Source organism: Pelodiscus sinensis, chromosome 17 (assembly GCF_052426305.1).
Source record: "Pelodiscus sinensis isolate ZL-2025 chromosome 17, ASM5242630v1, whole genome shotgun sequence".
Taxonomy (NCBI): domain Eukaryota; kingdom Metazoa; phylum Chordata; order Testudines; family Trionychidae; genus Pelodiscus; species Pelodiscus sinensis.
Window position 1 is genome coordinate 11,470,766 of NC_143068.1, and position 104,644 is coordinate 11,575,409.

The window sequence follows — 104,644 nt, forward strand, 5'->3', positions numbered from 1 at the left end:
GGGAGGCGCCAGCTTAAAACCAGTTCCTCCCAGCACCATCTCCATGGGGGGAGGGGAGGGAGAAACGACGACAACACAGGGAAGGCAGAGGTACAGCAGGGCACCGGATGTGAGCCAGGAATCAGCTGTCCCAGCTCATGGCCAGTCCCCTGCTGCACCTCTGCCTTTTAAATGTATTAAGAGCTAGGAGGCTGTTACTACATTTAAACGGCAGAGCCATAACAGGGTTAGCTCGTGGGGCTGGGCGCTAACCCCGCTGTGGCTCTGCAATTTCCTTAACTTCTTGATTAGCCAATTAAATGAAATTTAATAACCCTAGAAGAGATTAGTTCTGAGCGAAGAAATGACTTAATGAAAGGCAAACAAACAGGAACATTGTCCACAAAAGAAAACAGGTGGAAAGAGAACATTTCCTGATTGTGAGAACATAGCCCTCAATCACTTTATTACAACAACCAGGCAGATACAGCTTCCAGTACAATTTATGCAAAGCATGATCACCTTAAAAGACTTGGTATCACTCTTGGGTCAAAAACTTATTTGAGTATAACCTCCTGTAAACCAGACTTTGTCTGTAGGTTTCTTTAAGTGATAGGACAGTTTGTTAATGCACATTGAACTACAAGTATCTCCTATTTTTGTGGCCTTTACATTTTGTTGGAAAAATCTTACGAGGCTTGTAGTGGCAATTAGTTTGGAGCAGTAATCCAGAACAAATCAACAATGTGTTGTGTCCTATTCCCCATGATTCTCCCACACATGCATCCTACGATAAATTGTGTTGTTTTCCTCCTCCATTCAGCGTAGGGCTCACAGGATCTCTAGTTCCTACCATTTGACAGAGTTTTGTTTATGTGATTGTTCAGCATTTACATAACAATCGTACAATTCTTTCAGGTGCAACAATAATTCCTCCAGATTGTCTCCTGTCAATGCAGACAGTGGAATGACTCTCTGCTCCACTTGCTCCTTAAGGAGCAGCAAGTTAGCCTTCGACTGAGGAAGATCAATCTTATTCCCAATGACAACATGAGGTCTCTTCGACAAGCCTTCTTCATACTGGTCCAATTCATATTTTAAGTCTTGGAGCTGAATCCATGGCTCAGACACAGACAAATCCACCACAAATAAGAGAAAGCGGCAGTGTTCTATATGCCTCAGAAAGGTCAATCCAAGGCCCCTGTTTAGATGAGCTCCTCTTATTATACCAGGCACATCAGCAACTATAAATGAGAGAGAAATGAAAGTGAACACGTTTAACCTAGAGAGGTTTTATTTGTCTCTTTGTTGATCTAGATATTTGTATACCTCCCTTTCAATGCAGACTCTAAAAAGGTATTGTATGAGTTTGTCTGTCTCCTGCACAATCAAGTAATTTAACCAGAGACTCTGAATTCAGCTCACAAGTCTGAAGTTAAGAGTACATGCATGAAATACAAGGTTTAAAATTTATATCACATTTACGTCAGGATTGTAGGTCCCTACAATTAGTCAAGCTCCTAAAGAGTCATTTTTACAGTTTTACTGTTTGAAGTAGGGACAGAAAGGGAGACAATACAATTTCTCACAACTAAAAACAGAAATTATATTAAACTCTCGTAACACATACCTGATACTTGCTCATAGTCTTGGTAGTTAACAATGCCTACGTGTGGATTTAAAGTGGTGAAAGGGTAGGGAGCCACTGCAGGCTTTGCATTGGAGATTGCTCGCAAAAGTGATGACTTCCCAGCATTGGGGAATCCTACCTGGAACACAAATATTCAACAAGGCCATAATTCCAGATTAACCAAAATAAAAAGAATAACTGCTTACAAATATATATCAATGGTTCTTTAGTAGCTGCCATAACCCAGAGGGCTATATAGCCTTTTGCACACAAATGCGTCAGTTTTGCATGCTCATGTCCAAAGGGATCTGGGTGCACATTTGTTTTTAATTACAGGCAGTCCCCGACTTACGCGGATCCGACTTACGTCGGATCCGCACTTACGAACGGAGCTTTCTCGCCCCGGAAGTCGGGGCGAGAAAGCCCCGTTCGTAAGCTGCTCCGGTGCCCCTGGTCTGCTGGAGACCGTCTCCAGCAGACCAGGGGCACCGGGCGGGTTCCCGCGCTTCTGAGGCTTTGCTCTGGCAAAGCCTCAGAGGCGCGGGACCCCCCGCGGCTGCGGCTTCAGTCCGGGTGCCTGTGGTCTGCTGGGGGCCGTCCCCAGCAGACCACAGGCACCCAGACTGAAGCCGCAGCCGTGGCGGGGTCCCTCGCCTCTGAGGCTTTGCCAGAGCAAAGCCTCAGAGGCGCGGCACCCCGCTGCCGCTGCGGCTCTGCTCCCCGTGTCCCTGGTCTGCTGGGGGGGGGGGGGGGCGCAGCTAGTGTGCTCCCCCCCCCCCCCCAGCAGACCAGGCTTTTGTTTTGGACTCTGGGGCAGAGCAGCTGGGGTGCTGCCGATTGGTCCTGCAGCGCCCGTGGGCACTACTGGACCAACCCAGCAGCACCCCAGCTGCTCTGCCCCAGGTCCTGATTCAGCCGCTGCTGGTCAGTTTCAGCAGCGGCTGAATCAGGACGTCTGGGGCAGAGCAGATGGGGTGCTGCTGGGTTGGTCCAGTAGCACCCCAGCTGCTCTGCCCCAGGCGTCCCCAGGTCAGCTTCTGCTGAAACTGACCAGCGCTGACTACAGGAAGCCCGAGGCAGAGTTGCTCTGCCCCGGGCTTCCTGGAATCAGCTGCTGATCAGTTTCAGCAGCAGCTGACTTGGGGACGCCTGGGGTTCTTAAGTTGATTCTGTATGTAAGTCAGAACTGGTGGTCAGTTTCAGCAGTGTCTGAATCTGGACGCCAGTTCCGACTTACATACAGATTCAACTGAACAAACCTACAGTCCCTATCTTGTACGTAACCCGGGGACTGCCTGTATTCATTAACATAGATGAACATTCCATACAAGAATGAACTCTTACTCATAACCTTGCTTGTTAAAGACCCATCTCTGATTTGTCAACAACTTGTCAGCTATTTATTCAACTTCCAACAGAAGTGACCTTATATTATGAAATCTACTGGACTCTGACATGGAGGATGGCATATCTATCTGACTAGGGAGGTTAGATATCGATTAATTCAATAATCATGTAACCACACAAAATCTTAGCGATGACATGATTATTGGATAGTCCATAGGGGCGGGGCGAGTAGCCAGTGCGCTCTCAGCCCCACTCCTGAGGAGCTCCCTGCCATCCCGTGCTGGTATCTCTGTATCAGAGGCAGCAGTGTGGGGTGGCAGCAGTCTCTGACCGTGGAGGGCCCCGGAGCTTCCCATGGACAAGGATTGCTCCAGCATTCCATGGAGTAGCCTCTGTCTGTAGGAAGCCTGGGCTTGCCGCAGAAGCTGCTCTGGCATTCCACAGTGAAGCCTCTGTCCACAGCAATCCCGGGCCTGACACAGATAGAGGCTGTTCCCCGGTAGCAGCCTCTGCCCATGAGGGGAGGACGGGGGGAGGGAGGCTCCCTGTGGACAAGGCTGCGCTGGCATCCCACCTCCCCCCATGCAGCTGCCTCTGAGACAGAGGTAGCAGCATGGTGTGAGGAGGAGGCTCTGGGAATCCAGTGCTCGAGAGCATCAGCTCCTGCCCTCCTGCCTGTGGGAAGCAGCAACGTGAGGCAGGCGGCTCTGCAGAGCCAGCATGCACAAGAGATGGCTTAAAAGCTGGCTCCCCATGGATACTGGCTCCCACCTGTCCTCCTCACTGTCCACGCTGCTGCCTATTAAAGGCAGCAGCACAGGAGTGAGGGGGTAGGCAGCTCCCCAGGATCCAGTGCTCATGGATGACGCCTCACGGACACCAGCTCCTGCCTCTCTTCTCCTCTTCCATTGCCTCTGATTCAGAAGCAGCAAGGGAGAGGGCAGGGAGGGAGTGTTTTATAAGCCTGGTCTTGTCAGTTAATTGTTTACTCGACTGTACACCAACATCCCTATACCTGACATTAATCATCTCATTTGGACTGTAAGAAAGCTTACCCGCAGATCATATTATGGTTCTGTTAACAGTTTTCTCTTTATTCTACTATTTCAGTCTCTCTGTGAGACTAGTTCTCCCTCACCACTAACACCTACATCTTGAAACACTTTCCTAGGCAGCCTATGTTTGTTGGGAGGAATAACTGTAGAATGGCGATAGGATACAGACAAGTGTGAGCAGGGTAAACAGCCTGCTGAGGATAATCACTCTCAACAAGTACTATGGTAAGTATGGTAGAGAGCTAGAAACTCATGGATTCCCCTTGGCAATTTTAAGTCCTGATAATGTTCCTGTTAGTCAGTGACCAAACTCACATTGGCTTCAATGGGCGCAAGCTAGGACTCAAAATGCTGGATTTAGCGCTGACAGTTTAAGAACCAGAGTATATTGCTCAACAAAGATACAGTCAAGTTTACTGACCCAGCCATGCTGGTTCCTTTTTTTTTTCCCCTTTACAAAGGTTTTATGGGCCGGACAAAAGTTGTAAGATATGTGCACTTTAAGTACTGTTGTAAAATAAGGATTTGTTCAACAGCTCCACCAGAGAGATGAAAAAAATTGCATGGATTTAAAAACAAAATCAGATTAAACAAATTGACTTAGCATTTAACTTTTAATGGTTTGGTAATGCTATGACAAAGTGTACATATCTGAAACCTAACCAAATTAAATATTTAATTCCCACAATAATGCAAAGTAGAGATACACTGAAAGAGGATTATGGCTTTGTTAAAAAAATAACATTATTTAAGAGTGTTCCTTGATGGTTGGTAGGTGAAAGATCCTGTCTTAGTGCATGTCATCATGTTTTCCAGAAACAGCTTGTCCAATTACTTTAAAAGCAGTATACAAAAGTTCTCATTTTAAATGTCAAAGACTGGGGGGTATGATCTTTGATGATAACTTTGTAGCATTCATGGATTCAAGCCCTGTGTTATGTCAAGATATTTTCTAAAGAGACATTTTTAGGAAACTATTTTATTACTACAATTATTGAAGCCTGTACCTTGTTTCCTGTTAATTTGACATGAAGCCTTTTATCAAAGAGATAAGGCATCAACCTTATATGTAATTAGTAGCAAGAAAACGACAAAGGCAAATCACTCAGGATACTCCTCTACTAAATAATCATTGACATTCATCTCCCAAACAAACTTGCTGAGAGATCAAAATATATCAAAGCAACATTTCTTCTTCAGCTAATCAAGTGACATCTTGGAAGCGTGTATCAAAGGCTAAAAAAACAAAAAAGGCAATACCTACCAGTCCTGCATGAGCCATAATTTTGAGCTCCAAATCGAGGACTCTTTTCTGACCTGGTTCTCCTGCAGTATCTGTCACTGGTGCTCGATTCTCATTGGACAGAAAGAACCGGTTACCCTTCCCTCCAGTTCCTCCATAAGCTGCAACATATTCTTCACCATGCTGTGCAAGATTAGCCACAGTTTTCCCATTCTCCTTAACTAGCGTGCCTACAGGAACCTTGAAAAGAGAAAAAAATTCTAAACAAAAACAAACTATTACAGTTCATATATTTAAGAGTACTGTTCAACTGTTCCCTGTGGCTAGAAATGTCTTCAGAATCTAGCTAATACCACAACCCTCCATCTCTCAGCTGGCAAAATGTTAAAGGAGTTGTTAGGATCCAGATCAAGCAGAAGTCAAAGAAGCACACTCTCTCTAGACCCAGAAAGCATGGTTGGACACTTATAACTTTAGTTGTTTTGGGGGTTTTTGTGTGTTTCCTGTCCCAAATATCACAGAACAATTGGAGAGGGGTGACAGTGGTGGTGAATCCATTCAGGATACCAATCAGGGCATAAGCAGTTTAGGGATCACACGGGGTAGCTAAAAAGAAAGGTAAGAATGATTTACATTTTAAAACAAATTTAAAAAATAAGAAAGCAGCAATAGATAGGCAGGGAATATGTCTTAGTTTTTAATTTTAAAAACACTGAACCAAGACGATGCATTGCTATTGACACCTTGCTGAGGTATGTGTATGGTTTGTCTGGATATTGTCTTCTTTGCTACCTGAAAAATGCTATCCTGATTTTGGGTATTATCATAAAAAATTATCATCAAATCTATCTACCAACCAAACATAAATATACACACATATATATACACACATATTTTAGAGTGCGTCTATCTGTGTGTCTGTCTGCAAGTCCATTTGCTCAAGAACTCCTCCTAAACGATAAGAGGAGCCCCAAATCGAGCATGTAGCTTCCTCTTCTCCTAACTTAAAGCAAGGTCAGGGTCTGGTTGTACCAGGACAACTGAGAAGCCTGAGAAAAGGACTGTTTTTCCTAACATGCAAAATGAGGGGCAGCTGTTCGGAAGGACGTGATATGAGAGCGGCCACTGAGTGCAGCGAGCCCACAGGGGAGAACTACCTTGCAAAGTGTACACTGGGGGAAATTGTACCACAAAGGGAATGGCCAGTCAGGCTTGGGGCTCTGCCATTTTGCCTGCCAGCATATCAAATAAGTAGCCCCCTCTCCACCCCAAACCATTTTCTACCCCAGTCTGCCAGAGCAGCCCCTACCTGCAGGATGCCTGGGCTGCTCTGGACATCATGGCAGCCCATCTGCTGCAGGTGGGAAGCTGCTACAGACACCACTGGTTAACCAAAACAGTAAGCATCACTCATGATCCTTACCGGTTAATCTTTCACATCCCTAGAAATCTGTTCTCACATGGGAATACAAACAACAACATTGCTAGAAAATGTAGTCATGAGTTTGGAAAGCATATTAAGGGTTGGCATCAAAATGGACACGTCACAGGTAGCAGAACCAGCCTGGGAAAAATACTGCTCTAATTTAACAAGTTGTGTGTTTCACTGCTTTGACTAGTCCCACTAGGACTACTCACATGAATAAAGTGACTTACACTAGGGATGTTAAAACAATTAACTGTTTTAACTCAGGGCTTGCCACCTAGGGATGTTAAATATCGAGTAACTGACTAATCAAATAGTTGATGCATTTTGCACCAACTATTTGATTAGTCTATAGGGCACCTCTGCCTTTGAAGTGTGGCAACAGCCCAACACCCTGGGCTGTTGCTACACTTCTAAGGCAAAAGTGCTGCATGGAGCCCTGGCCTCAGGCTCCTCACGGCATTTCAAAGCGGCAGTGCTGCATGGAGCACGGGGTCAGCAGGGGAGTCCCAGCTGATCTTGGGCTCCATACAGTGCTGCCACTTTGAAACACCACGTGCAGCCTGAGAACACCCCAGCTGGCCCTGGGCTGCATGTGGTGTTTCAAAGCAGCAGCGCCGCGTGGAGCCCGGGGTCTGGCCCCAAGCTCCATGAAATGCTGCTGCTTTGAAGTACCCTTCTTCCCCCCACCCCCTTGCTGCCTCTTTCTGACAGAGGCAGCAAGGGGTGGGGGGAGCAACTAGTCGACTGGCCTGCTGACTATCCGATAAGCATTTGCTTATCAGATAGTTGACTCATCGTTCACATTCCTATTGCCACCCATCCCACTCCTGGTTCCGCCATGGCCATGGGTCCTGTTGCGACCATGAGGTCCTGCTGACTGGCCTATTGACCCTCCATGGCTGGGGTTGCTCCAGCCCAGCGTGGCTAGTAAGCATGAGGCTTGCCAACATGCTTACCGGTTAATATCCCAACTCACACAGCTAAACTTTTGCAGGACTAAGGCCTGAACTCTCACATAAAACTTTTGACATAGTCAACTTCAGCAGCTTACTTTGACATACGTGTATCCACCGTTGGCTCCATAACAGTTTTTGCTTCCCCCCTTTTCTCCATCAAAACCCCGATACAATGGGAGAACTAAATTCAGTGATTTGATTTGCTGGTCAACTATAAAGTAAAACATACACCTTAAAAAGCATTCTTATGTTAAAAGAAATACAGTAGAATAATTTTGACTGCTTTATCCTTTTCAGTGTGGCATAGATAGCAGCATTCCATAAGCTAGTGTGAGAGACCAAGGGAGATATAATATAAATTCTATTAAAGTAAAACTTCACCATTATTTTAAATTTATAAATTATAGAAACAATGGCAGTTGTCCATCTAAAGCTCTGTACACCCATTACAAAACAAATTTCTTAATCAATAAAGAACATTTCAGTTATCAATCCATTGCTAGTCACTGAGTTAGCATTGAGGACAAAGAAAACCAGTTTAAAAACTCATTTTAAATTTCTCCCTTCTGCAAGTTACTGTATTTTTTAAAATGTTTCACATTAAAAGAATGTGAGCTTTTTTTAAAATCATGACACAAGCTATGATCTTATCAGGCTGTTTCTTATTTTGTCTGTCTAGTACCCAGCATAATGGAGTACTATACAAACAGCACAATGAGTCTCCATATGCTAATATAATACAATTAATAATCATCTCACAAGCTATGCTAAATCAGATTTGATCTGTAGATGACAAGGAACTTCCAAGAAATATCCAAGTCATCCCCTAAAGTAGTGTTAGCACTATATAGATGCTAACTATTATTATCCAGTTGAGGGGACTCACTTCTTTATCAGCAGTGACAAGTCAGTAACTCTGTATACTACTGTGGAACGTGTAGAGCTCTGCATGGATACAAAATTAGTATTTGCACTCATATCCGCAAAAATGAGCCACAGATATCTGCATCCATATCCACGGATGTGGATACCTGTGGGTATAAAGAAGATATTGGCAAATTTGCAAGGCTCTAAGAATGTTGTTGGAATTGTAGCCTTTTGGAGGGTATTAAAATCAGATACTGATCACTTGTGGTCATTAGAAAGTACAAATTGAATGTTGGATAAATTCCAATTTGCAAAATTACAGCCTCTCTCTCTCTCTCTCTCTCATTAGTTTTCCTACAGCCCAGCCTCAATAGGATTTGGCATGCCTCACTGCCTGTTTTACGTTGTTGTGTAGTATTGATGAACTTTTAAGTTGTATTTCACAACAAAAATGGAGGCAAAACAAAAACAGATTCTTTGGAATGCAAGATGCCATATAACTGTAATGATAAAAAGTAGTATTATAACATGACTAAACACTTTAAATTAAATACAAAATTTTGACATTCCCTTCTCGTACTCGTAAAGAATCATTTTTGAAAAAAAGTTGATATTTAAACTTCAAGTACTTGTTAGCAATATTAACACAAAGCTGTTTTATTCTACAGCCTTCCGGTGCCAACATTGATGCATAGGGTGGAAACGATTTTCTTCCATTCCCCTCTGTCATTTATTGCTGCTTCCATCTGCTTTATGGTACTGACATCAGCAGTTATGTTCTCTCTGCTAAAATGTCTTTTTAAGTTTTCTCTTGGGCACCTTCATTTCCTCCAATCAGTTGGCATCTACATGACAGCTTCATTGGGAAGTCTGTGTTGGCATTCAGAGTATATGCCCCAAATATATCCAAATGCTTCTTCTGGGTTCAGGTGGAAATGAGCAGCTGATTGGTGATTTCTCAGATCTCTTAGCTGGGGATGGAGTCTTTCCAACCAATGCTCAGAATCTTTCTGAAACTCTTATTTTAAAGGTGTCTATTTTTCTATTTAATATTTGATAGAAAATGTAAGATCTTCCACACTTGTAGCCATACGTTAGCATTGAGATTACATTTTGTTCTGGTGCTCTAAATCTTTGATCTCCATATCTAGCTGAGTTTATGATGCTACTTGATAGGTGAACTATTCTATTCTAAACCATTATTTCTTAATGGTTTTTGCCTTCAAATGGGATGTTACTGTTTGACTTCTGAGTTTCAAGGAAGTTTTAACATGATTCATTTTGAACCCTGGTTGCTTTCAATTTTTGCCAAATGTCATGCTTCTCACTCACTAGCAAAATATCATCAGCAAAGTTTAAGTCTTTTTGACATTTGCCATCTATCCATGCTATAACAGTATTTCTGTTGCTAACACATTCCTTCATTATCCAGTCTATAGATATGCCAATCAAGCGAGGTTATAAAATGAAGCCCTGGTTTTGTGCCAACATCCATGATGAACAACTCTTATCTGGCTGTTCAACCTTATAGAACATTTTACATAGCTATATTTTGCCTTGATGATGTTGACAACTTTAGCTGAGATTCCACAGGACTGTGAAATATTTTACAAGGCATGTTCTCCATGCTATCAAATGCCTTTTGAAAAAAATAAAAACTGATAAGAGCAGAGCTTGCCATTCTATTCATTCTTCTAAGATGACTTTAGCGTGACTATTATATCTATACAGGATCTCTTGGGCCTTTATCCAACCAGATCTTCTTCATCCTGTCTAGTATCACAAATGCCTTCCCCTACAATAGAGAGTAGTATAACTCCTTTCTAGTTGTTAAAGTCAGTAAAATAACCCTTTTGGAGGCACTGTGAAAATAATTCCACATTTCTCCTAGTCACAAGAGATCTCTTTTCCGCAAACGTCATTAAACTACTCTGAACGTAATAAACTGCAGTTAAAAAGTGGGTCCTATCAACTCAAAATAAAGTTAACTAAAGCCAACACAAATTTAATACAGAATTGCTGAACCAAAAACAAAGTTAGAAATCTCTTCTCACCTTTGAAAGATGCAAGAAACTCCAAATAACATGGTAATGGACACACGGAACTAAAAAACCAGGTATATCAGATGAGAAGATTTGGCACTTTTGAAAATAACTTATAATTTCAGAGAAAAACAAAAGTCCTAGCATTCCCAAAACACCGAACATTAACCACTGTAAAAACCCTCCACTCTGATTTTCTATAACCAAAAGGGAGAATAAAGTTGGGGTTTTAATCTAATTAGTTTTAAGAACATTTAAGTTAAAAATATAATTTTAAAATGAAATTTAATGTTTGACAACTAATATTGAGACCTAATCTTATATTCAATTCAATTTAAATTATTTTAATAAAGCAATGTTTTGGCTGCCAAAGTTTTAAAGAAAGGTCAAATCATTGAACTTGTGAGTGTCACTGGCTAAGTACTTAAAACCAGAGTTTGTTGAAGTGCTAAATCACGTTTCAGCCAAGCAGCAGCCTCTTCCACAGGTGTAAAGAGAATATGCTTCTCATTATTTATTCAGCTTGTTAATTCAATGACTAATTCATTCAAAGTTAAGATACTGATTGGAAGTTAAGTAGAAAAGCTTGTTGCTCTCTTCCAATAAATTAATAAAAATGAGGTGTAAAAGGATGAGATCTACTACTACTAAAATCTTGAAGGACATTTTAACCAAAACCAACTAGTTCAATTCACTAACTCCAGATGCTTTTTTAAAAATATATCAGAAATTTTAAAAATGTAAACCTGTTTTGAGTAACTTACTTTTTTCTGGACGTATGCAGCATCTTTCAGGTAGTTTTATTTAACTCCGTGGTGTCCATGTGCTAGCCACTAACCACATGTGGCTATTTGGCCAGTTGAGTCTGGCTAGTTCTTCAGAACTGGTTAGACACCACGGATTTAACCAATCAAAACCAAATTTTTAAATACCATTTTTGTGCATTTTTAAATGAATTCTAATTTTCATCCAAATGCAACTTGACACAAATCATAAATTAAAAAAGAGCTAGTAAGATGTTATTCTCCATTTTCTATCATAAAATGTGTAAAAAATCTTAATAAATGTATGTGAAGCTATATAATTGCTTATGTAAATGTGTATAGACAATGTATATCCTGCTGGCTAGCAAAAAGAAGTACCTTAGATAGAGGTTATCTTCACTAGATGGTGGATTGACACTGTACTGACTGATCCACTGGAGGCAGATACAATAAATCAACTCCCGAGCATTATTCCGTGGAATCTGGTACTCCAGGACAAGAAGAGTGGCCAGAATCGACGGGAGAGCAGACCCTGACAACCTTACTGCATGGAAGACACTGTGGTAAGTACATCAACTTCGGTTACGCTACTTGTCTAGCTGAAGTTGCATAGATTAGATCAATGGGATGCAGGGGGAGAAATGTAATTTAAACTAGGCTTATGTGTCAAGACTATATTTAGTTATAAATCAATATGTTTAATGTTACTAGCCAATGAGAATCATCCTTTTTTTAGGAAAATAATTACAAAGTACAAATGAAAAACATGTTTAAAAGTCACTGATTTAAATCAATCTGGGGAAATACTCTGCTTTGGAATTCATAGATATTAAGCCAATTATTAGGTTTCAAGTCTGTTTTAAGACCATACGTACACTATATCAATTTTCAAATGTGTATTTTATTCTTTTTAGGTTCTTACATCTCTCTCATTCACATTGTAATGCCTGAGTGTCTTCCAGAAGTGCATTAAGAGACATGACTAGAATGTCGTATGTGTTCTGTTCCTCCTCCTCGCCCCTCCCAAGAGGTTATGTTAGATTCTTTTTAGTATTCACCTAACTTACATTTTTTAGTGTTTTATGTCTGCCATGCCATGTATTTTTATTACTAAATCAAGGTCAAAAAAGTGCACCTTGAATGTGTGTATATAGTTCTCTAAAGTATAAATCTTGGTTTTATGCCCTGTTTCAAGAGCAATCTGTGTCAATGTAGGGAGATGAAAGACTGCGTTAGCAATTTCCAAGGCATATTATGAGATTTTAAAAAGGTATTCGATTTTCAAGTCAGTTTGACATGAAATACTTTCTAGCTAGACCATGTAAGAATATCAGTGTCATTCACATCCCGTTTGCAGTGACTGTCCTTTGCAGTATTACAAAGAACAAAAGGAGTAAAGAAAAAAAACCAAAATGGTTTCCTGTCATATATATTTATCAGTTCTATCACTCAAACTCAATTTGCAGAAAGATATATAAAAAATATATACCTTTAAGCAAAGGGACAATATTTAACAAGACATCCCTGCATTTGTAGCATATGATACAAAAAAAGGATATGCAACTTTTACCTTTCAAAATAACATGGCCCCCATCTCCTCCATTTCCGCCATCAGGACCCCCAAACTCTTTTCTAGGTTCACTATAAAAAGAGTTAATACCCTGTCCTCCGTGACCTCCAGTCACACTCACTCTTCGATGATCTATGAAATATCGAGTCTGTAAAAGATTTTGCTACAGTTTAGTGAAACATTATCAAGCCTCTGTTTAACAAGCTGAAAGTTCCTGCAAAACCTAGCTACAGAAAGTTGTGTTATCTTTAAACATCAGGAATTCCAATTTCTGTTTGAAAACCAGAATATATAGCATAGCTACACTTTAGACATGAATCAAAGAAAGACCTCTAGCTAGCAATCATCTTGAAGAATGTAAACAGAATCACACCTTAAAAGACCCTTTGAATATAACATACACTTCTGAGTTTCCACAAGCAAAAAATTCAACAAAGCAGATGCTGATAGATCATCCTCCCTAATTATGTATATTAGGCCACATCTCCTCTTGCCACACTGGAGACTGATCTTCTGGTGTTCAATTTAGCAGGTCTAGTAAGAACCCACTAAATTGAATGCTGAAGGCAACCCTGGTTGGCGCTGGTAATTCTCAATTTGTGAGGAGTAAGGAAAAACAATGGGAGTGTTTGCTTCCATTGATTTGACAAGATCTGAAGCTTACAGAGAACCTTCTGCAGAAAAGTTATGAAACTCAATGACCTAGGTAGTTGACTGTACATAGGGAAAAAAATGTAAAGGCCAGTCTAAGCATATTTAAAAGTCACTATTCTCTCAATTTAGTCAGCATGGAGTTACCAACATCTGATCTGAGATCCAGGAATTTGTAAGAACTTTTCCAACTGAGTGGGGAAATCTGAAAGCATTTTGTGCATGGAGCCCAAAAATATACAATATTTACAATAAAAGGGAAAGTTTAAAAAAAGATTTGACGAGGCAAAATTATTTTGGTGCTTATTTCATTTAAATTAAGATGGTTAAAAGTAATATTTTTCTTCTGCACAGTAAAGTTTTAAAGCCCTATTAACTCAACATTCAGTTGTAAAGTTTTGAAAGAACCAAACCATTTTATTCAGAACAATTTCCCCTATCAAGGTGTTTGCAATGCTGAGGTTCTATTGAAGCAAGAAAAAGTGATAATTCCTAAAAAGTCTCCTTTTCCCAAAGTAGTTAGCACCACCAAATGATTAAATTGCAAATGACTGTTTTCAGTTAACTAGATATATTAATTCATTTTTATAATAAACAATAATTTCCCTTCAGATGAAATACAGACCCAAAAGATAACATCTAAACAAAAATGAAGGCCCTAAAATTAACCAGCCACCATAACTGTTCAATTTGGGACCTGCACAAGTTTTTTTAAAAACAAAACAAAAACACATACACACACACACAAGCAAAGCACTAATATAACTTTAAAATGGCGACTCTAAAAAAAAATGTATTGTTCAATGATCGATAAAACCTCTACAGCAGTGGCTCTATCCTTTCCTGCCTACTGTACCCCTTTAATGCGTACAATTTTGTTTAGTATACCCCAAGTTTCAACTCACTTAAAAACTACTTGATTATATTATAGGCATAAAAATACAAAAAAGTGTCATCACACTATTATTGAAAAATTGCTTACACTCTCATTTTACCCTATAAATTAGAAATCAATAAGAATCTAAACATTATATAGGTTGAACCTCTCTAGCTAGTCCAGCCCTCTATGGTCTGGCAACATCTGTTGTCCAGCATGATTCTAATTAGCCAGATGTCCACTTATCACGGATGTGGCCAAATTTCCCATAGTCCCATAAAGTTTGTTTATAGACACCAGCCCTGGCTCTCGGTATTCTGTGCTGTTATTTAGCTCTAATTTATCCCTAAATGTCTTCTAATAGCCAAATAACCAGTGGAGCTGTTGATAGTGCTACTAGACAATACTGACTTCCCGTGGTTTGGCAAATTCTCTGGTTCAGCACTGGTTAGGTCCCAAGGGTGCCGAAGTAGAGATTCAATCTGTACTTACATTTCAGTGTACAGCACATAGAGCAATATAAACAAGTCATCATCCATATGAAATGTAATGTTTACTGTCTTTGTTAGTGCTTTTGTTGAGAACCATTGCTCTACAGTAAAGCAACTCCTTTACTTATACTACCACTGAAGTTGTCATGAATAAAGTTCAAAGTGAAATGACAGTTTTGTTATATGAAACAACTTTTTATTTACTTACAACTAATTTTTCCAGTATTCAAAAAGTTAATTATATTTCATAACAATATTTCCTTAGAATGTCAAAGGCTTGCATTTCATTTCATTATGGGAAAAGGGAAGCAGAGAATATACACAAAAGACATATCTGGGAGTGGTCTGTTCATTTAGCATAAAGCAAGTTCTTTGAACATATGGTAATTTAGCTATCTAAATTTTAGTTTAGACTTTACCAGTTTCTTTTCTGATATTACTCTTTTTTGTCTCAGCCGTTGATTTTTCGCACAGTTTGCACAGCTTGTGGAAAGAATCCTCTGCCAGCTCTTAATTTGCTGCTGCATTAAGCAAATCTGTATATGTGGTGAAAATGCAGTTCTCCACAGCCATAAGCCGCCCAATAAAGACCATGTTCTTGGTAACAAGACTTTAGAGTGCAGCATATCCACCTACAAAGAGAAAATTATAGACACCAGAACACCACTAACTAAACTTCCACTTTGTGCCTCTAGAAACAACTGTTTCATAGGCAAGTCGAGAGAGCAAAAAATAAATGTACGTAATGAAACACACAATATTTTAGAAACCCAAAATCCAGGGATTGACAAATATCTCGCAAACATTTTATCTAATTGTTGTACTATCCTTCTGGGAGTCAGGACACCCAGCACAGATCTACCCCCCCTCAATTAATTTCCCCACATGAATACCCATGCACACGCTTTCGCTGCTGCAGGGCTGCTCAGTATCTACCCAACAGCAGAAAGCCAGTCCCAGCACCCCCACCTTCGCCCCAGAACCAGGCCCTAACGGCCCCACCAGTACCCCTGAGCCCCCACCAGTACCCCTGAGCCCACCCCTCCGCCTGCCCCCGCCCCCAGAACTCCCCTCCCCCACCTCTACCTTAAGTTCTTCTCTTTCCCCCAGTACTCACCAATCGTGAGAAGCCCCTCCCGGCTCCGCCCACTCGCGTCACGTGGTCCGAGACGCGGCGCTCACGACCTCTCACGCAAGTTACGTCCTCGCCGTTCAGATTGGCGCACGCGCAGCTCGCTCCCCCCTCTGTCTGAGGGGAGGAATGGAAAGCGCGGGAAAACGAACTTGGCTCACGGCTCCGTCAGGTGCCGCTGTCCCCTCCTTTCTTCGCTCCCATCCGGCTGGACGTCTACCCCCCCCCTCCGTCGGCGGCGCTGTAAGCACGCGGGAGCGTGGCGTCACCCCATCTCTGGCTTGCCGGGACGGGGGCCCTGCCGCCCCTGTGGAGAGCAGCGCGCTGGCGTGTTCGCTGCCGGGAGATGCCCCCTTCGCGTGTGTAAAAGCGGCGGCCCAAAGCCCCGCTGCTTTAGAAATGACCTGCGCTGTGGCTCCTGCGCCCCCTTCGTTACCTCCCGGCTCTCGAAATAGAGCCTGGCCGGGGACAGGCCTTAGGGAAACGGTGCCTCAGGCAAACTTGTCTTTTGGGGCCTCTGACCCCTGCGGGCGTAGCACCACCCATTGCTCCCGGCACCCACTGGCTCCCCACTACATGCACCCCTGCCCTGTGCCCCTTTTACCACTAACCCTGCATTGTGCCCCCTTCATCCCCACCGCTGCACTTTCCTCCCACCTGTGCCCCCTGCCCAGCACTTCCAGCATGCTACACTACCCTCTGCTCAGCGACACCCAGACCCCTGCTATGAGCCCACTTTGCCCGCCCTGAGCCTGGCCAAGACTTCACTCCTCCTGGGGCAGGTGACATAGCAGCTGGGAAGGCTCAGGGGTAGCTATGTTCGTCTGTAGCTGCAAAAAGCAAGGAGGCGTCCTGTGGCACCTTAAGAGACGGACTGGTAAATGGATGGTTTAGTCTCTAAGGTGCTACAGGACTTATGTCAGCTAGGAGTTAGGCTGGTACCCTTGAAATAGTTGGGGCCACAGCAGAGCAAGCTAGCCGCCTGAGTCCAATCTTGCCTTCCCCCATACATATTTGGACACTAGCTTGAGCTGCTGCCTGGCCTTGTTGCTTTGCTGGTAGTGTGCTAGCTGGAGAAGAGCTAGCAGATCTACCCAGCTTGGGAACGTTTTAGGTGCTCTGCTCAGTGAATCATTTAAGTCACTAAATATATGTGCAGTGAATAAAGTTAAGCATGTGCATAATCTTTTCATTATCAGAATTTTCAGGGCCTGAGCCTGCTCCCATTAATATCAGTAGGGGTTTTGTCTTTGACATCTGTGGAAACAGGATATATCTGCAACATTAAGTTACAGTTTACTCTCCAGAGACAGTATTGGTCCAGCATAAAAGTATAATGCTTCAGGTTTGCAGACTAAATTAGAGTTAGAACATCTGAAAACCATGGTAAGTGTTTTTACATGCAATGATTTTTACCTGAAGTATGACAGACTATCAGGGAAAGGAGTATGATGAGGCATTCTTTCCAAAGTCTGCAATAAAAACGGAAATCTCCCATTGTTATTATACTGGTCCTTTTTAAAAAGTCTTTGCGTCATAGGAAAAGTACCATCAATAGGCTTCACAATTAGTTCATTTTAACCTAAGCCAGTTTAAAACGTGTATTACAAAACAGAAAATGGTACAATTAATGAAAAAAGTCAAAATGCTGGCATCACTTTCTGCTTCCACATTAATACATAAAAATGGACAACACATTAAATAAACATTTCATTATTAACAATTAGAAATATTAACACCAAAATCATGTATAAATTAGGAAATAAATGTACAAACTATTTCCAAAGTGCTCTTTCAAATACAGTATATACACAACATTCAAGAAATTCTTAATGTAAGACATTTCAGATAGATGTAATGTTGCTGTTTAATTTTTTAATGTTGTTCATATCTCAAAAGTATTGTTTTAGCACTTTCAAAAACCACATAAAAGGCATATTTCCAATCTGGCAAGGAACAATATTGCATTCTTCTGTCTACCTGTAACATTAACATAGATTTAAAAAAAAAAAAACATTTCAAACTTCTTTTCTGTGCCTTATTTGATATTTAAGAGTACTCAGGTGTATGAAAACACCAGCATGAAGAAAAAGCGAAATGAAGAATGAATAAAAAAATGCTAGCTCCATTTCACTGGTCAACAATTAGAAGTGTTAATGCTGTAAAGGGAAGAGCTTGAACAACATTTAATAATATACTGTTTAGCTAGCAAGTATTAAGATTTTCTTCAGGAAAAATAAATCCAAACCTGAAGTGTGACATCTACATTCTCTGAGTGGTGTTAGTTTTCAGAATATAAAAATTTCACAACTCAAAATATCCATTAAAACACCTCATTTTAGACAAAGAAAAGGGAAAAAATATAGAGAGTATATTTAACTCTATATTTTGAAAGATCCAGTTAACTTTAAGGTAATAATTTTTAAATAATGTATATTAAATATATTTAAGTGATTTTAACCCATTAGTCACAGAAATTTTGATTTCTTATAAATTTAAAACTGAACATATACTTGCATTGTTCATATTGGCTTTTAAGTACCACTTTCACAGTATTTCTCATTCTCTATAAGTTTTGTTTTAATAGTCAAATCCCATTAACAGTCACCTTTCTATATGCATAATGAAGCTGATTTACTGATTTTTCCTTTGAATCAAAGATGGGATTTTTACACTAATTCTGTGTTATTTCTATCAAAATGCTAGAGAAAAGTAAAAGTGATGAATAACCGCAGATAAAGTCAATTTTATAACCTGATGTTATGGCTATAATGCTTTCTGGAAAATCTGAACTAGTAGAGAACACCAAAAATTAAAAATTGCCTCAACTGGGGAAATTTGGCATGAATATTTATATGTTGTGATAAAATTTGGAGTAGCATATTTTAGACTGGAATGTGGTCACGTTTGTCAGCTAAACATGATACAAAGCACTATTGATTTTAGTAGACTTACAGATTCATTCCCAGAGTTCTCTTTTATTTTTTAAACCCATGATTTCTAGCATACTTTCATGGATCTATAAAAGGTGCTTCTGGATATTCATATTTCCTTGAATATAGGTTTTGATCACTTGTACCTTTTACTACAAAAATGTGAAGCTGTGCAGATATTAAATCAGAAGACATGGGTAATCAGCTATATAAATTTGCTGAGCATAATGTCTTCAGCAAATGAACTATCACTTCAGTTGCTTTTATTTTTGTCTTATAGTGTGGAAATTGGATCAATGTAAACAATGCACCTGTCTCCATACCTTAATGTAGTACAATTGAGAGCCCCAGATTTCAGAGGCTGGCATATGCAACAGATAAATTGTAATAGATCTAGTTAAACATAGTTTCATAACCTACATTAGACTAACTGTATGGGAAGATGTGACTGAGTGGTCTTTGTATTTAGCTGGATTGCAGAATATCCAAGCTGTTTCCTAGATCTGGGCACATAAAAACTCTGATCAAATGACCCCTAAGCTATTTAGAAACATCAAGAATGGAAAACAAAATCTCTGCATTTTATCAAGATACATACTATACACAGCACCAAATATATCAAACCATTAAAGCATTGTCTTGTTACCAGTAGTGCACTGCTTCATATCCAGCATGAAATGAACACTGTTCACATACAGACGCTGCTTTGTGCTAAGGGGTAACCAACATATTACAATTAATCAAAACTGCCAGTATATCCAGTTAAAAAGATGGATATACTTTGAAATGAATCAGATACAGAAGCTTCTCCTTTTATTGCTGATAGTTTCCATATTGACCCTGTTAAAAATTACAAAATACAACATGTTAGAAGACAATATCATTTCTGTGTCATGCACACGGGGACTGGATGAAATTATTATCTTTTGGTTTACAACATTGGATCGACCCAATAATGCATTGGCCATTACATTCACACTGGGTTTCCTTGTATAACAGTGGATCTGGGTCTTCCACCTCAGATTTTCCTGAGTGCCAGAAAGGCTGAGTTCCTCCAAGTCAGGACTTCCTGAAAAAAGGAAGACTCTTTGTAGCAGAAATTAAGATAATTTACCTGCTCATAGCCATAAGGCCTCTGTTGTTGGGCAGATGGTCCTGTCTGAGACGCTCTGTAACTTCCATACTGCTGCCCCTGTCCCTGTTGATAGCTGGAATACTGTGAAGAGGCTCCTTGTGCAGGACCTGCAAAAGAAAGATAGAACAATAAGAGGCTAGTATGGCTCTGTCGAAGGTCTTCAAGGACCTGAAAATCAAAAAGGAATCTTACTACAAGTGGAAATATAGATGAATTACAGAAGAGTACAAAAGAGACCAAATCAGAAAGGCTGAGGCACAAAATGTGTCACACCTGAAAAGAGACATAAAAGGTAATAAGAACCGGTTATTTAAATATATTAGGAGCAAGAGAAAGGAAACAAAGTTCAGGTCCTCTGTTTACCAGGGAAGGAGAGCTAACAGCTAATGCTAAGATTTAATCATTGTCATTTTTGGTAAAAGTCAAGGACAGGTCACAGGCAATATAAAAAAATTCATGGCCTCATGACCTGTCCATGACTTGTACTATATACTCTTGACTATATCTTTGGTGTTTGGAGGGGGTCTGCTGGTACAGTTGCTGCTGTATAGGGTCATGGATCTGGGGTACCTGCTGGTGCTGGGAGAGCAGTGGCCCAGGACCACAGCAGCCACATCTAACGGGTACCCCACTGGCCCAAGACGACTGCCATTGCTAGTTGGTGGCAGCTGGGGACCACTGCACTGCTGCTGGAAGGGGTCAGTCCTGCTGGCTCAGAACTGCTGCCACTACTGTAAGCAGCAGGGAGGGACACCCAAGCACAGCCATTGTTGCAAAGGGGAGGGGGTCATTTGCACCAGCTGGCTGCAGAAGTCACAGATTCTGTGATTATGACTCACAGCTTTACTAATAACTGATGCCATCAAAAAGGCTCAAATGTTTAATACCTGTTTTGCTTGCTCCACTTAAAAGATTGATTAAATGGTGATCAGATACTTAACACAATTATTATTAACAACAAAAAGGAAGGAATGTAAGCCAAAATAGAGAAAAAAACACGTTAACAAATATTTAGATAAGCTAAATACATTCAAGTAAGCAGGACCTAAAAAAATTAATCTCAGCGTATTTAAGGAACCAAGTAGCTGAGGAAATCTCAGACCTGTCAACAATTATCTTTAAGATCATATGAAGGATGGATGATGACCCAGAGGACTGGTGAAGAGCACACATTCTACTTTAAAAAAAATGGGAGCAAAGACAACCCAGATGATTATAGATCAGTCAACCTAACTTTGATACCTGGAAAGATACTGGAACAAATTATTAAAGAGTTTTTAAGCAACTAGAGAATAAGGAATAGCCAGCATGGATTTATCAAGAACAGATCATGCCACGCCAACCTAATTTCCTTTTTTGACAATGTTAATGGATGGTAGGAGAAAAGATAGATGCAATATCCTGATTTTAAAGAAGGCTATTTTTACCCAGTCCCACAAGACATTCTCAAACTAGGGAAATGTGTACTCCCTTTAGAATAATTTCATTTAGACAACAACTGTTGAAAGACTACAGAGAAAATATTTATCAATAGTTTGCTATCAAACTGAGAGGATGTATCTAGTGGAACCTCAATGCATCTGTTGTGGGTCTATTTCTGTTTAATATCTTCATTTATGACTTGCATAATTGAGTGAAGAGTATGCTGATGAAATCTGTAGGTGACATGAACATGGGAGGTATAGCAAGCACTTTGGAGGACAGGATTAGAATTCAAAAGGATTTTGACAAACTAGAGAATTGATCTGTAATACCCAAGATTATATTCAATAAAGGTAAATCAAAGTACTACACCAAGGAAGGAAAAAACAATTAAACAACTACACACTGTGTAGACACGTCAAATTTCGAAATACACAATTTGTGCTATGCAAATTGCATATCTTATTTCAACTGAATTTCAAAATAGTGTATCTTATTTCGAGTTTAGGGTGCTGTGTAGACACACCCTTAAACTGTGTTCCCCATATGTAAATTAGTGATATTTTCTCTGAGAGGAGTAGTAGGAAGATTAAATACTGATTTAAATGCTGAATATTATTGTTTTCGATGAAGCAAAAGTCAGCATAGTTCTACCTTTTTTAAAAATGTATACCTGTATCAGTTTGGAAATAAAATTAGTTAGCTGTAACTTGCTTATTCGCGCATTGTTAGGCTCTGCAACAGAAAAGCCCCAACATACTGTAATCTTTATTTTAATTTAGTGATCAGAAATCTAGGTATTACATAAGAACAGCCATACTGGGTCAGACCAAAGGTCCATCTAGCCCAGTATCCTGTCTGCCGACAATGGCCAATACCAGAAGCCCCAGAGAGAGGGATAACAACAGGTAATTCTCACATGATCCTTCCCCTGTCACCTACTTCCAGAGAAACAGAGGCTAGGGACACCATTCCTACTGATCCCGGCTAATAGCCATTGATGGACCTAACCTTCATGAATCTATCCTGCTCTTTTTTGAACCCTGTTAAAGTTCTAGCCTTCACCATATCCTCTGGCAAGGAGTTCCACAGGTTACTGTGCGTTGAGTGAAGAAAAACTTCCTTTTGTTTGTTTTAAACTTGCTGCCTATTAATTTAAGTTGGTGATCCCTAGTTCTTACATTGTGGGAATAAGTAAATAACTTTTCCTTATCCACTTTTTCCACACAAGTCATGATTTTATAGACATCTATCATATCCCCCTTTAGTCTTTTCTAAGCTGAAAAATTCAAGTCTTTTTAATCTCTCTTCATATGGGACCCGTGCCAAACCCCTAATCTTTTTTGTTGCCCTTTTCTGATCCTTTTCCAATGCCAATATATATTTTTTGAGATGAGGTGACCACATCTATATGCAGTATTCAAGATGTGGGCATAGCATGGTTTTATATAGAGGTAATAAGATATTCTCTGTCTTATTCTCTATCCCTTTTTTATTGACTCCTAACATTCTGTTTGCTTTTTTGACTGCCACTGCACACTGAGTGGATGTTTTCAGAGAACTATCCACAATGACTCCAAGATCTCTACAAGTAGTTGTAGCCAAATTAGTCCCCATCATATTGTATATATAGTTGGGATTATTTTTTCCAATGTGCATTAATTTACATTTACTAACATTAAATTTCATTTGCCATTTTGTTGCCCAATCACTTAGTTTGGTTAGATCTTTTTGAAGTGCTTCACAATCTGCTTTGGTCTTAACTATCTTGAGCAGTTTGGTGTCATCTGCAAATTTTGCCACCTCACTGTTTACCCCTCTCTCATTGTGGCAGTAAAGCGTACATTATTGCAAGAAATCTGTGAGTTAGTAATGATTTTGTAGGATTCCCTCCCCCATAAAATTATATACAAATTTCACATTTTTGAGGCCTGAGCACTAGTAAAATAACCTGCCACCCACACCTGTAAAGTTAATAATGCGGGGAATAAGCATGCTGTGTAGACAGATTTCTAGTCCACTGTGTCAAGGTAAAAGAGATCCTGTATGATGTAAGATAACATGCTGAATTAGATACTAGTTTTTGTCAGTTAAAGCTGGTGCCTTGAGCAACAAAGGAAGATAGATGTTTGTTCCTAGGTGCAGAATGGACAAATTTATACCAGGGATTACAAACACAAAAACATGCCAAAGACGACTTCCTCACCGTAACCAGGTTGTTGTCCTGGATAACTTTGCTGATTTGGATACTGTTGCTGTGAATATGTTTGCTGTTGCGCTGCTCCCTGTTGGTATCCTGCCTGCTGCTGGCTATACTGGGAATTTCCTAGAAAAGGGAAAATTGATATAGTTTATGTGCAGACTGAGCAACTGTCCCAATATGGTTAGTGATCACACTGAAAATAGCTGAACGAGCTTCCTTGATATGAAACCCTGAAAATGGTATATCTTTGAAAAAGAATCTTCCACTATATTTTACCAATCAATGAAGAGTTTATTCCTCTGATTATTTGAAGAGACTGTATTTTTGTTTGATGCATGAAAAAAAGTTTTCTTTAAGAAGTCTATGTGCACATTTTCTCTCCTCCAAGTTGTTCCCTTTTACTTTTACATTTTAAACATCAGCACTCTTTTAAACAAAAATTTAAAAAATAAAATAGGTTATAAAAGAATACTGTATCTTTGTTTCCAACACATTATACATTCGGAAAAATATTCATAATTATATATTTTTTCCTATAACACAAAGACCAAGTAAAATTGCAGCTCATGAGCTGCTTGCGGCTCTTTTCAAGTTAAAGTGCAGCTCTTGGAGGCCACCAGACTGTTTTGGGGAGTTTGGGGCTGATGCCCTGAGGTGGGATGGTGGGGCTAAGGGCTTCTGCCCAGCAGAATTGTCCTGAGGCTTCAGCAGGAGAGGGGCTGAAGTTTCAAGCTCCAGCAGCCATGTCTAGCTGGGCTGAAGCTCTGAGATGCCTATCAACCTCACATGAGGGAGGCCCCTAGCCCTGCTGAAGGGCTGAAGCCTCAAGCCCTGGCTCTCAAACTTCTGAAGAATGCATTCTGAAGCTAGGGTCAGTAAGTTAGGCTTTCCCTGATTTATTCAGATACAAATCCTAGTTTGTACACTGTCATTTTGATGTACTTGAACACTCGTAATATCGAGCATTTTTTAAAGAAACTCAATGAGGAGTCCTGTGGCACTTTCAAGGCTAACATTTATTTGGGTATAAGCTTTCGTGGGTAAAAAACTCTTTATCAGATGCATGGAGAGGCAATAACTCGTACCTCAGTGATTTCCAGTCTATGCCTTTGACAAAGTGCTTTTTAACCCACAAAAGCTTATGACCAAATCTGTTATTTATTAAGATGCTACAGGACTTCTAATTATTTTTGCAAATACAGACTAACATGGCTACCCCTCTGAGACTTTATGAAAACTAACATTTAAATTTGTGGCTGATCAAAATTTTCCCAATACAAACCAGCCTATTTGAACTGCAAAGATTTGTCTTTAATTCACTACAGGTTTTTTTTTTCCATTAAGTTACCTTTTGGCTTTCCTCTTCAGTTTGTGGTTATCTAAAGAAATGAAGTGGGCTGAAAAGGAAACATTACCACATGAAGGATCTGTGCAACCAGACCACAGGGCCTGATTCTTCACTCCTTTAGAACTGGTGTGAAGTGAGTGTAAAATGCTACCTAATCAGAATAGTAGCATTTTACAGCCATTTTATACAGGTGTAATGAAATTCACAAGGTGTGAGGCTAAGAAGAAACAAGTGTGTTGACATTTAAGTAAAATAAAACATAATAAAAGTTACTGAACCATTCTGGTAGGAATTAATTAGTGCACAATGGAGAATTTTTGATAATTTAAAATAAATTTACTTCATTTTCTATAGTCATATGTGTTTAAAACAGATTTTTAGAAATGACATATTTTAGAATGCAGGGATCATTATTTTCAGTACTGTGTTTAATTCTGACACTGGTTACCAAGTTTGTTTTATTTCAAAACATAATAAAATTATTGGAATTTGGAAAGTTGAAAGATTATTTGACTACTTCAGTTTCAAGTATAGTTTATGGTGTTTTTTGCCACTGTTTGTCTCAGTTTCCTTCTGGAGCTGAATAAGTCTAATCCACCCTTTACTTTCTGTTTTGCAGCATTTTCTATCCTTTCCCGAGTGTTGTCATTAGGATCCTTATGCTTGTGGCTGCCAGCAGCACTGAGTGAATGAATGAATGAATGATGCCCTGGGGAATTCCAACTTCATAATTAACTCAAAATATGCTGGGCATTGGAGAGTTGCCAGAGGCAAGTCATTCTTCCTCAGTGGGAAGTCCTATACAGAATTATTCATTAAACAAAAAGGCTAATTTTAGAATGTGTAATTAATTTTTAAGTTATGTCGTAAAAGTTGGGTGATCCAAAATTTGACCTGCCTTTATTTACATTTTTAAGTTAGAAGGTTTCACCAACCAATTTTTCACAGGGAAAATCCTAACTCAAAGGTCTATACTGCAGTGTAAATCCAAGGTTAGTGGAATTTGAATTAACAAATCCTGGGTTACTATAGGGTTTGAGTGTCTGCACTCACTTGTAACCCCAGGTTAAGAATTGTTGAACCCAGGACCCCAACCTGGGGTCTACTTTCTATACTGTATTATGCATGTGAGACTCAAACCCCTGATATCCCAGACATCTTAGTGCTCTCCAAAAATCTGGCTGCTCTAGCCATTTGTTCATGGTAAAGTGTGGGAAAGCTTGACTGTCCAGCAAACTTGGCTGTCCACAGGACAAAGAAAATAGGTCAGTGGACTACATAGACACTGCAAAGCAACAGTTTGAATTCTGGCTCTCAGCTTGACTCAGGGTTGAACTCTCCATCTTCCTGGGGTCCTGGGTCTGAGCCCTAGATGAGTGGGGTTTGAGTGTAGATGGAAGGGGTATGAGGCTTGAGACTGCTTTCAAACTCTGGGCTTACACTGCATTGTTGTGGACATACCTTAAGTCTTCATGACACAGATCCCAGCAGAATTGTGACCTGCCTCTGAGAAGGCAGATTTAACAATTAGATTTTGAAAAGATCCTACCCTTTTGTGGGGTGAATCTGTCCCAGAGGTAAAAAAAGAGAGTCCCAATGCCAGGATACAGCAGTTGGATACTAAGAAGCCCTCCTACTGTATTTGCTTTCAGTTCATAAATAATAACATTCTTTAATCATATTTCCAATGAAAATAAGGTATTTTATTATTATGGACCCAGGCAATTTTTTATGGGAACTATTAAAACATCTACCAGAGAAATCCAACTTGAAAATTTGCAAACAACAAAATGAACATAAAAGTTGATATCTTCAAATGAGATGTCAGTAATTTAATTTGAGTATTTCTAATGATTAAACTCTCAAAAATGTTCAAGTAGCAGGTCATTAAATTGGCTGAAAAGTCTACCATTCCTTTCTGGAACACATATGCTAAAACTTATAGAAATGATACAGTGTCACTATTACCAACAAGGAAAATAAACCTCATTTTACTGTAAGTCAGCCAATCATAGTGCAGGAGGCTGTGGCATTATTGATGTGCGATATTCAGGTTGTTCTCATGATTGATTTGCAAAATCACAGTGGTAGGAGATTTTCAAAGGCTCTTAGGAGCCTGACTCCCATTGACTTTTAATGGAAGTTAGGTACTTAATTGCAAATATTCCTCCATATAATAATATATGAATAACCGTACTTTGAACGCACAAATCTTTCTATTCTTAATGCTATAATCTCTCTGTTTCAGGTGGTTCCTGTGCTAAAAAATGTGTCTGCAAAAAGGTATCACTATAATCTCTTCATCCTAAACAGACTAACTCAGGGCTAGGCAATATGTGGCCTGCCTAACACATTGATCTAGCCCATGGACTGCATCTAGCTGCTTTCTATTTATAGCCTGCTGCCCATGCCACTGAATTTCTAGGCGATGGCTCAGGCAGCCAGATCCTATTTAAATAGCTCCCAGCTCCTTGTTGTGGTGCAGGGGCTGGATGTGTGAGCCCTTTAAACAGCTGCAGCAACCCCAGTAGGCTGCCAGGCAACACAATAGCAGGGGGGCCGGGAAATGCAATCCCTTTGCTGTGTTTTTAATTCAAAGCCTCCAGCCCCGGACAACTCTGGGGGAAGGCTAATCACCAGCCCTGCTCCTTCTACCCCAGCTCTACCCTTTCCAGAAGTGGAGCCAACCCGTGACTACCTACCAAAATTCATTAAATGGCCCTCTTGCGAAAATTATTGCCCATCCCTGGACTAACTCCAACTTTTATATGAAAGAAAAAAGTTTATTAAAAAAAACAAAGGAAATATAGTGGTGAAGTTCACATTGTAAGATTTCTTTTTAATGTTAAAATCCTTTGATTCCTTTCACTCACAACTATCTCTAGTCTCTTTTATCCTCCTTTTTTGTTCCCTGTTGGCCAGCAAGACTCTGATCCCCAGAATAACTGATATATATTTGTTTACTTTCAGTTTTGAAATACAATGAAACAAAAAATAGTTGAGATTCAAGGGAGAAGACCTTCCTTTACCTGTAAAGAGGGAGTGAATCAGGGTGGGGAAATGAAATAAGAGGACAGCAGGAGGAAATAAGGAGAGAGAAAGGAAAATATAAGACATTAGAAGATTCTGACAGCCTATACCAGTTTTGGGGCTTTTTTTCCTCTTTCTAATTTTATGTTTGAATATTTAATTATACATTAAATATAATATCTCAAGTGCTTTCTGTTCATTAGGTAGGAACAACAGACCTGATTTCACAGCCTTTACTAATCTCAATAGTCCCATTTATTTAAACTGTCTGGTCTTCTTTATATTTACTTTTATTGCGCCTCAAAATTTAATAGTCTGAAAATTAAAAAAAATAGTTGGCCACTGTTTGATCTCAATTACACGTATGAAACCCTGTTCATTTGAGCTTTTAGCCAGCTGGCTTTTCCCAATATCTAAAGACCAATATGTCCCCCCTCAATTTGGAAAAGTTTCCATCTATAGTGACCATTTGTTCCCTAATCTTAAGGTATTTTTCTAACTCTAGCAAGTCAGTTTACCTCCCTTGCTATGATCACTCACCTTAACATTTAATATGTTAAGAGCCACACATATCTCTGTTAAAAGTTAAATGAAAGCATCATGTATTATTTTTAAGAAAAGAAATAATTGTAGTATTATAACTAATATTTAATCACATAAAAAGGTTCTAATATCTAATAAAACTTTAAGTGTGTCTAGTTCAGCTACATATTTTGTTGTCAGCAATGAGTTTACCTCAGAGGTAGGTAATAATTTTCTCAGGGGTGCCACTTAATGAATTTTGGTACTGGTCATGAGCCAGCTCCAACACCTACCTCTGGATGGGGCAGAGCCTGAGGTGAAAGGGGTGGAGCTGGAGCCTAGTCTCCACTCAGAACTGTCTGAGGCCAAAGGCTTTGAAGTAAAAACACAGCAAAGGGTTCCTGGCCCTGCCACTACCATGCTGACTTGTTGCCTGGGTTGCTGCTGCTATTTAAAAGGCTTGCGACTCCGGCCCTGCCAGGATGATGCCATGACCAGGAGCTGCAAGCCCTTTAAATAGCAATTTAAAATGTTCATGGCCCTGCTGCTACCATGTTGCCTGCAGTCGCCTGGGATTGCTGCAGCTACTTAAAAGGCTTGCGACTCCAGCCCCTGCTGAGATAGCAGTATGACCATGAGCTGTGAGCCATTTAAACAGGATCCTGCTGCCTGATCCACCACCTGGATATTCAGTGGCACAGGCAGCAGAATATAAATTGAAAATGGTTTACCTAGTGCGCAAAAGGCTTATATGTGAGCTATTAACTATTAATTTACACAGTCACTAACTAATGTGCATAGTGTTTTGTGATATAAATAATATAAAAGTTGCTCTACATAACAAAATTCTAATTTATAGACACTTCTAAGTAACATTCAATTTTAGGAAAATATTTTAGTCTAGCAGCTGAGCAGTGTTTTAATTCTTCAGAAATACTATAAAACAGCTTTCATATTTTTCTAAACAGATGTAGCTTAGAGCTTTTGTTTGCATAGATTGCAAATATATCTTCTCACCTCCTTCATAGTAATGCTGTGTGGAGTCCTCAAATGACCTGTCATAGCTCTGCTCAGTATAGGATGACTGTTGATATGCATAATCACCATGACCTGCAATCAGATGATAAGAAAAAGACAAAATGGACAAGGTTAATCAAAAAGGTTCATCTGATCCATAGCTTATTTTGGCACATGCATTATGTAATTTTGTATTACACACAATGCATAGAGTACCTATTATGCTTTTTATATAATTAAATAATTACACTCAGTTTAAAGTCACATAGTTTCATAGATTAGGGGGGGAAAAAAACCTAAGAAAAAAGCTCTAAAATGGGCAAATCTGAAATAGCTTGCTAATAAAGTGGCAATGCATTTGCCAAGTCTGAAGTAGCATTTTTTGCTAAACTGAGTGTGTATCCTATCATAAGGAGTCTCCTGCAGGCTTTCTGCTCCTTTCAAGATGCAGTTGGTAATGGTGCTACAATGCACATATATACACAGAACCATATGTTTTGGGAATAGGTGTTGCTGGCATTTCAGATTGAAAACAAATCTTATGGGTTATATGGTTTCCAATTTTTTAACTCTTAGATGGGGCAGTTGTACAATTCAGTACCATCTCAAGCTCTGCTGCATCAATATTAGAATTACTATTACTCAGCAAAATTACCATCTGGGTAATACTGCTGGTTCATTGGCTCTGATGAGCTTTGTCCATGGCTGTACTGTTCACTGTAATATTCTTCCTGTCCCATGTACTGTTGAGAGGAACCTGTAAACCCAAAAGAAAGAGAGAGAAAGTGAGAGTGTTTTTAAGTAGCTCATGAACCCAAGGGGAGAATTTTCATTTAGATAATCTTGAAGTAATCAGTGTTTTCTTCATGGAGAAATCACTTGAGTTTTATATGTTCAGAACCAACTTTCCCTGGGGTCCCTCATTCCCAGATCATTATGGCTTCTGTGGCATATTTATCTCTGACTGCAGGAATGATGGGATAACCACCTTTCTAGGAACTGAATAATATACTTTACCTTGCTGAGAAGGCCTATAAGGGCCCATGGGTCGCTGACCCATCATGCTGTTGCCTTGATTGCTCTGACTCATCATGGCAATGGAGGACTGCCCTTGGTAATGCTGGCTCCCTCCTTGTGCCGAATTGTAGTGTGATGTTGCTGCTTGCTGGTGCATCATGGAGACTACACAGAACATAGATAACTATTTACTAAAAGGATATCACAATTCTTTTCCTACTCTTTTTTGAACATAATTAAAACATCAGCCAATTTTGTCTTTTAAAAATTTCATCCAGATAATCATTTAGTGAATTTTCCTCAAGGGGAATGAGGGGAAAAAAAGACAGAAATTGTTTACTTTTTCTCAATGTGCATATTTAATTTTTCTACATTCTAATACACCATAAACTGATAACATAGTCAGTTCACATCATTTTTCTGTTAGATATTCTAAAATGTATCTGGTCTCAATAAATAACAAAAATCATTTCTGCAACAGAACTACAGAAAAGGGCCCTGTATGAAGAAATGAAAGTATTTGTTCCTCTTTACCTGCATCCTTTATCTTTTATTGCATTTTTTTTTCTTTAACCAACTTTGTCTTTCATCTTCTACCTTATTTATAAGACCTGGTGACTACAGAATTTAAGTAAATTGAAGTTACAATATTTTTTCTGTATTTCATATTCCTTCCTTGAAATAATTCTAATATCTGATATGCTATTCATTGCACAGTGATGAACATTTTTGAGAGACAGGAACGGATTGTTCTTTGCTCTCTGGGCCCTTTGGGCCACTCCAGCAATGTCAAAGGCCTATAAAGAGAGTGGAAATATTCAGTGAGGAATATCACCAGCATGGACAACTTCTTTAGCTGTTCTATGATAACCCCTGTCACAGCTCACAATATGTGGGTGATATGTGTTGGGGCTGCCACAGTGTGACCAGAGTGCTGCTGTGCTTTGAAAATTCACTCTTTTTCATCACATGCTGAGGACCATGAGAAGTAGAGTGGAAGTTACAGTGATGCTGAGACTATTCTGACTTATTCTGAATCCAGAAAATACTGAACACAAAGGTATCTTAAAACCATCTCTTCTCCTCTCCTTCTGCTCCTGTGCAGGAATAGGGTTATACAAAATATTTACAGCACATTTTCACATCTTGTGCATATTTGAGACCCTTGAAAAGCCCTTTCAATCCCAAAAGGTAAGGAAAAGGAACCTCACCTGGGTTAGACTGCATGTTGATATTTGTTCGAGAGACGTAATTGCCTATTGACCCCTGACCTTGCATTGGCACATTCTGAGATGCAGGCACTGTATGGCTATAACCAGGCCCAGTTCCATGGCTGCTCACAGTCATGCTCAGAGAGGTTGTGGGCATTGTATTTTGGCCTGACTGCTGCATAGACACATGATTAGGACCTGAAAAATCACAACAACAAGAGTGATGCTGTTATTGACAACATACGTTCAGTATAAAAAAACGTAGTGCCTTACTTGGATTCTTGTTATGGTACCTAAGAAAGGCTAAAAAAAATACAATTATAAAATATTTTATGTACCAAAGGCCATAAAATAAAAAAAAATCCCCATATCCTCCATATTAAAACTGGTTAATTATAGATAGTCAAAACGTACCACCCCCTATCTGCTGTAAAGCTAGACTGAACCTTGTCCTAAAGACTATCAAAGTTGGCGTTGCTGCTCTGTGAGCCTGGAACAAATTTCAGAAGTGAAGGCTCTCCATTAGAAGGTTCTGCCATCTTTTTCTCAGATTAGGCAGATCTAATAGTCAGCAAGGCTGGCAAATGTTCGCTGCGATGTCAGCCACTAAACTGAATCAAGAACTCTAGAGTGTCCCAGTCCTTCAGAAGCTCAGATGTTCCCATACCAGGTTCAGTCTCTGCTTCCTGCTTCCCCTGCAGGTTATTGGCTACACCTCTCTTGTCAGGCGTGTTGCTGGGAGGACCCAACAGCAGATAGCAACTCTTCAATGCTGCTGTTACCTCCAGCATCACTACTGTATGCCCAGCAGCAGTACCAACAGACTGTCTCCTCTGTTAGGATTTAAAAAAAATAGAAGAACCTACAAGACCCTAACACCAGATGATCAATGGGAGAGAGGAGCTAGTTGGATGGGAAGGTTAGTAATGTATCCCAAGGTCCTATAAAAGGGAAAGGAAATGGAGGAAGAGGTCCTTCAGCAAACCTGCTATGAGAGAAGACAGAAAGGAGGCTCTACCTATCCTATTTAGAATAGAAAATGAGATGATGGCATTCATCTAGCCTTTGGATTCCCTCTAAAACAGCTATCATATCCTCTTCTATCTTTCCCTAACTTGATTGAAGATACCAAATAATTTCAGAGACAAAATTCTCCAAAACATCATGCTAGCTCCTTCTACCATGACCATTACCCTTCCCTTCCCAGTTCATTAGCTGGCTTGACCTCTGCACTAGAAATGAAACCTTTAAGATTCATACTAATAGTATCCTGTCAACTGGGACTGGGACATTGTATGTGCTTGCATGGCTGATTTTGCCTTTATAGAACTCTGTAAGATCCCAATCCAAAGTACACTGAAGTCAACTCAGAGACTCCCACTGACTTCAGTGGGGTTTGGATTGGGCCGTAAATAAGGACAAGAAAGTTTCATAAGGGCCTCTGAGCCAACACATGCACGAAATACAAGTTTTCTTGAGTAAACAACCAAATATGTAAACCAAACAGGCCTATGATAGCCTTTAGCATAAATAACTCAAAGTAATTTCCTGGCATCCATACTTTTTGGAGGTGATTTCAGAGTTCTTTGCTGACTTGGCAATATACAAATTCCTGATCTCTCATGACAGTGAGAAGGGCAGAAATTCCTAGTTTTCACTTGGTGTTGCACAAGAAGGAAACATATAACTTCATTCAACTTTCCAGTATCATGAGGACTCATTCGTGCTCAAGGTTACCCAGTCGATGAAGCTAACCTTGTTTTTACAGACACAGCTAAAAGTTGTGGTCAGTTATATGTAGTATACTAATAAAAGCCAACAGTCAATAAAAATATCTACCAATATACTTTGGTTGTACCCGGGGCTATAAGTACTGTCCTACTTACCTTATCATGTATTTATTTATCTTAGCTCTTTCTGTTATTGGATAACTAACTTTATTTATGTAGGACCAGGTCCTGATTTCATATGCAGTATTGATCTGAATTCTTTTAACAGCATTTTTTGCAAACTTCACCATTTTTACTGTGTACTGTTTTCCATTGTTGCAAGACCATTGAGTCACTGGTTCTCAATCTTTAGTACTTGTGTTCAATTCACTTAGCAAGCCTTTGAGTGTGACCCCACCTCCCATAAATTAAAACCACTTTTTGTATATATTTAATATAAATGCTGAGGGTAAAGCAGGGTTTGGGTGGAGGCTGGTAGCTCGCGACCCCCTCATGTAATAACCTGTAACTCCCCAGAGGTCCCAACCCCCAGTTTGAGATCCTCCAATTTAGATGGAGATAAATGCAGAATCCCAATAAAATGTACACGTTGTTTTAATTAATATTAATTGTGTTTACAACATGAACAGCATCTTAGCCTTTTTGGAATATCAGTTTTCCTTAGGTATTCTTAAAGTATTTACAAATATTGAAATGAGAAAACTTGCTAGGTTATTTCTCCCCCTTACAGAGAGGCTATGGGCCACATTCTCAGCAAAAGTAAACTAGTATAGTTCTGTTGAAGTCAGTGGAGCTATTCCAATTTATGGCTGCTGAAGTCTGACCCTATGGTTATGTATGTCTTTCTTATAAAGCTAATACTTGTCCTTCAGTGAAACAGATGGCAACATGGAATTTGAGTGAAGAATGGAGTTCATAATCTCTCTGAGTGAGAGTGCTTCTGTTGATGGATTTTACAAATATTGCAGGCTGAACTGACCACGGTGCAGATAACCTACAAATATTGCAAGAGTTATCTTAAAGCCCAAGAACACAGATTTATGTTACTACATTAGATTTTCAGCTTTAATTTAAAAAACAAATTTTTGGCACTCCTAGTTGCAGATAAAAACTATAAAATATGACTGAAGTATACTTGAAGCTTGAAAACCAGAAGGCAAACACAACGCACTTAACATTTTTTTCAAATCTTGTGATTTTTTTTAAAACCAAGGTTGTGGTTTCTGGGGTCTGAGTCAGGCTTTTTGAAGGCATGGGATTAACAATACTGCGACTAACCATGAACGGTATGGCAGACAGACTTTACACGCTGCATCAGCAGAACTTATAAACTGGCTGTTTAATTTTGGAGGTTTTAGCTATACATCAAAGGCCTGGGAAACAACTGACTTCCAATTGGTGTGTCATGTGGTCTATTTGAATTGTTAATAGTAGTTTCTGTCCACTTTCTAGTAGACCGGGATGCGCAATAATTTTCACAGGGGGGCCACTTAATGAATATTGGTACTGGTCATGGGCTGGCACTAATCCCCACCCCCATTCCTGGAAGGGGTAGGGCCTGGTTTGAACGTGTGGGGCTAGAGACTAGCTTCCCCCCCAGAGTAGTTTGGGGCCAGTGGCTTTGAAGTAAAAACACAGCAAAGGGCTCGCAGTTCCCAGCCCCATCACTACCATGTTGACTGGCAGCTGCCCGGTTTGCTGTCGCTATTTAAAGGGCTCTTGACTCCAGTCTCTGCCGGGATAATGCCCAGAAGCTGCGAACCCTTTAAATAGCAGCAATTTAAAAGGCTCGTGGCCCTGCCACTACCGGATTGCCTAGCAGCCACCTGGGATTGCTGCTGCTATTTAAAAGGCTTCCGGCTCCACCCCTGCTGAGGTAGCAGTGCAACCATAAGCAATGAGCCATTTAAACAGGATCCTGCTGCATGAGCCACCGCCTGGAAATTTGATGGCATGGGCAGCAGGATATAAATGGAAAGTGGTGAGGTGCAGTTCATGGTCTGGATCAAAGTTTTAGGTGGGCAAGATCTGGCCCCTGGGCTGCATCTTGCCCAGTCCTGTAGTAGACTGTTGTCCCGTCACCAAAATCACCATCACACCTGGCATACTTGCTAGCAGTCATCTGAGAAATGTTAAGGATTGACTAGATATTGGGAACTAAACTATGTTCACACTGCTAGCAAAGATCCTTCTAAGACCTGGCTGGGAAAATGGAGGATCAGTGCACAGAAACTTTCATTGCTGTCTCCTGTGCTGTTCTTGTAATGTTCAATAAACATAGAATTTCAGTTCTTTATTGCTACCACTCAAACACTTTGGCTACGTCTACACTGGCCCCTTTTCCGGAAGGGGCATGTTAATTTCAGCTATCGTAGTAGGGAAATCCGCGGGGGATTTAAATATCCCCCGCGGCATTTAAATAAAAATGTCCGCCGCTTTTTTCCGGCTTTTAGAAAAGCCGGAAAAGAGCGTCTACACTGGCCCCGATCCTCCGGAAAAAGCGCCCTTTTCCGGAGGCTCTTATTCCTACTTCAAAGTAGGAATAAGAGCCTCCGGAAAAGGGCACTTTGAAGTAGGAATAAGAGCCTCCGGAAAAGGGCGCTTTTTCCGGAGGATCGGGGCCAGTGTAGACGCTCTTTTCCGGCTTTTCTAAAAGCCGGAAAAAAGCGGCGGACATTTTTATTTAAATGCCGCGGGGGATATTTAAATCCCTCGCGGATTTCCCTACTACGATAGCTGAAATTAACATGCCCCTTCCGGAAAAGGGGCCAGTGTAGACGAGCCCTTTCAGAAATACTAGAACTTCATTTTCAGAATTGCATATACATTTTGAGTACCCAGCCTGCAAGTAACTTTCATCCAATGATTGTTCAGTAACCTGTGTGAAATTAGTTTGTTAGTCTTAGTCTAGTTCCCAGTGGATTGCTGTCCTCATCACAGTATCAGCTGGCACTGATCAGAGTTTTGCTGACATTCTCATCAGAGGCAAAGGACTGACTGGGATTAAGACTGAACTACCTTTTCATCCCTTAAAGCAAGTCTCCTCAGGTCAAGGTTGACACACTTTCATGGGGCAACACAGAGAAACTTAAACTGCTGTTACCTGTTCTGTGGCTAAATAGAGGACATCAATCTCCAGGGCTCTTACACACAGATATAAGGAAAAACAACAACAATAATGAAAATGTAGATTCATACTGCACAGAACAGTCCTCTCAGAGCCCTGGACTACACTAGGACCCTAGTCTGAAATACCCCTCTCTCCCAGGTTCAAATTAGTAAGAAGTGAATCCACACTACCAAGCCTGTTATTTCGGAATAACAGGCCACAAAATTTGAACTCTATATTCCTGCTTTTCACAAGTAGTAATGCTAATTCAAAACTTGTAAGTCCAAAATAATATAAGTGTGGATGCTCCAGTGCTGCTAATTTGAACTACCTGGCCTCCGGGAGGCCTCCTGCAGCTCCCCAGAGTGCTTCCTGGGGCTCTGAGTCCGAGGTAGCGCATCCACATTAATGGAGCCTGCCTCGGACTAGTTTTGATGCTTCCCTGTAGCGACGGCATGCAAGTTCAAACGTATTAAACTGAGAGTTCTTCAATTGAATTTAGTAATTTTGAAATAATTTCCTAGTTTAGACATGGCCTGAATGATTTCTGTTGTTACTAAGTACCAGGCACAAAGAACAGTGCAATAGGAAAGCCCAGAATAAATTTTAAAAGTCCACTTTTTTAAACTGCAAAACTATTGTTGGTAGGACTTCATTAATCAATTTACAGAGACACTAATAAATTTAACAAAAGTTGTAGTTTCATGACATTCTGCCCCATAATCTTCCTACCAGTATTTGTGGAACTCTACAATCATGTTTTCCCATTTTAAAAAAAACTTTTCCAGCTCTAGTGCTTTGTGAAAGATCAAAGCAAAGGGAGAAAATTGTCTGATTATGAAATGAAATAGTGTAACTGACTATACATCAAGGCTGTGTCTACATTGGCACCCTTTTCTGGAAAAGGGATGCTAATGAGACAAGTCGGAATTGCAAATGCTGCGGGAGATTTAAATATCATGAACATGGCTGCCGCTTTTTTCCGGCTCGGGGCTTTGCCGGAGAAAAGCGCCAGTCTAGATGGGATCTTTTGGAAAAATAAAGCCTTTTCCGGAAGATCCCTTATTCCTCTCAAAATCAGGAATAAGGGATCTTCCGGAAAAGGGTTTATTTTCCGAAAGATCCCGTCTAGACTGGCGCTTTTCTCCGGCAAAGTCCCGAGCCGGAAAAAAGCGGCAGCCATGTTCATACAAATGCCGCGGGGGATATTTAAATTCCAACTTGTCTCATTAGCATCCCTTTTCCGGAAAAGGGTGCCAACGTAGACACAGCCCAAATGTATATGAAGTAAGCAAAATAAAAAATAGAAAAAAATCTTTCAGTTACATTATTTTATGGTGCTCCTGCAACAACACACGTATAAAAAATTCAGACAGAAGTGTGTTTTTAAATGTATAGTTTTCCATTAAAAGATCTAAGTGAGCTGTTTGGTTATACCATACAACATTTTAAAGGCTACACTAAAAAAGAAGACTTTAATATAACTGCATTTTATTTTTGAAAAGGTGTTTATCTTAGAAGAACTCTGAAGTCTGAAGACCTGATCTTTTAATTTTACTCATTTAAACAATCCATGTTCGCCCTATTGACCTTTACGGGGCTATCTGAATGAGTGCAAAAGGGTTGCAAAATACAACTCAAAGTATGTTTACTATTAAAACTATGAGGACATTCAATTCTGAAGTATTTTTATTGGTGGTTTTCATCACGTTTTAAAATAATGTTGTTTCATAAATCTATTAAGTGGTTTGGAGCCCTTATAGAATCCAAGCAGCAGTATAAACTGTAGCCATTTTGTGAATATTTCAGCATTTGCCTGAAATTCCCATGTGCCTAAAAGGTGAGTTGCAGAGCTGTAAAAGATCTCTTCTAAGTATATTCTGCATTAATGATTTTGTTGCTGGGCAACCATAAAGCAGCACAAAGGGGAACAGAGCTCACCATTGCTAATCTGACTCTGCATGAGGGAGGAAGGAGGAAGGCCTGTCCCAATTGCATCACTAAGATTGCTCTGTGAATGGAGAGATTGGTTGGATGCACTCTGAGTCATTCCTCCTGGGCCCAAATTCATGTTTTGCGTTGGTGGCTGCAAACAACAAGAAGGGGAAGCAGGTTTTTGGTTAGGTTTTAATTAGAAAAATTATAACCCTGAAATTAACCTTATGAATACAAACTGACTCAGCTGAAAGTGTGCTTTTAGATTTCCATCTTACAGATTTGGGGTTTGATCCGGGAAACCTTTATTCATTTAAGTTACTCCTTATAGATGAAATACAGCTAGATGCAGAGCCAACTGCATAAGGCACATACCCCCTTTAGCCTAAATGAAACATGGTCCTTGTGATGGCCCCTTTGCACAGAGGTGAATTTCATCCTGCATCAGTAGCCTCACAGAAGTCAGTGAGACAACATATATGGTCAAGGACTATTCACATAACTAACGAGGGGTTTGCAGGAATTAACCTTCATACAGCACATCTTAAGTTATGGCATTGTGTATATGATACTTTCCAAATCAATTAGATTAGAAAGAAATCCACTGCAGAATTAAAACACAAACATCGAGCCTGATCCTGTCAATTTACTCAAACAAAACTCTAATTTAAGTGAATAAGTATTTTGCCTGTGTAAGGGCACTAGATCTGATCACGAGTCTACAAAACATTTTCAGAACAATTCTAGTTTTGACCTTTGATTTAGGTAAGAAATAAAAGTTATATTAAGGAAAACAGACTTGATCAGCCTTAAGTACTTATTTACATGGAGAATAAAATGTTTATAAAAGAGCAGATAAAGGTATAACATGGCCCAGGATCTGGAGACTAAAGCTAGGAAAATTCAGACTCAAGGTGCACTTTTTTAACTATGACAGATGGTAATTAGCCACTGGAATAATTTATCAAGGATTATGGAACATTTTCCATCTCTGGACATTTTTTTAATCGAGTTTGGATGTCTTTCTAAAACAGTGTTTCTTAAACTTTTTAAGACTAAGGAACACCAAACAGTATTTTTTTTTTATGGGGAACACCAAGAATTTTTTTTTTTTTTTTGGTTGGAAAAAAAAAAAGCAACCCCAGGGAAAACTTGTTGAGAAAAAAAAACCCACTGGGCCTGGGGGTCGAAATCCACCATGATGCCCCCCCAACCTCCCCCAGGAAGACTGCCCTAATAACAGTCTGGTACATGGAGCTGAAAATGTAGACCACAAAAAAGTAAGGATAATAATAAACAAATGCTAAATAAGGTCATGTGTCTGGCCAGGAGAGAGGGCAGAGGAGGGTTTTGGGGCAGGGAGTCTGGCCAGGAGGGAGAGTGCAGGAGTGGACTTGGGACATGGTGCCAGAGCAAGTTGGGAATGCAGGGTCTTGGCAGGGGGAGAGAAGTAAGGGGGATATGGGTGCAGGGTCTGGGCATGAGGGGGGACACTTATCTGGCTGGGCACCCTGCTGCAGCAGGGAAAGCCTCCAGGGAGCATGCTCTTGTTCCTTTGCGGGGGTGTGGGGGCCAGAGAGCTTAGTTCCCCTTTCCCCCTCCCCCACCCATGCAGCGGGGAACCCAGCACAGCTGCAGCACCAGGCCAGGCTTCCCGCTGTGGGAGGGAGAAATAGAAACCCCGACCGTCCCCGCCAGATTAAACTCTGCCACTTCCCGAGCAGGCTGGGCAGGGGTGCAGGGGAGAGAGAGCAGTAGCACATGGGGGGCAGCAGAGCTCAAGTGCGCCCCAGGTGGGATGAGGGGGCAAAGCTTGAGCCGCGTTCCCTGCAGAGGTCCCGGAGCGGACCTCCTCAGCTCCAGCCACCCCTCCCACTCCCAGCAGCAGCGGACGCTGTAAAAGCCGCCGCCTGCACATGTGGAAGAGGCTGCGCAGCAGTGGAGGCCCCATGGGACAGGGGCCGTCCTGAAGGCTGGGGTGGGAGGAGAGGCAGCCGCAGTGGGAGCTGTCTACGGGCTCTGCAGGAGAGTAGAATTTTTTCTGTTCTCTCCGCAGCACACATCTGACTGCATCGCAGCACACCGTGTGCCGCAGAACACACTTTAAGAAACGCTGTTGTAAAAGATGTTCTCTAGTTCAAACAGAAATTTACTTAATAAAATCCTATGTCCTTTATTATGCATAAGATCTATACGATTACAGTGGTCCCTTTTGACCTCAAATATGAAAATATGGTCTCAATCCTGAAGTTCCTATGCAGGCAAAAATGCCTTTGAAGTCAGTGGGAGTTTTTCCTGCAAGAGTACTGCAGAAATAAACCCTGTAACTTTAGACCGTATTTTTCAATCTGGAATAGGCATTTTGCATTATTCTGTCCCCACTGATGTCAATGACAGAACTACTACAGGTTGAATTTTTCTCGTACAGCAAGCACCCTCAGGACCTGATTGGTGCCGAATCAGAGAATTTGCCAATCCATGGAAGGTCAATATTGTTAGCAGCATTACCAACACTTCCTCTGCTTACTGGACTCTTAGAAGACATTTAGGGGTAAATTAGAGCTAAATAACAGCACAGAGCACTGAGAGCCAGGACTATTAGCTGTAAACAAACTCCATGGGACTATGCAAAACTTGGCCACAGCCATGAAAAGTGGGCATCCGGCTAATTAAAATCATGCCGGATCGCAGATGCTGCCGGACTAGGTAGTGCTGTACTAGACAGGTTCAACCTGTATATACTTTAGTGGTACAGGACCAGATCTTTACACTTAGCTTATCACTATGCATGTGCCTTGCAAAAAAACAAGGTACTATTTTATGAAGAAACATGCAACATTTAATCCTTAAATGGTGGCAGATTTAAGCACCAATGTGCATTTGGTTCAAGTCTAAGAAGATCCTGAGATATTAGCACATGCAATCAAGAATTTTAAAGTACAGAAAAGCAATTTTTAGTGATTAAGATATTTTTAAAAGATCCTATTGAACCCTGTACAGCTGGATTCATGGTAATTTGGGCACCTGGTTCTGCAAGTGGCAGGATTAAAAAAATACAACAGATATTTTAAAAACAATAAAAACTTTCATAAAGTAATTTTTCTATTATTGTCCATTGGAATCCAGAACTTTTTTCAATTTTTTTTCTAAAAGTATTAAAATGGCTAACTATGAACAGATTTTTGTCACCAATTAATATTCAAAAGAATTGTCATATGTATAGTTAACATTGTATTTGATCTCAGAGGGGTAGCTATATTAACCTATAATTTTAAAAACAACAAGCAGTCCCATGGCACCTTAGAGATGAACAAATATATTATATCATGAGCTTTTGTGGATAAAACCCACTTCATCAGATGAATTGGAATGGAAATTACAGGTCCAGGGTATATATAACAGTGAAAGCACTTACCTGCAGGTTGTTTTTACTATATTTGATGTTAGTATTGGTACTTACTGCAGGAAGCAGGGACTGCATATTCTGGTTAGAGTCTGCTATTGTTGCCAAGTAAACCAGGTTTCTGTGCAAGATTTGTTGGTATCTAAAAAATAAGGAATAGATCTTACTTTGGGAAGAGCTAGCAACACCAACATATCCCATTTCATGAATTCATTGCAGTCTTTGCTTCTCTGCCCTATCTATAAATCATCAGTAAATGTAAACTAGTCAACTTTCATCTCATCTTAATAAATAATGATAATAACAGCCATTCCTGTAATGTCCTGCCTCTTTTCAGAAAGTTACAGAATACCTAACAACCATTTTACAAATGGGTAAATTCAATAAGTAAAGTGACCAGTGAGAAAAAACAGGAGGGTGAGGAAATATTTTGTACTGAATCAACTTCTGTTAGCGAGATACCAGCTTTTGAGCTTACACAGAGCTCTTCAGGTCTCAATACAGGATATTACCATACCTACCTTGTCTAATATCTTACTTGTTTGAAAATACTCTCAATGCAGCAGAGATGGGAATAAAGCTTAGAGTCTTGATTATTTTGTCTCCTGCTCTGCTCTAACAATTAGTCTCTTTCTTTATTTCAATACACTCCTAACAGAGTATACATATTGGAGCGCCAAAAAACAAAACCTTTTTCCCCTGTAAGCAACGTCAGGAGAAGAAACTCTTTTGAGTTTAACTTGTATGCTTACTGCCATCCAACTGAAACCATGTGACACATTCAAGCTTCCTCCCAATCATTAATGAACTTAAAAAGATCATGATGTGAAGCAGGAGAGAACCAAGAAACAAAATATTAAAAACTGTGCCACAGAGCTATAAGGCAAATCAAACTTTTGGAAGTTGGAGAGGCACCATGAGAGCAAAAGGTAACAACTTTTACTGTATAACTTTTCTTTTGGTGGGTGCAAATGAAGTAGCAAAATGAATCCCGAAATGATGATAATGAAAATGATGGAAAGGAACATGTAGCAGAGCAAAAGAGGTGCCTAAACTCCTAAGGCTTTACGTTATTTTTAGTGGTCAGGGTCTTGTGTGAATAAATACCAGTGCAGGATGTAAATCCCATCTCCCTACAGAAAAGGATTCAGATTTGTGATGAAGTCTTGAATCATTATCATGTAACATGGTAAACACCCTTTCTGTCCTTTCCCTATGCAGTTTTCTTTTTGAAAGAGTAACAGCTTTCCCATGCCTGCCTTCCCTCAACTTGACCCCTCATTGGTCAGGTTTGACTTGTCCCTGAAATCTAATCCATGTTTACAATAAAAATGTACACTGATTTAATGTTTAAGAACAATTTATGGAAATTAACAAGCCTTTATTCAGTTTCTTTAGGCATGGATCGCCAAGATCTTTGAGCTCTAAAATTAAATCCCCTTCTGACAAAACTATATTATCAACGTGCCATAATCCTAAATTCATACTTCCTTGTAATTACCTTGTAAGTGACGTGTTGAGAATATTATTGAAGACTAATCATTTTGTTTTTGAATGCCAGATCTTACCAAATTATATACAGAACTACAGTCTCCCCTGACTACACATGCATAACTTCTTTGTAACTGGAGTTATCTGTATATGCCTCATAAGAGGAATGTACCCTTTAAGAGCAAAACAGATCTTAACTTTCATTTTCATATGGTAAAGGATTTTCTCACACACTAACTGACCATGTTTTTAAAAACAGCACATGTGGTATGATTTGATAATAGCTCAATCCTAGACATTTTGCCCACATCATGAGTGCAGGATTAGGTCCTACAAGAAAATACTGTTGTTTTTCACGCAGAACTCGAAATTTCTCACAATTCCTTTTTCCTACTTCATCTATAGCGTAGGGGGCCAGTCCTGCAGTTGATCCATACTTGATTTTAGTGGAAAATCTGCATGCAAAATAATTGCAGGATCCGGTCAATATTTAAATTTCAATTTACTTTTCATGTTTCTTAAAAATCAAAACTGCCATTATCCTTCCTCATTCTGAGTGTTGCTCTTCTACTGAGAAGAGTGATGTGCAAGTCACAAACTGTAGTCGGTTTTAAAATTTTCCTTTAAAAACTGCCAAAATATTCAGCTTTCTTTCTTGTTTTCAGAAGGTATCTTTCACCTCTTATCAACCACACTAATAGGGCACGTCTAGACTACCCTTGGCTTCCGAAAGAAGATATGCAAATTTGACACAAATTTGCACATCTTCTTCTGATCCCTTTTTTGGAGGAGGTTTTTCAGGGGAGAAAAAAAAGCAGTCTAGATGGATTTTTTTGTGCAAACTCCCCCTTTTTCAAAAGAACCCTTCTTCCTCAAAAAATTAGGTTTACAGGGTTCTTTCGAAAAAGGGTGGGTTTGTGCAAAAAACCTCATCTAGGCTGCCTTTAATTTTTTTCCAAAAAATCCTCCTCCAAAAAAGGGATCGGAAGAAGATAAGCAAATTCGCGCTGAATTTGCATATCTTCTTTCGGAAGTCAAGGGTAGTCTAGACGTGCCCATACTGTCTTGATTTCTGCACAATTTTACCTTTGCTTTGGTATATTATTGATCCTGATATTTTGTACAACAGCATTGCTTAAAATATTCAATGTGAAAAAAATACAGTGTCCCAAAATAATGTATACTTGTTGACACATCTTAGAAAATTAGCATTCCGAGTACTCTTGTCAGTGGCAGTTTTGCAACACTGTTCAGAGTGTTCTTCTTGCACTTTGTGGTAAGGACAGGAATAATATCCAAAATATTCCAAAGTAAATATACTCACTGAGTACATTCTGCTGTTTTGCCTTTGCTCTGATAGTCCATAATACACTGTATTAAGTGGTGATTTTCATCTAGCATCTGGACAAAAGAAAAATTATTAAAATACTCGTTACTGTACAATAAGACTAAAAACACAACAAGTTTTGTAATATGTTTCTTCCTTCTGTGATATTCCACTTCTCCTCATTCTTAGCTTGATGGTTCTTCATGCATGTCTTTTGCCTACAGGTCTTAGAGAGGAACCGGAATATTATCACAGAATCAAAGCTTCTAACTACAGGTACTCCCAAAAGTCAAATTTATTTATTGAACATTACTATAAAATAAAATGGTAGGGGGAAGAGTCCTTTTTGTGTTAACCTTAGCCTGTAATTATTATCGTTTATGCTTGAATAGGAATAACCGAACAAAAATTTGACAAAAAAGATACAAAACTCCCTTATTCAAATACTCAGTGCATTCTTCTGGTTTCTGAGTACACTTTTAATGGAAGATTCACTAAACAGAACCCACAGAATATACAATTTTGAGTTCCTTTTAAATGAAGGAAAAATAGGTAAATCTGACATTTTGGCAATACAAGACTATAAGAAATTAAATATAATACAACTTATATTACTTTAGAAATGTTTCTATACACATTACAGCTCACAAAGGCTATATTGAAGGCTTACATCTCACTGGTAATTAATACTGTAAAGTAAATATGTCAATACTATTTTTTCTATTTTAGGTAATTATTATTACTTAACATAAATATTATGTTGGCATTTTGAGGACTCAAATAGGTGAGGTCCCCATTGTGCTTGGTGCTGTACAAAGATACAGTAACAGTGCCTACCCCAAAAAGCTTACAGTATAAAATATGTTGGATAAAATGCACATATTAATATAAACAAATTTCAACATTAGCGTTTATGCCATGTCCCTTTGCATTCCAGAACCATGTCTTATCAATGCATTTTCATTATATCCTAAATTTTAGCAGAACATAGATTGTACATCCATGTGGGCCCACTGAGACATATTGTTACAGTTTGCCAGAAAATTTCTTGAACAGTAGCAATCCCCGGAGGCTATTATGGATCCCTACATAATAGTAGGGAAAAGGCAGACATGCAGATGTCATAGAAAGAGTCTGGACACTGGGTAAAAGGAGGACTGTACTTCCCCTGCACTTAGTGTATTTAGCACCAATCAACAGTTCCAAATCTGAGCTCCAAAATCCTGTATGCAAGTGTCACAAGAACTTTACATTTTCACACATTTTGTTGAATTTGGGAAGTTTCCTTTCTTGCATTTAATCACCATTACAAAATGCAAAAAATGAATGAAACCTGATAGATGTGAAACCAAAACCAAAACCACAAGGTATTTGTATATAAACCTATTTAACAGATAATGGGGATACGCTAACAAGTTTCCAGGCACAGAAGACTCCCAAGCTGTTTGCCCTGTGCTCCCCTGTTACTTTAAGCCACAAAGGATCACTAAACTGATACTTCACAAAGGGCTATGTAATTAGGCCATGGCACACCCTTCAGCTTTTAATCTGAGTAGGTCTACCGACTGATCCCCATCTGATCCAGCTTTCCAGCAGCTGTATACTATGCAATCTGTCACAATTAACACAGGAGGCCCCACTTGATTAAATATGGGGAGGTCTCTTTATCTTCATATGCAATTTCCTTGGGATATGAAACATATATACCCAAAAATGTTTACTTCAGAGCCCTGTCAAAAGTAATCACCTATGCTACTCCTGGTTTAGAAGAGACATAACTACTAGATTCCCAAAAGAATGCACATCAGCCAGGGTACAAGTTTAGGCAGCTTGCAGAGTATCTACATGTGGTCTCACATCTCATTCCTTCCAATCTCCAAAATGCCTTTTCGTCCTCTATAGGCCAAAGAGCAGGCCTCGAACAACGCAGTATAGCATGTGAAGTAACCTTTGCTACAATGAGCAACTGTACACTGGAAGTGGTCTGCAAGCACATCTGCTAGGAGACACAAGTACTTATGGAGCAGCCATGAGAATCTCTGTTTAATATTGGGACCAAGAATCACATGAGCTCCCTTTATTATGCATCATAAATCCATTGGTTCACATACATATTCTTTTAATAGACTTGCAACATATGTCTGAGTAGAGTTACATATTTTCTCCAAGCATTTCTCCTTCAGGAACACATTTCACACAACGATTCCCAAATAGATCCTTCTACAACAACATCAGAGAAACTCTGTAATTTACCTACCAATTGTGTACAATATGGCTCTTTCCTTTTCCATTTATTTGACATATGAGCCCTGCCCATCATCAGGGCAAAGAGTAGGTTAATACCATTTTAATCAAACCTCTGAACCTGAGTAAAAAGCTTTGATGGGGCCAGTAGTACAGCCTTTACACCTCCTTACTGTAAAAAAATCTTACATGCTGGTAAAGTAGTTATAAGTGTGAGAGTACTTCAAAATGGGCATTAAGCCATGAAATGGTTCCGTTCTAATTAAAAGTTATGTGCTGGATTTTAGAGACATTTAGCCAAAATATAGCTTCATCCATGTGTCTTTGTTGAGCCATTTGCAGTGCATTTTTATACTACATTTATAAGCAGTTATATTTTTAGAGGATTTAACTAAAGCATACAACACTACACAATCAATGGGTTTATTTTGTTAGTCCTCAATGCCAGAAGATTGTTGCCATGCAGAGACATTTTCTCCACTAAATATCCACACCTGATTCTTGACTATCTTTACAAAATGTCAATTCAGCTGTATTATTGTCAGACAGTTAACATACTTTTACAGAGATTAAGTTCCCATAAAATAATTTCTGAGTATCCAGTCCTACAGTACAACAAATTGAGAAGCTAGCAGATGAAATGTACTGCACTTGGAAGAACAGTTTGAAACCTGCATCACTGGCTAGATTAAAACAACATTCATAGGAGAATTACATCTCTCCACGTATTTTTGCTCTCTGAAGTCGTTCTGTTCTGAGAAAGAGAAAAATTTTGAGTAACCATATATGAGTGAGAGGATGCCTGCCAGTGGAATAGATCAAAAGCTTCAGTTGACTAGTTTATACCTTAAGCAAGCTCTAGTCAGTGTCCTACTTGTTTTTAAAAAATGAGTGTTTCTGGGCAAAATGCAAGAGAGAGCTTTCCGTCGTAGAGATATATATATATATATATATATCATAGAGATGGATGGGACCTTGAGAGGTAATTGAATCCAGTCCCCTGCCCTCATGGCAGGACCATGTACCATCCCTGATAGATTTGCCCCATCAAGGATTGAGCTCACAACCCTGGGTTTAGCAGGGCAATGCTCAAACCACTGGCTAGTCCACCTCCCCACATAAGCTACATTACCTAAAACTAACATTTTGTTTATTTTAAAATGGTTTAAAGGATAATTATTTTGTTTTCCACTAATTTCTTAGTGAGGTCAGGGTCTGTCATAGCATTTTTTATTATTTCCTTGATAATTTGTAGTGAAATTTATAAAGTGAAAGAATGGAGAAATAAAAGAGTAACAAAGGCAATATTTACAAAGCTAGGGTCTGATCCGACAAACAACTTAGGCCCAGATTCTCAAAGTATTTAGTTGCCTAACTCCCACTGAAATCAGTTGCAGTTAGGCAGCTAAATACCTTTGAGCTGTGATGTCCAACACGCTAGCCACTAGCTGCATGTGGTTATTTGCCAGTTAAGTGTGGCGAGTTGGCTTGAACAATGTGGCTATTGGGCTGGTTGAGTATGGCTAATTTACTATAGCAGTAGCCACTACAGAATTTGTTGGACACCACTCACTGCCTTTGAGGATCCACACCTTACTTATCAAGCATAGTCTATACCAGCGATTTTCAAAGTATGGGTCCTGACCCAGTACTGGCTCTCAGAAAGTCAGGCAGTGGGTTGCCTTGTTGTAGTGTGACCAGGTGACCAGTGGCGGTGCTAAGGCCAGCTTCCTGCTTGTCCTGACACTATGGATTGTGCTGTGCCCTGGAAGCGGGCAGCAGCAGGTCTAGCTCCTACGTGGAGGCAAGCAGCCAACTCTCACAAGATAAAAAAGGAAAACAAGCCAAAAAATGAAGCTAATCCCATTTCAAAGCAAACCTAAAATGGGCTCCATCCACTTTACTCAGCAATGCCTGGCGATATACTGGGAACCGGCCAATGGATGAGTGGAGCCAGAGCTTGGGGCAGTGGCAGCCTGTGGAGCAAGACCTGCTGCTGGTCACTTCCAGGGTGCAGTGCGGTCCTCCATGTCAGGACAGGCAGGAAGCCTGCCTTACCATCCCACTGCAACACTGACCAGGAGCTGCCGGAGGTAAGCCTATGCCCCAACAATCTCCTGTCCCAACCATGAGCCCCTCCAAACTCAGAAACCCCGTCCCCTTCTCCCCTAACCCACTCCCATGCCCCAGCCAAGAGACCTTGCCTACATACTGAACCCCTCTCCTCCTCTCAGTCTTCACTCCAAACCCATGATCTCTGGCCCCATCCTAGAGCCCACACCACCAGGCAAAGCCTTTATTCTCCCCCCTACCCCTCCCATTCTCTCAATCCCTCACTTCTGCAGCTCCACCCTGGACCCTGCACTCTAGTAAAAAGATGTAATTACGCTGGGCCATGGACATCAACAATTTTCTTCAACTGGATTGCGAGTAAAAAAGTTTGAAAACCACTGAGCTATACTATGACTAGTCCCATTAAAGTCAATCATGAAGATGTCCATGATTGTAAGTTCCACTCCTGGTATTAAGTACTTGCAGGATTGTGCCTGTTTTTTTTTTTTTTTAAATTTACTTCATCATCAAGAAATAGGAAACATTCAATATTTCCCACTCAAAAAATATTAATTCATCCATACAACTGCTTGTTCTATTTAAGGAATGATTCTTGACAAATTGACATACAATCGAAGGCCCGAATATGGAAAAATTGGCAAAAGCAGCATTATCATATGCCTTTATTGTAGCCAGCTAGGAATGTAAGCAACTAGTTGACTACCTGATAAACTTATGCTTATCGGGTAGTTGAGCAGTGACATAATTAGTTGCTTCCCCACCCCCCTTGCTGCCTCTATCAGAGAGAGGCAGTGAGTGGGGAGAGCAGGGGCTGATGCTGGGGGGAGCCAGTTTAAAAGCTGCTTCCCCCCAGCACTGTCTGGGGGGACAGGGCAGGCAGAGGCACAGCAGGGGACAGGGCACGTGTCAGGAATCAGCTGATTCCTGGCTTGTGCCCATCACCCCGCTATGCCTCTGCCTTTTAAATATATTAAGAAGCTCTTAATACATTTAAAAGGCAGAGATGCAGCAGGGCTAGCTCCCAGGTCTAACCCCACTGTGGCTCTGCAGTTTCCTCCCTTATCAACTAATCGAGTAGTCAATGGAAATTCCATCGACTACTCATTTAGCTGATGACACACAATTTAGCATCCCTATAGCTGACAGTTACTCCACACACCGCTCAAGATTTCTCTAGCTCTGTATTTGTGCATACAGAATGGGGCAGGGCGGTGATTACCAGGCATGGGGATGTACTTGCAGATCACACCCTGCCTGCTAGGGTACACAACCCTCTGAGACTCCTGTCATGCAGGTTTTGAGGAATGAAAGTTCTGTTTTATCCTGATGCGACAGATCTTCATGTTGTACCTATCTCTTGGAAGGTAATGGGAGGAGTGTCAGAGTCATGGCAGACACAATTCATATTTCTCCTTTATGTTTTCTAGTCTGGAATCTGGATTTGGCCCAGTGGTGTGGAGAGAGCGACTAAAGAAAAGTTATTTATTAGTTCCCATAATACAAGAACTAGAGGACACCAAATGAAGTTAATGGGTAGCAAGTTTAAAACTAATAAAAGAAAGTTTTTCTTCACACAGCGCATAGTCAGCCTGTGAAACTCCTTGCCAGAGGAGGCTATGAAGGCTAGGATTATAACAGAGTTTAAAGAGAAGCTAGATAATTTCATGGAGGTTAGGTCCACAAAAGGCTATTAGCCAGGGGATAGAAATGGTATCCCTGGCCTCTGTTTGTCAGAGGCAGGAGAAGGATGGCAGGAGACAAATATCATTGTCTTCGGTCCACCCCCTGGGGCACCTGGTGCTGGCCAGATGGACCTTTGGTCTGACCCAATACGGCCATTCTTATGTTCTTAATCTTTAAGAACAAAATACTTCGGTCAGATTCACCATGAAGCTCTTAGTTTCATATTGTGCATTTATGATACCAACAGAAATTCCCAGGGCAGAATTGGTAGAAAACAGAGAACAGAGCTCTGCAGAACAGAATGGAAATGGTAACTTGTTGAAAAGCATTCATTATTTTATAAACTTCTAGAAAATTTTTTTAAAGTATCACTAATAAATGTCTCAGCTGATCTAAGAAAGCAGGCTTAGAGATCAAGTCTCACTTTTGGATGTGTGTTCATAACCAGTACTGGCACTTTGATGTCAATGCAAAAGGTTGCTGCACTAATAGAAGGGCTCTTTGGATTTTGTTCATTGCAAAAAGAACAGAGAATAGTTCTGGTATCCTGATACTATGTTAAAAAAGGACAAGGTTCTAGTCACTGACACGGGAGTACATATAAGGTCAACACCAATGCCATGTCCTGCACATGAGCTAATGATAAGTACACAATTGCCAATTCTGCAGTCCTAGAGGTTCAAAATCTCACACTTTCTTCAAGGGAAGTTTTGTGTAAATAATGTAGTATTGGAATAGTAAAGGCTTTGAGGGAACCGTTGAAATTGAGTTAGTAACATGTATACAGGCAGTCCCCGGGTTACGTACAAGATAGGGACTGTAGGTTTGTTCTTAAGTTGAATCTGTATGTAAGTCGGAACTGGCGTCCAGATTCAGCCGCTGCTGAAACTGACCAGCGGCTGACTACAGGAAGCCCGAGGCAGAGTTGCTCTGCCCCGGGCTTCCTGGAATCAGCCTCTGATCAGTTTCAACAGGCTGAATCTGGATGCCAGTTCCATACAGATTCAACTTAAGAAACCCAGGCATCCCCAAGTCAGCTGCTGGTGAAACTGATCAGCGGCTGATTCCAGGAAGCCCGGGGCAGAGCAACTCTGCCTCGGGCTTCCTGTAGTCAGCGCTGGTCAGTTTCAGCAGCGGCTGACTTGGGGATGCCTGGGGCAGAGCAGCTGGGGTGCTGCTGGGTTGCTCCAGTAGTGCCGCTCCTCGGCGCTACTGGACCAACCCAGCAGCACCCCAGCTGCTCTGCCCCAGGCATCCCGATTCAGCCGCTGCTGAAACTGACCAGCAGCGGCTGAATCAGGACGCCTGGAGCAGAGCAGCTGGGGTGCTGCCGGGTTGGTCCAGTAGCGCCCAGAGAGGCGCTGCGGGACCAACCGGCAGCGCCCCCAGCTGCTCTACCACAGGCGTCCGGAGAAAAGCCTGGTCTGCTGGGGGGGGGGTACTAGTCCTCCCCCCCCCCCCAGCAGACCAGGGAGACGCGGGCGGCAGACCAAGACACACCGCGGTCCCGCCACTCGGGTCTTCCGCGGCTTTGCTCCACGTCTCCCTGGTCTGCTGGAGACCAGCAGACCAGGGAGACGGGGAGCAAAGCCTCTGAGGACGCCGGCCGCGGGACAGCCGCGGCGCGTCTGGGCTGTCCGCATGCTCCCCGGCTTTGCTCCCCGTCTCCAGCAGACCAGGGAGCAAAGCCGCGGAGCAAACCCCATTCGTAACTGCGGATCCGACATGTCGGATCCGCGTACGGGGACTGCCTGTAATAAAAATTAGTTGTGTGTGTATTTAAATATACAAGTAAAAATTATGCATTTTTGTGAATTTTTTTTAATTAACTGATATACAGTTTTGGCTCCTAAAGAGAACACTGTTGTGGATTTCCAAAGTAAGTGTCCCACAATTAGTTTTGAGCCCAACTTCTGATCTATGATTACAAAGCTCACTGAGTTATGTACTTGTTTGCAGACAAAAATTTCCATTTATGTTCATGAACACTTCAACAGCTCAGCAGTCATAAGAAATCCTAAAATAACAAGTCACCAAATGTACCTAATAGAGGAAATATTTTTATATTTGTACAGAAACAGATTTCAGTTCTTTTCAGTTCAAGATATTGTCTTGAAAATTGAGAGAATTAAGAACATTATTTTGCTGTTCTTTTTAATGGAAATTAATCAAAAGTGATTTTAAAAGACTACATGAAATGAATTTTGAAAGTCTATATTAAATACACAAACATCCAAAGTTAAGGATATAATTCCATCCTTAACTACGGGTGCCTAAATATTTCAGCATTTAAAAGTAAATAGGTATGACCACAATACCACATGTGCTGCAAGACCAAGACACAAGAGGATGAATTGCAGATTGACTTTTCTAGTATTTACAGATGTACATCAGGCTCTTAACTCTCTTGAAGGTTGTTTGTCATGCCTTAATTCTTCTTTACTTTGATCATATTCTCCCTTTAGATAAATTCTCATATAATTCATAAAACTGGTAATAGATAATGGCTTCACTCTGGAAGAAATGCTGATGAGCAACTGATTACTCTCTTACCACTGACACCTTTTGTGCGTGTATGTCAAGGTGGGGAACGTTTTTTGGGTTGGGGGCTGCTGACCCACAGGAAGATCAGTTGGGGCCGCACACAAGTGGGAAACCCAAAAAACCCCCAAACCCTCACTGACATGGCCCTGACTGAGAAGGACAAAGACACTCCTCACATTCCCTTCACATACCAGAGCCTAGTGGAGCCCAGGTAGTAGATTTGGTGTGCTTCAGTCCTTCAGTAGGCACAGGCTCCCCAGTGCTAGGAGGGGAACCCTCAGTGTCAGGGGCCGGATCTAGGCAAGCCAGGGGCCAGCATCCAGACCCTGGGCCTGAGGTTCCCCATCCCTGCTGTTTGTGTTCTCCATTATAATTTACAAACAGGCCATATGAGACCTTTATTCCTTAGTTCCACTGCACTGACTAGACAAACTCCTGGATAGCGAGAATTTCTAAGGCAGAGCAAACATGACATAAAATACACAGTGGAACTAGAAATTACAGGTACTAAGTAAAACAGATCAAGGGCATAGATGCATTGCTTATTGACATCTCCACACCTCTTCCATTATTTACAGTTATCTCACAGGTATCTCACTCCTGGAGGATAGGAGGGGAGTGAGGGCAAGTATGTATCTCCCCACCCTTCTCTTATTTTCTTACAAATACCCATCATAACTTCCAGACTCAGCTTTGGCCTTCAGACAAAACCGAGGACAGCTGAGTCTTCAGAGAAAATCCTTTCAATGTAAAACATTTGCCTTTTAAACATTATACACGAACAACTACAATTCCTTTTTTTTTTAAAAAAAACACCTTTGGAGATAGCTATGAGCACCTTTATTGCCACACTTCAGCATCTCTTTCCATATTTTAAAAGATTAAAATCCTGCAACGATTTGTTAAGGGCTGATATGCTGTCCAAAATGTGCAGATCCCAGCTTACAATTTTGAAATGTATCCCTGGCATTTTGTTCTTTACAAACACGTAAGACAGTGAGCAGTGAATTTTCTATTCTGCGGATCCTTCTCTGGAGCTTTCCTTCTCCCTCTCCCTCTCTTTGCAGTGTTCTGAACACCTTTGCTTTGTTCCACCTCCTCCTCCTCCTCCCTCCAGCTGTCCATCTTCCCAACCCTTGTAAATTCACTAGTTTTCATGATTACTTTAGAATTAAGCCATCTTCCCAGCCACAGCACCATAGAAGGAATATACAAATAACATTTCTTGTCTGTATAAAAGCATGCTTTTTACCTTCTGGATAGTTTGCTGGGTGACCTCCCCTTTGCCTCTCGGGCGAGCAGAAGCAAAGGCAACCGACATGGTGGGTTTTTTTTAAATGTGTCTATAATATAATGCTCCTAGGCTCTAATAATATTGTTATTATCTGGCTGCTATTGCTGTGCAAAGATTCTCCGCAGTGCATGGGGAGGGGAGCCGGCGCAGATGGTACAATCTGTGCCCTGCAACGAGCCAGGGGCACTGCACCAAGAGCCTGCATGCACCACCCTCGCCCTGATGCCTCTGATCCCAATGCAAGGTGGGGAGCCAGCTGCTGAGATTTGGGGAGGAGGGATAAAGCCAACGGAGTGGTCCTCCCCTCCTTCCCCACCTCCCCTTTGATCTGCACATGGTGCATCCCTGCTGCTGGGTTTCCTGTCGCAGGCGAACAGCATCTTTCTGCCTTTGCCAAGAGCGGCCCAGTGCGTCAAAGGCGTAGGCAAAGACGAGAGCTACGCCAAGCGCGTGTGGAAGCAGACACCGTGATACGCTACCGTGCCTACGCTAAATGCGTACGGAAGGCAGGCAACAGCTTGGTACGCCAAAGGCGTAGATAAGCTGCCTGGCGTTCCGGGTGGCCTGCGATTCTCTGGCCCAATGCGTACGTCAGGATGAAGACCCACCTACACAGTTGGCGTAAGGGCCGCCTTCGGCGTGCGCTGTGAATGGCAAGGCTCCGGAAGCGGCGCAGGGCGGGGGATGAGTGTGCAGTTCTGAGGGAGGCGGCGGGTTCCGGTGCGTGCAGGTCGCTGGGCCCCGGCAGAGCGGCGGAGCCATGAGCTACGACCGGGCCATCACCGTCTTCTCGCCCGACGGCCACCTCTTCCAGGTGGAGTACGCGCAGGAGGCGGTGAAGAAGGGCTCCACCGCGGTGAGTGAGCGCCGGGCGCGGGCCGCGCGCGCCGCAGGGAATGGCCGCCGCTCCTGAGGCGAGGGCGGTGGGGGGAGGGGCCGGGGAGGGAGCTGGGGAGAAGGGGCTGGGGCAGGAGGGCCTGCGGGCTGGGGAAGGGGCCTGTGGACGGGTGGGGGGAGGGCAGGTGGGGGAAGGGGCCTGTGGACGGGTGGGGGGAGGGCTGGGACAGGTGGGGGAAGGGGCCTGTGGACGGGTGGGGGGAGGGCTGGGACAGGTGGGGGAAGGGGCCTGTGGACAGGTGGGCGCGTGCCTGGGGAAGTGGGGGAGGCTGGGGACAGCAGAGGACGGGCCTGTGGAGAGTTGCTGGGGGGGTACCTGAGGAGGGAGCACCCCTGGCAGTGAGCCAGAACCGAGCCCCTTGTCTTGGGAAGACCCCACAGCTTAACTGATCATGTGATGAAGTGGGTTTTGCCCATAGAAGCTCAGGACACTGTATATTTTGATTAGTCTCTGAGGTGACACAGAACTAAAATCCTAGGGATGGAAGAGACCTCAGGAGCCATCAAGTCCAGCCCCCTGCCCAAGGCAGGGCCAAGCCCAACTAAATCAACCCAGCCAGGGCTTTGTCAAGCAGAGACTTAAAAACCTCTAAGGATGGAGATTCCACCACTTCCATAGGCAACCCTTTCCAGTGCTTCACCATCCTCTAGTGAAATAGTTTTTTCCTAATATCCAACCTAGACCTCCTCTACTGTAACTTGAGACCATTGCTCCTTGTTCTCACTATTGAGAACAGCCTCTCTTCATTCTCTTTGGAACCTCCTGTCAGAAAGGTGAAGGCTGCTATCAAATTCCCCCTCAATCGTCTCTTCTGCAGGCTACACAAACCCAAATCCCTCAGCCTCTCTTCGTAGGTGATGTGGTCCAGCCCCCAAATCATTTTGATTGGCCTCCCCTGGACCCTCTCCAATGTGCCCACATCCTTTCTATAGTGGGGGGCTATTCGTTTTTAAAGTTACAGATTAACACAGCTACACCTCTATGGTATTAGAAGATAGCTCCCTACCTCCAAGACCAAAAATGTAAAATGTAATAGCCATTCTAGGTCAGAGCAATGGTCCATGTAGGCTAGTGTCTTGTCTTCTGACTGTGGCCAATGAGATGCTTCAGAGTGAATGAACAGATAATCCTCATGTGATCCATATTTTGGCACCCATTCCCAGTTTCCTGCAAACAAAGGGTAGGGACACTTTAAAGCATGGTCTCATTAATTGTTTCTGTGCTGCTCACTTGCCATGGGGCTTGCAGCATACAACTTTATATCCCTGACTCCATTTCCTTATTTCTAAGATGGAGATAATACCTACTTTCAAGTAGCATAGACAGTCATTGTAAAATCGGGAGAATACAAATTTGTGGTGATATCTGTTTACAAACTGGAAATTATAGAAAAGAGATATTTCTAAAATTTCTTCTAAAATTAATCCCAAATGTGTTTGATTTTGCCTCGGTGCATAATAGTAACCTATACAGTAATATATGTTTGGCATTTTACAGGTGCATTAAAAATTTGGGCTTTTTTGGAAAAGTAGATAATCTGCATTTAAAAAATTATTTGATGCCAAACCTATTTTAAATACACTAGGGCTCTTCTTGAATAGTTGTAGTTGGCAGTAATATGGCTATAAACTTGTAGATAATTAAAAGTCATTGAGGCAAATGGGATGTGGAGAAATGAGTTCTAACAGTTCCTGCATTGTCTTTTTGGCTACACACAATTTTCTGCAAAACTAAATGGGGGGGGGGGGGGAGATTACATCTGGGGAAGGAGGTGTGTTTAAAATTTTTCAGGGTGACAGAAGTAGAAAAAAATTAATGGCCTGATTCACCAGAGACCTGAAACTTGTGGAGCTATTTCACTTCACAAAATGCAGGGCAGTAGTGACTTAAGTGTAAAATGTCCCCTCTGAGTGTACAGAAGTGAGTGTTTACTTACTTAATAAAAACTTTAAAAACAACATATAGTCTGGTAGCTCTTTAAAGACTAATAAAATGAGCTTTTTGTGGGCACAGACCACTTCTTCAGATGGCTCATGATATCATCTACGTGTTTTGTTAGTCTTTAAAGTACTACCAGACTATTTGTTGTTTTTTTAAGTTTTTCCTGTTACAGACTAACTCGGCTACCCCTCTGAAGTTAATTACTTAATGTAGTTTTTCCAACTTTGTGGGTTATTGTTTAACAAATGACAATGCTGAAAAACTGCATCTCTTTTTAACTCCCCAGTAACATAACAGCTGGAAAATCTTGATCACTTTCTAAAATATTTGCCTTTGGGATAACCATAACAAATTTCAAACCCAAGGGAGAATTTTAAAAAGTAATGTAATCTTGGCTAATATGGTAAGTTGGAACAACTGCTGGAACATCATAAATCAAACTGCCAAGGAAGAACCACATTTTCCAGTCCTGTATATGAAAAGCAGTGGGACTATGATTTTTTTTTAAAGCTGTTTTCTTAACTTCAGGAAAGGCAAGGTGAGGGAAGGAGTGTATAGGATGATCTGAAAGTTGATATTCAGAGGAAGCAATGAATGGATGGGCTACATTTATGCTTAGGACTATGGACTATTAAACAGTCTGATTTGGCTTTGACTTAGTACCATAATAAGTATTCAGCTTGGAATTAAGTATAAAGTTCAACTATGTTACAAGCACTAATATATGCCTAGAGAGAATTATTCTGTGGCATACTCATGATAAAGCCCCGCACTTGCTGGTATATGTGCCTGTTTTTATACTTCCTGGTATGTAGGTGGTCTTATCAGTAAACTAGGGAAATACAGTAGTCTCATCTACGTTGTAAGATGGATGCATAACAGCTTGGATAACTATTCTGAGAATGGTTATGTTGGAAGGGCACACCAAGTGGGGGTTTGCAGGGATTAGTTGAAATTTCCAGATGATACCAAGCTGGGAGATGTTGCAAGTGCTTTGGAAAATAGGATCATATTTTAAAATGATCTGGACAAACTGGAGAAATGGTCTGAAGTAAATAGGATGAAGTTCAATAAGGCCAAATGCAAAGTATCCACTGAGGTTATGTCTACACTGCAGAGTTTTTGTGCAGGAAAATTTACAGTGAATTGACAGAAGAGGGGTTTTTTTGCGGTATAGGTATTCCTCTTTCTATGAGGAATAAGCCTTTTTGTGCAAGAGCTCTTGCGCAAAAATGTGTGTGTGACGGGAAATGGTTTTTTTGCACAAAAACAGCCTTTCAAAAGAAGCACAGGTGCCCTGAGTGGCCATTCTGTTAATGGCAAGCAGAGCTTTCTTGTGAGAGCGTCCATGCAGTCTGAATGCCCTCTTGCACAAAAGCGCATCACTTTTCTGATGCGCTTTTGCATCTCTTCTGCAAAAAGCTTCTTGCACAAGAAGCCTGTAGTGTAGATGTAGTCTTAGTGAGGAACAGTTTCACACGTACAAATGGAAAAGTCTAGGAAGGAATACTGCAAAAAGAGGTCTAGGGGTCTTAGTGAATCACAGGCTAACCAGTGCATCCCAGAATGATACTTGTTTTTTGCAATGGTAACAGGAGTATTGTGACTAAGACACAAGAAGTAATTCCTCTGTTCTACTCTGCGCTGATTAGGCCTCAGCTGGAGTATTATGTTCATTTCTGGTCACTACATATCAGGAAAAAAGTGGACAAATTAGAGAAGATCCAGAGAAGAGGCAATGAAAATGATTAAAGGTCTAGAAAACATGACCTATGAGGGAAGACTGTTTAGTTTGGAAAAGAGAAGACCGAGAGGGGACATGATAGCAGCTTTCAAATACCTAAAAAGGTGTTAAAGGGAAGAGGAGAAAAGGTATTCTTTTTAACATCTGATGATAGGAGAAGAAGCAATGGGCTTAAAATTGCAGCAAGGGGGGTTTAAGTTGGACATTAGGAAAAACTTTCTAGCTGTCACGGTGGTTAAGCACTGGAATAAATTGCCTAGGGAGGTTGTGGAATTTCCATCATTGGTGATATTTAAGAGCAGGTTAGACAAATGTCTGTCAGGGATGACACTTGTTCCTGCAGTGAGGTCAGGGGACTGGACTTGATAACCTCTTGAGGTCACTTCCAGTTCTAGTATTCTATTATTCTGTGATTTCTTCTGTTTTACATCAGTTTATTTCCAACAGAGTACACCATGAAGCAAAGCATTTGATGCTTCAAATGGAATTAATACTTTTGTATTTTTTTAAGGAAAGTCTATACCTCTTATAGGTCTGTTGGGTGTATTTTATCTGTCATGGGTTTTGAATGCATTTAAAGGTTGGAGTGCGAGGAAAAGAGATTGTTGTTCTTGGTGTGGAAAAGAAATCTGTGGCAAAACTTCAGGATGAAAGAACTGTGAGGAAGATCTGCGCACTTGATGACAATGTCTGCATGGCTTTTGCAGGTATGCAGTGTCTAACAGTTGATTAAATGCTCATATATTAAGCTGAGAACAGACTTTGGAATTAAAAAGTAGTTTTTGGAGGATTGTGATATTGCATAGGATTTATGAACATTGAAAACCAAATTGCTTTGGACAACTGGTGGTGGGGAGAGGAAGAAGGGTTATTTTTTGGTACTTACTTATTTCCTTAGATTAAAATGCCTAAAGGTTATTCTATAGAACCAGCAATTTAATAAAGAAAATGTCCTTATGTTAGGACCGTGTGTGATGCAATGAATTAAACATGAGGCTGGAAATTGGGAATTCCTGTGTATTAATTCCAGCTTTAGCAGAAATGTGCATTGTGGCTGAAGGGAGGGGAATAAATGGAGATACAGAGAAAATAATCTAGTCATCCATAAAATGGACAAAATATATATTAACTAGGGATGTAAAAAGCCATTTAAAAAGGTGACCATGTAGCCGCTAAGAATCTTAGCAGTTACACGGTTACCTGTGCTGCAGGCTCTGCAGTATAGAGCTTAGCTTGTAAACTTGTGAGTCAGTGCTTCCGCTTTTAAGCCGGCTCCCGCCTCTCCTCCCCCACCCTGCATTTCTGCCTCTGGGAGGCAGCAAAGGGGGGCCAAGTGGCTGTCCAGCTGGCTCCCTGCGCATATTTTCTTCTGCCTCTCCTCCCTCCCACCCCCTGCTCCTCCCTTTCGCTGCTGTGCCGGATACAGAGGCAGCAGTGCTGGGAGGGAGGAAGACAGGTGGCTCCGTTGGGAGCTGGTGCTCCTGGGTACCAGCTTTTAAGCTGGCTCCTTCCAAACACCAGCTCCTGCCTTCCTCCCCCGTTGCCTCTGATACAAAGGTAGCAGGCGGGCAAGGGGGTGCGTCTAGTCCTTAGGTTTATCTGATAAGCCCAGGCTTATCAGTTAATTTTGTAAATAACTACACTCTAACATCCCTACTGTCTGTTTTCATCTGTCTGGTGCTAAGTACGCATTTGAACACATAGTGTATCATATTATCATTGTAGGACTCACAGCTGATGCCAGAATCGTTATAAATAGGGCTCGTGTAGAGTGTCAAAGCCATAGACTTACTGTGGAGGATCCTGTCACCGTGGAATACATCACACGTTACATCGCTAGCCTGAAACAGGTATCAGTTGTCTTTCTCCTTTTGTTGGGCAAATAAAACCTAACTTTGGGCCAAATTCTACTTTTACACTAGTGAAAAGCCAGATAACTCAGTAGAATCTCTTTGTTGGATATTGATGCTACTGTAGCATCAGACAGAGGGAAGATACAGGGTATGTCATTGGCATCTCCCAAATATGGGGAAATTCAGAAACTTAATGTTTACTGGGACATCATTATTGCACTTCTTTTGTATTCGAAGTTTTACTCAGCATTGCTTGGGTCCTTCAGGGCAGGGGCTTAGGGATGTGGAAACAGGAGTGCTAGAGTCAGCACAGGGCATAGGGGGGTGCAGAAGTCAGAGCAGGGGGTTGGGAAATATGAGGGGGAACAAGGGAGGAGGTAGGGTGCAGGAATTTGGGCAGGGGGTGATGGGCTCAGGGCAGGGGGTGGGATCAGCCAGCTGCTGCTCCCTGGGGCAGCAGGGGCTGCGCTGCCCCTCCCACTAGAGGTGTTGTTCCTCAGAATTGGTCTAGGGTGGCGAGGGCACGCTTGCTTGCTGCCCCCCATGGTCATTGTGCAGTATAACTGTCCCATATACTTACTGCCTCCTCTGGTCATTCTGGAGTATAACTGTCCCTGCTATCACATCCCTCTCTTTCCCTTTGACAAGAAATAGTCACATTCTACATATATCCCATTGTCCTGGTGCAACCAAATCCTGACCTTGCTTTAAGGTATAAGTGGAAGCTGCTTACCATATTTGGTGGTCCAAACTCTTACTGTTTGGGAGGAGTTCTTGAACAAAAAAACTGATACACAAATTCTCTCAAAGATATTGTAGACTAACAATAGAAATGTGCTCATCTACAAACTTCATTTCACACATATTGGTTTCTCCTGCTTGCCTAGTATTTACTAGCAGAATATGGTAAGTGAGACCTCATTACACATTTTATAAAAATGTCTTAGTACACTAGGAATTTGTATTAATTTTAAATTACAGCATCAAAATAGACACTATATTCCATGGTGCATTTTTATTATCTTTCAAATGCATTAAACTCAGTAATCTCTACTAATTAGCAATTTATGCATGGTCAGTCTTTAGCACAAGTTTTGTTATGTATTGGAATGGCAAAACACATGTATTCTTTCCATGAAAGTTTTTTTCAGACTTTATTCTCCTGCAGTAAAATAAATATCCCCTGAAATTATTTTTTATATGATGTACACAAATCTTTTAAAAACTTAAAAGCAACACTTCTGATTCTATATTCCTTATGTCCCAAATTGCTGCCAAAATGCCTGCTTCTCATCACAAAGTATCTAAATTCTGAGAGACTTGGGACCTTGGCATTTATTGGATTTAACTCAACAGTTACTATTCTGTGAGAATTATGTTTCATCTTTACCTGTATGTCTCTTGGATTTTTTTAATGGATTTTCTAAGCCTTCATGACAGTACAGATTGCTAACATTGGTTTTTGGTATTTGTTAGGCCTCTGTGACTATCACATGTAATTAATTTACACAAGTTAATTTCCTAGATACCTCTGAATATTTTAGCAAAAATGGTGATTTTACCTTTTTTTTTTTTTTTTATTAAAGGTGATGGTAGCTAATTCAGAAGTAACTAAGAAAAGCTATTTATTTTGTAACCATCCTTTTATATGCTTTAATTTATGCGTGACCTGCAGTACAAGAAATATTATCTTGAAACCACAACAAGGGAAGAAAGAGTCAGTTGCAAATGATAGGAAATACTTATGATAAACTTTCTATATTGCCACTTTTGTACGACTGCTACTTCAGAAATCCATATGCTTGTAGAGAAGTCTCTGAAATAAGTTATCTTGATTTTCATCAGCGTTATACTCAAAGTAATGGCCGCAGACCTTTTGGGATATCTGCCCTTATTGTGGGATTTGACTTCGATGGAACACCCAGGCTCTATCAGACTGACCCATCTGGCACTTACCATGCTTGGAAGGTGAGTTGACTCTGCCTCCTGGTGGAGATTAAATGAAATATCATTCAGCAGCTAATTTAACCTCTCAGGAAAATCATATCTTGCTGCAAGATGGATTTTGTAGTTCTTATACTATGTGGTCTGCCAATGGAGAGCTGTCTGTTGACATGGTTTTAATTAACCAGCTGCAAAAAAGTTTTAAGTGACAGCAACAAATATAGCAGATGTTTGGTGAGTACAAATATGATAGACAAGTTGCATGACTATAAACGGTAAAGAAAATATCCATTAGACAGTATGTATATTAAAATGTGGTCAAGGCAAAGAGAAGTTTTGAATACTCCCTTCTAATAAGTGTTTCATTTGATACAAATTTTACAGTTCATATAGTATCTTTTGCCTGAATTTCAGGAAAAATCACCCTTTAGCACTAGCTATATCCTGTGCATGTTAATACCCATATTAAAATGTAAAAACATTTTGATTTTCATATTTTTTACTCTAAAAGTTGAGATTTGGAAGTTGTGATCAATATTTAGTAGAGCTAGCAGCTCCTAGGATATCAAGTAGGATGCTGAATGGCTATTAATCCTGTCTTGAGATCATTATATACACAACAGGATATGTGGTCCGTTGCGTATTTGCATCATTTTATGTTTGTACTTTCTCTATGAAGTAGTCTTTTAAAAACCCCAACATTTACACCCATCCTTTCCTAAAATTATTCCAGGCTAATGCCATTGGGAGGGGAGCCAAGTCTGTACGTGAATTCTTGGAGAAAAACTATACTGATGAAGCCATTGAAACAGATGACCTGACCATTAAACTTGTCATCAAGGCTCTTCTTGAAGTAAGTGTGATTCAGTCTGCTGACAGTTTTGTGGGTGGGTGTTGCTGTTGCTCAAGTCTACCCAGTTAATTCACCATAAATTCTAGAGGTTATGGATGACTTTTATCAAAAATTGTATTCTCCATTATACTCTGAGGCCATTAGATACTGAGCTATGGGACTGATTTGCAAACCCTTCTTAAACAGCCTATTTTTACCAGGATTCTTTATATGCAAGAATCTGCTAGCTTTCTTGTGAATAATTTTTTAAAAAATCAGACTTAAGCTTTGAACATTGGCACATACATTCATTCTGAAAATACTTAAGCCATGCTTGCTTGCTTACTTATATTATTTTGTAAGCATGACTTAGAATTTGAAGTAAATGAATAATCCTACAGTTCAGTCATTGTATACATTGTCTATGCACTGAATTAAAGTTGAGTCCATTAGAGTGAAGAGGCTTATCTTGCAGTGCTAATATTTGTAATGAAATATGCATCCTGAGTTAATGGAAAGAGAAATGTAAAGTTCCCATCTGTGACTCTCTTAGGGAGTTTTAATTAGAATTGATCTATGGCATAAGATTTCTTATTCTAAACCTTTCATCTTTGACTACTTCAGGTTGTACAGTCAGGTGGGAAAAACATTGAGCTGGCAGTTATGAGAAGAGATCAGCCACTCAAGGTAAGCATTTCATCTGATGCTTGTTTCTCTTGGTCTCCATACTGCTGTCTATGTAGAATTCCCATTGATTTGTACTGTAGCTCTACATTGAGGCAGATGCAGAATTATATTTAACTATTACTAAGGCAAAAGAAGCTTCCAAAACTGTTCAGCGTATACTTGAACCTCCTTAATCCAGCTGTCCCTGATCCAGGAACATCACAGTTTGGACCCTGGCAGGAAGTAGAGGGGGGAGAGGAAGCAGCTCTGCACATTCCTCCACCCCTAGCTTCTCCCTCATTGCTCCCATAACAGTGGGGTGCAGTTCATGAGAGCAGCAGGGGTGCAGAGCCAGGTAAACCTCCTTTCTTCTTTCCCCTCCTGCCCAGTCCCAGCATGCTCCTCCACTCTGCCCGAGGCCCTGTGTCCCTAGTGTACTCCTGCATCCTCCCTAAAAGGTAGTTTTTGTTTACCTTTTATTCTGGCAAGCAAACACTCATGATCTGGAAAATTCCATAATCTGGTATAGTCTGTTTCCCAAAATTGCCAGATTAAAGAGGTTCAAGTGTATTTGTGTTTGCTTACAGATAGACATTTGCCCCTGCACGATATTACAGTATTAAATTAATTTTCTTATCAAAAGTAGATCTTTCACATTCAAACTAAGTTTCTATTGATATCTTAAGGTTCACTTATGTTTTTCTTTTTTTTTAAGATTTTAAGTCCTGAAGAAATTGAGAAGTATGTTGCTGAAATTGAAAAAGAAAAGGAAGAAAATGAAAAGAAAAAACAGAAGAAAACATCATGATGAATGAAATCCAATTGTTTAGATGCTTTTTAATTCAAATCATGGGTTATTCTGTATACATGTAGGCATTCCATTTATTCATACTGTGCTCCTTTGAGACCTACAATAAACCTACTGATTTTTTTAAACTTTTTATTTTAGATGTATGTTCCTTGGATTTTAAATTCCGCTCATGCAGCTCATTGTAGAAGAGTGATAGTATTCTATTAAAAGACAAAAAAAGGTATTTTCATGCCTTTCTTACCTTTTGAACCTTGCCACTAATTTTCTTATGTAAATATTTCCCTTTGTCAGTCTTATCTGAAAATTACCTTGCTCATAATCCTAGACTGTTATCTCCTAATTATAAAGCCATAACAGGCTCCAACTCTGATTCTATCTCATTTGAAAATACTCAGAATTTTAAAAGTTCCTCATACCTGGTAATTTAGACTAGAAGTCATAGGACAATTGTTTCCATGATAAAAACAAATTAGGGTTAGAGATGTGAACGACTAGCCGACATGTTACTCGACTAGTTGCTCCGCCCTTGCTGCCTATATCAGAAAGAGGCAGCAAGGGAGGAGGAGAAGGGGGCACTTCAAAGCGGCAGCACCAAAGGGAGACACCCCCACACACACCCTGCCCCGCTGACCCCACGGGACTCCACGTGGTGCCACCACTTTGAAGTGCTGTGGCGAGCATGGAGCTGGCGGGGGATTGTTTGAGTCCCCCTCTGGCCCCATGCTCCCCACAGCACTCTTGCCTTTTGAAGTGTAGCAACAGCCTTGGGGTTGTTGCTTTACTTCAAAGGCAGAAGGGTCGTTATCAACTAATCAAACAGTTGATGCAAATTGCATTGACTACTCAATTAGCCAATTAATACAAATTTTACAGCCCTATTTGGGGCTAGGCTGAATGGGTCCAGCTGTTGGGTTGTAGTGCTTGCTTTGGTGATAACTTCAGTGATGTGAAAGCATGTTACATGCTGGAGCTATCTTATGTGGTGGATTTGGCACTCACTTTGAAATCAGAGTTCTATTTATCTGAATGTGACTTAGAAGCAGGGCCTGCTCTAGGCACCAGCAAAACAAGCAGGTGCTTGGGGCGGCACGTTGCCAGGGACGGCACGTTGCCAGGGGCGGTATTCCAGCCCACAGGAGGAGCAGGGTGGCGGGGAGCCCCACGGAGGCTGCCCCCGAGCTGGGAGCCCTGCACCCCGCTGCTTGGAGCCTGTGTCTGGCCCCAGGGTGCCTAGCCCTGGGGCGCTGGCAGGGTGGGGCAGGATGCTGGGAGGGCAGGGCGCTTGGCCGTGGCACAGGGAGGCTGCAGCTGGTGATGCTGAGCTCGGTGGGGCAGGCTGCAACCATGGTGGCTGCTCCCGGCAGCCGACTCACTGGAGCGGAGTTAAGGGGCTTGGCAGGCGCTGGGTCTCAGCCACGGTGGGGCCCCATCCCCCGAGCAGGGAGCCCCACGGAGACCGCCCCGAGCTAGGAGCCCTGTGCCCAGCTGCTCGGAGCCTGCACCTGGCCCCGGGGTGCTGGGAGTTCTGCGTGGGCAGCCCTAAGGCAGGGCCCCTGCTGGGGTGCTTCCTGGGGGGCAGCTGCGGCTGAGCCCGGCAGCCTCGTCTTCGCCTTCGTGAGTCCACCCCCCCCCCCGTGTGCTCTGCCTGGCCAGCCACCCTCTCCTCTAGCCCCCCCCCCGCCTGTGTTCTCTCCCCCGCAACTCCCCTGCCTGTGGATTCCCCTTGCCTGGCTGTCTCCCCCTGGCCTGTTTGCCCCTGCCCACTGTCCCATAACCTCCCCCCCCCCTTTCCTCCTCCCCCAGTTCGGCCTCTGCCCAGCAACCTCACCTCCTGGCCCACTGCAACCTTGCTGGGATCCCGTCTCCTCTTCTCCCTCCCTGGATCCCCATCTCCTGTCTGGCTCTCTCAACAATTCACCCTCCCCCCCACATACCTGCCCAGGAACCCAGCCCCCTTGTGCTATGTCCTGATCTCATCACTGCCTGGGACCCAGGTGATTCTCCCTCTCCCTTTGTCTGAGGAAGGGGAACTCTGGTGTTCCCAGTGCCCGTGTCTCCAAGTCCCTTCCTGTCTAGGGCAAGAGAGATTTATTGAAATTAGAATTGTGATCCCATTTAAATAGGCTTCCCGGAGTCAGCCGCTGATCAGTTTCAGCAGCGACTGACTCAGGGACGCCTGGGGCAGAGCAGCTGGGGTGCTGCCGGGTTGGTCCCGTAGCACCGTTCCTTGGTGCTGTGGGACCAACCCGGCAGCATCCCAGCTGCTCTGCCGCAGGCGTCCCTGATTCAGCCACTGCTGAAACTGATCGGCAGCGGCTGAATTGGGGACGCTTGGGGCAGAGCCGGACTATCGGAAGGGGAGGCTATGAGGGATCTGGGATGGCATCCCCCCACCCCATCCTGACCCCTCATAGTCCCCCCTTCTGATAGTCTGGCCTATCTGATAGTCTGGCACGGCCTGGGTCCTAAAGGTGCCGGATTATCGGAAGTTTACTGTAAAAAGCTGGTTATGAGAGCGTTCTAACATCTTGAAGAACATGACTAGATTCAATTTTTTAAATTCACTATGGATATTTCCTTTGTTTAATAAATGAATTTTAGATGCAAAATGTGTTTGGATATTTTTTGTTGTCCTTCACATTTAAGATAGTTTTATTTCATACAAAAATTAAATGCTGGTTTTGTTTATTTTAAATAGAATTTCCGTCCAGACAGAAGTAGATGCAAATCATGTGTTTTAAAAAAAGTAGCCACCACTTAGCAAATAATATATGGGGTAAAACCTTTCTCTTAAGTGTTCCTATTACAAAATGGTGTGTAATATATATAATCAGATTCTTAATTTTTACTCTAAGTTACACAATTATTTTGGCATTTATTTAGTTGGTAGCTGTACTGAGTGTATTCTCCTGGTTAGTAAACAGAAGCACCAAATTTGGCATAAAGGTTATATTTCATTGTAAATCAACATGTTGTACAGGTTGCTAATCAATAAGACTCAATCATCCTTTAGGAAAATATTTTAAATGTATAATTTAAATGATTAATTGCTCATTTAAACCTAGGTTTTCTGCTTGCCAGTTTAAACCATGATTAAAATTAGGGATTTAAATTTAAATTAATTCTCCCTGCTTCAGAGGCTGTTTGGTCCATCCCTGAAGGAGAAAGCACAGGGCTGCGCTTGTGGAATAGGTTTTAGGCTAGTGGGGTTTTGTTGTCTGGACAGTTGAGCTGGGGAGTTGAAACAAAAGTTCTCTTAATCCCTTTGAACTGTTTAATTGTATAGTGAGGCTGATTCTTGTCGATGGACACCGAGAGTTGGATAGCTTATGTGTTGGGGTTGGAGTCTGAGTGATTATAAGGCTTCTAATCATAAAATCCCTTTGCACAGTGAGGAGGAGGACCGGGACTCCAGCACTAGGTGATATGAACACCTGCATGCTTTGGAAGTCTTTAACTGCTTGCTGTGGATGAACCTGCCCTCCCATTGTCCTCATGTGGGGAGTCCCTGGCGCTCTCCCAGGAGATGAAAATGCCTTGGGGTTTGGGCTCCTCCTGAAGCGTGTGCCTCACCCCTCAGGAAGGCACACAAGCTGCATTTGTGTGCGCGCACCCTCCCTGGACAAAAAGAGGGGGGAATGTTTTGCTTGGGGCTGCAAAAAACCTAGAGCCAGCCCTGCTTAGAAGTAAATAAGGTCCTATCTCTACCTGTCTATTAGTGGATCTGTAGACCAATGGCCTCTCTGCATTTAAATAGCAGCAAAAAAGTATTTGGCACATGATGCAATAAGTATAAAATTGGTCCATTTTCTAGAGACTGATTCTCAGTGACTTCAAGGCCAGCCTCTCCTTTTTCTCTACTTCCTTATTATTCTCTTTCCTCTATTTCTGCTTTAGTTCCAGCAGCTTTCCATCCAACTTTCCCATTTTCCAATTCTCATACAAACTAAGCTCAGTTTTACCTTGTCTTTCAGAAAGCTATGTTTATAGAAAAGATATCACAATGTAGAATTTCCATTTATGTAGGCACCACCCATCAAAACCATGCCTTCATGATTTATGAATATTTCTTATTAGTCCATATAATAACTATCATTGCTGTGTCTTCAGTCAGCTTAAGTACCTGATGCAGCCATGGAATGAAATGTGTTTAAACAAAGTCAGGTGACCATATGGGTTGAATCAAATATATTTAGACAAATCACCATGTCCATGCTTAACAAGAGATATTTTGTTTGAGGGGACAATAACTATATTGATTTGTAAAACTCACCTCTGCTCTTGAAAGAACACGACATCTGCTATCAAACTATTTTAAATTCAGTCTTGATAGAGCATGTTGTTTATACAAACTCAAACACTTCATAACAAAGCACAACACAATTGGGTATAGAAGAATTTCATTGTTTAATGACTAATGAGTTCTGAATTAGGAAAAACAGCATGGCTGTGTCTACACTGGCCTGTTTTTCTGGAAAATCAGCCGCTTTTCTGGAAAAACTTGCCAGCTGCCTACACTGTCCGCTTGAATTTCCACAAAAGCACTGACTTCCTACTGTAAGAAATCAGTGCTTCTTGCGGAAATACTATTCTGCTCCCGTACAAGCAAAAGTCCCTTTTGCGCAAAGCTTTTGCACAGAAGGGCCAGTGTAGACAGCTCAGATTTGTTTTCTGCAAAAAACCCCCAATCGCGAAAATGGCGATTGGGGCTTTTTTGCAGAAAAGCGCATCTAGATTGGCACTGACGCTTTTCCGCAAAAAGTGCTTTTGTGGAAAAGTGCCTGTGCCAATCTAGACGCTCTGTTCCGAAAATGCTTCTAACGGAAAACTTTTCCGTTAAAAGCATTTCCAGAAAATCATGCCAATCTAGACATAGCCCATTTGTATTGTTTGCCCAGTAAATGAAAAATAAAACTCTCCCTCCACCCATACAATAGGGAATAGTATCAGTTTGGATAAAGAGGGAAAACAAGTGAGAGTAGCCTCAAAAATGGAGTTACAGGGAGTAGAGAACTGCCTTTTTACATTGATCATAAAATGCAGCTTACTTTAAAGCTAGGAGGAGTAGGAATGAACTTAAGCTCTCTGCAAGACACCTTTAATGGCAATATTTGCTAAGGGAGGGGGGAGATGAGATTTTTTTGTTACTTTGAATGTACAAAAAAACCTAAAAGGCTTTTTCTAACAAAGTACATAATTTGTTACTTTCAAGTCAACTCTCAGCACCTTGTGTACCAGCTGGAAATTACTGGTGTAATATATTTCAACCACACCTTGCTGCCATCAACTATGTCTCTGCTTGCTGAGGGAATCCCCACTGCAGGCTGCTGTGTCAGTCTTCATTCCTTTTCAATGGTATGGCAACACAAAGGTAATAGAGCAGGTCGAGAAGCCCACCCTTGTGACTGACGCTTCAGATAAAAAGTCTGAGATGTAGCTGTGTTAATCTGTAACTTGAAAAATATTGACTAAAATACTAGAGCATGAATTTTCATCAATAAAACCTACTTTGTCAGATGGATTGGAGTGGAAATTATAGTATCCAGGCTATATATAACAGCAAAAGCAGTTTCAATTATAGGACCAGTGTTAATGAAGCTAATTAAGTCAGGCTAGATGTGTCCTGGTCAAACATTTGATGTGGAAATGTGAATATCAAAGGCAGGGAAATTGCCTTTGTAGTGCCCAGTAGAGGCTCTTGTGCATTTCAAAGTTGGAACACTGCGCCAACCCCAGGGCTGGGAGGAAGTCCCGCTGACTCCGGGCTCCATGCTGGTGCTTCTGCTTTGAAATGCACAAGCAGCCCCCCCCCCCCCCCCTTTCATTTGCTTATCGGATAGTCGACTAGTCCTTAACGGGTGCACTACTCTGACTGGGGATATAATTTCGAAAGCTATTTTGAAATTACAGGCGTGCTGTCAAGACATGGAAAACACTATTTTGGGATACTGGAAGTACCCTAAGAGTGAGGAATGGTGTTCCAGGATAGATTGTAGATTTTAACTGATGTGCTGAAGAAGTTTAAGTTGTGGGTTGGTGATGACGAGTGGTGTTCTGTTGTTTTCCTTGTTGACCCGGTCTTGAAGTAGATGACTTCTGGGTACTTGCCTGGCTCTGTCAATCTGTTTCTCACTTCACCAGGTGCATATTTAAGTTTAATGCAAGTTTCCTTTAAAGAATAAATAAAGATACAACACCCAACTCATTCAGTTAGTGTTATGAATGGTCTGCACACTTCCAGTAAAATAACATGACTTGAAACCTATTGTTTTCATACAAGGCTGGGTGTGGACTTTCATCTTGGAGTTTAAAAAAAAAAAGAGGATTACATTCACCTTACCTAAGGGTGGTTTATTACTGAGCTTAGCTAAACTGACTAGCTACTTAATGCCAAAGTGTCCAGAACAGAATTTATTGCAATATCATCCTCTGTTTCAGGAAATTTATGAGTTCAAAATCTGTAAATTCATATGTAAATTAGCCTTTACAGCTCACAAACATGGCTGTTCAGAAAACCAGGGAAGACCAAACTTGAAATTCTTGATCTTTTAAGGTAGAAATACAAGCAAAATTTTTTTTTTAAACTATATTTTACCCACCTCCCCATATCAATTCTCCTTCAAAAGAAAAATCCTTATATGGTACTCGTGATGGCTTTATTTCCTGCACAAGTAAAAAGGCTGCATTCTTCAACGCAAACCATTTTATGAATAAAATACCTATGTCACCGAAAGCCAATCATCAATGAAACAGGCTCCAGCTAACATCTCTTCACTGCCTCATCTTAGAAGGTGAAGGATGATTAACTGATGTCTAGCTTCAGCTTCTAGCCATTGGATTATGTTATACCTGTCTCTGCTAGACTGCAAAGCCCATTATTAAATACTTGCTCCAAATGCAAGCACTTATAGCAATGGTCACCAACCAGTAAATCAGGATCTACCGGTAGATCTTGGAGCCTCTGACAAGTGATCCTGACAGGTTTGGCTGGGAGGCGATTAAGTGCTGGCACTTCAGCTACCCGTCCCCACACTGCCCTGCTGATTCTGCCCAGAGCTGCCCCCTGGGAGCCTCCTGCTTGTTGTGCAGAAGACAGAGGCAGGGTTAGGGCACTCTGTCCCCCTCCCCTATACCCCATCTTCCCAAAATGAGGAGGGTGGGACAGGGGTATTTGGGTTTGAGGTAGATCCTGACCTAACAAATTCAAAAAGTGATCTTGTGCTTAAAAAAGTTGGAGACCACTGACAGACTAATCAAGTCATCCCTTCACGTTTGGAGTTTTTCCTGCCAGGATCCCAGACAGCATGGACAATGCTATTTTGTAGAGCTAAATGGCAACCTCTGTACTGCCTGATCTTGGGTGCATGGTGAGATCTTACCACATGGAAGACACCATTTTATAGAGCAAAACAGAGACATTCATGCATTGTGACCTTGCACTCACAATATATTTGAGGTCATACTGTGCAAAGCAAAATGGTATCCTCCACCTACTAAGGATCACTGCAGCCCTGTCCGCTGATGGCATGGCCCCACATTCCATAGTTTGGAAACCACTAGTTATCCCCATAAAGCAAGTTTCTAATCTTTTAATCATTCTCATGCTTCTTCAATTTATCAACATCCTTCTTGAATGGACACCAGAACTGGAAACGGTATTGCAACAGTGATCACAGTTGGGCCAAGTAAAATAACCTCTCTATTCTTGAGCTCTCTCTTTTTAGCATCCTAGGATCACATTAGTTCTTTTAGCTGAAATATCACACTGGGAACTTACTTTCAGCTTATCCACCACAGCCACCTAATCTCTGCTGGTCACTGCTGCTCAAGATAGAGTCTCCACGCATGCAACTACAGCCTCTGTTCTTTATTCTAGATTTATACACCTACACTAATCTGTATGAAAACATGTTGTTTGCTTTCACCCTTTTGATTAAGCAATCCATATTGCTCTGAAGCAGTGACCTGTCCTCTTCATTCTTTACCACTCCAATTTGTGACTTATCTGCAAACTTTCAGGTTTGTTTTATTCCAGGTCATTAATAAAACTGCTCAGCAGGACTGGGAGGCAGTGGGGCTGCCCCACAGAGTTGGGAGCCGGCCTGCAAGGCTGCCTGGCAGCAAGGCAAGGAACCTGGGAGTGGGGCTGTCCAGTAGCACACCAAAGAGCCCAGCAGCCCTGCTGTCACCAGGTGGAGCTACCTGGTGAGGGAGCAACTAGGGAAGCAGCAGGGCTGGCCAATGAGGCTGAAGCCCAAACAGGGCTGCTTGCTCAGCAGCGCAACTGGGTGGGATCGTAACAGGTCTTGATACACGATGTAATCCATGACAAAAGACACCTAGCTGATACTGGGTAACCCTTCATCCTGTCTGCTATGAAGACAACTGAGTGGACTTGCGAAATGACCGCTTCCTGTCTAAATAAAAGGCGAGAGCCATCCTACGTCGGACGCATCGGTCACTAGCTGGACCATGGGGAAGGGCTGGTGGAACAGGACCCCTTCACATACTTTGGAGTACCTCAGCCACCAGTTCAGGGTCAACAGGATCGCTGGGGGGAGGGGAGGGGACCATCACCACCAGGTCGATATGGTCACGGGCTGGCCTGTACACCGTCGCCAGCAAGTTCTGGAGGCCTGAGGTGGAGCCTGGCGTAGCGCACCACATATGTGCATGTCACTATGTGACCCAAAAGCCTCATGTAGTTCCACACCGTAGTCATGGGGGTAGCTTGGAGGCCGCAAATGATGTTGCCCAGGGATAGGAACCATGGACATGGGAGGGACGCCCTGCCGCACATTGCGTCCAAACATACCCCCACAAACTTGGGTGGGAGTAAGGGTGGCCCTCTCTTTGTTCAGTATGAGCCCCCACCCTAAGAACAGTTCCCTGGCTAGGTCGATGACCGACAAAAGTTGGTCCCGATCAGCTAGTCATCGAGGTAAAGGTAAACATACAGCCTCTTCCTTTGAAGTCCTCGACCACCGTAAATGGAAGGTATTTCCTGTGGTGGGGAACAATCGAGATGTGGAAGTATGCGTCCTTCAAATCGAGGGCAGCATACCAGTCTCCCAGGTCGAGGGAGGGGATAGCGGAGGCTAGCATCACTATCCTGAAGTTTGACTTTAAGAAGGCGTTGAGCCCAGGTCCAGGATGGGGCAGAGCCCCCTCTCCCCCCTTGGATTTTGGGATCAGGAAGTAGTAGGAATAAAAGCCACTTCCCTGGAGGGATGGGGACCTCCTCCACTGCTCCTAGAGAAAGTAGCATAGAGACCTCCTGCCTGAGCAGGATCTCCTGAGAGAGGTCCCTGAAGAGGGACAGGGAAGGAGGATGGGAAAGAAAGGAATAGGATAGAGTATCCCCTCTGTACCATGTCTAGTTTTTACGGTCTGTGGTGAGCCTCTGGCAGAAGAGCCGATCCCCCTTTTACCAGGCCTGTTGCACTATCTATGGGAACCACTGGAACTCCGTCCTTGGGCGCACCTTCAAAAGCCAGGCCTAGGCCCCTGGGACTTATTGGAGGGTCCAGGGTTCTGCTCAGGGGGACTGCGTGATCTCCTCCTATTCCCCCTGGCTGTGGGAGCCCTAGACCACCTCCTACTATCCCTTGCTGATAGCCTCTCTGCGGCCTCTGATTGAGTGGAAACTGCTGGGGGGCCAGGGTGTGGATGCCCAGGGATTTTAGGGTGGTCCTGGAGTCTTTAAGGCTATGTAGCTTGTCATCTGTTTGCTCCAAGAACAACCCAGAGCTCTCAAAAGGGAAGTCCTGTATCATCACCTGGACCTCCTGCGATATGCCGGAGATCTGGAACCACAAGCACCTGTGCATAACAATGCCTGTAGCCATGGCACAAGCTGCTGAGTCTGCGGCATCCTGAGTGGCTGGCAGCTCTGTTCATGCAACTATTCTTCCTGCCTCCATAAAGGCAGCAAACTCCGGCTGGGGAACTTGAGGCAGCCGGTCCTTGAATTTGTCCACCACCCAAAAATGGTACGTACAGTGGAAGGGCATCACTTGCTGGTTTGCATTCCTCAGTTGTCGGCGCTGCCGTAGCATATGCCTTCTGCCCCAGGAAGTCCAACTTCTTTGGCTCCTTACTCTTTGGAGTAGGGCCCTACTGCCCATACCTACCTCTGGCAAGCCCCCTGACCTACTGCAGAACCTGGCAGTGGATGCACAGTGGTACAGAAGACCTTTGTCCCCCCTTCGCCGCATGGTGAGCCATGGCAACTGGTTTCCCTCTATGGGGTATAGGCAGTACCGGTGGGGGTGGTATGGCATGGGACTCCGGTGCCGGAGCACATAGTGCCACCAGAAGTGGTGCTGACTCTGCGGGAAGAGGTGCCTTACTCCATGGTGCCTCCTGCACTGGGGACAGCGGTGCCAAGCCTGGTTCTTGCGGCCTGCATGCTCCTCTGTGCTGCATGGGGCCGGGCCCGGGGAGGCCGTGAGCTCCATCAGCTCCCAGGCTGCAGAGAGCATCTCTGGCCTGGATGGCCTCTGGACCTCCTCCAGGGACAGGTCCTGGCCCCCTTGGGCTCCCGATCTTACTGGGCTCTTGAAGCACTGGCTCCCGCTGGCAGGCACTCTGGTCCCGCTTCCACAGCGACCTTTTGCTTCACGCCTGTTTACTAGTCAATGGCACCAGCGATTGATGCTGATTGGTGCCAGGAAGGCACCATGTGCCTTGGCACCCGCTCCATCTCTGCAGTCGCCGCCGGTGCACTCCTTACCGACAGTGCTGGCTCCGGCACGGGGGGTGTAAGTGCTGACTCCATTAATAGGAGCTTAAGGCTAGAGTCTCTCTCCCTCTATGTATGGAGCTTAAAGGACTTGCAGATGTTAAACGGCCCTCACCAAGGCACTTCAAACAGTCTTTGTGAGGATCTCTGCAGGGCATGGGTTGGGAGCACTGTTGACAGGGTTTGAAGCCGTGGGGCTGTGGCATGCCCTCCTCGGGGAAGGAAGTGGGGAAACTACTATCAACACTATCTACTAATAATCAACTACTAACTATTCCTAAGGAGAAACTATTTACATAAGTTAGCTAAGGGCTCACTTTCAAAGGCAAGCAGAGCATTCCAGCAACCCTCAGGGGCAGAAAGAAGGAACAGAGGGTGGAGGGCCAGCAGGGGGTTATATGCTAGGATATACCGGCACCACTCCAAGGGGCTCCCCTGCTGGCCAAACAGGTACTGCTAAGGGCAAAAAGCTTCCAGAACTTATGCACAGGGCACACGCACACCTAGACAGAATGAACATAAGCAAGCACTTGAAAAAGCAGCAAGTTATTCCACTGCGTAAGAAAAATGGAATATAGGGCAAGGGACTACCTTGATTTAATGAGATCTTACACGATCTGAAAATCAAAAAGAAGTCATGAGAAAAGTGGAGACTAGGTCAAAATTACAAAGGATGAATATAAGCAAATAATGCAAGTATGCAGGAGCAAAATTAGAAAGGCAAAGGCACAAAATGAGCTCAGTCTAGCTGGAGACAAAGGGTAACAAGATGACATTCTATAAATACATTAGAAGCAAGAGGAAGACCAAGGACAGGCGAGACCTATTGCTCAGTGAAGAGGGAGAAACAATAAAAGGATACTTGGAAATGGCAGAGGTGCTTAATGACTTTTTGTTTCAGGATGCCTAACAGTGAGTGGCATAACACAGTGAGGTTTAAAAGGTTAAAAAAAAGTTACAATTACTTAGAAAAGTTAGATGTCTGCAGGTCACCAGGGCCTAATGAAATGCATCCTCGAATACTCAAAGAGTTGACAGGGGAGGTATCTGACCCTTTATCATCTTTGAAAAAATCATGGAAGTTGGGAGATTTTCCAGAAGACTGAAAAAGGGCAACTATAGTGCCCCTCTACAAAAAGGGAAATAACCCACAAAGCTACAGACCAGTTAAACTTCTGTGCCAGGGAAGATAATGGAGCAAATAATTAAAGAATTCCTCTGATAGAAGCAAGAAGGAGGTGGGGAAAAGTGACTAGTCAAATAATCACTCAACTACCTGATAAACATATGCTTACTAGCTACTGAACTAGTTGCTTACATCCCTATCTCAGAGAGTAGTTATTAATGGTTCAATTGTACTGGAAGGCCATAACAAGTGGGATCCCACAAAGGTCTCTCCTGGTTCTGTTCAATATTTTCAACAAATTAGATATTGGCACAGAGTATGCTTATTAAGTTTGCAGATACCAAGCTAGGAGGGGTTGCAAGTGCTTTGGGACGAGAGGATCATAATTCAAAATGATCTGGACAAACTGGTCTGAAGTAAATAAATAGGGTGAAGTTTAATAAAGAAAAATGCAAAGTACTCCACTTAGAAAGGAATAATCAGTTTCTCACACACAGAATGGGAAGTGACTATCTAGGAAGGAATACTGCAGAAAGGGATCTACGGGTCATAGTAGACCACAAGCTAAATATGACAGTTGTGTGACACTGTTAGGAGTGTTGTGAGCAAGACATAAGTAATTTTTCTGTTCTACTCAGCACTGATTAGGCCTCAGTTGGAATATTGAGTTGTTCCAGGCACCACATTTGAAGATAGAGGTGGAAAAATTGGAAAGGTCCAGAAAAGAGCCACAAAAATGATTAAAGGTCTAGGAAACATGAGCTATGAGGGAAGACTGCAAGAATTGGGCTTATTTAGGTTAGAAAAGAGAAGACGGAGAGGGGACCTGATAGTTTTCAAGTATCTAAAAGGGTATTACAAGGTTAAGGGAGAAAATTGTTCTCCATGGCCTCTGATGATAGGACAAGAAGCAATGAACAAATTGCAGCATGGGAGGCTTAGGTTGGACATTAGGAAGGTTGAATAGACATCAGGGATGATCTAGACGGTGCTTGGTCCTGCTGTGAGGGCAGGAGACTGGACTTGATGTCCTCTCTTGAGGTCCCTTCCAGATCTAGTGCTGTACTTCCTTTATGGCCTGGGGGGAGGAGAGGGGTGAAGGGCTCAAGATAACCAAAGGAGCAGCTATGGCCAATAGACACAGCTAGTTAAAAGCATTCTGATCTCCATGGGAGAAGTGAAAAAACCCAGATCTCAAACCTATTACTAAAAGGCTCCTTTCCATCCACTTGAGATGGATGGCTCCTTTTGTTCAGTATTAACAATACCTTGAAGTTAGTAGGAATAGCTCATACTTTTTTATGCTATTATTTTAGGCTGGCTACAGACTCAAACATCACTATCTGCTGCCCATATTTTCAGGTCTCCATGATTTGTCTGAAGGAAAGTTTAGATGCTGTAGTACAAGCATTATTTCTTACATACAGGCTTACTGAACCCTTTAGTGCCCCCACTTCCATTACTGGCTAGCCATTAGTGAAATTGGGTAGCATCCATCCATTACTAACCTTGTGGCTCGTCAGTTTAGCCAAGTTCAGTAGTGGATGGATGCTATCCAATTCCTTTACATTACATACCCCACCCAGCATGTTTTCAACTCTTCAAACTTGTTCTATCATAACTGGACAAATTCAAGATGGAGATCACAGCTCTCCTGACGGGAATCAAAGAGCTCTCAGAAAAAGACTGAAATTGTTGCAGCTAGTTGAAAACATTATGTTGAAACATTTCCTGGCTGCAAAATACAGAAATTTGTGCAAACTGATTGACAAACAGATTCCATTAATTCAGGTGAAAATTTGTTTTGTGACAAGCATCTAAAAACAGCAACAAAAAAAGCCAGTTAGTTTTTCCAGGGGGTGTGTGGAGTAATGTCTATACAAACTCTACTCTTGCTTGCATGCTCTAGAATCAGAAGAGGTGCCTTCCTTTCGCAAATGCTTCTTCCACTTACCATCCAGCAGCCCTGGGGTTTGGAAAGTTAATGACTAGGACTGTCAGTGTTCTCCCTTCAACTTCCTGCAGCATAGACAGCACCAAAAGTAGAGATTAAGCTACATTAATTCTGTAGCCGAAGTACCTTAAGTTGCTTGTCTTAATTTGACCTTATCCCTTAGTGTAGACACATAACTTAAGAGCCTGAAATTGATGTAATAAACTCCCATAATCACAATACACAAGCCTTACTCCACTCACTCCCTTAATGTTGAAAACTTGTATTTCACACGTTTGAAAACCAGGGTCTTGCTACCCAAAGAGAGAACAGCAAGTCTGAACCCCCACAGTGTAAGCAATGTGCCAAGGAAGTTTTTTCCGAGAATTTTTCCCCTGAGAATTTAGTCTGAGGGAAATATGAATGAGGCTATACATTTATGTATATAGAATACTATGTTCATGACTCATACTATAGCTTCAAATACACCTTGCAGGAGAAGTGTTCCTCCAATACTGAAGCTTATGCAAAACCAGACAAGTAACACTGCATGGAAGTGACAGTTGACAAATGGATCATTACCAGTAGAAGTTGCCTATACTTGCTTTTCCTTATTTCATCTTTGAATCTATGATTTTTCTATTACTAACCCTCCCACCCCAAAGCTCTGGTGTGCAAACTATATAGAGCATGTCCCTCACGGTGAACTACTCAGAGGGTTTTCACACCTTTGAGCGTGAGGCACTAGAAGAGAAGAGACCAAGGACCTGGCAGTTTAGTATTTAGGAAGACTGCTGTCAGGGCTCTAGGTGCCTTAATTCTATGCTCCTGTGGCCTAAAAATCATTTTCAATTGTGGAGGTGAGCTAGGGAAGAGAAGCAAGTGCTAGGACTGTACCTTAGATTAGACAAGGGTGGATACACAAGACAGATTGCTCAAGATGTTAGGAACTGTCCAAAGCCAGCACTTTTGCATCAAACATCTAGTAAAAGGATTACATGTAGAGCCTAGCAGCAAAATTCTATAATTTTAGTGATAGGTATAACTACCTACATTAGTATTTTAAAGTTTTAATTCTAGACCTAGAATGCTGAAGACAGGCTTTTTTTTTTTAAGAAAGCAGGATATAAGAAAGCTTTAGGCAGCTGACCAATTAAGTGGTTTGTACAGGTAGCAGAAGGTTTTAATGTTTAGAGTAACTGGCTCGTTAAGTAAAATAATCCATATGCTGAAATACACAGTAGCAGATGTATCAAACAGTAAAGGGTTCAACCATAAATTTTTCACCTTAAGAGGTAATTAATGCCAGTCCTTATACAAGACTATGGAGTTTATTGCTAAGTTTAGCATAAGCCAGTCCAGAACATTCATAGCTTACTACAGGGCACATCAGATGTTCACCAAGCCTTATAGTACATGAAAGCAACAATTTCTTCAGTCTTCTTACTAGAGAGATTTGATCTGGTGTGATAATCTTGCTCCAAGGTAGCTGCATGAAGAATCCTGAAGGGGTCAGCTATCATTTGTCAGGTTTTGGCTTAATAAAAATAGCAGTTTCTCCACTCTGTCTTAACATGACTAATGGATATTTGAGCTATGGATATAAAATCCTGTTTAGCTAGTTAACTGATAAAAGAGGGGCAGTGTAGTGGGCCACTTGGGCCAGGCTAGAGTGGCCACCCACCCACTCCACAGGCCTGGGTAGGATGCTGGTTAACTAAGCAGTCAGGATCACCTGCTAAGACTGATGCTTTCCAGTTAACCATTCACATCCCTAATCTGATCCAGTCAGTTGTCCTCCTTGCTAGTACAGAGAGAAGTGTTGTATGTAGCACCTGAACTAATGGTTTCCAATACATGACACTGGAGCATCTAATTGCCTATCCAAGACAAACAGTCCAGCTGACTTTCCAAGGATAAGACAAGTGCCAAAGTCTTCATTGCCACTGAAGTAAGCAGCAGCCATCTAACATGAAAGGCCTGAAATATTAACCTGTGGAAGAATTACAGACCCATTACATAGTTTTATACAAATAAAGTTACCAACTTCTGGCTGCAATTAACACCAAGCCCACCCTTCATTATGTACTCATGTCTGGCTTATTTCAAACCAGAGGTTCCAGCCATTAACCTGCTGGGCAACAACTGCTGCAAATTATTAGCCATTTACAGGAACAAAAATGGGAAAGTGTTAAACATACATATTTATTACAGTTTACATTACTCCATAGCAATGGGGCTGCTCTGTTCTAATATTTAGCAATGACATTAACAAAAATAAAGCCAAGTTCTTACAGTAACTTAATGCACAAACTAAAATTCTGGTTATGTAATGGGTTCAGTTATCAAAGTGCTTTTTCAACAAAATTCCCCACCAACTGTGAAAGGAATGCATGCCTATAACTAAGAGCGTAACCCACTTATTCATGCAAACAAGTTTATAACTCCTGCCCCACACACCCCTCTTAACAAGAACTATTTACAGTTGGGGGGGTTAAAGACAAATTAAACATCCATCCAATAAGCTTCATTATATGGGCTCTTCCTTCCCTAGGTTTAGGGAAAGCAACATTGTATACTGTCCATAAAGCTGTTTGCAGCATATACTGTTTACACAATGAGGTACTACTGGGGGGCAGCAAGTCATCCTCGTTTTACTATGAGATGTTCCTCCACCTTTATTCTGGCTTAGTTTAAAGCACATACACAAACATGTAGAGTACTTAACAGTGCATGTAGGAAATCACTTGCTGCTAGAGCACTATTTTAAATGAGTGAGAATATATGCACTCCCACATAGACCCCAGCTAGTTAGAAGCTTTGGGCTCCTTTCTCCAAAGGAGCGCAGAGCACTACAGACTTCAGACAGCCCTGACTGATCTTGTGCCATCACATGGAATCATGCAGTACCTCTGAAAGTTATTTGTACAGTTATTTGCACTATCACATGATCAGCCACCACCCAGTATTCTCAAGTCACACTATACACAACCCCTTCAGCAGCGGAAATCTGTATTTCAAGTCACCACATGCTACTGAAGTTATGCTGCCTTAAATGAGACATCAGCAGCACCAAAGGTTACATTTGGTTGCTCAGAACAAACAAGCTGACGGTTTACTTTGTGACCTTTTGTTCTGTTTTAAAGAAAGTTAAAATAGCATGATCTTCAGGGAACAGAAAGGGAGTTGCTTTATTCTGTCTACAGCAACCTTTTAGAGCCCCAGAAAGAACCATATTTTAAGTTAACCTGCACTTAAAAAAAATAAAAACTTCAAAGATAACCCTGAATGGAATTCCCTCTTCCAAAAATATTCCAGTTCTGACACTGGTTGAAATGAAGCTGAAGCCCAAAATACAAAGCAGAGTACATGAACTTCTGTCATTGAATTTCAGACTGTAAACAAGGGTTTATTCTTATTCACACACTGGTGCAGCAGTTCATTTTCATCTTATGTACACAATCTTCCATCTTCATGTCAGATTTTAGAGCCTGCCAGAGAAAGAGTATTAGGTATCAAATAAAGGAGCCCAATCCCACCTTTCCCTCAAACCTGCTCTCAGAAATATCAATCTAAGACTAGTTTCTATGCAATGACCTTATTATCTGTTAATGCTTCTTTAGCATCTTGATCATGCAGTGGCCCCACTGGTTGTTTAGGAGCCTTCCAGTTTCTGATATACTAGACATTTTTTAGTATTTGAGTTTTTGGCTAGCAGTTCTTGCAATTTGTTTGGCTTTCCCAATTAAAAGTTACACTTAATTTAATAGTTTGTGCTCTTTTATTTTCCTCACTAGGATTTAACTTCTACTTTTTAAACTATGCCTTTAATTGATTAAGCCACTGTAGCACTGTTTTGGTTCTCCTGTGTTTTTTAAATTGGAGTATACCTTTAAGGTGATTCTCTATTATGGTGTCTGAAAGTTTCCATGCATCTTTCAAGGATTTTACTTTTGGCACTTCAACTTAGTGTGTGTAGGTCCCTTGTCCGAAATTAAGTGCCATAGTAATGAGCTGCTATGGTCTTTGCCTCACCACAAGGACATGCAAGTTTAATTATATTTCGGACACTTGCCAAGTGGTCCAGCTATATTCACCTCTTGGACCAGAAATGGCACTCCATTTAGAGCTAAATCAAGAATTGCCTCTCCTCTTGTGGTTTCCAGATTCAGCTGCTCCAAGCAGCAGTCATTTTAAGGTGCCCAAAAACTTCCTTGGGACAGGATGCAGAGATGGTATGTACCCAGTTAATGAGACAGTTGAAGCTCCCTCTCTTCCCCCATTAAGTTGTTTTATAGCAGAGGTTCCTGCTACATTTGAAAGGCAGAGGTGCACTGGTGCCTCCATGTCCCTCCTACCCCAGAGACAGTGCTGGGGGAAAAATGGCTTTTAAGCTGGCTCCCCAGCACCAGCTGCCCGCTCCTCTGATAGAGGCAGAAAGGTTGGAGAGGAGGGAATGTGAGTAGTTGACTTATGGATAAGTCTACCTGATAAGCCTAGGCTTATTGGGCTGTCAACTAATCTTTTACATTCCCAATCCTTACTGCTATATTCATATTAGAACAGGGAATTACTATCCAAAAAAAGATTAAGGAATCACCTTTGATCTGCTTGCAAAACTAGCAGTCAATATAAAATTGAACAGAGATTTAGAGATAGCATGTGTTACAAAACTTGCCTCCATTACACTCTTCCAGTACCAGCTCTGTGAGCTGTCTGGTTTCGCTGTGCTGTTCCACTACCCCTACCACCTCGAAATCCACCTCGAAAGCTACGTCCACGAAGAAACCTGCCAGACACGCCAAATGTCTCCGTATTAAGCTTCCTTTCTTCAGCCCATGTTGTACGCCTGGAACTGAACAAGACTGCATTATGCTTGAGTCAAGAATTACCATTATTCATAAAGCTGTTTTCGGGTAGTTCGGGCCACTTGTGTCAGGAAATCATTTGTTTTACAGAGGTTATCTAGAAAGACCAATATGCTGCAATCTGCTTTCTCTGCACCCTTATGATTAGGGTTTGTCACATTAGCTCAACTGTCATCTCTTGTTAGTTTCTGGTAGCTGGAACCAGAATGTCTTACAGGGATTGTATAGTCTAGTTTCAATAGTGCTGCAGTACACTCTCCACCTGTTTTTTGAAACTTAATCAGTACTTTTAGCACAATTCCACTAATTTTTAATCATGACATACTAGGATTCTTCCTTCCCCGACAAGAGGGTAACTGTATATTGCTCTACCACTGGTATTTGTTACTGTAAATAATCCTGTCCTTCCAGGATTACATTTCCTACCTCCACTTTCAACAAAATGAAACTATCAAAGTTGGGCTTGAGTGCTGACAAATAGGTTCTTCATGTAAGCGAGCTTTGTGCAAGAACAGTTCCTGTATTTAGGCACTTAGTCTAGATCGAGAAAGGAGAATGCAAGGAAAAATGAAGTTTTGCCCAAAGCCCACACTTATATCCTGAATTAAAAGCATTAAGAGATCTGACTTCTACAATGTATTCTACTTTACACCATGCCACTGCTCCCTTTACCCCAACAATTTTGAGGAGAACAGTTCTCTTCCTATATAAATTGTGCAAAATAGATAAAAAGGCAACCGTTAACCAGAGAAGTACAGCATATAGTAGTATAAGAGAAAGTAAACTGAAGTGTTTTAAATTTAAGCTCCTCCCCCTCAAAAAAAAAAAACAAAAACTCTGCAGCATTTGTGTATTTAACACAAAATAAAAAACCAAAACCAGCAAGCAACTGTTCAGAGTGTTAATGGAACAGATTTAGGCATAAATGGCAAAGACTGAGTGGGTAAAAAGGATATTTGGAACGTGAAGTTTCTAGACTGTCAAGATATTGTAGCTTGGCATTCCAGTAGCTCACCATTTGGATGTCTGAGTTCACATCTGATATACCAAAGCATGCATCTTTAAGCACTTGTTCACATCTAAGCTTAAGTCAGGTGAATCAAAACCAAGACTGCAATTTGTTCGGCGCTCAGTTACCACTATTTTGAAAGTTTAGTAGTGTCTAGCGAGCTGTCCAATTCTAGGGCCACATGCCTTTCAAAAGCTTTGCTGTTTCAGGCAAAGCTTCAGAAGAACCCTTTAAAGGTGCAGTGTCTCATTCATCTGTGTTCCTATAAATGGCTAGGCATTGCCTAGCATGGAACTTCACTAATACACTGCCTGCACTAAGGGGCAAGACAAGCTGAGCTTCAGAAAAATAATTACCTGGATTTCAGTTCTGAAGAGATATTGTCAAAGAAAGACTTTGATTTATCATAATAGCAATTGGGTCCAAGGAGGTCCTCATCTGCATTGCCATCATTCTGAGTTGCTACACCAGGATCACTCTTTTCTTCCCCTGCCTCAGCTCTGTCATCTGAAGATAGAAGATTAATTACACACTTTCTTGCTGCACACTGAAGAGTCAGTTTCTTGCTCCCTAAAATTAGGTCTGAAATTCTTCCTTAATCATGCAGTTTCTCAGGGCAAAAAGTTGCTTTATGCCATCCTTTTAAATGTAAATGTCTCTAATTTTTTCACACAAACCTTTAAAGTTCAATTTCTTCTTGAATTCTTTATCAAGTTCCTCTCTGTTGAACTGTGCATTTGCACTTTCAAAATCAAAGTCACCTTCAAACTTTATTGTGTTTTCCTTCACAGTGGTTGGTCTATTTTGTCCTCTAGAACGATTTCTGGTTCTCCTGTTTCCTGAAAGCAGGAGAGTTTAAACACTTGGTACCATGTAGGAAAGTTACATGACTTGGTCAAAGCCAGAGAAAACCAGGATTAGAACTCAGGCTTCCAGTCCTGTGATTATGCCACACCTTTGAAAGAGACATCTGATCCTCACTGCAGAGACACATTACAGCCATACTTTAACTTTTTGGAAAACATTCTCCGATGTTAAGCCAGATTACATCAGCCAGCTTTCTCTGCCAATATTGGATTCAACTCCTACTATAAAAGATAATAGTGCCAAGCAGTCTGTGTGTAGAAGGGGGGTGGGGAGAATCTAAACAATTAAAGTTTCCCAAGGAATCAAAAAAGTGTCATCCCATAAATCAGTGCAAATTTCAGGAAACCCATGGTTGGCTGGAACCATTCATAGTTCTCTACAGTACACAGCAAAGCTAACAAAAAAGAGCTAACACATGGTCTGGCTAGTTATGGCCACCTCAAATCCCTTTTGAAGGTGCTTCCAATATGAGGGGTAGCCTCTATAAGGAAATGCCAATTTACAGCAACAGTTTACATGATTACACCTGAGTTCCTGGGGAGATGCAAAAGAGCAATTTTCCACGGCTCAGCAGAGAGCTTGCAGAACAACCTATGGAGTTAAGTAGCTTTACTTCTGCATGCCTGATGCATCTTATGTTCATATACCCCCTTTATTTCTAACTATTAACATACTGCTGCTCAAACATCTGAAGTTATAGTGGAGAATACAGGTTAAGAGCAGAGAATTGGAGTCAAGCCACGGTGCATGTTTAAGGTCAAGTTAGCCTACCTGATCTCCTCCTTTGAGGTCTTCTGTTTTCATCATTCACCTGGCCCTGAGTTTGCACAGGTGGTGGCTGAACTGTATCTACAGCAAAGAAACAGCAAAAGGAAGACTTTCAACTTTGTTCTTGCATGCATGGGTTATAAAGTTAATTTCTAAGGTAAATTAACTTTAAGCAGGCTTAAAAACTGGTTTAAGTTACTTCAATATCCTTCTGAAGGAGCCTCCACCAAATACCCATTTGAAAACAAGACTTATACCATTTGCCTTGCTACTCTGTGGAATCTGCAGTCCACTGCGTTGGATCCCAGAAACTACTTTTGCCGGAGGTGACTTTTTTTGATTCATATTATCAGCTGGACCAGTCTGAACAGCCTGTTCCACCATAGGGCTTTTGCGTATTTGATGAACCAAGGGGAAGCCAGCACCTGGAAATACAAAGGGGTTATACAATTCCAATTTTCTTAATTGCATTCCAGCAAGAATTATGCTAACATTGCTTCTGAATGCCATCTACCTCCATGACAAAACAGATTTCAACAATAAGTGTGTAGAACCTTCTAGGTACTCCTATAATTTTGCTATGGGAGTTTGCATGCATCTCACTACAGATATGCCAACATTTAGTGAAACGAGTTTTAGCCTTTGAGCTCAGGGCCATAAACCAAGCCAAAAACTTTATAGTAATACATTGTGTTCTTTGGGAGTAAAGGATCAGAATAGTAAGGACAAAGTTAATATGCATATCAAATTAAGAAATTACTCTATATGCAATAAGCTGCCAAAATGTGCAGATTCCCATTAGTCTTCTGTAGGTATTCTTGTTAGTATACAATTTTATAGAAGTATATTTTTACTTAATTCTTGCTCTGGACTTTTCCTGAAAGTGCTTCATTTTCAATGTCTTTGCAAGTCAATTTGCATAACCTTTACTGCATTAATAGTTTAGTTTTTCTATGCACAGCCTTTTCATAAGAAGAACCAGATTAATATGGCATCTATGTCAGTTCTACTGATAAAATATTTGTAATGGGTCCAGGAGTTCTGATGTATCAAGTGTAAGTTCTTCCATAAAGGCACTGCATCAAGTAGATACTGTGTAAAGAACCCCCCCCCAAACAATACACCATGTACAACAAAAGTAGTATTTCAATATTTCCTAGTTAAAGCACACAGTACAGAGAGTTAAAGGGCAACATTTCACCCTTAACCAAGTCCTCCTTTTCCATTCAGAGGCATTTAGGAATTTGTGTGTGAGTGTAACAAGCCATATTATAAAGTTAGAAAGCGTTCAAACAAATTCTCACTCCCTATGCTTGCAAAGAAATTAATGCATGATACTTTCATATTTCGTTCTTTATAGAAATCTATAATTGGATAAATAGATGTTAGGTAGTTTTGCATAAGTGAGGACAGGTATTTGCCTCCATGCAACAGGTTCAGTTTAAGAACAAGAAATGTATTACATAAGCCAAAGCATTACTTTAGTGCAAACTGACTCTGCATTCTATTTCTAGGATTCTCATGTGGCACATAATAATTTAGTATACACTTAGTCCTTTCATAAGAATAAATTAGGAGTAATATCCCTAGAATGTGTCTAGATATTAAACCTGACAGTAGTCACTAACAAGCATCACTTCAAAGATTAGTTGAGTTGGACTGTATAGGATACAGACTTGCAGTGCTGTTTTACAGTACTGCCCAGAATGGCACACCATCACCTATTTTCCCAGCCACAGAAAAGGAATGGGATTTCCCCCGCATGTACCAGCACCTGTTTCCTGATGTGGCTCGGGTCCTGACAGAAGCCTGCTGGGGATGTGCAGCTTTTTTCCCCCTGGGTCCCAGCACAGCAGCTCTTAAAGGGGCTGTAACCACATTTCAGCCCCCAGTGCTTTTTTGGCTCAACAAGTTTGCCCCAGAGTACTAGCACTTTTTTTTTTAAATATAAGAAAAAAGGCACTGCAGGGATAAGAGATGCCAAGGGTGTGGTAGGAAGAAACAAAACAGCATGAACACTTTCCTGTCTGACCCAAGCATTTTTTGAAGTGTAGATTAAGCAGACTCATGACAGCTACCAGCTCATGTGGTTTGCACCCACACTACCTGCCCTGAAAACACTGCAAAGCTCCTCAGCCTAGTTTTCCCACTCAACCTACTTTTCAACTGGATTCAATACAGTGCAAAAAGTTTAAAGACACACCATATTTCGTGTCTTAAGTTCAGCTAGGATAGCTCCAATTCCAGATTGGGAAACAAGAGGCTCAATCAGTAATGCATACATACAGTATTCATGCAATGAATAGAAAAAGGCTAATATTTCCTTAAGGATCCACCTAATTAGCAATTAATTACCCTACAACTTAGAATTACAGCCAATCTCCAAAAGCGATCCATGGATATGCATAGATAAAGCAGTGATCTGCAAACTTGCAGGGCTCTAAATATCATTCCTTCTACAGAAAAGAAAAGCACTTTTCATGCTCTTCTATAAGCTGGCATTAAAGATCTATTGGTATGACCCAACAAGCAAACATCTTCTGCAGCCAGTCTTCCCTTGGTACAGCGACCTGAACACTAACCGCTGTACTGCACTTCCACTCATTCCCTAGCCCTCCAATCATTTCTGTGTATAGCAGTAAATCAGAGCTCTAATAAATGGTCAGAAAAAGTAAGGACTAAGAACAATTAGTATCAGTTTTGCTACAATTACACATTGGATACTGCTCAGTTTCAGAGGGTTAAAGAGCAGAACAGAATTTTTGCAAACACCATGCAGGTTCTTCCAAATATCTGGAGTCCTCAAACTGCTGTTACCCTTGGAAGAGAGCTGATGAGGCTCAGAAGACATGTCAGGCTCTGAAACAGGTTGTGGAGACGGAGAAGAACTAGGGCTGGAAGCAGCTGCTGATGTTGGAGGGCTTACCAATTTCTCTAAAGAGAGACAGAGGGGAGAAGAGAAAAAGCAAAAAAGTACACAAATAAGGCAAGGTAGTTGAAACACTGAGATCTTGGAAAGAAATACAAGAGGTTACCTATAACAGTACTGAGATGCTAAACATTTACAGTTTTCATATGGTACTCAGAATTTACTTTACAATATCTGAAGGGCATTTTAAGCTAGAAAGACAGACCATGTCCTCATTAAGTGTTTAAGCTTATATACACAGAACTTTCAAACACGATAGTCTCTATACAGAGATTTTTAGTTTTACGTTTTCACAATGAAGTCCCATTTCATAAGGCTGGCTGCTTTATCTGCAGACAAAGCACAGTGTTTCAGAAAAATGTAGGTAATAGTAACATTAGGGTACAAGCTGCTGTGAAACCACACCTTAAAGACAGGAAGAAGGAAGAAGATTCCAAATATTAACATCAAGCTATTACTCACCTAAACCTAAAGAAGCTGCATACTGCTGGCTAAGTAAAGAGCTGGCAGCAAGCTGGCTGTAGGGTGGCATGCCTCTAAATGGACTATAAGGCACATGTGGCTGGAAGGATGATGCAGAGGCAGAGCCCAGTGAAGACTGCATAACAAGATAAATAGTGTAAGTACACTTCCACTAATGGTACAAGAGTTCAGAAACTGCAGGTATTTCCTATTGCCCCACTGTCCTCCCAGCAGCAGTTTAGTGCTTTTAGGTACTCAAAGATGGCAATTTATGAAAATAGTTAAACAGTCATTACTTTAATAATAAATTTACTTTAGTGATTTTTCTATACATCTCACCTTGATATCTAGACCGCTTATTACATTTTCAATGATGCAATACTCTGACCACAGACCCCCCCAGGGAAATGCTGGTTTTAAAACAAGTGTTTCCACTTGAATTAGGAAAGTTCGTGGAAACATTCACACTGACCTTTGGTTTTAGATCACCATCCTTATAACCAAAACATCTTTTGATTTAGGTTAAAGTTTTGGAATGCTCGCATTGTCTCAAAACTTTTACCACCATTTCAAATTGAAGTTCTTACTTGGACAATGGCAGGATCCTGAGGCAGAGCATGTTGAGCTTTAGGAGGTTCACATACAGTGATGTCTTTGATGTCACTTCCCCGGAAGATTATGTATTCATAAATCTCTTCTCTTGGGGGAGCAGGTCTGTCTGTGGGACGGTCTTCAGTACCAAATGACCGCACTTCAGCATTTAAGAGAAAAAGTAGAATATTTTAGCCTTTACTAGTGCTACAACTTATTTCTCCAGCACTATAACTACAAGTGATGTTTAAGTTTATACCCCAGCAAAGGGCATGTACGCAAGGCTCTAAGCATCCCAGATACATACAAGAGAAATTAGATCAATTAGAATGAACTCCTGACTCGTGTGTCTGATTTCTCTAAAGCCCATCTCAGCAGTAGTACATATATAAAAGCAAGTGTTATGGTATTTTAAGATCAAGGACTTGGGCAATTTTGTATTAAGCCACCAGCTGAGCCACCACCACCCCCCTCTTACCAGAGACTGCTCTGCAGTCAGTCTCCTTTTAAAGTGGGAATCCAGCTTGAGTTTCTTCAGCCACAACTATGGCAGTACAGCACATTATCAATAAACTACAGCCTATACTGGAACAGGATACCATACTCAAAGAGGCTCTGGGAGACAGAACCGTAGTCTCCTATAGACAACCACCTAACCTAAAGATGATTCTTACCAACCACCACAGGACATACCACACTAATACCAACCCTGGTACCTTCCCTTGCAACAAACCCCGTTGCCAGCTTTGTCCACATTTATTCTGCTGATACCATTATTGGACCTAACCAAGTGAGTTATAAGATCAAGAACACATATTCCTGCGCATCCAGAAATATAATCTATGCTATCATGTGCCGAAAGTGTCCGTCTGCTATGTACATTGGACAAACATCTCAGACACTTCGCCAAAGGATTAATGCCCACAAAACAGATATCAGACAAGATCACAAAGAGAAAACAGTTTCTTGCCATTTTAGCCAGAAAGGACACTCTCTCAATGACTTAACCACCTGCATTCTGCTACAAAGACCTTTTACATCTGCACTTGAAAGGGAATCCTCTGAACTGTCATTCATGTTAAAATTCGACACTCTCCAAAGAGGATTGAGCAAACACTTGAACTATCTTACACATCATCAAGATAGCTTTCCCAATTATCACCTCTAATACTATTAACTCACAAACATCCCACTCTCCCCACCTCTAGTATTGTCAATTCACAGACACTTGCCTTCCTCTCTCCCCCCCCCCCCCCCCCGCATCCCCCTCCTGTTCTGAAATGTGATTTGTCCTTTTCATATGTGTTCATTTTTTTTTAAACTGTATCCTTTGGTATATATGGTTGTGACTATTTTCTTCCACTATTTGATCTGAGGAAGTGGGTCTGGCCCACGAAAGCTCATCATCTAATAAACCATCTTGTTAGTCTTTAAAGTGCTACAAAGTCCTGTATTTTGCTTCAGCTACCCCAGACTAACACGGCTACATTTCTATCACAAGGAGAGAGGCAGTCTTAGAAAGCAAAGTCCCCATTACAGCAGGGCAAATACTTGTGTTCACCAGCAATTCAAAAGAGTTAGTTTGGAGCCAAACTTTCTTTTGCTTAATCTTTCCAAAGAGTCCGACATCCCAGCTCAATCCCCAGATCGAATTTGGGCAACCTGCAAAAACCAAAACAATATTCACAGGACAACTAGAAGGAGCAGCTCACCTGACCTGTTCTTACATGTGACTATGCAGAGTCACTGGGCTAGGGAAAAAAGTGAGGACAACTCATTTGATGGTTAATGCAGTCACCTAGAATGTGAGATATTCAAGTTCTAGTCCCTGCTCCAATGACTAGTTTTCTCTTATAAAAGTGAAGAGATACAATCCAAGAGACTGAGGAAGCCTCATACCAGAATCTTAGTCCAGAAGCTAGGGCACCGAGTTTGATGTGGAAGACAAGTTAAAATAATGTCTTCTCCACATCAGAGGGAGAATTTGAACCACTCGGCTAAAGGTTAAGTGAAGGGTCTCCTCCCATCCCTGCATATACTTTGTGAAGCTACATTTTGCTTTACACCTTAGCAAAATGCCCACAAAGCCAGAGTTGAAACATTGTTTTGACATCAAGATGTTTAGGTTTTGTTTTGATGCATACTTCTGGGCAATCCAAACCTGTTTCATAGAATAAGTCCAACTCCATTTAAAACTTTAGAGTTCAAACCATGACCTTCTATTTAATTTAGGTTCGCTTGATAAAAGTGATACATGTACAAGGGAAAGCACAGATTAACACATTCACCTTTTCCCCTTTTCCAGAGAAGAATGCCATTTATTTCAGGATTGATGCATAGATTTCCCGCCTTACATCTTAAGTGGATAACACACAATTTAACCAGATTTTGGAAACACTGAGCTATCACTAAATTGCAAAATTACACTGAATGGACTCCTGGATTAACAGTTTCAAGAAACACAGATTAAGACACTCCTAAGTATCTGAGCAGATCAGTCCTTCTTATAGGTCTGCAGTGCTTTACATTGAAGAGAAGGCAGAACTGAGGAAGTGGGTAAAATCAAATCAGTATCTTAGATATCTATATACTAATGAAATGTATAGGGAAATGATCAGGAAGAACCTAAAATGCTATTAAATGAATACTAGGGGACTACACTCTACTCGCTATGCTTGCCACTCCCCCGGCCATGGGATGCCCCCCCTTTCCTCTGGCTTAGGGGTGGGCAATACTCCAGGCAAAAATTTTTGAAGTAGCCCCAGGCTGCCCCAGAAGGGGTGGAACCAGTACACTTCCATACTTCTCTGCTCACAGACCCGGATTGGTCTGTGGATGGGGGAGTGTGTGAAGTCTGAGCAGGGGCAAACAGCTGGCTGTTGCCTCTAAGCACCCATGTCCCTGGAAAAGTCAATCACAGTGGGTGGAGGTGAGCACACAGTTTTCTCTTGTTCTGCAAGGAACCACCTGGGACTCCCTGCCCTCCAGCGCATGGCTCTTGGAGTCAACCATGATGGCTGACTCAGCACTGCAAGCTCTCTTGTCCCTAGGCCCTAATTGGCCTGGGGGAGGGGGGGAGCAGCAGGACCTCCACAGGCTGCATCAACCCACTCAGCAGGCTGGATCCAGCCTGCAGAGGCCCTTTTGTGCATCCCTGCTCCGGCTGCTTTCACAGCCAGAACATATGACTACATCATTCTGGTCACCTGGCAGGAAAAATGTTTAAAAAACCCACCACCACACCACCTCCCATGACAACTTGCATCAGAGACTTGACTAGATAATCAGGTGACTGGAATACTGGTATAGAAGGCTTGCTCAGGAACAGGCAGGGGGAAAGGGAGGAATTATTACATTTTTAATATATAAAGCATACACTGAGGTTGAGATGGAAATAAAATATAGCACTTAAAGCCTCTTGGTAAGGTTAAAAAGGGTAAAAATAAGGGTGATGTCATAGTAGAGATCTTTTACAGATTAGCTACCCAGGAGAAACAGCTAGGACAAGGCTTCTTTTTTTTAAAATTAGAAATCATCCAAAGCACAAGGCTTGGAGATAATGGGATACTTCAATTACCCAGAACTCTGTTGGGAAAGGACACAGCAGGATGCAGATTATCCAATAAGTTCTCAGCATGTATTGGAGAATTTATTTCAGAAGGCAGAGAAAGCTACTAGGGAAAGGCTGTTTTAGATGTGAATTTAACAAACTTGGAGGAACTGGTTAATTTGGAAGTGGAAAGGCAGCTTGGGTGAAAGTGATCATTAGATGATATTTAGAATCAAACTGATAGAAAGAACAGCAAAATACATACAATACAATAGATTTCAAGAAGGTCGACTTCAGCAAACTCAGGGACTGGTAGACTTGTTTCCCATAGGATCTTAAGGGGGAGAAATTGTTTTGAGTTGGTAGTTTTTCCAAAAGAGACATTAAGGGCACAAAAGTACACTATTCTACTGTGTAAGAAAGATAAGAAGTATGGCAAGAGACCACCATGGCTTAACCATGAGATCTTGAATTATCTAAAATAAAATAAGTGCACAAAAAGTGGCAGCTAAGTCATTACAAAGGATGAATATAAATACAAGTATGTAGGGACAAAATTTGAAAGACTAAGGCATAAAATGAGAACAAATTAGAGACAAAGGACAAGAAAGCATTCTACGACTATAAACAAGAGGAAAACAAGTTGGCCCATTACCCAAAGGGGGGGAACCCCCAGAAAATAGAAATAGAAGTGCTAAATGGCTTAGTTTTGGTTTTCACCAAGAAGGCTGATGGTAACTGGACATCTACCCTGGTGAATCCCAGTGAAAGTGAGGTAAGATCAGAGGCCAGAATACATAAACAAGTTAAGAATCACTTTGATAAATTGGATGTCTTCAAGTCAATGGACCCTCAAACACTCCATAAAATACTCTAAGATCTGACTGAGGAGATATCTGAGCCATTATCTATTACTGAAAAGTCATGGAAAACCAACGAGATGCCAGAAGATTGGAAAAGGGCAAATAGTGCCCAACTATAAAATGGTAAATAAGGATAACCTGGGGAATTAGACACCAGTCAGCTTAACTTCTGTATCAGAAAGATAATGGAACAAGTAATGAAGCAATCGGTTTGCAAACATTTAGAAGATAAGATGATCAGTAACAGCATGGATTTGTCAAGGACAAGTAACGTGTGTAACCAACCAATGGCTTTTTTGATTATGAAATATTAGTTTAATAGTATTTTAGGTTCTTCCTGCTCATTTCCTCATACATCACTCATTCGTATATAGATATCTAAGACACTGACTTGTTTTGTAGATGAAAAAGCAGTCAAGATGGCGCATCTTGACTTTACTAACGTTTCTGACAGTCTCCCATGACCTTCTCAAATAAGCCAGGAATATAAGCCTAGACAGAGCTACTGTAAGTTGGTTCCAAAACTGGTTGGAATACTGTTAACAAAAAAGTTGTCGTTTAGTCAAGCTGGAAGGGCATAACAAATGGGGTCCTGGAGTCTGGGTCTAGTTAAGATATTTTCATCAAGGATTTAGATAATAGCAGAGCGAGTACACAAGCTACGTCTACACTGGCAGCTTCTTGCACAAGAACGGTTTTGCGGAACAGTTCTTGTGCAAAAAGTCTTCCACAAGAACGTGTCTACACTGGCATGTGCTTCTGTGCAAGAGCACTTGCAGTATGGATGCTCTCTTGTGCAAGAAAGCTCTGATGGCCATTTTAACCATAAGGGCTTCTTGCACAAGAAATTCCTGTTGCCTGTCTACACTGCCCTCTGGTGGAGGAGCTCTTGCACAAGAGGGCTTATTCCTCTCCCCACGACGAATAACTCTTCCAGAAGAAGCCCTGTTTTACAACACTATACTGTAAATTTACTTGCACAAGAATGCTTGTGCAGTATAGACAGGCAAGTTTTTGCGCACCTGTTCTTGCACAAGAAGTTGCTAGTGTAGACATAGCCTTTAAGTTTTCAGACTGACAAGTTAGGAGGGATCGCAAGTGCTTTGGAAGATAGGACTGTAGTTCAACATGATCTGGACAAACTAAAAAAATGGTCAGCAGTAAATAGGATGAAATAAGGACAAATGAAACACTCCATTTAGGAAGTAACAATTAGTTGCACACATACAAAGTGGGAAATGACTGCCTAAGGAGGAGAGTACTGTGGAAATGGATCTGAGGATCACAGGAGACCACAAGCTAAATATGAGTCAGTGTAACAATGATGCACAAAGCAAACATTCGAAGACAAATTAGCAAGAATGTTGTAAACAAGACAAGTAATTCTTCTGCTCTATTCTGCACGGGTTAGGTCTCAACTGGAGTACTCTGTCCAGTTCTAGGCATCTCATTTTAAGGAAAGATTGGAGACAGTCCAGAGAAAAGCAACAAAAATGATTAAAGATCTAGAAAGCATGACCTTTTATGAAAGACTGGGTTTATTCTAGAAAAAGAGGACTGACAGTCATAACTATTTAAGAACTTACAAGGGTTCCACAAAGAGGAGGGAGAAAAATTGTTCAACCTCGGACGAAAGGACAAGCAGCAATGGACTTAAAAACTGTAGCAAGGAAGATTTAGCTGGACATAAAGGAACTTCCTGTCAGGGTGTTTATGCATAGGAATAAATTGCCTAGGAAGGTTGTGCAATCTCTATCACTGGAGATATTTAAGAGCAGGTAAGACACACCTGTCAGAAATGGTCTAGAAAATAATTAGTCTTGCTGTAAGTGCAGGGAACCGAATGAGATCTTTTGCAGTCTTTTCCAGTCATAATTGTGACACCACATTTGAACTAGGGCTAGGACGGCAGTAACTGGCTAATGTTCTCTATTGTAGCTAGCACTCAAGTCTACAAAAGCCTTAAGATATGTCAGTGCCAGGAGCATCTCCTGATTGCGTACACATGCTTAGTGCTTGCTCAGTGAGAATTAGCACAAGTTTAAACAGCAGTGTAGCCCCACTAGCAGGGGAAGAGGAGGCACAGCTGAGTGGTGTCAAGAATATACCCACCTGATTCAGGCAGGTTCCTATTTGGCACAGCTCAGCAGGGTCTACTGAAGCTATTAATACACTCAGTTAGTGCAAGCATATGCACATAAGCAAGGGAATCACACAGCTTGTAGTGCTGACAGCCTTAATAAACATTCCCCCCCCACCCATAGGATGCAACAAGGTACTACTTCATACTTCTCTCCTGCACAGTTAATGCAATTTGAATATTTGATATATGGTAAAACTTTGCTATCGGCAATGGATGTTCAGAAGATTAGCACAAGCTAGAAATTGTTGTACTTTTCATGTTCGGGAAGAGCAACTCTGACCTCTTATTTCATCCCAACATCTTAGAAACTGCTTGTCCTCCCCCAGAGAAGCCACCTCAAACATAAGTTCCCAACTTAATCCCAGCTAAATCAACTAGCATCACAACTTGCTTTCACAACCATTTCCTCTTTTAGGAAAGGCTATCTAGATATTTTTGTTCATAATAACTTTGGATCACCCTGGGTCCAGACTGGGACAGAGACTTAGCGGTCAGTGTGATGAAGATGAGAGGTCCATAAGACATTAGACAAACTGCCTTTGATACAGCACATCACAGGCATTATTGCCCCTCACCAGTTGGTCAGGGCTGCTTGTCAGTGGTTTTGTTCTTTTCTCTGATGGATCTCAAGATAGTTGTGGGCAACTGTTCCACTTCCTCAGAAGTAGTATGGAGGGCTGCAGGTCATGTGTCACCCTTCTGTTCAGTGCATATATGGGACCATATGGAAGTACAAGAAACAGAACTTACTAGACTACTGAGACTCAACTTATCTGTCTCGCTCTGTGTTGTGATTCTACCTCAATCTGGAGTTTTGCAGAAACTGGAGCATAAACAAGCACAAACTGATGCTCAATGCACAGGAGCGGTGATGGACTAGGGAAGCAGTCAGAGGTAACAGTCCCTGTGTGTGACTACATTCCTGCAGTGGGTTGGTCATTTTACAGCAGTAACCCAGGCAGATTTTTACATTCTGCAGCAAGCTAGAAGGCTGCTATGCTTCCTTTCAGATGTTTACTTTGATACTGTTCTCCATGTATGTTACCTCAAGATTAGACTACCTCAATGCATTCTACATAGGGCTACACCTACCAAAGCCTGCAGTTGGCACAGTATGCAGCAACTTGCTTACTAAATAGGACATCTCCCTGGGAGATTAGGATACAAGTACTCTGGGATCCACACTGGCTGCCCAGACTCCAGGTGTTTAATGTGTTTTGATATACAAACGCTTTAATGGTCTGACATCAGCTTACTTGAGGGGCTGCTTCTCCCCACCCCATACTACCATACCTGCAGTCAGCAGGGGCTACCCAAGCTGGATTCCCTCAGAGGTGGCAGCTGGCAGGGTGTTCTGTGATAGCCCCACAACTCGAACTTGCTCCTCCCTTGGTCTGAAATAGCCTGAATGTGGTGACCTTCCAAGCATGCTGCAAAAGAAATCTGTCAGTTTTAGATCAAGTTGAGGGTTTACGTCCCAAAACAATAAGGGGATGAACAGAATTTCTATAGGTGTCCGTTTCAGGTCCTGCGGAGATCTTACTGTTACAAAAAAGATGTCTTAGATGTGCTAACACTTGCAACAGACTTCTGTACACTCTAAAATAAAAATGCTTTGATAGTAACATTGCTAGCCACCCGCAATTTGAAAGATTGTCAGAAGTTTAAAAATGCTTCTCATAGATCAGTGTCTCATTTATGAAGTACACTTCTGTCTCAGTGACATAGGTCCAAATACGAATGCAGCATTTTTACTGTGATCAGGCATCAGAAAACACTTAATATAAAATCCTGTCATTTGACATTTGTCTCAACTCAAACTAAATTTGAATTAAAAAAGTTATAAAGTAGCATTTTAAACAATGGAATATGAATTTGCCAGTTAAAAAATTAAGTTACAATTGAAAACTGCTTTTTAACAGATGCCAATATGCTGTAGGGATCTCAACATGTACACAACTATTGATAAGCCTGAGCTTATCAGTTCGTCTTGTTGAGTACATGCACTCCCCCCACCTATTGCCTCTAAGGCTATGTCTACACTGGCAGCTTCTTGCGCAAGTGTTCTTGTGCAAGAAAATGTCCACACTGCCATGTGGCAGTGTGAATGCTCTTGCACGAGAAAGCTCTGATGGCCATTTTAGCCATAGGGCTTTCTCGTGCAAGAAATACCTGCTGAGTGTCCACACTGCCCTCTTGCGCAAGAGAGCTTACACGTTAAAAGAAGAGCGTAGCTCTTGCACAAGGAGCCCTCTTACCACACCGTACTGTAAATTTACTTGTGCAAGTGCAGGCGGGCAGTGTGGACGCTCTGCAGATTCTTGCGCAAGAACAGTCGTACTTGCACAAGAAGCCGTGAGTGTAGACATAGCCTAACAGGCAGGGGGTGGGAGGGGGCACCACACAGGAGCCAGTGTGGGGCTGGCTTAAAAGATGGCTCCCCTCAACAACCTTCCCCCTCCCCCCCCCCCGCTGCCTCTGATAGAGGCAGCGGAGGGTCAAGGAAGCATACAGGAGCAGATACAGACCAGGAGCCGGCTTTCAAGCAGGATCCCCGTGTGTCCCAGCTCTGTAGACACCTGCAGCCCCTCCCCCCCTTGCTGCTTCCCACAGAGGCAGCAAGCAGGAGGGGCAGGCAGCAGCCAGGGCTAAGGGAAGCCAGCTTGAAAGCCTGTCATTGTCCACCCCCAATGGTGCTGCCTCTATCATGTATGTGAAGCAGCCTCTGTCCATGGTGAGCTCCCCCTCCCCTGGACAGGAGCTGCTGCCACTCCACACTGCTGTCTTTGGATCAGAGATGGCAGGCAGGACGCATTCAGTTCATGCAGGAAGTCTGTTTTTCAACTGGCTCACCTCATGGACCTGCTCCCACCTGCCACTCCACAGTGGTCCTCAGATACAGAGGAAGCAGTGCAGGGTGTCAGGGGCTCCCCAGGAGTGGGATCAGAGCACACTGACTGCTGGCCCCTTCCTCCAGGGACTAGTGAATAGTTGTGTAACTGCTAAAGTTTCATATGTTACATGACTATTCAGTTACATGCTAACAGCCCCAATGTATTGTAGGTAGTGCACCAAACCGTGACCCAACAGCCAAAAGACCTATAATTTTATTTCTATGGAAAACAGCATGTTTCCCCTCACAGATGTAATCAGTATGAAGACATTCTGCTAGTAGAGAAGTCCTGTGACAGGAACTCCACTTAAGCTCTGAAGTAGTGAGTGCTAAGTGGCAAGCAAAGGCTACAGAAGAGACTGCTACATCTCACTGATTACAAAAAAGAGATCCTGAATCAGCAGTGTAGACAGGACATAGGGAAAGAAAATTGTGTTTGTATATATGGATACCAGGACCTGAGTTTAAAAGACAAAGCAGCCATAGCCCTGCTGGCATCCATTTGAATTCCATTCCTTTCACCATATCCTCTACAAAACTTAAGTAATGGACTGTATGTAAAGAAGCCAGGAGACGTCCATAGCTTCAGACACATGCATGCTCTTTAGAGGTAGATATTATTTGATGTTAGTCATGTTTAAAATTCAATAAAAAGTAAGTATGTTCAAGTGTCCAAGTTAATTTTCTTGATCAGATTTTCTGGATTAGGTAGTCTTTCCTGGTCCACATAGAACCTGTAGACCAGGAAAGATTGCTTGGATCCCCTGAATACTTTATAGTATGATAAGATGGGGTCCTTGAATATGATGCAATAAGAGATTGCTAGCAGAAGGATTAAAGTTTGAGACCTAGAAATTTGACTTGTAGCAGTAATTCTTCAGACTGGGGAGGAAAAGTGATTGTGAGGAAAGTTGAGCATTACAAACTGTCTTTTTCCCCCTCCCATTAGGAAAATGAGAGGGTGAAGTGTGAATAGAGAGAAAACAAAACTAAAGGTACAAGAAAACAAGCTTATACAGCCCGTCCCGGAGTTGCAAATGGTTGCGTTACAATGGTCGAGTTACAACCATTCACATTTACGACCAAAGGGCCCATGGAGCGTTCGTAAAGGTGATCCCCAAGTTACAAACAGCACGGTTGCTATGTAACTCAATTGGGTCTCAGTTACGAACAGATTGAGTTATGGCCAAGTGTTTGGTCCATAACTCGTTCGTAACTCGGGGAGAGGCTGTATTGAGATAGGCGAGGGGAATAAAAGGATAGAGGAGGTGACTGGAGAGGGCTCAGCAGAGGGCAACCAAAATGATTAGGGGGCTGGAGCACATGACCTATCAGGAGAGGCTGAGGGATTTGGGTTTGTTTAGTCTGCAGAAGAGAAGAGTGAGGGAGTACGTGGTAGCAGCCTTCATCTTCCTGAAGAGAAGTTCCAAAGACAAAGGAGAGAAGCTGTTCTCAGTAGTGATTGATAGCAGAACAAGGAGCAATGGTCTCAAATTGCAATTGGGGAGGTCTCGGTTGGCTATTAGGAAAAACTATTTCACTATAGAATGGTGAAGCACTAGAATGGCTTACAAAGGGAGGTGGTGGAATCTCCATCCCTAGAGGTTTTTAAGTCTCAGCTTGACTATCTCAGCCAGGGCTTTATTTAGTTGGTATTGGTCCTGCTTTGGGCAGGGTGTTGGACTCAATGACCTTCCAAGGTCTCGTAAGAAATTTAGTTAGACACCATATGAGATGCAAACCAAACTGACAAGCAGATTTGGGAGTCACTTGTTTAGGTGGCAGCAGAAGGTAAGAGATAGACAAAGGGAGATTCAGTATACCCAGGAACAGATAGCAAAATAAGGAGTAAATGAAGCAGCAGTCTGCAACACAGAAGATCAAAACACAGGTAAATAGACTGAAGATTCTACATCTGATTTAAAAGGGCATTGCACAAGAAGTTACTATTCCAGAGCACTACAATTATTTGAACATAATCCAATTCTTGATCACAAGAATTAAGACGAGGACCCACGATTTAGATTGTAATCAGTTTTACACACAAAAAAATCTAGTAGAAAATATGATTTTATATGTGCATACTCATCTGTTACTTGAATGATAGAATAATTCTGTAATGTTTAGTTTGGGAGAGTAATAGAAAGTACATGAAATTGATCTTTAGTGTTCTATTTGTTAGAACAGAATTTGAAAACTTAAAAAAACAAGTAATCTAGTAGCACTTTTATAGACTAACAAAATACGTAGATGGTATCATGAGAACAGCCCACTTCTTCAGATGACCAGAGTTTGTTATTATGACCAGAGACTACATTATTGTAAAAGAAAAGAATGGTTAAGCCTAACAGGAGACCTTCCAATATTAGCAGATCTTTCTGTGTAAAGAATTGTAGCACTATGCTTGAGAAATGAAAGTGTCCAAAAAACCCTTGTAATACTTCCACCAACTACACCATCCAGAAGTGCACCCAGCAGTTCTCTAGGGATATGGGACTTTCTTGCATTTGCAGTGCAAGCCATGCTCCCTACTGTAGGATACAGCTCTCGCACGGAGGAAAGTAATTAATCAAATGCTCCATCATGAAAGAAGCCACAGCTAAACGAACCGGACTCCGGCTGTAATTTAGGCTTTGCCGCGCCTCAGTCTGCTTGAGCAGGCTGGTATTTCAGAGCCGAAGCCAGCCATCCCCAGACTGTAACAAGATGCGGGGGTCCCTGGGGCTTTCGCCAGACAGCCCCAGCACAGCAGCTCGGCTCCAGCTGCTGCCTGTTTACACCTCCCTCGCCAGGAGGCTGGGCGCATTGTTCGGGCGGTCGGGGGCTGAACCAGTAGCCCAGATACCAGCAGAGACTGGACACGGACGGAAGCCGAGCGCCAGGCACCAGCGAGAGGAAGCACGGCGGGGGGGGGGGGGGGCACTGCGCGAACCCCACAGCCTGGGGGAAGGGGGGAAGCCACGACGGGTTTCCCGGCCCCAGCTCAGCCTGTCCCGCGTAGCTCCCTCCACCGCCCCTGGGGTGCCACCGAGCCTGACACCCCCACGCGTCATGGAGCAGCGGGACGGCAGCCTAGGCCCAACTCCCCCCCCCCGCGGGGGCCAGCACCGCGCTCTGCGCCCCGTGGAGAAGACCCCCCCCCCCCGGCGGAGGAGGCCCACCCCTCACCTTTGGCCAGCGCCACAGTGGAGTTCTCGGTGTCGATGGTGTAGAGGATGCCCTCGTAGCGGATCTGCGCCTTGGAGATGAGGCTGATCTTGCTCCCGATGTAGGGGGTGCCCGAGCTCATGGCTCCACCGGGGCCGGCCGCGCGGCCCTGGCTGAGGAGAAAGCGGCTGGCTCCGCGCGCTGCCTAGGCCCGGACTAGAGGCCGCTCAGGTAGCGCCGCACCGCGCGCGCCCAGCCTCGCTCCCTCACACACACTGCGGACGCAGGAGCCCCGCTGTGTCCGTCGGCGCCTTATATAGGGCGGAGAGAGCGAGAGACGGGAGGGGGGTGTGGGAGAGAGGGGGGGGGGTGGCTGGTGCCAGCTCGCGCATGCGCCTCTCCCTCGCTGACCAGACAACGCCAGGGTCAGACGGCAGTCACGTGATCCTGCCGGCGGTGGGTGCCACGTGCGGCTGCTTGCCCCTTGCGCCGCGGGGTGGAGAGCCTGAGCCGGGACTTTAGCCGCCTAACCGCGCTCCAATGCGGGCACTGGACTGCGGGGCGGGGTGAGAGCCATAGCCAGTCTGCACTCCAGCAGATTCCTGCACACCCCTCTTTGGGACTGGCCACGCTCCTCCTGTGCCCCGACCCACCGTCCTCAAGCATGAAGCAGCTTCCTCCCAACTCATGGGATTCTGAGAATGAGACTTTTGGGATGTTTCTTTGCCTTCAGGTGTGTTAGGCTTTGACGTGACAGGCTGGGCTCATACCGTACAACCGCAAAGACTAGAAACTTTTCCCTCTGAAAATCTAAATTCTCATGTTTGTCATTGCTCCACAAGCTGTACCTTTCAGGGTGCCACAACACACTGTCAGATTACCAGAGACAATAAAAGTATGGTAGCTACCTGGGCCCAGAGGACCCCATGCCAGCAGTGCAGCATAGAGGATCCCCCCAGCACTCTGCTGCTGGGAGTGCAAATCACTTCCCAATTAGGGTCACACAGTGCTCCCTCCAGTTCTGCAGCACAGAAAAGCCCCCAAGATGTCTGCAATAGAGACAAAACAGAACACATTTTCCCCAGCCCCTCTCCCCCAACCATAGGGTCACAATAGGAAGATAAAGATGCTTCAAGATCCTGGAGTATTGAATATCCTTACTTAATCCTTCAGGATTCCTGTAGCCAGAGAGTCCAGGGCTATGTCTAGACTGGCATGGTTTTCCGGAAATGCTTTTAACGGAAAAGTTTTCTGTTAAAAGCATTTTCGGAAATGTGCGTCTAGATAGGCAGGACGCTTTTCCGCAAAAGCACTTTTTGCGGAAAAGCGTCCGTGGCCAATCTAGACGCACTTTTCCG

The 104,644-nt window shown here is 41.9% G+C and overlaps 4 protein-coding genes across 10 annotated transcripts; 1 reads left to right on the forward strand and 3 right to left on the reverse strand.

Moving 5' to 3' along the window:
- Positions 1 to 409: 409 nt before the first annotated feature.
- Positions 410 to 16,143, reverse strand: MTG2 (mitochondrial ribosome associated GTPase 2). Of its 3 annotated transcripts, none has more exons than XM_089769653.1 (9): positions 16,019 to 16,143; positions 15,321 to 15,533; positions 12,883 to 13,030; positions 11,691 to 11,856; positions 10,561 to 10,610; positions 7,735 to 7,850; positions 5,272 to 5,494; positions 1,610 to 1,744; positions 410 to 1,223 (listed from the first exon to the last, which is right to left on the reverse strand). In XM_089769653.1, exons 2-9 carry the CDS (start codon positions 15,525 to 15,527, stop codon positions 829 to 831), a joined length of 1,440 nt encoding a protein of 479 aa, XP_089625779.1. In that variant the 5' UTR covers positions 15,528 to 15,533; positions 16,019 to 16,143; the 3' UTR covers positions 410 to 828. The 3 variants fall into 3 exon arrangements, with proteins under 3 accessions (XP_089625779.1, XP_089625777.1, XP_089625778.1); XM_089769651.1 differs by having other exon boundaries at positions 15,988 to 16,024; XM_089769652.1 differs by lacking the exons at positions 10,561 to 10,610; positions 11,691 to 11,856; positions 16,019 to 16,143 and having other exon boundaries at positions 15,321 to 15,888.
- A 50-nt stretch (positions 16,144 to 16,193) lies between these two features.
- On the reverse strand, positions 16,194 to 55,444 carry SS18L1 (SS18L1 subunit of BAF chromatin remodeling complex). 3 transcript variants are annotated; one of them, XM_006126168.5, is made up of 11 exons: positions 55,313 to 55,444; positions 44,864 to 44,940; positions 42,106 to 42,190; positions 38,652 to 38,796; positions 31,872 to 32,069; positions 30,661 to 30,825; positions 30,299 to 30,400; positions 29,644 to 29,736; positions 23,730 to 23,849; positions 20,081 to 20,208; positions 16,194 to 19,806 (listed from the first exon to the last, which is right to left on the reverse strand). In XM_006126168.5, exons 2-11 carry the CDS (start codon positions 44,938 to 44,940, stop codon positions 19,780 to 19,782), a joined length of 1,140 nt encoding a protein of 379 aa, XP_006126230.1. In that variant the 5' UTR covers positions 55,313 to 55,444; the 3' UTR covers positions 16,194 to 19,779. The 3 variants fall into 3 exon arrangements, with proteins under 3 accessions (XP_006126230.1, XP_006126229.1, XP_025041944.1); XM_006126167.5 differs by lacking the exon at positions 55,313 to 55,444 and adding an exon at positions 54,663 to 55,224; XM_025186159.3 differs by lacking the exon at positions 38,652 to 38,796.
- On the forward strand, positions 55,364 to 65,523 carry PSMA7 (proteasome 20S subunit alpha 7). The gene is made up of 7 exons (XM_075901100.2): positions 55,364 to 55,560; positions 59,868 to 59,994; positions 61,013 to 61,137; positions 62,986 to 63,108; positions 63,818 to 63,937; positions 64,541 to 64,603; positions 65,298 to 65,523. Exons 1-7 carry the CDS (start codon positions 55,465 to 55,467, stop codon positions 65,388 to 65,390), a joined length of 747 nt encoding a protein of 248 aa, XP_075757215.1. The 5' UTR covers positions 55,364 to 55,464; the 3' UTR covers positions 65,391 to 65,523.
- Positions 65,524 to 81,382: 15,859 nt separating this feature from the next.
- LSM14B (LSM family member 14B) lies at positions 81,383 to 103,648 on the reverse strand. 3 transcript variants are annotated; one of them, XM_089769654.1, is made up of 10 exons: positions 103,308 to 103,648; positions 90,687 to 90,850; positions 90,100 to 90,235; positions 89,481 to 89,642; positions 86,966 to 87,133; positions 86,712 to 86,789; positions 85,751 to 85,912; positions 85,430 to 85,580; positions 83,875 to 84,051; positions 81,383 to 82,687 (listed from the first exon to the last, which is right to left on the reverse strand). In XM_089769654.1, the coding sequence occupies exons 1-9, from the start codon at positions 103,426 to 103,428 to the stop codon at positions 83,880 to 83,882; spliced, it is 1,314 nt and encodes a 437-aa protein (XP_089625780.1). In that variant the 5' UTR covers positions 103,429 to 103,648; the 3' UTR covers positions 81,383 to 82,687; positions 83,875 to 83,879. The 3 variants fall into 3 exon arrangements, with proteins under 3 accessions (XP_089625780.1, XP_075757216.1, XP_075757218.1); XM_075901101.2 differs by having other exon boundaries at positions 89,526 to 89,642; positions 103,308 to 103,647; XM_075901103.2 differs by lacking the exon at positions 89,481 to 89,642 and having other exon boundaries at positions 103,308 to 103,647.
- Positions 103,649 to 104,644: the final 996 nt, after the last annotated feature.

Bases quoted from the DNA above. Each gene is read 5' to 3' on its own strand.
- MTG2 (XM_089769653.1), bottom strand. From the start codon at position 15,527: ATGCTGCACTCTAAAGTCTTGTTACCAAGAACATGGTCTTTATTGGGC. The intron at 5,495-7,734 runs GTAAGCTGCTGA...TCTCTTTTCAAG, and splicing joins GTGGATACACGTATGTCAAA to GTTCCTGTAGGCACGCTAGT. The intron at 1,745-5,271 runs GTATTGCCTTTT...TGTTCCAGGTAG, and splicing joins GGCTCATGCAGGACTGGTAG to GATTCCCCAATGCTGGGAAG.
- SS18L1 (XM_006126167.5), bottom strand. From the start codon at position 54,731: ATGTCGGTTGCCTTTGCTTCTGCTCGCCCGAGAGGCAAAGGGGAGGTC. The intron at 42,191-44,863 runs GTGAGTATATTT...CTTATTTTTTAG, and splicing joins AAAACAGCAGAATGTACTCA to ATACCAACAAATCTTGCACA. The intron at 29,737-30,298 runs GTAATTTTGCTG...ATCTGATTGCAG, and splicing joins CCAGCAGTATTACCCAGATG to GTCATGGTGATTATGCATAT.
- PSMA7 (XM_075901100.2), top strand. From the start codon at position 55,465: ATGAGCTACGACCGGGCCATCACCGTCTTCTCGCCCGACGGCCACCTC. The intron at 59,995-61,012 runs GTATGCAGTGTC...TTATCATTGTAG, and splicing joins TGTCTGCATGGCTTTTGCAG to GACTCACAGCTGATGCCAGA. The intron at 61,138-62,985 runs GTATCAGTTGTC...GATTTTCATCAG, and splicing joins ACATCGCTAGCCTGAAACAG to CGTTATACTCAAAGTAATGG.
- LSM14B (XM_089769654.1), bottom strand. From the start codon at position 103,428: ATGAGCTCGGGCACCCCCTACATCGGGAGCAAGATCAGCCTCATCTCC. The intron at 90,236-90,686 runs GTAAGAACTTCA...CTTGTTATGCAG, and splicing joins AGGATCCTGCCATTGTCCAA to TCTTCACTGGGCTCTGCCTC. The intron at 89,643-90,099 runs GTGAGTAATAGC...GTCTCTCTTTAG, and splicing joins TGCAGCTTCTTTAGGTTTAG to AGAAATTGGTAAGCCCTCCA.